Consider the following 141,081-nt stretch of genomic DNA (forward strand, 5'->3'; position numbering starts at 1 on the left):
GTGGGAGCTCTGGCTAGCATGTGGGAGCTCTGGCTAGCATGTGGGAGCTCTGGCTAGCATGTGGGAGGGTGGCCTGGCCAACGTGGCGCCTGACCACAGCTCTAGGACGGGTTCACTGAGGTGAGGGCACTTCTAAGTCATGCAGAGTGATTAAAGCAGTGAACTCTTAGCAGAGGAACTGCAGTCAAATCTGGGACCCATGACTTAGGTGGGTGCACTTTGACCCCTCTCAGCTTTTATTTTCTCGTGGGACACAATTGGCTCCAGGGAATATGGTGAGGATTAAATCAATTTAACATCTGTAAGAAGCTCAGAAGGGGGCCGGGCACAGAGGAGCCTGAGCAAGCGTTAGCTGTCAGGTCTAGCCAGAGAGCAGCATCCGGTTCCCCTTTTCACCATTCGACCAGAGCCTTTTCCCATCTAGAAATTTCTGGATGATTCTGGGTAGGGTGGGGTCACTAACATCTAATAAACCTTGCTCTCTCCTGTGGGAGTTTTGAATCTCAGATACCTCATTTTTACTTTTTTTTCCCCCCTCAAAAAGTAAACGTGGAAATACTTTCAAATGTCTAGGGAGGTGGCAAACATAAACAGAGAGTCCAGAGGATTCCTAGATTCACCGTGTACTTGTCATGTATTTGTGTGTGTTGTTGCCACATCTGCGGCACCCCCCACTCTCTCTCCAGTACATGTGTATGTGCACGTGCACGCACATTTTCCCGGCCCGTTCAGTAGTGAGTTGCAGGCAGCACATCCCCTGGACCCCCCAATTCTCTAGTGTAGTACTCCTTTGTAACAGCAGGACAGTAATACATGCCAGGAGATGGGACTTCCATAGAAATCCATTACAAAAAGCCCGTATTCCAACGCCCCCTGCCGCCCACGGGGCTCCAGCCGCGACCCTGCCTTGCATCCCTCCTCCTGCGTCTTCGCTCTCAGGCAACCCGTGTTGCGGGACCCTCCCGTTTTGGGAAAGTTCCTGCTTGGCCGTTGTCCCCGTGTTTGAGTGGATCCTCACCTCTAATTGAGGTCACAACGCCCAACCTACCAGGCTCTTCCATTTCATGGAGCTCCCTGGCCGTGAGAGGCTACTGAGAAATATTAATTTCCTAAAACAGGGGCAGGGAGGCCCACAGGCTGAGGACCTGTGGGAGGAGGGCGGTTTGGCTTTGTCGGGACTCCGCGGGCAGCCGCGACGTGCCAGCAGGAGGGAGTCGCCGTGGCGCAGACTGCCAGGACTTTGGCCGGAGGGCTTAAACGAGCCGTGACCAGACGCAGCTGGAACCGTGACTCAGGGAAACCGTGACGCAGCACAAAGCTGCGGGTGACCATGACTCAGCAGGAAAAGACACAGCCCCAAGCCGGCTGGGGAAAGGATTACTCAGCAGGATCGGCTGCCCGCCCCACGTGGTTTCTGAGATGGGGACCCAGCCCTCCCCTTCAGGCCCTGAACCCTGCCTCTTCAGCTCTCTGGCCTGCGTGCAGGGCTGTGGGAGGCTTAAGGGAGCCCAGGAGTGACAGACACTCACTGGGCACCTGAACAAATGAAGCGGAGCAAGTGACTGCCACGCACAGCCGCACCAGCGGCATAGGAGCTGCTGTAGCAGCCTGGGAGGGCACTGGCAGGTTGAATGATGGGACGAAGTCCTTCTGCCCAACTCAGGACACACTTGGAGGCTCTCTGGGGCCTCGGTTTCCCCATCTTAAAACTGCGAGACAAAGATAAGCTCCCTCCACTTAATGACATTCCATAGGTTTATTATCATCCTTGACTTTTAAAGAAACCATTTTTAGCCCTGGCTGGCGTAGCTCAGTGGATTGAGCGTGGGCTGCGAACCAAAGCTTCGCAGGTTCGATTCCCAGTCAGGCCACATGCCTGGGTTGCTGGCCATGACCCCCAGCAACTGCACATTGATGTTTCTCTCTCTCTCTCTTTCTCCCTCCATTCCCTCTCTAAAAATAAATAAATAAAATCTTTAAAAAATGCTTATAAAAAAAGAATCCATTTTTATCCCCCAGTCAGGAAATACTGCATGGCCACCTAACAACATTTAAGGTTAATAATCCCATACCTGGAGACAACCATCAGTATTCTAGTGGATTTCTTAGGATTAAACAATGATAAACTGTGTCATACTCACAGAGCTGTATATATACAGCATGAATATATGTAAAGGACAATAATATTAATAATAAAGGACAATAACAAACTGAATGCAGCTTAAGAAATAGGTCTTTCTTTAGTCTGTTTCCAGGTTAGTCTGTTTCTTTTTTTTTCTTTTCTTTTTTTTTTAAGAGAAATGAGATGCCCTGGCCACTGAGTGTCATAGTTGGAGTGTTGTCCCCTAAACCAAAAGCCTGCGGGTTCAGTTCCTGGTCAGGCCTGAGTTGAGGGTTTGGTCTCCAGGCGGAGAAAGTGCAAGAGGCAACTGACTGATGCTTCTCTCCCCCGCCCCCTCCCTCTTTCTCTCTCCCCCTCTCCATCTCCTTTCCTTCTCCTCTCTCTAAAATCAATAAGCACGTCCTTGGGTGAGGGAGGATAAAAAAAAGAGAGACAGAGAAATGAGAAAGTTCGTATTTTGCCATTAAAGCCAAATTTTAAAACATCACTCTGCAAGGCTCGATGTAGCCGATGGGCTGCCAGTGGGAGGCCTCTGGCCGAGCTGGGTGTCTGTCCCTGGCTCCCTGTCTGGTTCTCTGATGGGTGTGTCCGTGACCCCTGGGGTCAGGTGGGGTCGGTCCAGGATGGGGTTTCAGAGGTGGCTATCCCAGTCTCCCGAGCCGCCCTGTGTCACCGGACGTTCCCAGGGGGCCACGGGCTGCAGCCTCACACGTGTGCTGGGAGCTGAGAGCTCAGGGACCAGCCACATCCCGTGATGCTGACTCCATTCCACCGAGTGAGGTCTTAGGGTCAGGTCGCCTTGGGCCAGTCCCAGCGGCTCAGCCCCTGGGCCTCGTTTCACGGAGACCGCGTGCTGCAGGCCACTCCCAAAAACACGTCGGCCTGTTCCCTGGGTGTCTGGGAGGGCGAAGACTGCGACTGTTCTCGGAAGCACCCTCGGGGCTTAGGGAGGGTCACGGTCACATTTCTGCCACAGGGACAGAGGCAGGGTCTGAAGCGGGCTGCAAAGACCCTGAGTCTGCCCCAGGCTGCCGTTCGATTCTTGACAAAGTGGCCTTTGAAAAGGTTACTTAAAAAGTTAAAAAGTACTCAAAGCGCCACAAGCTTGTAGGTTGTGAACCCGAGAGGAGGTCCATGTTTTTTATGGTGGTACATAACAAAATTTTTCATTTTAACATTTTTTAAAAAGTACATTTTATTGATTATGCTATTACAGTTGTTCTATTTTTTCTCCCCTTTATTCCTCCCCACCCTGCACCTCCCCCCTACTACGGCCAGCATTTCCCCCTTAGTTCATGTCCATGGGTCATACATATAAGTTCTTTGGCTTCTCTGTTTCCTATATTATTCTTAACTTCCCCCAGTCTGTTTTGCCTATCAATTATGCTTCTTATTCCCTGTACCTTTTGCCCATTCTCCTCCCTCCCCCTTCCCACTGAAAACCCTCCATGTGATCTCCATTTCTGTGATTCTGTTCCTGTTCTAGTTGTTTGCTTAGTTTGTTCTTTGATTTTTTTTTTTTGGTTCAGTTGTGAGATTTTTAGGTTCAGTTTTGATAGTTGTGAGTTTTTCATTTTACTGTTCATAGTTTTTATCTTCTTTTTCTTAGGTAAGTCCCTTTAACATTTCATATAATAAGGGCTTGGTGATGATGAACTCCTTTAACTTGACCTTATCTGGGAAGCACTTTATCTGCCCTTCCATTCTAATGATAGCTTTGCTGGATAGAGCAATCTGGGATGTAGTCCTTGCCTTTCACAACTCTGAGTTCTTTCTAGCCCTTTCTTGCCTGCAAAGTTTCTTTTGAGAAATCAGCTGACAGCTTTATGGGAACTCCTTTGTAGGTAACACTCTCCTTTCCTCTTAACTGCTTTTGAGATTCTCTCCTTATCTTTAATCTCGGATAGTGTAATTATGGTGTGTCTTGGTGTGTTCCTCCTTGGGTCCAACTTTCTGGGGACTCTCTTAGCTTCCTGGACTTGCATGTCTATTTCCTTCACCAGACTAGAGAAGTTCTCCTTTGTTATTTTTTCAATGAGTTTTCAACTTCTTGCTCTCCCTCTTCTCTTTCTGGCACTGCTATGATTCAGATGTTGGAACGTTTAAAGCTGTCCCAGAGGTTCCTAAGCCTCTCCTAATTTTTTTGAAGTAAACATTCTGGCTGAATGTTTATTTCTTCCTTCTGTTCCAAATTGCTGATTTGAGTCCCAGTTTCCTTCCCTTAACTGTTGGTTCCCTGTGTATTTCTCTTCATTTCATTTTGTAGAGCTTTCAGTTCTTCCTTTATTTTGCATTGAACTCAATAATTTCTGTGAGCATCTTGATTACCAGTGTTTTGAACTCTGCATCTGATAGGTTGGCTACCTCTTCATCACTTAGTTGTATTTTTTCTGGAGGGTTGATTTCTTTTTTTATTTGGACTATATTTCTTTGTCTCAGTGCACCTGTTATGTAGTAAGGGGCAGAGCCTTAGGTGTTCACCTGGGCGGGGCCACCCACTTTACTGCGTTGTGGCTCTGTACATGGGGAAGGGGTCTGAGAGGGAACAATGCCAACTGCTTGGCTCTCGCCCCAATTTCTTTCACTTCCCCTGCTTTCCACAAGTGGATTGTGCCCTTTCTGGTGCTGATTCCCAGGTGGGTGGGCTGGTGTACATTCTAGGACCCTGTGGGTCTCTGCAACGAACTCTCCTGTGACAGCGGGAGTTTCTCCTGCTGCAGCCACAAACCCTACAGGTTTTTATAGCCAGAGGTTTTGAGACTTTATTTCTCCATGCTGGGACCCTGGGTTGCGTGGTCTGTCTCGCTCCCCAGTTGTCCCTCCTGCTTTATCTGCATGTACTTGTGGGATATCCCAATCCTCCAGCTGCTGCCTTGTTGTGAGTCCTCTCCACCCTGGCTGCCCGTCTCCGCCCTTCCTCCAGTCTGGATGAATGTTCCTTTAACTCCTTGGTTATTGGGCTTCCATACAGTTCAATTTTCTGGCAGTTATGGTTGTTTTCTGTTTTTAAATTGGTTGTTATCCTCCTTTTGTTTGTGTGAGGAAGCGGAGCATATCTACCTATGCCTCCACCTTGGCCAGAATCCTCATTTTACCCTTTTTTTAAGTGTACGGTTCAGAGGCACATTGTTGTGCGACCATCACCACCATCCATCTCCAGAATTTTTTCACCTTCCCGAACTGAAGCTCTGTACCCATTCAACAATGGGCCAATAGATTTCATAGCTGAATTGATTGGTTGGTGTTGGAGGGCTGGCCAGGCAAAATGGGCTCCCATGAGAGGTGGTGAGTCTCCCATCACTGGAGGTGTGCAAGCAAAGGCTGGACTTGACATGTGGGGATTAGCTGGATGTCCCAGTAGTCTGATCATGTTCCGGTCTTCACCAGGTTTCTGTCAAAGGGAAGGCTAAAAGCCTTACCTGCTGCGAACCGAGGCAGGAGGTTTTCATGTGTGCGGTTTTGTGTCCTGGGGGACACGATTTGACCTGCGGTTTGCCTGCATTAAAACCAAGCTGTGCAACGAGGCTCCGTTATGCCTGACACAGCCCCAGTCGTGTCAGCCCGCCCATGTGCCGAGTCCATTCCCACCCACGCTGTCCCCTCCCAGAAATGTCTGACAGCCCACGCTCCTCCTCTGCAAGGAGGGCGAGTTGGAGCGTGCGCACCCCAACCCCATGACAGACCCCCAACTTGTTCACGATGCAGATAGAAATGTATTCGGGGAAGGTGGGCCCAGTGCAGGGCGCGAGAATCAAGACCCGGAGTCCCTGGTCTGAGCTGAGTCCTGAGAGGTGAGTCAAGTAACTGGGGGTTGGGCGGAGGATGGGGCGGTTCTAGAGGGAATGACAGGTACTCAGGCCCTGTGCGCAGGTGTGGAGCTCTCAGGTGGAAGAGGCGGCCTGTGTCTCTGGGGCGCAGAGAGTCTGGCAGGGCCCAGGCCCCACCTGCCTTGGAGACCAGGCCGGGAAGTGGGTCTTTAACCTGAGACCAGGCCCTGGACAGGTGGGTGGCAGAGGAGAGTGTGGGTGGCAGGTGTGTGTGTTGGGTGAATGGACTGCGGGGTGGTGGGCGGGCCAGCGAATGGCTGAGGGGACAGGGGGGACAAGGAGTGGTGGGGGAGGGGCCCGAAGGCACACCGGCTGTTCTTTAGGGGTGTGTGTTGGGGCTTGGGGGTGCGGATCTGTAAAACATGGCCAGCGGAGCCTCTTGAAATGTATCTGGCCTGTGTGAGGAAGACACCGGGGGGAGGGCAGAGTGGAGGCTTTCATTCCCTACCTTCAGCCCGTGCAAGCCCGGAGCCCCCGCGGAGAGCCCAGGGCTGGGTGCTCGCCACTTCCCCTGCTGCTCCCGCTCCTGCCTGAGAGGCTTCTGCCGGCCCTGTGCTGACTCAGACCAGAAACCGCTCCCCTTCTCCATTTCTGCAAAACCCCGCCCCACGTGTCAGCAGAGAGAGCGTTTCCTAAAGATTCGGGGTGACAGCAGGCCCCCCGCGGAAGGCACTTCTGCGTGCCATCTTAGAGAGGTCTGTTCCTCCAAGCTTTCTCAGGATACACTGTCCCCTCCCCTTCCCACAGCGAAGTAATTCTTCTCCAAGGAACTCTCTACCCGGCCCGGTGGCCCTGGGAGGGGGCTCATGCTCCAGACTCCCCTCCCCACCCCACCTCTCTCCGCTGTCTCTGGGCGGCCATCCCTCTTCCAGGTGGCACTGAGCCTACCACCCATCTCCCCCGTACTGGTTCCGCTCCCCCCAGCTCCCTCCCCGAGCCTGCAGATCCAAAGTCACTATTCACAAGCCTGGCCCTGACGATGGGTGGCATCGTGACACCCTTCATTTTCTCCAGCCATGTCCTTGGACCAAACCCCGCCCACCACTGCAGCCTCGGCAGTTTCGCTAACATTCTCGTCACTTTGAAGCATGACAAAGCTCAGCCTCCCATCTGATTTGACTCCCACCTCCACCCCTCCCCTGAGCACTTCGGGGATTTTCTGGAGGGGCTCTGGTGGGTGGGGGCAGCCTGCTCCTTTACTGCCTTTCCCCTCGCCCCGACCTGGGTCCCTTTCTTCTTTGTCGGGCTGTGGTTGGGGGGGGGCAGGGAGACAGAAGAGACCTGTCTCTTGTCAGCAGGTGCCACTGTGGCAATGTCCCTGCTGCGTGAGGGGCCCTTGACGTCCTCCTCTGGGTGGCAGGAGCCCATGCAGGCCCTGGACAGGTGGGTGGCAGAGGAGAGGGTGGGTGGCAGGTGTGTGTGTCAGGTGAACGGACAGCGGGGTGGTGGGCGGGCCAGCGAATGGCTGAGGGGACAGGGGGGACAAGGAGTGGTGGGGGAGGGGCCCAAAGGCACACCTGCTGTTCTCAGCCTCAGGGCCTCAGACCACCCCTGCTTGGGTCTTCCAGCTCCACTGCAACACCCGAGAAAGCTCAGTGGTGTCTGCCCTTGACCTTCAGCTGGGGGCCGTGGGTGAAACGCCTGGTGGGAGAGGAACTGGGGCGGGATGAGGCAGAGAGGGGACTGGGGCTTGTCAGCGGCAGTTGGGGTCTAAAAGCCAAGGTGCCCAAGGGTCAGGGAGGCCGGGACTGAAATAAGGAGCCTGGGTGACGGCCGAGGAGCCCGCCCTGAGGCTGGGTCTGCAGCGTTGAGGTCGGGGGACGGGCAGCCGAGCGGTGCCCACTGAGACCGAGCAGAAGCCAGGGGGCAGGGAACGGTGAACGTGATGCGGGTGAAGAAGACCCGGGCCTCGGGAGTCCTGGCGGAGTCCGGCCAGGGGCGAGCACACCGACCTCAGCTCCTGCCCCTGACGGCGGGGGGTCTGGCCCCAGACAGTGGGCAGGCCCAGCGGGGCTGGACCCACAGGCTGTGCTGTCAGTTCCTGGGACAGGCAGCTGGGAGCGCTTCTGGTGGAGAAACGGCCACGGAGTCAGCACCGGGCACAGCCCCACGGCGACGCCCCCAAGGGATGTGTCAACCCCTCAGCGCGCCACAGAACGGATGGACCACCCAAAACAAGCCACCCACTCCCCGATCCAGGGGCCTGCGGACAACCGTGGGACCGGAGGGCTGGGGAGAGGCAGTCTCACCAGACAGGCCGGTGGCTGAGGTTTAATGCCCCGTGGGGGCGGAGCGGGGAGGGTGCTGGGTCCATGTGTCTGCGGAGGGACTCCGGCTACCCGCCACCACCCCCCACTTCCTCCTGGGCAGGTTCTGTGGGAGACACGGCTGGTTCTGGTCAGGGATCTGCCACAGACTCCCCATGTGGCCTGGGCCAAGGCTCCGCACCACTCTGGGCCCGAGAAGGCCCTGCCAGCCTCCTGCCTGGGTGGACGGTCAGGAAGCGTTTGCAGACTAAATGGTGCCTCCTGGCCCACCAGACTTAGGGCCACACATACATTAAAACAAAACAAAACAAAACAGTTATTTATATTTTTTTTTATTGGGAAGTGGGGAGGGAGGAAGAAAGGGAGAGAAACATCAGCGTGGGGAGAAACATCAACGGCCTCCTCGTGGGGGTGAACTGACCGGGACTGAACCTGCAGCCCACGCATGTGCCCTGGCCGGGAATCGAACTTGAGACCTTTTGGTTTGCAGGACGATGCGCAACCCACTGAGCCACTCCGGCCAGGGTGGACCACACGTGCATTTGCTTGTGCAAACATACACACTCACACGTGTGCATACCTGTACTGGTGCGACTTTTTTGGCCCTAAGCAGCCTCAAACCCAGCCCCAGCCCCAGCCCCAGAATACAGCACGTCCCACCCCAGCCCCCGTAAGGGCCCTCTCCCCAGGGGAGGACTCGGCGAGGCCTGTCCGCTTCGTGGCTGTGTGGCCTTGGGTCGGTCAGCCCACCTGTCTGAGCCTCGCTCTTCTCCTCCGTAAAATGGAGATTCCGTTTCTTTCCATCTCAGGAGCCCAGGGCAGGGTGCCACCCCACACAACTGCCCCTGAGGGCGGGGGCCACAGACGGCCCCCTCGCCCTCCTCCTCCTCAGTGGGCTGCCAGCTTCCCATTTCTGGGGACCGGCGTGGGGCGAGTGCAGGATGTTCCCGGCCCCCGGGGGTTTCACTTCCCTCCTGAGCCCGCCGCGCTTCCCAGAGGGCATCCAGAGCCCTGGCGAGGGGGCCGGCCACCCAGGGCCTTGTGACCCGCGGCCACCCCCGCCCTGTCCCCACCCTGTGGGTCCTGGAGCGGGAGCAGAGCCCAGGGGCCCCACGTCCGCATCCCTGCCACTCAGGTGGTTTCCCTCACGTTTCTTTCCTCCCCCCAGGGAGGGCGGTGGAATCTGGGGGGTGAGTGGGCGGGGGGGGGGGCAGAGTGGGACGGGGCCTCAGGATCGCTGGATTCCCTCCCCAGCCAGTGCTTGGGCCCTCAGGGCTCCTGACCCGACAAAGGGGAACCCCGCTGCCCTCTCTGAGCTCTTGGGGTTGGGGGGAGCTGCCTCTTCCCCAGGGCAGGCTGGAACAGGGAGCCTCCCAGGGCCCTGCCCCCCTGCCCTGGGTGGACAGGCAGCACAGGGGCCAAGACGCCCCTTCTTTTTCCCTGGGCCTCTGTTTCCTTGTCTCTGACAGCGCAGCAGCTCCGACCCACGGGGGGTCTGGGGCCCTGGCTCGTGTGGGCCCCTCCCCTCTGTCAGCCGAGGCTGGAGATGCAGCCTCTCTGGGAGCCAGCCAGGACAGTGGGGAAAGAGGGTGCGGGCTGGCCTAGGGCGGGGGGCAGAGGCAAGGGGAGATGCTGGGCCTGGGGAGGGGGGTGGGGGGCCGCTTCCCAGCATGGTCCTACCGCAGGGGAGGGCAGAGGTGAGCCCTGCCAGCTCCCGGCCTTGGATCCGCTCCCAACACAGCAGGTTGGGGGGAGGGGGCGGGCGGGGACTAGCAGGCTAGCCTCCAGCCCAGGCTAGCCTCCAGCCCAGGCTGCGCCCACCTGCGGCCTTCCCTTCAATCACTCCCATGCTGGTCTGTGCTTGGCTTCAGTGGCTGGTTTTTCTCGGGCTCCGAAGGCCAGGCTGGCCCAAGGATGGGCCCACAAGCCTCACTGCTACAGGAGAGGCGGCCTCGGAGTGGAGGTGGCCAGGGTGGTGCCGCCCCAGGCCTGTGCCCCGGGCAGAGCAGGTGCGCCTGGGGGAACGGCCAGAGGGTGCCGAGGTAGTGGGCATGTCTGACCATCGTGGACTGTGTCCTGTAGGGGACTGGACTGTTTCCGCCTGGCAAATGTGACTCAGCTCTGGATGGAACACCCGCAGAAGCGGAGTGGCAGGCAAGAGCCAGACCTTCAGACCGAGCTTTTCCGTGGGAATCAGGCCTAGAAAATGCATACTGACTGTTAAGGCTTGCTCTTGCTAAAACTCCATTGCCCTGGGCTAAAACTACAAATGTGTATTGTCTGTCTTCAAGGTGACTGCCAAAGCCTGTGTGAATTCGCCCAAGGACAGAGCTCATCAGCTCGCCGCCATTCCCCTCTGCACGTTATTTTCATTTCCCTGATTGTACCTAAAATGTAGACAACGATATTCTGTGTCATAGATAATAAGTCTTTCTCTGATGTAAGCCCCGAGAAAAACAACAAAAGCCTGCCTAGGTCGGGGCGCTCTCCTCTGGAGAGTGGCCGAGGCACTCAGAGACACTCTCCCCTCGAGAGAGCAGCTGTGCCGCCCACCGCCTTTTCCCCACAGGATGGCCGTCGCCTGTGCATGCATTCTGGTCCCCAGCCACAACAGGCGGACTCTGCTGGCCGGAGTCCGCCACAGTGTCCCCCTTCGGCCCTTTCCTCTGGCGAAGTCCTGGTGCTCGGGGCCTCGGAGTCCCACTGCATGTAGAGACAGGGCTCCGAAGGAGGCGATTAAGGCCGAACAAGGTCATTAGGGTGGGCGGGGTCTTAGTCCAATCTGACCGGCCCCTTGTCAGGGGGAGACCGGGACGCAGACACGCGGGGAGGGGGGGCACAGCCCTCTTTGAGCCAAGAAGAAACTGCCTGCGGGGACCCTGACCTCCTGGAGCCCCCCCCGAGCCGGGGGACAGCACCCTTCTGCCGTTTAAGCCCTCGGCCGGGGGCACGGGCCACCGAGTGAACCAACGCGCTGAGCGAGGGCTGCCGTGGGCCTTCCGGAGCGGGGCGCGGGCAGCAGCGGCTCGCAGGCTCGGTGCCAGGAGTGCCGAAACTCCGTCCGGGTGCTCTGTGGGGCCGTGGGACTGCGACACCCCTCCGGGGAGGCTCGCGCTGATGGCCCGTGAGACGAAACCTCCTCTTCCTCTTTCACTCCGGTCCTGAACGGTCTGTCCCAGAGCCACTGGGCGGGACCAGGCAGGGCAGGTGCTGCCTGGGGGCGGGGGTGGGCGGCCGTGGCCCCAAAGCGGGGTGTTGGAGCCTGCGCTGCCTGAGGAGGGTCTGGGCAGGGGCTTTGGTGGTTGGTCAGTCCAGGGGCGTGGGGACCCAGGCCAGGCGAGGAGCACGGTGGCAGGGAGGGGCTGGTGAGTGGATGTACGAGGGCGACTGGCCCCTCACTTCTCCCTGGTGGAGGGGCCGGGGGTGGGGGTGGGGGGGTGGTTACCGAGGTGGGAGGGGTGCCGGGAGGAGCCGTGGTGGCAGACTGACGCTGGAGTGAAGTTGTCTCTTTTACAGACGTGAGTGGGACTGGAAGCACACACAGACCCGACACTGTGTCCACTCAGAAGGCGTGTGTGTGTGGGGGGGTGCCCCACGGAAGGTGCCACAGCCCAGGGGGCTCAGGGGGGCAGGCTGGTTAGTGCCCACCCAGGGCTCCCGTCTGCTGGCCCCCAGCACCTCTCAGGGAAACCTTCCCAGAAGCCTCAGGGTGATTATGGGCTAGGGTCCATTCTCTCTCCCTGCAGGTCCTTCCCACTTGAGCTCCCAGCCCCACCGCTCGGAGAAGTGGGGTGGGGAGGCAGAGGGCTGAGTCGGCATGAGGCCTGGGTTTGGGGACAAAGACCCCTGTGCGGTGCCACAGAGGGCAGAGAGGGACAGTTCAGAGGCCGGCTGGCGGCCACCTCGCCTCACCCTCGAGCGCCCCGGGAGGACCTGGTGCGTTTGGCTCTGCTGCCCCCTCGTGGTCACTGTGGAACACTGGCCTGCGCCCGTGCCACCTCCACAGAGGGGGCTTTGAGAAGCCCCCACTCTGAGTCTGCAGAGCCCATCTAGGATGCCTGGGTGGACCCTCCTTGTTCCTGTGGCCCCCGTTAGGGGCAGCAGCCCAGGCCCAGGAGAACGGCGCAGACACTGTTGCGGGAGCTGAGGCTTCTTGGGAGGTCGAGTCCCTGAAATCACCGGCAGTCAGAGGGTCTGGACGGACACTTGCTGCCTCCTGACAACCAGAGCCTTCCCGTGACCTGGGCAAACACACAGCCCAGTGATGCAGGACGGGGCGGGCAACCTCCAGTTTGGGACGGCCGGGTGCGGTATGACCGGAGGGCGAGGGCCCAGGGTGCCGTCATCGCCCCGAAATCGGTCGCACCAGGCTGGTGGCTGGCCGCCCGCCCAGGGGTGCGTGGGGCAGCGGCCCCCACCCCCAGAGCGGGGGCTTAGGCTGGGGAAAGGGGCAGACGTGGACCCAGCCAGTGCCCTCCCAGGCCTGCTCCTGGGCACGCTGTGAGGCCTGCGTCAGAGTGGGCCTCCTCCGGCGTAGAGGATGGACAAGCCCAGGGTCCCCTGTACCTGCCCCCAGGCTGCTTTCCCTGTCCCTGCTGCACCTGGAGGGCTGGCTGGGACAGGTGTCTGTGTGCCCAGCCTCGGGCCACACCTCAAAGCGCAGGCCTGCCTGCCCACTGCTGACGGGGGCTGGTGGCTGTTGGAGCCGAGGGCCCCCTGGACCCAGGCGTTCCGACTTCTGCTCTCCTGCACGGGTTGACCTTTCAGGCAGGTCAATGCCCCAGCCCACACCGGTCCCCTCCCTCCCGCCACTGAGGCCTGGGCCAGGAGGTGCCAACATGCCACCAGCAGTGACTCTCGGAAATTCCAGGCTGGAGGAAGTGGGCCTTCTGGACCAGGAAAGGTGGTACCCAGGAGCTGGGGCCCGCTGGCCGCCGGGACCGAGATAAGAACCGGTGCCCTGCGCCCGGGCTGACCTGGCTCCTTGGGCTGTGTGCCGAGTCATGCGAAGTGCCCCGGTGTCGTCACCTGACAAGTGAGGTCGTCACCTGGCACTGAGGCATGAGGAGGGGCCCAGCACAGGACAAACAACCACACCTGTGCTCCTGCTGAGCTGGGTGGCTCACGTGACCATCGCAGCCGCAGTGAGACGAGGTGGTGACTCTGCTTTGCCCGGGGCTGTTGTGACGGTCCCGTGAGCTCGCAGAGCCTCCCGTGCCTGGCACCTGGACTCAGCAGGGACACCGTCTGCTTCCTGCAGGAACAGCCCCCCACACCGACGACACCGTGCTCCTGCCTGTGGCTGCTGCCCCGCCACAGGCGCGGCAGCAGTGAGAAGGTGCCCTGAGCACAAGGGGGTGTCCCTCAGAGGGATGGCAACGGGGCAAATGGTAGCTGAGCTGCTGTGTGAGGTGCCTGCACCTGCTGCGGTGTGGCTGGGGGCCCAGGCCCACTGCTCCTCCCGTACCACCTGCAGATGCCACCCCCTGGCTGACCCCGGCCCAGAGTGCTCAGGCTGTCCCAGCCGCTGGTGACACCAAGAAGCCGCTCCCCACTTGGAGGCTGAACGCCATTCGCAGGGTGATTTTCTACCTTTAATGGGGGATATTATAAAGGCACCTCTCCCAGTACAAGAGGGTCAACCAACAGGTGGGTGGCCCGTGCCCGGCAGGAAGAGGAAGGTGGGGGAAGGCAGTGGAGGAGACTATGGGCCACAGGTGCTCCGGGCAGGCCCCGCAGCCGCCCCTGCGGCCTGGGGCTGGGGCACCCCGGCCCCGCCGCGCACTTCCCACCAGACGGTGTGCAGCCCCGAGGAGGGCCGCGTCCCCAGCCCTCGACAGCAGGCCAGAGCCTTCCGGCCCCATGAGGGGCAGGGGCTGGGGAAGGGACCAAAGGCTGCACCAGAGGCTTCCGTTCCCAGCTTCCGGCCGGCAGCGCGGGCTCTGAAGAGGGCCCCCTGGGGACGGGTCCAGGGATGGGGTCACCCAGGGCAAGGAGAGGCCACCAAGCAGCCAGCCTGTCTGTCCCAGGCCACCCAGGTCTCAGCTAAGTCAGAGCAGTTGGCTGGGGCGGGGAAAGGAGGTGGGGGTGGCCAGGACCCCAGTGAAGAACTGACCCGTCCCCCGGTTCATCTGCTGCCTTCCCACGCCCCCAAACAGCACGGCCCAGCCTCGAGGAGGAGAAAAGGGGGTAACAAGCTACCCCCAAAGCAGCCTTAACACTGAAGGAGGGACAGAGGCCCCGGCCAAGGGGTGTGGGAGCGGCGGGGTCCGGGCTGCAGGCTGCCAGCCCCCACTCATAAGGCAAACAGCATGTCGTCGTCCTTCTCCTGCGTCTTCTTTCGAGGGGCGCTGCCGGGACGGGGCCCCGGGGGCCCCTCGGCGGTGGGACTGGAGAGGTTGGGCAACCGGTCAGCCACTTTGGCCCGTTCTTCCAGGAACTTGTCAAATTCTAGAGAAACAAGGGAGGGGCAGGGGGTGGGCTCCGAGGCCTGAGCGGGGTGTGAGCAGGGTGGGGGGGGGCACGGGCAGGTGGCCAGGGCTGGGGCCTCCTACCTTCGCTGGTGACGCCCTTGGGCTCTTCCACGTCATTCCCCTGAGAAGGCAGAAGGAGGCAGAGGTCAGGGGTGAGGTGGAGCAGGGCTAGGTAGGGCAGGGCGGGGCAGGGCCCAGCTTGCGGAACCAGAGTGACCCAGACTCAGGCCTGCCGGCCAAGGACCTGGACCTCCTCTCAGCTGCCGGGCCGTGGGCCTCAGCTGCCTTTTCCGAGCCTGGCCCGCGGGGTTGGTGGGGAGCTGGGAGGGACCAGCACGGGCAGCGCACCAAGCACAGGGTGTGGTGCCGGGGGTCCTCAGTGAATGCTACTTCCTGTCCTTCCCTGTGTCTGGGGGGCGGACGGACACGCCCCTATGCTGGGGAAGGCCCACACCCAGAGACGGAAGCCAGGCTCGCTCAGGCTGGGGGCTGGGGAGGGGTGGGTCTCCGCTGCAGACAGAACAGATGGACCCTCCTCGCCTGGCTTCGGGCAGAAACGTGGTCTCGGCGGCTTGCAGAAGGAAGGCGGCCTCTGGGCCTGGCAGGGCCCAGGCACGTGGTTCTTGGCCCCCAGAGAGCGGGGCGGCAGATGCTGGGGAGGGAACTTACTGGGGGGCGGGGGGACTGCTTGGACCTCCCCCGCAACCTCCTCCTGGACACGGCGCCCCTCTCAGCTGCTCATCTGTCTCCCGATCTGTAAAATGGGCGCTGCCTCGGCCCCTCGGGTCAGCGCCAGCAGCTTCGAGGGGTGCGGTGCCCGGAGGAGGTGGGTGGCTGGCAGGAGAGGGGACACTTCCAGCTGCTCAGGTGTCCCACAGTAACGCTCCCTTTGTCACCCACTAGCTGTCCACCCGCCCCCGTGACCAGTCACTTCCTTGTGAGACAGACGGGGCCCTGTTGGGGGCAGTCTGGGCGGGCCCCGACTCACCACGTCAGTGGACAGCCACTGCTCGATGTCCTCCATGAGGCAGGCCTGGGTGACGGGGATCTGGGAGGACGGGAGCAGAGTGAGGCCCTGAGCCTTCTCACTGACGACCTGGGGCCGGTCGGACCTGCCGTGCCCCTCGGGGGCTGAGATCCTGGCATCCCCTCCAGGAGAGCCCCTGCCCGGCTGCCTGGGACCCTCGGCTCTGCCTGTGGGCCAGCGAGGGGGCCCCTACCAGCTGCAGCAAGGCCCCCAGGGGAGCACGGACACCCAGCTCCCACGCACCGAGGGTGTGGGTGAGGCTGCAGGCTGCAGGGGAAGGGCCAGGCCCAGGGAGAGGCTGAGCCCAGGGGCTCAGGGGCACCTGACGGAAGACGCAGCCCAGAGAGGGGACGGCCACCGGGGGTGGGCTGGGGGCATGACCGTGCGCAGGGGGCTGCCGGGTTCTGCTCCCTGCGTGTCCACCGAGTTCAGGGCGGGAGGGCCGAAGCGGGGAATGGTGCTGAGACCAGAAGAGGCCAGGCTGGTGGACTCAGGGGGGCGGAAGCTCCGCGCGAGGACACTTCTCTCTGGGTCACAGAGACGCGGCTTTGCCACGCAGGCCCCCGCACAGGGGCTGGGGCTGCGGGCTGGACCAGGGCCCGTGGGCTTCCTCCCCCGAGCGCTCCTCAATGGGAGGACCTGCCTGGAGGTTCTGGGCAGACTGTGGAGCCAGAGCCTGGAGTCTGGCTCAGCGCCCCAGTCCAGCGTGACTGTGGGCAGGTTCCCTCACTCCTCTGACCCTCACACCGCCCCTGGTGACAGAGGGTAATGGCAGCACCTGCCGTCCGGGTGGCTGTGAGGGTCATGTGGGAGGATGACCATGAGGGACGATGACCATGACGAGCCTGGTGCAGGGCCCGCCAGAGCAGACCCGCAGGAGCGCTCAGAGTCGCCAGCGGGCCGCTCTGGGAAAGCGGGAGAGTCTGTCTCCCACCAGGCCCACTGGGTCCCCAAGCTGCCTCTCCAGCACCTGAGGCCCCGAGTGGGCAGCAGGAAGCCCAGACAGGAGGCGGGAGCCACCGTCCCAGCGGCACCAGCGGCAGCAGCAAGAGCTCTGGGCTGCCCACACCAGCTCCCTCTCCCACGCCGCTGTCCGCTGGCGCTCCGCCCAGAGCCAGGCAAGCCCCCATCGCCTCCAGCCGCCAGAGGGGATGCCAGGGGCCACGGAAGCAGCAGGGGAGGGAGCAGGACCACGCCGAGTGCCGGGTTGGCTGTCCAGGCTCTCGGGGTGCCCTTGCTCTCCTCTGGGGCTGCGGTCCTGCTCCCTCTGAGGGCACCACCAGAGCGGGGCCCCTGCCAGCGACAGCCCCTCCTCCCCGCGCCTGGTCTCACCATCCAGTCACTGAGGCTCTTCTCTCTGCTGCCTCCCATCTGGTGAGAGAGGGTCACTCTGAGGGAGGCGGGAGGGCCCGGGCCACGGCGTGCTGGGGGCTTCTCTGACAGAGACGTGCTTGCAGGCCCGCAGGCCTGCTGCCCCCTCAGGAGGCCTGTGTGTGTGTGTGTGTGTGTGTGCGCGCACGCACGTGTGGTGAGCGTGCTCGCTTGTGCGGGTGTGTGGGGGGTGTGGTGGCGGGCTAAAGGGGACAGGGGGCCGCAGAGGGTGTCTCGCTGGGAGTGAACCACAAGGCCCTGGGCCGCCGGAACCCTGAATGGGCAGGGAGAAGCGCTCCCACCCGCTCCACAATGACCCCGGGGGGCAGCCCCGGGACAGGTGGTTGGGTTTCGGGGGGTCCGGACGGGCCTCTCAGGCATGGATGCACTGGTCCCCCCGTCCCCTCCTGTTTACACATGGCAGGCGGGGGCTCCTTGGGTCCCAGACCGACTGGTGCGAGAGGGAACCGGGTCCCGCCTCCCCACCCTGGACAGACCCCACACAGGCCTGGCATACACATCCACACGCCAGGGGACGTGTGGACTTGGGTGGGGGCAAACACTGGTTGCCACACAGCCGGCACTTGCTCCCACTCCGTACTTGGTGGCTCGAAATCACGTTCTGGTGGTTCAGTGGGAGAAAGCCTTCCCACCAGCCAGACTTAAACACCTTGGGAGCAGGTGTTTTACTGACCTGGTTTTGAGAAAGTCATACCCTGGTCTGGTGGAAGTGGCTTAAACCTCTCAGGTTATCAGAGGAGAGTGAGCCTTCACTGACCAGTTTTTGCTTTTCTGCAAGTAGACGGCTTTCCGTCTGGTGCCCAACTGCAAGGAGGTGCCGGGGCCAGGAGACCCAGGTTCCAGTTCTCGGTGTGCCCCGAGTTGCTGTGCCCCCTGGGCAAGTGACGCCTGTCTCTGGGCTGCAGCTCCCTCGTCCGCCACAGGAAGGGGTTGGCTGGGACGGCTGCCCGCCCGCCGGGCTGTGGCCGGAGCCCCTGCCCAGGGGAAGCCAGGGGCCCGAGAGAGAAGCGCTTCCAGCAGGCCCCTGGAGTGCCCAACTCGTGACACCCGGAGCCAGGAGGCCGGCCTTCGGACAGGAAGGCTGGGTAGGGGCGCTTGCGTTCCGTGGGCCCTCTGGGTCCTTGTCACACCGTGGGCTCTGGAGCCAGACGGACGGACAGGTGTGAGGGCCCGGGCATGTTCCCTCACAGCTCCAAGTCCTGGTGCTCTGGCTGTAAGTGGGAAAACCACCCAGCGGTGTATGGAGAGCAGACACTTCACTGTGCGCCGGGACCATGCTAAGGATGTCACGGCTGCCGGCTCCCTCTGGGGCTCAGTGTCTCCCCGTGGAAGGGGACAACGACACAATGACACACCCTGAGGGTCCGTGTGGTGACCGGTACGGGGGTGCAGAGAGCTCAGCATAGAGCCTGGCCCGGAGCGCAGGCTCGATGGGCGACTGCTCACACAGCGCAGGGATGGGCTCCGCGTGGTGACGGGCCACACGACACGCTCGGGGGGCCCCTCCCCCCGACTGCCTCGCTGGGCTGGCCGGGGCGGGCCCTGCGCTGCCGTGGGAGCGACTCCTGAGATGCCGGGGGCGTCTCTGGGAACTGGCCAGGACTCCCCCTCCCCGCAGCAGGCCGGGATCTCCCAGCTCCCACGCCGGCTCCTTCTGACACGGAGGCCAGGTGGACGCCCCGCTCTGCTCGAGACTGCCCACTGCTTCCCCCTCACGCGGAACGAGCCCCACACTCCTCCCGGCGGCCCCCAGGCCTGCTGGGCCCCGCGGGCACGCAGGCTTCGCCCCCACCAGCTGGCCCCACCCCGGCCTCAGAAGCCCCGTGCTGCTACCAACCCTCTCCTCCGCCGGCCGCATCGCGGACCCTGCCTCTCCCAACCCCGGGTCCTGCCGTCTCTGACACCTCCCCAGGAGCAACTCTGTCCACTTACTGGGGCAGAAACTGTCACAGCCCAGGCCACATCGGAAACAAACCCAGAGGCATGAGAGGTGTGCTGGGAGTTCCTGCCAGGGGGAAGGGGTCACCCACAGTGCGCGCTCAGTGCCGGCACTTGGCTGTCACTCAGTACAGACTCGGCAGTTCAATGGCACAAAGATGGTGCCCAGGGTGCCTCCCTGTGGTCGCAGGGTGGAAAGGCAGGCAGGCAGCTGGGAGGACACGCAAGACTGACGGGCTGGGAGGGGCCGCAGCGGCAGGGGCCGCAGCGGCAGACGCCGCAGCTCTAGTTCCGTTCCCTGGTCCCCCTCTGTCCGCACTCCTGCAAACAGCAGGTCTCCAGAGAGGCGGCGAGCCAGAACACTGGCTGGGCTCTCAGGCCGTGCCCAGCACCTTAAATACGCACCCCCCCCCCCATTGCATCCTCATCAATCATGTGGGCACATGTAAGCTCCGGCATACAGATGCAGACACTGAGTCAGGAAGGCCGTCATCTGCCCCAGGACACACAGCTGGTGAGGTGGCACTGGGGGGAGGACCCAGGCTGCCAGACTGCAGCTCTGTCTCAGACTCAGGCCTGAGGCTTTGCTCTAACCTTCTCGCAGTGTGACCTTGGGCTGATGACCAAGTTTCCTCAGCGGTGAGAGGGGAACACACACTAGCTACAGAGGGCCCAGAGGACAACCAAATGAGGACCGGGTGGCGGGCGTGCCAATCCAGTGCCGGGCACAGGGGGGGACACGGGGGCTAGCATTCCCTGCCTCCCCCTGGACCCTCTGCTCACCGCTCCGGTGCTTTGCTGCCGGGCATCCAGGGCTCCAGCCAGGCCATCCGTAGCTTGGGGGTCTTCGTATTTTACCCTGAAACAGAGGCCACCACCGCCGTTAGACACTGCTCTTGCTGCACCGGGCATGCTGGCTGGTGTGGGATGGAGGGAGATGGGCAGGGGTGAGCTGGACCCACACCCTGCGTGGATCTGGGTCGTGCTGGGGAACGGCTGGCTCGGACCCCAGGGAGAACCCCAGGGAGGCTTCCGACCTGCAGGCCTGCCTGGGAAGGGCCCCAGCTGCTGCCTCTGGGAATGGGACCCAGGTTGGGCTGCATGGCCGGCAGCATCACAGCTGGAGGAGTCGGGGAGGGTGTGGCTGGCCAAAGCCAGGACAAGACCACCAACGGCCATCACGGATTTGGCCAAACTCCAGGGATGAGACATAGGGCCAGTGAGCCCACACTCATGGGGAATTCCTACCTCCAGACCCTCCTGAACGGGTCCCGGGCAGGCTGCTGGCTCCCCAGGTGGCCGTCCCTGCCATCCCCCCATTCCCCCCGAGGCCGGCAGCACAGGGTGCGCTGTGGTGAGGGGCTGGGAGGGAGGGGCCGACGCGGCAGCTCCCGGGCAGATGCGGGCAGGGAAGGAGGTGTCTGCTGGACTGGAGGTGGAGTCTTGGCAGGAACGAGTGAATACACCAGGAGTGGGAGAAAATCTGGGCTAGCGAGGGGGCCTGGCTGTGTCCCCTGGCTGCTACAGAGGGGCCATCCAGGGGAGGCAGGGGACATCCTGGGGACACAGCCCTGATGCTGTTACCCCGCTCTGAACCCCTGGCAGAGAGGAAGTGAGACCGCAGCACTGGGCCAGTCCGGCACTGTGGGGAAGCAGCGAGCCCCAGCGCCCCAGCTACAAAGGGAAATCCCTGCACAGGTAGAGAGGAGGGGTCTTCCTCCAGGTATGGGTGGGTGTGGGCCGGGGGAGCACCCTACACTGCTGAGGCCGAGGCAGCACCAGCTCCAGGCTTTGGAAATGGGGACCCTGTCACACTTAATTCCGGCAATGCCCACCTGCCCTCCTGGGGATGGGGCAGGCTGGTACTTCGAGGGGCCTCCTGAATAAGCCCCCCACCCCAAATTCCCATGCAGCTGCTCTGAAGAGCGCTGCCGCCCCCTCGCTCCCACGGGATGGGCAGCCAGCCCGAAGAGTGCGGTCACCAGCTAGTTTACCCCTGGGCGCGCGGCACCTGTTCATGACAAACAGGCTGGGGACAATCTGAGGGCCTTGCTGGAGCAGCCTGAAGCTGGGGGGTGGGCAGTGTGCTCATGCCCTTCCTGAGAGGAGCTCAGCACCCCTGGCTAACGCTGGGCAGCGAGCTCCGGGCAGTGGCGGGGCGGAAGCGATGCCAAAAATTGTGCAATGCCCCCTGACCCAGGGAGGGGCTGCTCGCTCAGGGTGTGGAGGCAGCCATCTGCTGTCCCTGCGCCCAAGACGCAGCAGGTGCCTTGTGGGCACAGGCAGAAAAGGGCATGTCTGGGAACACACAGACGCGGATGCTTCCCTTCCCTTGAACTGTGTGTTCTTCCCTAACTGCACTCATCACCTGCCTCCATCTCTTCACACTCACACCTGCACGGCCTGCAGGCCGAAGCGCAGCCATCCCCAGGGGCCAGGCCTGCAGCAGTGGAGGGCCCAGTGGACCCAGCACAGGACGACCACATGGCCCAGACGGGGCTGCAGACCTGGGCCAGGCGTCTGTGGTCCCACGCCTGTCCAGCACAGGAGGGAGGGCTGCTCCTCCGATGGTCCCGGGAAGACTGCTGGCCAGGGGCTGGACCCGGGCCACTCAGGGTGACACAGTGGCGTGGGAGGAAGTGGGGCGTGCCCTCAGAACGATGAGGTGGAAGAAGCTGAGGAAGAGCCGTCCTGCCTCCAGCAAAGCCCGGCTAAGGCAGCCCTGGCTGGCTCACCCGGATGTGCCCGTCGCTCTCCTTGGCGCCGTGAGTGGAAGGGCTGGGGAGGACCTGGGGAGGTCAGGTGGGGGGTGGGGGCATGACCACGCCAGCTGTGGTCAGGGCTGGAGCAGAAACGCAGGCCCGACAAGGAGCTGGCTTTCTGGCGGGTGGAGGCAGAGCTGGCAGAGTTTAGAGGAGGCGTGGGCCAGATACCCAGGTAAACAGAACAGCACAAGGTGAGGAGGCCCAAGGGCAGTCAGGTGACCAGGGCTGGAGATCCAGCTGGACCAACACGGAGGAGGCCAGGCAGGAGGACAGAGGAAAAGGAACGCCAAATTAGGGCACATTCCTGCCCCCTGCAGGGCACTTCCCTCGGGGGTGGAGGCCAGCCCTGGGGTCCCGCGGAGAACCCGTGGCCTGAGAAGGTACATGACGTTGTGTTGGACCGTCTGCTCTGCCCCTGGCTCGCACGCTCTCGCCTGCCTCTGCGCCTCTGCACACGCTGTTCCCATGGCCTGGAGTGGCCATCCCGATGTCCTCGCCCTGCTGTCCAGGCCGCAGTGCCTGGGGCCTCCCTCCAGGGCAGCACTCCGCACCGCACGGCAGTGGGCCGTGTGCACGTCTCTCCCAGAGGCTGCAGGCCCCGGAGAGAATGTTCCGGGTGTGCTCTTCTCCGGCCCTCAGGGCCCTGCTTCGGTTTAACAGCAAACCTCAGCCAGGCCGGCGAGCTGGGCCAGGTGCCAGGGGCTCTCTGATGTGGCCAGTGTGCCACCTGCCAGGCCTACGGGGGGGCGGTCACCCTCCTGGCTGTTAGGTCCCACCGGACTCATTAGCTTCCATCTGCACAGCAGCCTCACAGCGTTCCTAACTCCATGGCAACCGTGGGCTGCTGGTCCCAGGGCACCTGGGCTTGGGACTATAGATTCTGCCCGAACAACAAAGGCTCATCAGCCCTCCTTTTCCCAGAGCTGTCTCAGGCCAGTGGGCAGGGCTGTGGGCAGCCCCACAGACCCACGCGGGCTACCCCTGGATGTGCCACTGTGGAGAGGGTGTGCCTGGGCCCTCTGGGGGCCCGCCAACAGTCTCCAAAGGCACCAGAATCACCACTGGGGAGTTGGAGGGGCTACTAGGAAGGCTCCTTAATCCAGAGCTTTTCTCGGCTGTCCATTGTGGAGAGCCCCGGCTCAGACTCGGGGTCCTACACCAGCCTTGGCACTCTGCTTCCCAGACGCGCCTGCAGACAGTGCGTCACGGGAAGTGGAGGCCAGGGGCTGGCCAGGGGCCCTGACGGCTGAAAGCATCTCCCTGGAAACAGACAGTCCGCACGGGAGGATGGAAGCCCAGCTCTGGGGCGGAGCGGGCAGACCTGAGGGGGCAACAGGGAGTAGGGAACGACAGAATTGACTGCGCAAGCTCCTGAGGGCCCCTCGGGAGCCTCCCTGCCGGCCCCAGGGGCTTGGTGCACCGTGTACAGTGCGGTGGGGACCTGAGCCGGGCTGGAGACTCTCCTTGCCCCAGACAGACGCAGGCTCCCACCCTAGGAAGCCGTGTAGCTGCCTGAGCCAGGGCAAAGGACCCAGGCCCTCTGTACCTCAGTTTCCTCCTCTGATCAGCTTATGTAAGGTTCTGGCACACAGCTGGTCATCAACCTACAGGCAGTCCTCCCCCCACACAGCTCTGCCACCGGGCTCTCTGGGCCACGTGGGACTGACTTGGGGGGAAGGAACTCCGCCATCCTGAGGGGACGGGCAGGGGCCTGTGTGCTTGTCCACGGGGTGTGCCCACCCTGCATGGGGGGGGTTTGGGGACCTGGACAGAGACTCTTCTCTGGCAGGGAGCGCCCCGGACTGTAGAGGGCCAGGGTGGGGCCCGGCCACTCACTCTTTCCGCTGCTCAGCCAGTGAGCTGCCCCGTGTCAGCGCAAACATGTCAAACTCGTCCTCCAGCCGGCCGGAGGTCTCCAGAGACTGCAGGCCAGCTCTCACGCTGCCGGAGCCCAGGTCTGCAGGGACAGAGGGGCCACGTGAGACTCTGCCCGCCTGTCCTTTTACACGCCGTGGCCAAGCTGCCGCCTGCCAGGCCCAGGGCGGGCTCTGGATAAGCAGCTCAAACGGGGGTGAGACAGGACGGGATGTACGGACAGGGCAGGCCACCTGCCGGCCGAGGGGCTGTGGGTAGTCACTTCTCTCAAAACGGCTTCCTAGGGCCTGGCACGAAGCAGGCCGTCAGTAACGTTAAAACTGACCGCAGCGGCTGCTAGCACGTGCCAGGAGCGCGCTCTGGGCCCGGCACTGGCCTAAGCCGGGTTCACCCCAAGCTTGCTCCGTCCTCACGACGGCCTGGGAGGAAGGGCCCGTTCCTGCCATTCCAGAGGAAGGAAGAGGGACACAGGGTGCTCAAGGGACTTGCCCAAGCACACCCAGATGACTCGGGCCACGGAGAACTCAGTGTGGAGGGGCAGCCTCAGGGCAGTGGGATTTCTGAGACTGAGCGGGCTCGGCCGTCCGGGAGCTGGTGGGGGCGAGTCCCACGGGCTTTGTCCTTGCGCCGAGGTCGGGGCCCCGGTGAGGCGAGGGCTGGGCTGACATTCTGCTGGGGGTGCGCCGGCTGCGACCGTGTCAGGGGCGGCACCCCCAGAGCTGCAGGGGGGCCGCGCACTTACTCATTCCCGCCAGCTGGGACGAGAGGCTGCCGTTGGCTGCCGGGTCAGGGCCCATGTCAATGAGGTCAGCTGCCGTTTCGGCCTCACTTGGAGCCTGGGGGGGAGGGAGAGGCCGCTGTCATCTCTCTGCCTGGAGCCTCGGTCCCCTCTGCTCGAAACACGGGCCCCTGCCCGAGGAGCTGCCACACACCAGGGCCCGGGCAGCTATGACTTAGGAGTTTTTCTGTCTCCCCTTGGCCTCTAGCTCTGCTGCGCCCTCTGGGAGGGTGGGAAGGCCCTTGGGCATCAGCTGGTGGCAGGGCCTTAAAGGAACAGGGACATACCAAGTCCGAAGGGGACTGTTTCAGGGGCCTAGACACGGAGGCACCTCCCGTCCAGGGCACGGGGGTGCGGGGGAGGTGAGCACAGCCCTTCTCCCTGGTGACAAGGCCCTGATCCAGTCGCAGGAAGGAGGCAGTTTACCTTGGCGGTCTGGCCGGTTCGGATCCGCTCGAACCTACGAGACGGAGGGAGCCGAGTCAGGGAGACAGACTGGGAGGGCCCTCGGCACGGCGCAGGCAGAGCTCTGGCGCCCCCAGGGCCTGACCATGCAGCAGGCGGTCAGGGTGACGACACGGCCTGCTTGTGCTGCGCAGACCCGGCTGACACCCCACGATGTCCCCAGGGAACTATTAACAGGCCCTTCTGTCACTTGCAGAGGTGTCCCAGTTTGGACTGTCCAGTGTGTGGCCACCAGTCACAATCAGCATTAGACAAGCGAACAGGAGCCCCGTGTTACAGAGACGGGGGAGTGTGGGGGACGCCGTTTCTGCAGACCCAGCACCCCTTCTCCGTTCTTCTGTCAGGGCCCCCGAGTGCTTCCCCGGGGACCTGCTCTCCCCCACTTCCCAGGGTCCTGGCGGGGCTGCCATCAAGGGCCCCCTTGTCCCCCCACCGGCGGGCACAACGGAGCTGAGCCAGAGCTCCCCTTGGGGATCTGACCCCTGAACAGACCGACACAAGCACCCATGTACGGGCAGTGACACCCTGGGGACGAGGTCCAGGAGTTGCTGCCCCAGAGACCCCCGAGCAGCCCTAGGAGCTGTCCTCCCTGTTCCGTTGGGAGGCCTCGCTGCTTCGCTCTTCTTTGGATTCTAAAGCTATGCATTTAACAGAAGCTATTCATCTCATCGATTCTTTTCCTGTTTAACTCAGCCAGAAACTATTTAAGTGGCTTGTAGTCAAAGAGCCCTAATTAAGTCAAGCGGGCCCAGGCCCCAGGGCCAGGCAGCGGTGGAGGGAGCAAGGGCAGTGCAGGCCTGCCTGGCTGCGGGCCGTGCTCACAGCCAGCACCGCTGCCGCCCCTGGGCTGGGCGCAGGGACACACGTGCGCAGGTGAGAGGGAGGCGACGGCCAGCCAGCAGTGTGGGGAGAGCAGGAGTGTGGGGCGCACAGGGAGAGGGTGGGGCGGGCTACCGTTCGTGGCGCAGGAACACGTTGTTGAGATTGTCGTTGACGATGAGCAGCTCCTCCGTCAGCTGCTCGTTGGTGATCCGGGGGATGAGCTCCAGCACCCGCTGCTGCATGGCGCGGCACGTCCGGTTGAGCTCCTGCCGAGGAAGCGAGCGAGACAGCTGTGGCCGCTGGGCCCTGGGGGAGGCCATCTCCAGTGGGTGGGCTCCGGCCTCTGGGTGCCTTGGAGCACCGAGGGGTTTCCAGGCCGCAGCTCAAGCTGCACAGAACAGCTTCAGGGGTTCTACGAGTGAGCCTCCGAATCGCCCTTCCCAGTGTTCTAACGTTGAACTGACACGCTGCAGGCTGTCACTGGTAGAACCTGGCTTTGCGCAGGCTTCATAGGACGCCCCAGCCTCAGCCTTCGCTCGGCTGGGAAGCTGGGGCTGGGGGCCCCAGCAGCTCCTCGGGGCGCACGGTCTTTGCTTTTAAACCAAAACGTCAAAATGAACCAGATGACTCCAACTATCACCCGCAAACCCCGATCCTGAGTTCTCGTCTCATGATTCTCACTGACTTATTTTTTGAAAATACTTTTGTTTTGGAACGATTTTAGGTTTACAGAAGAGTCGCCAGGACAATGCAGAGAGGTCCCAAAACCCCTCACCCGGCCTCTCCAGTTTGGCGTTTGTCAAGACGAGGACGCTGCCACGGGCACAGTGCCGTCAGCTCAACCACGGGGTCCGCTCGGGGCCCCCCCAGTCTCCCCACCGGCGCCCCTTTTCCGTGCCAGGGCCCCACGCTGCACTCGTCCAGTTGCCACGGCCCAGCCTGACCTTTAATCAGTAAGCATTACATATTCAAACATGACTGGGAAGGAGAGGGACATGAAAAGCCACAGCGTTATAAATATTTCATTTGCAGGACTGAGTGTTTCTTTGTTCAGGTGCCCGCCACCTGGCGGGCAGGTGCCTGTGGCCACACCCCGCCCTCTTCTCCTGGAGGTGTCACCGGGACTCGATGCTGCCCCAGTATTGATTTTGGACCCTGTTACCCGCCTGCTCCTGGGTCAGGCCTTCTCCTCCAGGGATTTCCTTATCTGCTTTTAGCGAGACTTTCAATAGCTGGTGGGTCTCCCCTCTCCTCCTCCCACGACCAACCACACTCAGGGCTTTGTTCCCACTTCCTTGTCTTCTCAAGAGCAGCAGCTGGAGCCAGGCCACTGGGTTCAAATCCCAGCTCTGCTGCTCACCAGCCATGTGACCCAGGGCACATCACATGACCCCTCTGCCTCCGTCTGCTGCCCGGGAACATGGGGATAAGAGTCCCTGCCTCCTGGAAGGGGGTAACGATTAAGTGAATGCCTATCCAGCGTCCATATCAGGGCCCAGCACGTGGGAAGAGCTCGGTGCAGGTGAGCCGTCCGTGCGTCAGCCAGTCCGCCCCCTCCAGCAGTCACTCACACCCTCCGGCCCTGGCCGGGGACACGGAAGGTTAAGAGCACCCTGCTGCTCCCGCACTCACTCAAGCCTCTGTCATACACCCTCACGGTCCTCACGGGCACGTGTGCTTCCCACGCCCAGACTCTGACTGTCCTCCCTGCCCCCCGAAGGGAAGGACCCCAGAGCAAGTGCACGGGGCAGCTCGGTAAGACACAGGGACACAGGGATGGGCCCGACGCAGCCCTGACCCGAAGGAGGGTGAGGCCTAGTGGGAGGGAGACCTGAAATGAGACAATCACACCAAGCACCACATCCCTCCAGGGCCTCCCCCCCCAGCTTTCTTGGCGCCTCTGTGAACTGACCTCTATGGGGAAGGGGCCTTCTCCCACACCCAGCTCCCTCTGGCCCAGTGCCCCCCGCCCTCGCCAGCTGGGGACGGGGCTGTGGGAATATCGCGTGACACACAGGAGCGACAGCCCACAGCTCCCGCCTGCCTCGGCTCCCGAGACCAGCCGCGCTCTCATCTCGAGGCCGGCGCTGCTCTCTCTCGCCTGCCGGCCAAGTGCATGTTCTGAGAGCTGGGAATCTCACCAGCAGCTTTTTCTCAGCACCATTTAATGGCCCCGGAACTGGGCCCGGGGCAGGCAGAAGCTTACGAAACTCTCACATTGGGTTTGCACCATGAAGGCTGTTCCTGCAGCAATCTCACAGGTGAGGAGACCGAGGCAGAGGGGCCACTCTGAATCCCCATCTGATGGAGTCCGAAGTCCCTGGTGTTGCCATCCCCCACGGTGACCAAGGAGTTCAGAGTAAGCGTGGGTGGGGAAGGAGTGTGCGCGGTGAAAGCAGCAAGAAGGCACCTGGGGGCAGGTGTGCGCTCACCTGCAGCAGCTCCAGGTCTGCAGGCTCCGCCTGGGTGGGCACCAGCTCCGTCAGCATCTCCGACATCACCCGCACATTCCCACTCACCATCTCCAGCTCGCTGCGCAGCTTCCCGATCTGAAACACACCGTGGGCCGGTGAGAGGGGCCGGGGGTCCGAAGCCAATGCCGCTCATGAGGACAGAGCCTGGCGCCTCCAGCCCCGGGCGCGGTGCCCAGAGGGGCTGGCCTGCCGGTGGGCACCCTCTGTCAGCTCCCAGGGCACAGGCCTGCACTAAGGGCCCGGCGGGGGCTTGCCCCTGCCCCACTGGCCCCCTCACGGAGGCTCTACTGACCGTCACCATCTCCAAACTGGGGAGCCCGGTGCAAGGAGCGGCCGGCAGAAAGCAGCGGAGGGTGAACGCACCAGAGCACGGCGGGAAGGCTCTGGCGTCTCCAGGGCCCGCGGGAGCTAACAAGGCCCTGGAGGGCAGCCCCGCCAGGGAGAGGGCAGAGCCGGCAGAGCCGGCAGAGCCGGCAGGCCTGCTTCCCTCCCCAGGTGGCGGGGTTCTCCTCGCTCTTCTCTGCGATGACAGGATTTCTGTCTCGCTCCTGGCCTGTTTGTCGTTTCCGCTCTATGCTGGTGTCCCAGGCTCTTCAGAGGATGGGTCACAGGCCACCCCTACTGTGAGCAGGACACTCAGACTCAGACCTTGCTGGAGGGATAACTTAGCACTTGTTCAAGGGACACTAGCAGGCTTTCAGTGACCCCCAAAGGGTCCTCGGTCTTGGCTTGGCTTGGGGCATCGCTGAGAGCCGAGTCGCACAGGCTCTCCCATGGGTGAGTCCGCAGAAAGCTCCGGTGTCGGACGCGTGGGGCCCTGTGGGGCGTGAGTCCCCTCAGGAACGCCGAGGACACTGCGGATGGCTGTGAGGGGATCGGCATGGCAGCTCCAGCTCCAAAACTACTTTGGTGGGAGGACCCTTTGATCACGGAACTCCTCACGGGTCTGGCATCGAGGGGCTGACATCCTGGGAAATGCCCGCATGTTCTAAGTCGGGTGACCTAGCTGATTCCAGAATCTGGGGGCCACCATCGAAATGCACGACGCCTGTGACAGCCGCTGTCTTCTACTGACCACCGATGGAGTGCCCAGCGTTGAGCACCACGGCTGGTTAAGCCTGACCACCGTCTCGCCAGGCCCTACCGTTAGCCCAGCCTTTACAGAGGAAGACATGGAGTGCAGACACAGGCGGCGCACCCACTACGGTGCGCCGACACCTTCCAAACCCGAAGAACACTGGATACATTTGGCCTATTTAGTGAACAGTCTTGGTATGAGGGAGTGGAAAAACCACTGATCACAAACCCAGCACGTTCTGGTCAGAAGGGACCCAATTACAGTGAGCCTGAGGGTTACATCACGGAGTGTCTCAGAGTCTGCACGTGTCCCAGGGGACGGCAGGGGACTCTGAAGTTAAACAGAGACGACTCAGTTCTGTTTCGGGAGAGCCTTCTCGCACTAGATGGGAACAGAGTCTTAATCTCCACGGATGCTGGACTGCAGGCCAATCGGTTTAACATCATAACCAGGTAAGATAAATGTTGACTCACAGGGTGATGTTGTAAGTTTTATATATCTTTGTTTATTTGTCCAGTTAAGAAAACTACTCTAGCAATACCTGTAACTCTGGAGGTGATTTTATAAGGTAGCACAGTACAGCAGTTTCTCTTCAAACAGGTGAGGGTGTGGGAGGCGGTTTGCCGGGCTGGACATGGCACCCGAGGTCAGCGGGCGCACTCGGGAAAGTCAGGTTTCACTTGTTTCCACCCGAGACCTCTGTCCTTCTCACCAGCGCTTTCGGCAGGTGAGCGTTTACACCTAGCTGACGTGACGGGTCTGAAGTTTCCAAAACACCTCCAAGTGGGCACCCTGACAGTGCAAGACCTTGACCCACACCCCGACAGCCACACGGCCGAGCACCCGGCTAAGGCTGGTCACCGCGGTGGGTGTCCCTCGTAGGGAGAGCGCGTCAGCACGCCACGAACTGCTCCTGGCCAACGGGCGGGTCCCCTCGCCTGCAGCTTTAGGAAGAAGAAACTGAGGGACAGAGGCCCACTGAGCCGGTGGGACACCTCGTCCGAGCAGGGCAGTCTCTCAGAGCCGGCCAGGGCCCCGGGAAAGCCTGGCCCAGGCCCGCCCCCTGGAGTCTTACACTCGCCTCACATCTTCTTGGGGTTTCACGGGAAGCATAAGGATGCAATGCAAGAGGTTTTTTAAATTACTCTTTGTATGCATGTTTTAAAATGGTTTTTAGCTGGAACCTCTGCTCGAGTGCAACCTCACGAGAGCACATAAGCCAACCACACTGAGGAAGCGGAGCTGCTGTGGATGCAGGTGCCGCCTGCTGGGCACGCCCCCTCCCTGGTGCTGCCCAAAGGGCTCTGCAGAGAACAGTTTGGGAGACGGTCAATGTACAGGAGCCTGCCTGGAGCCAGACAGCCTTGACCTTGGATCCCAGCTCTGTCTCTGAGCAGCTATGTGGCTCTGGGCAAGTGACTGTCTCTCTCTGAGCCTCGTCTCCCAGATAGGAAGAATAACACACCGTGGGGCTGCTGTGAGGACCCAGGAGAGGCAGCAGGGCAGCCACTGTCACTCTGACTGGGAGTCCTCCCTGACACGTGTGTGTGGGGGGGGCAGGCCCGCCACCCCGCCCCTCGAGGCCCCGACCCAGGCTTGTTTACCTGCTCAGGGGTTGGCGCGATGGGCGCGTCGCTGGGGAGTGCGACGGGAGTGGGCGGAGGAGCCGTGTGCTGGCTGGGGTTCCCCCTGTGGCTGGCGTCGGTGCTCACAGAGTTCTGTCCTGCCGGTGTCTCCGAGCTGAACACGGTCTAGTGAGGACACGACTGGATCAGCAGGGCCAGTCAGGGCCCCGGGGAAGTCGCCTCGGAAGCCCCTTGCGGTGACTCCTCCTGCCTCCCCTCTACCCCCCACTGCTGCCCCGTGGTCTCCTCACCCTCTGGGGCGTGTGGATGGGCGACAGCATGTCCAGGTCGGTCATCGGAAACTCCAGCCCCTTCCTCCGCAGGTCCTCATAGACGGCGACGACACCTGTCAAATCAGGCGAGCTGCGGAACGCGTCGGCCCAGGACTGAGAGGGGACAAGGGGACGTCACCGGTAACCACGGCTCGCTGAAGCCCCTTTAAGCCCCCCTCCCCGCCCCCCAGAGAGGAGCAGTTCCGTCCCTGACTGCTGGGCCTTTCACTGCTTCGCCCAGACAGCCCCCTCCACGGCAGGGCCCACGGCTGGCAAGTCTCCCCACACTCGGAACGGCCGACCAGCAGACAGCCAAGGCGGCCCCAGAGGAGAAGCGGAGTGAAGCCAGCAGGAGAAGGGCCGCAGTGGCGTGGGCTCCGTTCCCCGGGCTGGGCCCCAGCGCTCCTTCAGGGGAGGAAGCTGGCACTGAGCTCTCCCCACGCCGCTCCGCCCACCCCCGCACTCACCTGGATGAGGTTGAGCACCTTGTCGTGCACAATGGTGGGTGGATTGTTCTTGGGCAGGATGGTCCTCACCAGCACACCCTCCACGAAGTCCTGGCTGGCCACCAGCACGTGGAAGCGGTGCCCGCAGTTCTTGACACAGGTTTCCAAGACCTGGAGGCCGGGAGGCGCCCGCCAGCCCCCGTCAGAAGGAGGGAGCACCCAGGGCCCCACCCTCACGCTCTGTGCGTGTCCCAGAGGGCAGCCCGAGAGAGAACGGGGCTTCCTGAGGTGAGGCCTGGCACTCGGAGGAGCAGGTCGGTGCTGGGGCTTGGGCTGGTTCACTGGCGAGTAGGGCAGGGGGCGGGCAGGGGCGGGCAGGGGGCAGTGTGCTGGCCAGAGGCCCCTCGCTACGTGGCCTCAGTGCCCACAGCACCCGGTCCTCATGCTGTTCCTCAGCTGAACAGTCTGGAGGGGAGGTGGCTCTCCAGGTGGAACCCAAAGAGAACATTCAGTCAAGTGGTGAACCCGCGGCCTGCTCCTTGTTCCCGTTCCCGGCAGGAGTGGCCTTTGCCTTCCAGCGTGCCTGGATTCTCCCGGATGCAATGCTGCCATGGGGCAGGCTGGCACAGACCTCATGACCCCAACGCAGGACCCTGGGCCCCTACTCCACTCTCAGACCCGCCCTGACAGCCAGGGTGCCCACTGCCTGGCCTGTGCTGTTGTGGGCAAGGACTGTCCTCAGCCACCAGCATTAGTTTTATGCTCATTTTTCAGGCGGGGCGTCCAAGCGCCAACTGGGCCTGCCAGGCTTCCTGCCCCCGAGAAGCGTGGGCTCACTGGGCTTCTCTGTCACCTGCAGGCCCTCTGGCCCGGAATCTCCAATGCCGGCTCTGGAGGGATGTGGACTCCCAAGCCAGAAGGTTGGCGAGAACCTTCTCCAAATGGCCTTTCTTGCCACTCTGTGTCTGCCAAGAGTGTAGCTAGCATGGTGCTTTGCCCACGGACCTTTCCCGCCCAGCCCTCGGAAGAGGAGCCCCTTGGTGACTGGGGGTCCTGCTGGGCCTGGGAGACCGCCCCAGTGGACCGGGGCCCTGCCACGGACAGATGGACAGACAGGACACTCACTGTGAGAGCCAGCATCACCTCGTGGAAGTTCTTATTCCCCGCGATTCTCTTCTTTATCGCTCGAAAGGCGTCTTTGGGGCTGAGCAGAGGGACAGAGGAAGGACAAGGACGGGCTGAAGCCTGTGGCCTCCACACTGGACATGGTGCTGCCTGCCTAAGGTCAGGGGGTTCTGGGAAGTGGGGGTGGCTCTCAGTAACAGTCCTCCCTGGGTCCTGTCCCTGTTTTCTGTGTGTCCAGGTTCTAATCCCACCCCACCATACTCTGCCTGTCCCACCAAAATCCTCTTGGCAGGTCTTGAGTAGGTGGCAGGAGTTTCCAGGGTGTGGTCCTGGGGCCCCTGCATCAGAGCACTGCGGGGGAGAGTGTTTGTTAAAAATGCAGAACCCTGGGCCTCTGCTCTCGGTCCCCTGAACCAAACCCCGAGGCGGTCTGCATGTTTACTGCCATGCCCCAAGGGCTTCTCGTGCAGACTGAAGTTCAAGAACCAGCAGCTGCGGGCACGGAGTCCTCATGCCGCACCCTGGCCAGCTCCCTGCCTGTCTACCCTTTCCCTCGAGTCTGGTAACTATCCTCGTGTGCTGGCCCCTGCCGGGTACTGGGGACACCCTGGGGAACAAGACCACATGGCCCAGGACCCTGGTGACAGCTGGGGAAACGGCGGGTCCCGTGGTAACAGCAAGCGGGTGTGGGGAAGGGCCAGGGATGGCTTCTCCGAGGCGGTGGCGTGACAGCCAGGTGAGAAGGACTAGAGGGGCGAGCCGTGGGCCAGCCGTGGGTGCGGGGATGGAGGGGGGACAGAGGCAGGAGCCCGGACCAGGCCCCTGGAGGCAAGTCGGGAGAGTCAAGAGCCCTGACAGGGCCACTCGGCATGAGAGGAGGCAGCAGGAGAGCCTTCCTGGGGGTGGACTCCAGGAGAGGACAGAGCCGTGGAGGCCTGTCAGGGCTGTGACGAAGAGGACACTTGGGGTGAGGGACCCTGGACGCTGATGGGGAGGCCTGTCCCGGAAGTGTGAGGCAGGTTGTGCACCCAGTGCCCTGGGGCAGGCTCCTTCCTGGGGGCAGCTGGTTTCCGCCACCGGCTGGGCTACTCCAGCTCCAAAGGGCCTTGTCTCCACTCCTTACAGAGGGCCCAGGGGAAGGGCACAGCATTAGATGTCCTGGTGTGTGCACCATTGCTGTGGGCCTACTACGTGCCGAGCACTCTGCTAGGGGCCCAAAGTAGATGACAAGGAGGCCACCACCTGATGGAGGAGTGGACAAGAGACTCAAGTGCAGATGACAAGCTTAGTGAGGCGAAAGTCCGCCTGCCTGGCTCGCTGCTGGGTCCCCGTGCTCAGTGAAGTGCCTGGAACCCGAGGAGGAGCTCAAACCGACACACGTGTCCCAGCCCTAGGCCTGTCAGCGTCTGCGAGGGGGATGGGGACCTGCCTCTCCAAGGACCCAGCAGCGACTCAGCCCTGTTCACAAAGCCCCTGCTGTCTGCCCACCACCCACTCCCACTCTTACAAGTCCCCATGCAGGTCAGAGTATCCCCTCCCGGCTCCCTGGGGCAAGCCCACGGAGCACCGCTGGGGACAGTGGAAGGGGCCAGCAGCTCTCCTGATTGGCCTTCACTGGGTGACGCAATTGCCCACAGTGACTCTTGGGCTCCAAGCTGGGTGTCCCTGCCCACTGCCCGCTTCCAGCCTGCCCCTCTGCAGAGAACAGCCTGGCCGAGGGGCACCCCTCGCAGGACAAGTGCAGGTCCCGGTGAAAAACGGAGGGGGAAACGAGACCCTGCTCTAAGGGTTGATCCTGATTTCCCAGAACAGAGGCCTTGCCCGGCTGCACTTCCTTCTGGCGGTGGTCACCACACGCCTCCCGACTCTTCCCGAGAAGGACAGTGGGCACGGCACCCCTGCTCTGGCCCTGGGGGGCCTTGGGCTTATGGCTGGAGGGACTGAAAACAGTTTTGCTTTGAGGACAAAGACCCAGAGAGGTAAGAGGACCTGCCCAAGGTCACACAGCTGATCAGCCACGGCTGTCAGAGGCCAGGAGCCAGGACCGGGACGCTGCCCCCACACAGTGGGCTTGGCAGGGCTCCTGGGTGCGTGGCAGGGCACCGACAGTGCTCGGCCGGGGCCGCCTCAGCGCTGCCTCACTCTCCCGCCCTCCTCGCCGCTGGTTTCACGAGTTAAGGACATGAAAGTCTGTCCTTGTCCCTGAGAAAGCGGACGTCCTTCACCCACATGCCAGCTCTCAAGATGCAGAAAGGTGCTTGGGGCCACTTTCCAAGTCTGAGTTGCCAGCGGGCCCTGCCCTAGGAAGATGCTGCCTGGGTGAGGTCCTGGGGAGAGCCGGTGGGCTGGGGTGCTGCTGGGGGGCTGGGTGGGCTGGCAGTGTCCAGGATCCTGCTGGCCAGCTGCACACGCGGCGTCTCTGGGCCTCTCACCCGCCTGACGAGGGGCTGATGGGATCTCGGCTCTGACATGCCACGTTCCTGCCGGGGGTGGGGCTTAGATGCCCCCTGCACCCCTTCTGGCAGCAGCGGTCACGGAGGGGTCTGCCTCTGCGTACTGAAGTGGTGGTGGGACCGGGGTGCGGGGGGGGGGGCTCTCCGGCAGGAGGCAGGGTGTGGCCGAGTGCAGGCTGCGTGACGCTTGGCTGTCCCACTGGTGCCCCGACTTACCCTTCCTCCGTCTCGTTGATGATGTCGCAGATCTCCATGTTGAGGGCCCAGTCTTCGCTCTGCAGGGAGCCATCTGTGGCTTTCTCTGAGGAGAAGGGATCGCCCGTCACCAAGGCATGTCGGGTCCCAGGGGACAAACTCAAACACTGGGGTGGGAGTGCGGGGGGGGTGGTGAGGAGGGCAGGAAGAGATGGAGGGGAGGGGGGACAACAGATGCTTTCTGGGCACCGAAGAGGAGCCAGGAGTTGTGTAAACCATGCTGCCCACATCACTTAGTTCCTATCAGCCGCCACACTGGGCCGGGCCACTCTCCTCCGACAGCCGGGGGAGCCGTGGCTGCCGTTCCAAGCGCAGCAGCAGCGGGTGAGGGCTCCAGCAGGGCTGGCTTCAGGGCGCTCGTTTCTGACATGCCACACAGAGAGCGCTTCGTCTTGTTTTTACAAATAACATACTTCTTCTGACTAGGTCACTATTCACATGGCTCCCAGAGTTCCAAACTGGCAGGTAGCGCGGAGTAAGCGGATCTGCCCCCCCACCCCGCCCCCACTTCCCAGAGGCCCCCCCCATTGGGACCCATTTCCCCTCCAGTCTCCCAGAGACACTCTTCACCTGTGAAGGGAGACCCAGACTCGGCTACCAGCAGGGGGCCTGGCCTTGGCCTTCCCCTCGGAGCCAGGTTCCCCTTGTCTGCAGACTGAGGGCACACCCAGCCACCCTGCAGCACTGCTGCGTGGTGACGATGGTAACAAATCAGTAACTGGTGGTGGCAGTTTTATAAAAAAATGGAAGGTCACACAATATAAAATTAACGTTTTAAAGTGTACAATTCATTCGGTGGTGAGCACGCAATCTAATACAAAGGATGGATTACAGAATTGTACACCTGACTGAAGCCTGTATAATTTGGTTAATCAGTGTCTCCTCAACAGATTCAGTAAAAAGGAAAAAAAAGAATTGTACCCTTGAAACCTATATAATTTTATTACCCAATGTCGCCGCCAGAAATTCAGTAAAAATTAAAATAATAAAGCGTACAGCTCAGTGGCACTTAGGACATTCACAGTGCTGCACGACCACCATCTCTACCCCGTTCAGGCTGTGCTGATTCTCAGGGTAAGGCTTCCCGGCCAAGAGTCAGCCGCAGGCGCTGAAGCCTGTCAAGGCCAGGCGCAGCGGCCCTTTGCTGAGGGTCTGCTGGGTGCATGGCCCAGGCTGGCCCCCTTTCCTCCCGTCGCGTGAGAGGCGGCAGGTGGACGAGGATCATGGGGACGGATGAGGCGGGGACACTCACACATGTTCTTTAAACAGCCCCCTGCCATCCCCCCACTCCCACCGCCACCTTCACGGACCGCCGCCCCCTTCTGGTCCCACGTGCACACAGAGCGGTCTGGAAGTAGGTTCCACCGAGGCGCGCACCGACAATCTTGTGCGTCGCTTTTTCCGGGCAGCACTCTGTCACGCACATGACCCCTGGCTGCTGTGTCGGGCACACGCATGCGTTCCCACCACACGTAGGTGTGAGACAAGACAGGGCTTTGTCCCATTTCAAGGTTCAGACAGTGAGACCCCAGTGTCCTGACACAGGGCACCCTGCAAGGACCCCTCCCTCAGGGCCGTCTCCTTGGCTTCCGGACCCTGGCCCGGGCGTGGAGTGCTCGCACACCCGTGGCCCGATGGACCTGCCGGCACAGCACCGTCGGCCACCTGTCATCTACCAAGAGTGCTCGATGGCCCGGGCATGTGGAAATGACGTGATGGCACAGCCGTCCTGCAAGGACAGGTTCACAGGGACAGCTGAGGCTCAGGGAGGCTGAGTGGCCCCTCACTCGATGTACAGCTCCTGAGGTGTCAGGCCTGCTCTGGGCACTGGGAGTGCAGCAGTGGACCAGACGGACATGGGCCCAACCCCGTGGTGCCCAAAGAGGCCAGGCTTTGAGCCCAAGCCTGTCAGGACAGAGGAGGGTGTCTCCATGGGAAGGGCCCTCTTCCCACCAGGCAGGCAGAACCGTTCCATAGGGCAGTCCCTGGGCGGGGCCAGCACAGTCAGCTCCCCATAACTGCGGCTCCTGTGACCTCAGTTTTGGTTTGGCCTGACTTCATTCCATCCTGGGTCCTACCTTGGGCCCTGTGGCCAGGTGGATGCCGGGATGGCCCAGGACACATGCCAGGCAGCTGAGCCATCCAGGCAGGGACCCGGCAGCAGGGTGGGTTGATTTATTCCCTATATTATGGCTGGGGGAGGGGATGGGGAAGGTCTCCCTTTAAAAGGGTTGAAAGATGGACTCATTTACCTTACAATTCTGTCCTGACTCTGGCTTCTTTGTGTGACACTCTCCATCCTTGGGGACTCACACACTTACTGAGCTACACGGGAAGAACCAGAGAGCTGGACAAGTACCCTCTGAGCAGAGGGGGTCGACCCTGCTCTGGGTGGTTTATGGTCCAGTGGCTAACCACCCACGCAGAACCTGCTCCTTCTTCAGAAGTCACATCTCAGGGAACCCCAGTCACAAGGGCCAGGAGGGTGAGTCATCCCTGACTCCTGGCCTGCCTCTGCCTGGCACGTTCCAGCCCCTGACTCTCCCTCCATCCTCCCCATTCCCTGCTCATCCCGCCCTAAGCCACTGCCCCAGCCGGCCACCACCATCTATCTCCCTCTCGGACCGCTGCCTCAGCTCCTCCTGCCCTGCTCCTCCCCAGCCATTCCCTCTCCTGCCCAGAGTAAACTCCCTGAAACTTGAAAGGGATTGTGTCCCTCTGTGCCGCAGAGCCTTCAAAGACCCCCAGCCTTCAGCTGGGCCTCCAGGCCCTTCTCCATTAGCGATGCTTTGACTTCCTCAGTTACATGCTGCGTAACGCCCAGTGCCACCAGCTGCTTCCACAGAGCGCAATTAACCCTCACAGACAGACAAGGTGCACGGTGCCGCCCTCCTCTCACTGATGAGGGCGCTGAGGTGCAGAGACGTCACAGAGCAGCAGGGGAGGAGCGGCCACTGATGCCTCTGGCCCTGTCTCTCTTCCGGGGTCAGGGAACTCTGCTGTCCCAGACGCGGTCTCTGGACCACCCAGGCCCCCTGCCCGCTGGCTCCAGGGCCAAGTCTCACAGCAGTCCCTCCATCAGATCCCTCGAGACCCTGCAGTGAGCCCCGAAAATGACAGACCCCTCCCCTCCCCTGAGGGTGAGAGCGCAGGTTTTAGAAGGGATTATGGTCACTTTGGAAAGGCAAGTAGGCAGGTACGGGGGCAGCTGGGACACCTGTGAGGCAGGACTGTCATCCCAAGGAATCAGGATGGGGGCAGAGGGACCTGAGCACGGCTGGCACACTCTGTGGTCCAGCACTGGCCAGAGCCGTTTGGAGGATGGAGGGAGAAGGGGAGCTCCTAAATAGGAAGGGGGAGAGAAAGAGGCAGGAGAGAGACAAGGCCTATCCGAACAATTTCAGCAGACGGAGGGTGCGCCCAGGTTGGGACGGCCCGGCCCACCCATCACTTGCAAACTTCCTGCCATCAGGTCTTGGCTAGATGACAGGGTTGGGGAGACTTCCTCAATTAAGACCTCCCTGGGGGCAGGTGTGCTCCATTCAGGGCGGACATTTAAACCCACAGGAATCTGGGCACATTGGTTTTGTTTCTGTGTTTAACCACAAATGTAACTCAGCTTGCTATTTTAAGAAGGGAGAATAAAAACTGACAGTGGTTACCAGTTCCAAGGGAATGACAGCTGACTTCCTGACCTCTGAGCTGTTGGCAGTGACCTTCAAAGGCCCCAGCAGCAGTTCTGCTCTCGTCCCCAGCTCCCGAGGAAGCCAGGCCCGCAACCCCCCACCAGCCATTAGGCTGAGCTGCTGTCCGGAGCTGGCCAGCCTGTGGGTGCAGATCACTGGGTGCCTGTCTATCTGCTCAGTAGCCTGTCCTCTCCACGCTGGGCCTGGTGCAGACACCACCCGCCCAGAGGGCTCCGGAGAGCCAGCCTGGCACCGTGGCGAGCACCGTCAGGGAGGGCAGTGGCACTGGTCTGCAGTGGCACAAGTGTGGCCCCACCTCTTCACTTGGACACCATGGGCAAGGGCCCAAGCCCTCTCAGTGTCCATTTTCTCATTTGTCAAACCGAGATAAGACTGCTGGCTTGGCAGGACACTGAGACCTTTCAGTCAGGCAACACATGTGCAATGTCAGGCAAAGAGCAGTGACCAGCCATTGCTAGGTGCCATGACGTGGCAGAGAGCAGGAAAGAGTGGCCACCAAAGACAGGGCAGCCCCAGGCCCCTGGTCCTGGCCTGTTCATCCCTGGGGAACCGTGGCCTTCCCAGCCACAGGGAAAGCCCTGCTCTTTCCGCCGCTTTGGAGAGGGCCGTTTCTGCGGGAATGCGGTCAGCGTCACGGCTGCAAGCCACACTGACGTCCTAGTCCCCAGTCAGCCAGGAGGGGGCCGGCCTAGAACCTTCTCCCTATCCTGCATGTTCAACCAGTCCCCAAGTGCCGTGAACTCCAGCTGCTCAGTGTATCTCGGAGTTGTCCCCTCACCCCACCACCACTGTGGCAGCTCTGGGTCAGCACCTGTCACCTCCCCTGCAGTCCTGGGCCACCATCTCCACACTCTTGCAACACAAATCCAAGCAGTACTTCTCTCTGTCTAAAAATTGTCCAGGGCTTCCCTCCCACTCACTGCCTGAGGGTCAAAGCTGAACACTTCAGGGCTGGGAGGGACCGTGGGACTGACCTCGGCCACAGTCAGCTGTGTCCTCCCCACTCTATGGCTCTTCCTCCTTCTTGCCTCTACCTGGAATGTCTTTTTCCGACTCCGTCAGGCACTGGTTCACAGCAGACTATGACACAGAACACCAGTGACTTGCCCCCGCTCACACAGCTCGTAAGTTGCAGAGCAGAGATTCGAACCCAAAGAGGTCTGGTTTCCAAATCCATACTCTTAACCACTAGGTTACGTGACCCTCCAACACACTCAGAACTCATGTCCAGGCCCCGGGGGGGAGACCTCAGTGAGAAAAGCCGACCAGGTCTTGCCCTCGGGAGGTTGATGTCTAGTAGGAGGCCACCACTGACACTGCGAAAGGCAAACAGGCCGTGACAGAACAGACCGGGCGCTGAGACAGCGTAGGGGTGTGAGACTCACAGAGTATCACACGGAAGAGGAAGTACAGGGCTGATCTTTTAAGGCCCCGCCCCAGAGCCAGCTCCTCAACGGGGCAGGCTGTGTCACTTGCCACGCTGCACTGTGACAGCAATGTCATGAATAACAGTGACAAGATGACCAGCACTCACTGAATGTCAGCCTGTAAGAGATATGCTGAGAGTCCTCACCCACCACATGTGGGGGCGGCTGGCCCCGTGCCCGGGAGTGGAGGTGGCGGCAAAGCCAGGCCTGGCCCTGGCTGGTGTGGCTCAGTTGGTGGGAGCGTCCTCCCATATCCCAAAAGGCTGCAGGTCTGGTCCCCGGTCCAGGAGCGTACAGGAGGCAACCAACCGATGCTTCGCTCTCCCCGTCCCCATCTCTCTTAAAGCAATGAAGAATTCCTCAGGTGAAGCTAAAAAAAAGCCAGGCCTGTGTCCTCTAAACTCACGCACTCCCACTCTGCTCAGCCCCCTTCCCTGAGGGCGCGGCTGCTCCCCGCCCCCGGTGGGCTCCAAGCTCTTGGGGACACCGCCCTCTCGGGGGCCTGCTCTCCGGTGGGACAGAGAGCGGAGGCTCCCACGTCTGAGGAAGGGCTCCCACGTCTGAGGAAGGGCTCCCGAGCCTCCAGACAGCCTCCAGACAGCCTCGCTGCTCCGGCCACTGCGGCCACCCCACCCTGGGTGGCCTTCACCGCTCCCCGACCCTAAGCGCCCCTTTCCCATTCCTGAACCCCCCGATACCGGGATGTTTCTTACAAAGGATGCCCTATCGGAGCTCAATTGGCAGCTTAAAAAAAAATACTCCATGGTGTCTTAGGATCGGAGGAATATGGTTTGTAAGCAGTAAGGGAGTGCCTTCTAGGCCGACGCCAAGAGCGGGCCCAGTCCCGCCCTAGGCTACAACCACGTCTAGGGCAGGTCTCACTGGGCCGGGGGATGGGCACAGGCCGGCAGCTAGCTGACCATAACGGAGAACACAGCCACGTGCTGCATCAGCCTAGGTGGCTCCCATGGGCCCCTTTCTGGGAGCCGCCTCCTCGGCCCGGCGCCCGGCCAGCGCCAGCGCAGGCTCGGCCTTTTCCATTTCAGACCGCGGTCGCCGAACGCCGAACACCACGCCAAATGCCGTCTCTCCAGCACAAAGGAACTTGCTTCTATCGCTCAAAGGAACCAGAGTGAACCTCTGTGAAGATACCCACCTAGTCTTTCTGTTTTCAGGCTTTAAAAAAACACATCTGTACAATTTTTAAAAGCGTATAATGGTACTGTGGTTATGGCTTATTTGTTTTAAAGTGATAATCCCATTCCATGCCTTTTAGAGACACCCTGAAATATTTATGACCGAAACGATGTGGTGTTTGGAATCTGCTGTAAGCAGCGTTCCCCTGATGACCTCCCCACTCACCATCTGTCCCCACCCCGAGGGCCCCCTACCCCATCCCCTGTGGCTTCTGACTGCCTTCTGCATGCCTCCCCCCGCCCATCTGTTCACCTCTCCGCCCTCCCACGAAACTCTCGGAGCTGCTACTGTCTGTCCAGTTCTGGGCCAGGTGCTGGCGGGGTGGGGGGGGTGTGAAGATGAAGAACAGAACCCCTGCCCTTGAGGAGGCCCTCCAGTGGTCAGGGTAATAATGGCAGGGCAAACATTTCCGGTGCAAGACGGAGAAGTGAGGGGACGGGAGTCAGTGCGGAGTCCTGGGGGCACTGCGAGAGGGACAAGCCCCGGGTGGAGGGAGCCGGGAGGGGTCAGTGGAGGTGCCACCTGAGCGGAGCACGGAGCACGAGCTGCCAGGTTGGGGGGGTGGAGAAGGGATATTCCGTAGCATGGCGGCACTGGCTGAATGAATGAATCAGTGATGGATCACCAGCGATGATGGGAAGAAGCGGGGAGAAGAAGGGCGCGAGGGTCCGCCTGAGGGACTGGGGGGAAGTGACCTGAGGCACGCTGAGGTCCCAGGAGGGCGTGAGGCAGCCAGGGGAGACAGCAGCGGCTGCTAAGGCAGAGGGAAGTGTGCTGACGGTTTGGGACGGACCGGCCTCACTCTGGAAAGAGGGCCCCCGGCACGGGGCCACACCACACCCCACTGTGGCAGCCGCCTCCCGACCTAGCCACACCCGCCCCTTCCTTCTTGCCCATCCTCAGCAGCCATCCCCTCCCCTGCACGGCACCTGGTCCAGAAGCGGGCAAGTGACCTGGCTCTGATCCCTGGGGAAGGAGGGGATATCTGAGGGCAGCGGCACTGGGAGGCCCCACCTAGGACACGGGGCCCGGCGGTGGGGGGTCACAGCCCAGGAAGGGGAATGCCTTTCCCCCCTTCTCCTTCCTTCCTCTCTTTTGGGAGGCTGGCATGGCAGCATGGTGCTGGGGGCTTGAGCCTGGGAGGTAACCAGCTCAGAACAAAAAACTCAACATGCTAAGGACAGAGAAAGGGGCTGGATCTTTAAAGACATCATTGAGCTGTCACACCAACCCTGAAACCACTGGCCTTGACTTCTTCTTAGGTGAGCAAAGCACGTGAAGGCAGGCTTAGCCTTTGGTGGCTGGGTTTCCTGTCACCTGCAGCCAGAGTACCCCCGACTGAGAGCCCTCACGGTGTACAGAGTTCCGAGGCCCTGGCGTCCCCATGGGACTGCTGAGCTATGGAAGCAGAGCTACCCCGGGCTTCACAGGTGCTGGATAGGCAAGACACTGGGTGGAGACCCGGCCCAGCCCTCGTCCCCACTTCCTCATTCCACCAGCCTGGGCCTACCGGGTCAGCCCTGCTCCTCCTGGCTTCTGTGCCCCTTCTGGCTTCTGTGCGCCTCCCAGGAGTGTGCTCCTCCCCACCTCTACCCCTGAACTCAAGATCCGAAGCCCCCCCTCAAGGTAAGGTCTCTCTGTGGAGCAGGCCCTGGTCCCCCAAGCGGCCTGCTTCCTCACTCATTGGGCCAGCAGCATGTAGCACAGACCACAGCTGTCAGCTCTGTGCAGTGGAGTTGTCAAAATAACGACAGCATTGATTTCCTTGTCTGTCTCTTCCACTAGGCTGTGAGCTCAAGGGTGGAGATTATAGCTCGTGAATCGCCAAATTCTTTCCAGTCGACAGGACTGGGCTGGTGACAAAGCCGCAGGAAATGTTTGCTGAATGACTGAAAGAAGGATGAGGCCATACTCATCACGACAGCGAACCTTTGTAACAAGTTATATTTTTAAAAATTTTAATTATTTACTTTTTTAGAGAGAGGGGAAAGGAGGGAGAAAGAGAGGAAAAAAAACACACAGGGAAGAAATGGATTGGCTGCCTCCTGCATGCTCCCAACCAGAGACATGGCCTGCAAACCCAGGCATGTGCCCCGACCGGGAATCGAACTGGTGACCTTTCATTCCACAGGCTGGCACTCAATCCACTGAGCCACACCAGCCAGGGCTAACGCTTTAATTTAAATAAAATGCTCCCACCCTTTGGTCCCCATTGATCCCATAGTAGCTGATGTGAAGAAATACCAATCTTTCTTCCAATTGGCAGTCCTCTAAGTATTTTTAAAAGTATCATGTCCCTCCTTAGTCTGTCTCCTGTGCATGTACTCCCAGTTCCTGTGAACACACCACTCTGGACACGTTCTCCAGAGCCTTCACCCTTCCGACCGATTGTGTTGGGACACAGGCCAGCTGGGCCATCCATCTGGAAATGTGGTGTGGGAACTCTACTCTTACCTGCCCGTGCTGGAATGGCATTTGTATTAATGCACCTGGAACTACATTAGCTATTTATTAACTCTACCACATGGAGCAGACTCCAAGAGTCTCTTGTGAAGATACTTTCCACTGGTCCATAACATTTAGCTTTTCTAGTTCCCCTTGCAGCTAGAAGTAGCCCAGTGACCCAGTTCTGGCCACTGAGATGTAAGTGGAATTCTCTAGGGCAGCTCCTGGGGCAGGTTCTGCTCTGTTGACAAGAGAGGCGGCTGCAGCTGGTGCCTACACCTGGTGCCTACACCGGTGCTTCCTGCTACTGACGACAAGCCCCAGGACGAAACCAATGGGCTAAAGGTGGGCGGGGCGGGTGGCGGGGCGGGGGGGGGGATATAGAAAGAACTGTCATGAATGATTTTATTCTAGATGGACCCAGACATTTTCACTCAGAGGGAAATCCAGTGGGTCCCTTTCAGTTCTAAGGGGAAGCAATGAGGTAGAAAAGTTAGGAGTGCGGGATCCGGCCACAGCCAAGTCCCAGTTGGGATCCTCACCTGAGCACTCGCCGGGGGTGTGACCGGGAGTGAACGCCCTGGGCCTCACTTCCTCCCCTGTGGGATGGGAATAACTAAAGCACCCAACGTGCAGGGTTGTGTGAGAGGGAATAAAAGAACACACTTTAATGCTGTGTATCCTACTTAGCACAAAGCAAGAACGAAAACAATCACTAGCAACTACAAAGTGCAGACTCCCCGCCCCCAGCCAGCAAACTGTCTTGATGCCTACATTTCAAGGGAACCGCTCTTTTCAAACCTAGCTTGGAAAGTTCCCTCTGTTTCCTAAGCTGCTGAGCAGTCTTTCTTCAAAACCCTGGCTGCCTCTCCCCTGCCATGTGGTAACCACAGTCCGCAAGAGGAACTCTAAAATACACTACAGAAGACAACCCACGATTTTAAAGCTGATGTAACTAACCATAGAGCCTAACTGAAGAGTTTCAGTTAGATGAAGGAGGGTTTTAAAAACCTATCTCGGGAAGAAGACGCACGACTGTGCAAGCAGAGGCTTGAAGTGGCCGGCCAAGGTGCACCTGCATCCTTTGTCCTCCCCCAGCTCATGAGTGTGCAAGATGTCACTGATCTCTCTCTCCCTCTAGGGACTGGCTCATGCGATCACGGCGGGGTGGCGAGTCTACAACCTGCAAGCAGACCGGCAGGCGGGACACCCGGGGAGCAGAGGCGGCGGGGGTCCAAAGGGCGTCTGCGGGCACGCCGCGCTCTCCCGACCAGGCCCTCTTCCGTGAAGGCTCTCAGCTGACTGGCTGCGGCCCCCTCCCGCCACACAGGGCAATGTGCTGCAGTCAGTGTTAGTCTCTTCCACAAAACGAGACATTTTAGAGTAAACGTCTGGCCAGTTATCTGGGTCTCGAGGCCCAGACAAGCTGACACACAAAGTCACCGGCCCCAGGGGTGCGCGCTAACCATCGCAAACAAGTTCCAATGCGACGGGGACACCTCTGTCCAGCCTCACGTCCTCCCGGGCTCGGCCTCCCGTGGTCTGGCTGGCCCCTCTGTCCCTTGTCCCCTCCTCGGGTCGCGCACAGCTATTTGGCTCTTCATGGCACTTTTCAGTGCGTCCTCAACTGCCAAGTGTCCCTTGGAGGTTTCGTTACTTGCCTGGGGGGACACAGTTGGGAAGGGGTGGAGCTGACATTGGAACCCAGACCTTCTGAGGTGGAAATCCAAGTTCGGACCCTATTCAGGCTGCTTACATCCGGAATGAGCCCATCCTATCGGAGGGGCTCGTGGGCAAATTGAAAGACATTTTTAGAGTTACAGACATATTTAATTTAAGGTGGAACAGGAAAAAAATATGAACTAGCTCATCAAAGTAATGATTTCATGGAATTAATTACAGGACAAGGTCAAATATAAAAGGTGAGCCAACAAAAGGAAAACTCTGTGAACATACGAGTGAAGGAGGCACAGGGCGGATACAAGCCCCAAAGGAGGTGCCCGGAGGGCAGAGGCCGGGAGGCGCTGGCCTAGACGGACACCTCCTGGGTGAGCAGGAACGAGTTAACTTGTCCCGAGTCCCCCTGCTCCTCACGGGAGGGGGGAGAGGGGCATGGCCCCAAGCTAATTAGAAGACACTGAGGGTTTTTGTTTTCTTTTTTCCTCCAAAACCAAAAGAGCGGAAATCCGGGACTTTTCTCTTATTTCTTTGAGCTCAGGGAGGGAACAAAACCTATTCATCAGTGCCATCCGCAGGGTCAGTCAGAGGCTCTCAATTCCCAAGTGAGACTCCGTTCTGCCCCACAACCTGAAACCTGACCTGTGAGCGTGGCTGCCACCCAGCAGGGACTGCCGTTCCCTGTGACGCCAAGCCCAACATGGAGGCTACACGGGAGAGTCAGAGCCCCGAGCTGGCACCTCGGCCCCGCCGCTCACACCACGCCCCAGCGGTGGGGATCACAGCAGTGCAAAATCACAATGGCTAGCAATTAGGGACACTCACTAGCTGGCAGGCGCCATGGCAAACGCTTCACGGCCCAGCACGACAACCCGACTGATACACACTATCATTACCCTTTATAAACAGACAGGAGACTGAAGAACAAAGAGGTTAAGTGACTTGCCCCAGGTAACAAAGCCGGTGCAGGCTGAACCAGCACCCAGACCCTAGGGTCGGATTCAAGAGCTCATTCAAGACGCCTTACTATGGGTGCCACATGGCTGGTTGTCACGAAGCCCTTTCTAGACATTGTTCCCTGTGATCCCCAAGACAGAGACTTGGGCTCTGACCTGGCGCCAGCACTTCCAGATGAGTTAACTGGAGCTTTGTGAGGTGAGGGTGCTCCGGGGCAACTCTAAGAGGCGGTAGAGATTCACTCGGACTTGGGGGAGCCCAGGGATGGGGTACCCTCAAGCATCCCTGACGTGGGTGCCCTGGGGCCCCACTTTGAAGACACTGTCCCCCATCATTCTGCCTCGGGCCGGCCGGTCAGACCAGAGGCAAGCAGACTATGAAGCCGTGTGCCAAATTCAGTGTGTTTTTGTAGGGCCCACCAAGCTAAGAATGGTCTTTATATCTTTAAATGGTTGAAAAAAAAAAATCCAAAGAAGACTGTTTCATGATGTGAAGGTTACATGAAATTCAAACGTCAGGGCCCGTAAGTGAGGTTCGACTGGAACACAGTCACGTTCATTCACTGGCACACTTGGCTGCTGCTGTGATGAACGGCGGGGAGGAGTAGCTGCAACAGAGGCCACATGGCTTGTAGGACAGGAAGTATTTACCATTTGACCCTTTACAGAAGAAGTCTGCAGAGACCGGTCTAGTCCACCCACCCCACCAGCCAGTGCAGGAATCCTCTTCACAGCCTCCCTCCCCTCTGGCCTCTGCTCTCACACCTCCAGCAGCGGGGAGCTCACTACCAAACAAGGAAGCCGGTTCCACCTTGGAAAGGCGGCAGGGACAGCTATCGGGGCCGCCGATGAACTCCTGCTGTAACATCACACTCTACCCTCCAGGCCCAGTGGAATCAGTTCTATCATTCCCCCACAATGGCTCTCAGTGTCCTTCTTTCCTCTAGTTCCAACCCTTCCCTGTCCTCACTCGTCCCCGCAGTTGTCTCTCTCCGACCCTCTGGGAAACGGAGTACGGCGGCGCTTCTGCATTACAGATAAGGGCATGGGGATGCGGAGGGAATGTGACAGGAGCAGAGCCGGCGCCGGGACCCAGGCTTCCTGCCTCCCAGGCTGGTGGCCCCTCGATAACGTTGCTTGGGTGTCAAGTTTTTTTTATTAAGTTTATTTATTTTTAGAGAGCAGGGAAGGGTTGGAACTAGAGGAAAGAGAGACACTGAGAGCCACTGTGGGGGAATGATAGAACTGAGGGAGAAAGAGAGGGAGAGAAACATCGATGTTACAGAGAAACACCAGTGGGTTATCTTCTGTCCATGCCCTGACCGGGGACCGAACCCACAACCAAGGCATGTGCCCTGACCAGGAATGGAATTAGAAAGCTTCTGGTTTGCAGGACGATGCCCAACCTACTGAGGTACACCGGCCAGGGCTTGGGTGTCCAGTTTGGTTTCCAGCTCAACCCTCCCAAAATGGTGCCCCAGAGGGCCTGAGGTATTCTCTTTGGAGTGGACACCTGTGGTCTCTTGTCCATGACTCCATCCTGGGCTCTGTAGCTTGCCTTTGGTGGACCCAAGGGCAGCTCTCCCTGAGTTTTCCCCACGTCTCGTCCGCCCCTGGGCTCGGCCTTAGGCTCTGGTCACATCCCGCCACCCCCACCACAGCTACTGGGGGCTGGTCCCCAGGGCTGCCCAAGTTTACAGTCTGCTGGCTTGCAGCTTGCTTTCCCGAGTCAGCTGGGTCTCTGGCCCAGAGAGCCTGGGGTGAGCTGATGGCCAGACATGGAAACTGGATTGGTGAGTTGTCTTCTAACATTTGTCTATAAAATGTGGCCAGTAAGATATGTCCTCATCAGATGACACCGTGAAAGGGTTTTGAAATTCTCGGAAGACAGCTGTGTCAAAACTGCCTGGTACTAATTCTCTGGGATGCTCTCAGCCACAAGCTGCTGCCCCGGGGAAGCGCCCCCGCTCACAGGTGAGGGTGAGTGACCTGGAGACGCGCCAGACCCACGAGTGCGCCACAGCGGGGTAGAACAGTAACTGTGGCTCTCGGAGGGTGGGGCTGCTGTAAAGTTCACCCAAGCACCAGTCTGCCTGGGGCAGCGCGGTGAGGGTGCAAGATAGGAGCAGGGCTCGCAGCCGGAGAAGCCAGGGACTCCGACCCTGATGAGCTGGGAGCCCTTGGGCTGACATACCTCCCCTCAGACTTACTGGTGGTGAAAAGGTAAGAGATGGCCCTATCTTATAGGGTCACTGGGAAGAGTCAGGCCTAGGAGACTAGTATGGCCCCTGGCACGTGACATTGGCTTAGAAACTGTTACTTTCCTTCCCTCCTACTAGGGGCCAGGCCTCACACTAGACACTGAGGGTCCGGATAAATACGGTACAGCCCTCGCCCTCAAGAAGTCCAGTCCTGCTGGGGAGACGCACTCACACGTGACTAACATAATGGGACAGTGCCCTATTCGTGTGACGGGGACAGAAGAGCTACTGTTTCGCACACACTGGCAATGAGCCAGGCACTCTCCAGGAAGTAGCTCGCCTTATTCTCACAACCACCTTGAGGGGCAGATGCTGGCAGAAGCACCATTCCACCGAGAAGGAGGTGGAAGCTCAGAGCCCAAAGGCAGACAGTGAGGGAGCTGGAGGAGCTGGGGTGATCAGGGAGCACAACAGCAATGGCTGGACCTGCAGGGGGTGGGGACAGAGAAGCACTCAGGGAGGAGGTGACAATGCCCGGGGCTTTGAAGGATGTCTACAGGAGCAGGCCGAGCCGCAGCACCGGAACGCTGTGAATGACAGCCCTGGTGAATACCATTAGAACCCACGGAACTGGCTCAGGGAAGCCATTCTGTGGGGCTCCGCTCCCAGCAGGGTGGACCGGCAGGCTTGAGAAGAGATTGTTTTACTCCTGCAGCTTACAGAAGCACAGGCAGCTAACACTAGGTCATCAATAACCACAGACATCAGTGGTACCTCTGCTTCTTCATCTAAAAGAAAAAAATGCGGAATCCTGAGGGCATGAACTCAAAAGGCAGCTATGCTTCATCTACTTGGACTTGGAGAGCCTCTTCTGCTTTGGTTCGGATCTCGGTGCCTCAGTGGCTTTAGAAAGTGCTCAGCTTCCCTGTCATTGCACTGGGGTGCTGGGTGGGCCACACGCTCTAGCTTCCCCTCTCTGGGCCTCAGTCTCCAGCATAAAACGAAGGTGATGGGCTGGAACAGAGGTGTTCAACCGTGCGATTCCTGACCCTGTGGAACTAGTCGGAAACACCAGCCCTAGGGCTCCCCCTCAGACCTGCGGAGTAGGCAACTCCGGGGGTGGCGGGTCTTCACGAGACCTCCGAGGGCTTCTCAGAGGAGAATCCTGGGTTGGAAGAGCCCCGGGGCAAGGACCACTCCAGCGGCAACACTCGGTTCCTGCTCTAGGGTATGATTTAGTAGCATTGTCTCAGGACAGGGCATTTCTTGCCCAGGGCAGGCAACCCTTTGGGGTAAGAAGTAAAGCTTTTTTTTGACCATTTAAGGCCCAGAGTCCAGGTGAGTTGTTCTAGAAGGCCTCTGGAATAGGTGGCTGGCTTGGATAGATTTTTTTATTTTTTCTTGGTCCTCACTTGAGGATATGTTCATTTATTTTTTAGAGAGAGGAGAGGAGAGCAGGGAGAGAAGGAGAGAGGGAGAGGGAAACATCATTCGGTTGCCTCCCGGATGCTCCCCGGCTGGGGATCAAACCCACAGCCTTCTGGTGTACGGGATGCAACCAACTGAGCAAACCTGGCCAGGGCTAGGTTTTTTTGTTTTTTTGTTTTTTGTTTTTAAAGTAGTAGGTCTCAAACTTGGCATGTGATAAAAGCAGGCGTATCTAGTTGTGGAAATGAAGATGAGAGGTGCCTTCTCTTTTCAGCTCCAAAACAATGACTCATTGGGGTGTGTGCTGTGTGTGTGTGGGGGGGCTGTGGAGGGGTGGTGGGGTGGTCCTGAGAAGGCAGGCCCCCCTCCCTGGTCCAGGAACTTCCTGGTGTGTAAATCCTACCGCCACACCCCTTTTGGAGAGATCTGATTACAAAACTTCGGGGGAGCCACTAACCAGCCAAGGTGGCGATTACAACACAGAGAGCTGGTCGACAGGATTAAGTTAGGTCTGGCTTTCAAGACAGTAAGCATGGAAAGAAAGTCTCGTCGATATAAAAGATCGAATTTTCCCAGTCCGGACTTCAGGCTCAAACCCACCAAAAAGGCGAAGGGCGAATTTCACGGGACGGCCTGCGGTTTCCTCATGCAAGGAGGCGCAGCCAGGCTATTCCGGGATCAGGGACAGCAGTTTGGGCCCTGGCCCGCGGTCCTCCCGCGGTGCGCGCGGGAGTGAGGACCCTGAGTCCCGGCCATTTCCAGGGACTCCCGAGCCTTACCTGTGGCGTCTCAGTAACCATAACAATAAACATTCCCTCTCTTTTATATAGCATTGGCAACGTGCCAGGCACGGTTCTAAATACATTTATTAACGAGTTGAATCTTCACAATCCACCCCACGGAGGTCGGGGCCATTATTATCCCCTAATTACAGGCGAGGAAACCCAGGCACGGAGAGGTACACGTCACAGAACCGGTAAGCCTCCTGTCAACAGGGCGCCAGCGAGTCAGCCGACCTGGGCTCTGAGTAAGCCGGCGTCTGGGGCCAAGTGCTCAGCTGTTCCCTCGGCTGAGGGACGAGGGAGGCATGACCGGGTGGTTTCTGAGATCCCGTCCGGCCCAGACCGCCGGCGACCCTGCGCGCCGAGCTGATGCTGGGGGGTGAGGGCTGCCGGGGAAGGCACGTCCTCAGACCTCGGTCGCTCAGGCTGGCCGCCTCGTCCAGCGGGTTCCCAGCGTCTCGCCCGGGCGCGGGGGAGGCGGGGCTGCCAAGCGCGGCCCTCCACCCAACAAGTCGCCGCCTAGACGCTAAGCCCTAGGCTCCGATCCTGGGAGAACAGACTTCTGGCCCTTCTCAGGTAACCATGTCTGGACAGCCCAGCGACTCAGCAGAGAGAGGGCAAGAAGCCAGGCGGCACGACTCGGATTGAGGAGAGGACGACGAAAACAGTCGAGCAACCTGGTGACTGCACCACCACGTAGTCCCTTTAACCCTCTAAACTTTCTCCCAGCATTCGCGACCCTCGGCAGCCTCACACTGGCTGAAAAACAGGTGTACCCGCCCCCTCTCTTTATCTACTGGCTGCCGTAGGCATCCATCACAGGCCGAGGTCTTCGTAATGGATCACTGGCTTTGTCAATCAAGATGGGCGGGAAACTGGGCGGGGCTAGACACTGGAGAGACGCGCCAGCCTCGTTCCCCCTCCCCTCCTTCCCTTAGATGCGCGGCTGGAGACCTCCGGCGCCCGGAGGGGTTTAAGGCTGGACGCGGAGCCCTGCGGCATGGCTGGGCGAGGTTATGGGGACTCACCTATGCGCTGTCCCACTGGAGAGCTGAAAGGGTTCCCCAGGAGAAAGTCCATCGCTGCGGCTGCCACTGCCACCAACCCGTGGTATCAGCTGACAGCAACCGCCAGCAGCGCCGACCCGTCACGTGACGTGTCGGAAGGTCCGCGAGGAGGTGCCGGTGGGGGCGGAGCTGAGGGAGTCTGGAACTTGACCACAGGCCCCGCCCCTGACGTGGTTGCTAACTCACCCTCGGAGGACGTCACGCACTACCTAGAGCGGTAGGGAGCCTAGGGGCGAGGGCCTCTTTAAGCCACGCCCTCGAGGATTTTTTTTAACTTAGGGGCGTGGCCTGGCGATCTTGTAACACACCTGGAAAACTGGGTTTCAGGCCAGAGGAGTTGGGTAAGGTTACAGAGCAAGAAGAGTACAGCTCTCGCTTTTAAATGTCTTAGCCCTTGGGACCTCACTGTGAGTACACACCCACCCCTGGGGTAGACACCCTCTCTGGCCTGTTGTCGCCCTGCCTTGATAGGACTCTTCCTATAGGAGGTCGAGGTCTCCCAGCTGCAACCTGAGTCCTGGTGGCAGCCCAGATTCAAGTATCTCAAATAGGAGCCAGGTGCCAGGAGATTGAGCTCCCTGGACAGGAGGCCAGCCTGATGAGTTGCAGTTTGGGACGGGTTAGAGCTCAGGGTAGCAGAAAGCACACAGAGGTCGCGAGCGGTGTCAGGAATTGACTGTGTGTTTCAAACAGCTTCCCATTTTCTCTGGAATTAGATCAAGGGCTCTCAACTTTTTTTTTTTAGGTCTCTGGCTCCTTTGGGAATTTGAAGCCACAGCCTTTCCGAAAAGGCAGAGAGATACAGCGTAACTTGAGGGAGTTTCTGGGGTCCCTGAAGTATGGCTGTTGACCCCTAGTTAAGACTTTTTAAAGGCCTTTGAGAGCTTTCCCCAGAGTTGTAATTCTATCTTCGTCAACCTTTCTCTCTGCGTCTATATTAGATATCTGATCTGTTGGTTATGTTTTTTCTTTCTCCTTTTTTTCTCCTAAAGCCTCCAAAGGATACAATAACAACTGCTTTGGTAGTTTGGGGCTTTAGCATTTATTGATCATGTTGTTTGTGACCCTTAAATTTCAAAGGCTAGTAGTAAATAGACTGCACAAACTTATGATGATGGAAAATAACCTAATTATAACTTAATCACTTCCGTGTGTTAACCTGTTTCACAGACGTCAACCTGTTTAAGGGCTGACAGCTTTATGGTCCAGTATAAAAATTTTATGGAAGTCATGTACTTCTGTGCTTTGGAAGTGTCTTAATAATGCACGTGAGACTTGTTAATAAATGTCCTTCCCACTAGTCCAGATGCTCCTTGAGGGAGGGGCTGGGATCCTATGTCTAGTTTGTTCCCCACTGCTGTCCAGCACAGTAACCAACGTGAAAATTTAAATCATTTTCAATAATGCCATTTGGACTATAAGGGAAGGATGTATATTTAAAATGAACTTCATGTCAGATACCATCCATGTTTTTCTTCATTTAAGAATACTGCTTGGGCCCTGGCTGGCATAGCTCAGTGGATTGAGCACGGGCTGCGAACTAAAGCATCGCAGGTTCGATTCCCAGTCAGGGTACATGCCTGGGTTGCAGGCCATGACCCCCAGCAACCGCACATTGATGTTTCTCTCTCTCTGTCTCCCTCCCTTCCCTAAGAAAAAAAATAAATAAAACCTTAAAAAAAGAGAGGACTTTTAACAGCAAAAAAGATCCTCCATAAAAGATCATAAAGAAATTTAAAAAAAAAAAAGAATACTGCTTGATTGTATGGAGTATATTTAGCATGAACTTCCTTGGATTCTTCCATTAGTTGGTATGGGGTGATTTGTCAGAAGCTCTTGCCTTCCTGCATCACTGTGGTTTAATGTGATTGTGGGAAGAATATCTTGGCTTTACTGCCAAGAATAATCAGCCATAAGGTGTACCTTGCACAGGAAAAAAGCAGAAAGAACTCATCCCCCCAACCCCTAAACAGGAAATGGAATCATATCTAACTACGTAAACAGAACACTACATAGCTTTTCTTTTAATAATGATTTTATTTATTTTTTAGAGAGAGGGGGGAGGGAGGGAGGCAGAAAAACATCGATCGGTTGCCTCTTGCATGTGCCCCAAATGGGGACTGGGCTGCAACCAGGCCTGTGCCCTGACCGGGAATCGAACTGGTGACCCTTTGCCTTGCTGGATGATGCCCAACCTACTGAGCTACACTAGTCAGGACTACAAAGCTTTTCAGTTAGATATGGATATGTGTGAATTTTGCCAACACAATAGACAGGAACATAAATGGCAAATATTAAAAGTCTTTTAATTTTTTAAGTGTTTTAGCAATGTTAATATCAAATGCCTTTCTGAAGGTAAAAATGTTTAGGTCCCTTAAGACTGACATACTGCGTAAATGTAATGTAATCTATTACATCCTTTAAGTACTGTTAGGCAAAAATTAAGATACTTTGCCTCTGAAGTTTAAAGATAATAGCATGACAAGTGAAGCCTGTGTCATAAAACCCAGCCAGAAAAGGACATTGAACAATGAAAAGTTCTCAGTTTTCCTACAATCACATTTGCTCAATACTATAGATAATATTGTAGGATTCTGATGAGTTACACACATAATTTAACTTTGAAAGTGGCTTTGGGGTTGTCCATCCCAGTGTGCTTACTCTGGCTTTGCAATTTACTAGCTGTATAACCTTAGGAAAAGTAATTTTTTGCATCTGTCTCCTCATTTGTAAACGGGAATAACACTCATAAGGCTTTGGGGAGGATTGAGATAAAATATGCAAATCACTCTCTGTAACAGTCATTCAGCAATATGATGGTTTCTGTCTTGCTGCCTCTCCATAAGAAATTACGCCTTTCAATTATAATATTTCACTACTTATGCTATTAACAACTTGTGTTTGCATTAAAATTTTTACACTTTGAAAGGTCAAATCCCCATACATTAACTGTTCCCAGTATTATTAAACATTCATGTCAGCGTGGCTGGCTGTTGGCTTTGAGACAGGGAAGTGACATTAACACTATGTTACAGATAGGACTTTGGATACCTATAAAAATTAAGTGACTTAACCAACATCACCACGTCAGAACAGTACTGAAACAGCATAAAATAGTGTTTAAGCACATGAGGCAGATGTGAACCTTACACAAGACTGGTATTTTCTTGAGTTAGGAGAACACAGTAATGTTCATGCAATTTTATTTGCTAATGAACACAGCTACACTTATCAGAGTCACTCGGTTTGTAATTTGCAAAAGAGAGAACATGAGAGACTCCACAATGTCAAAGTTAATAGAAACAGAGCAAGATGTATGTTACGAAAATGGCTAAGATCAGAAAGCTGACCTCTATTCCAGATGGATTTTTTTTAAAGAAAACTATGGTAGCATACAGTGTGGGAAACAGCATCTTTAGAGCATCTTTGGTTGGCAGCAGGGAAAAGATAGCTGAGACTAGACTATAAATATGAAAAATGTGATTTTTTAATAATATAAGTACAAAACTTTATTTCTTTATACAATTGTAATGGAATTTGGATCAAACCGCTAGGCTTTATTTAAAAAAAAATAAAACAATGATATAAAAACTGCAAGAAGGTCTGAATCCAAAGTTTTTCCTCTAATAGTACCAAATACCACAAGATACAGATTATTATACAAATGTGTACAAATTTTAAATACAAATACCATAGGATTGGACTTGAAAGGAAAACAAAGAAAAAGCAGGCCCTCGGCAGGACCTCCTGAACGACAACGGTAGGACTGACTTCCGTCGGTGCTGACCCTGCCTTCCAGGCCCCGCCCGAGACCCTGTGTCCAACAGGGAGCTCCCATGGGTGCAGATGAGACACGGCACAGGTTCTCACACATGAAATGAAAACAAGACTCTGTTCTTGATTTTGGTTCCCAAACATTCCTGTTTCTTTCTGTTTCCCCAATTAAATCTCGAAACTGCTCAACTCAAATCTGAGTTGAGAAACGCAGTCAGCAGCCAGAACACCTTTAAGAAACAAAGCCCATGGCCGCACGGGAGGGAGAAAGGAGGGAGGTACATGGGAGCGGCCGCCTGTCCTCAAGCCCCTACTCGGACGCCGCAGGGCGCCATCTACCTGGGGAAGCAAGCACAGCCACCTCCAAGCTGGTGCCTGGCAGGGAATCTCACAAGGTTAATACCAGCACTTCTGAAGGGCTCAACTGTCTTCTTTGGAACTAGGAAGCAAAAGTCTGGTTCTTTGGAAATAAGGGCATCTGGGAATGGAAACATTCCTTTTTATTTTACTTTCTTGACATTATTCAATTATAAAGAATTAGTATCCTGACATAATGATTCCTTTCCGAGGCACAACACCTTGAAATGCAGATGATCTGGAGTTGTCAGAGGAGGTCAGGGGAGGAAGGGAGGAAACACTAACATCTGTATCTTCCACATGCTGTTGCTGGTGGAGGCTTTGTTATTAAATTATATGTACAGAAATTTACAGGATAAATTAAAATCCAAGAGATTTTAAAGAGTTAAATACACATAATTAAAACGCACATTCACACGCGCACATAAATAAACCTACATGAGAATCAACTACTTTTTTTGCAATTCACTTATGTGTGGAATGCAGAACACGGTGTATCTGCCCACCAGGGGAGCCAATATGCACCCGACAATCCCGCTGGGCGAAGTTCATCTTCCACAGCCACCAAGCAACTAAGCAGAACCTGTGAGGACTTGGTGGCTAAGCGAACGCTGCCGAGGGAAGATACCAGCTCTTCATTCTGTAGGCCAAAGACTCGGGACCAGCTCACGACAGCGCCTCGGCCCCTACTGAGGCTGCCAATGATCGCAACACATCCTGAGACATGGACGCCTGTACAGCGGGGAGTGGAAGGAACCCGACTAGGTTCACCTAAGCCACTGCAGTAACTCTAAGATGGGAATGATTTTATCATCTCCCACCTAAGACGCTTCAAGCTGAAAGCTTTTGCACTTTCAGTCAACTGGCATCTTCCCATAATCTTAACTATTACATCTCAGACTGTGAGACAGGTAAGGCAAATGGTCGGTGATGGGTCTGGAGGTACAACTGAGCTTGGAAAGAAAATCACATTTGAGCTGTCCATATAGAGATGCACTTGGCACCCAGAACAAGCCCCCAGCCCCCAAGTTACATTGATTTTTAAGGCAGATTTACCCACCACAGGAGAAAAAAGAATCCTAAGCCCACATTCATGCCAAGGCTTCCTCTTGGCTAAACCTTTGCCATTTCATAAGATTATTAAAAACAAAGTAGTTACAGTTCTATGTATATATTGTACATTATATATATATATGTATATGTATATAAAAATTTAAAACCCACACCCAGCAGCCAGCGAAGAGCTCTGGAACAGTCCCATGTACACACACCAGCAATGGGGTAGGACAAGGTTCCTGTCCCAGGATTCTCTGCTGTCACAGTCCAGGCATGATGTAAGCGATGTTGTCTAGTGTGTTTGACTGCAAAACAAGGGGAAACGGTTCAGTGGAAGAGTCCTAAACCTCAGCTCCCTGACACATGCTGCTCTGCTCGGGAGAGGTCAGGAGGAAAAACCAGAGTGTGAGAACGCGGGGAGAATGAAGACAGCGTCCTGTTGTCTGCTATGCTAGCCTTTCCGCTCGCTTCCCCCCTGATCCCAGTAAAAAAGAGGCAGAAGGCTCTGGTACTTTCTTTACACGCAGAAGAACAAACAGGAAACACAGGCGCTGTGGTACCTCAAGGGCCAGAGCACCTCGCTCCACCAGACTGATTCGGGGAGGGCTCGCTCTCCAGCTCCCCTGGAAGCGCGGCGTGCACCCAGCAGTGCAGCGTCACGTCCTGGGCCAAACCACGGACGGGGCCTGGGTGCTGGATGCCAGGGAGCCTTACGAGCTCGTGCCTGACAAGCTCTTTACGACAGGGTCTCTCTGGCTCCCGAGGGCTCTGGCCCCCAAGTCCAAGGAAAACAGGGAAAACTCACCAAGACCTGTTTGGGACAGCCGTTCAGTTCAGGTAGCTGTGTGGTCAGACACGCCAGGGGGCCAAGCGCACAGATAATGGAATCCAGAAGCACGGACAGACTGCCGGACACGGCCACCATACCCTGGAAGGGAGAGCATTAGAGGGAGTCGGTTGTAGCCGGAATCACGCGCCCGACGCTCCCTCCGTGCGGTGGCTGCCTGCCTCACATTCTGAGTCTGAGAAGCTCTGGGGAACTTGCAGCAGAAATGGAAGGTATTTGCTTTGATAACTCTGTAAGTTGTTTAAAAAGAAAACTTCTACATCAGTCCCAGGTTTCTTTCCTACATTTCTTACCCATCTTACCCTCCTCACGACCTTGGGTTAGCCGTGAATAGGAGAACACCACCTCTACTTAGGAATAGTCAACAACTGCCTACTCTGGAGAGCCGCAGGGAAGATTTGTGGAGGTCAGGTGTGCAAAAGTATTTTTCTTACGAAGGTCTCAAATATAGTGCAAATGCAACAACTATGAGAATGCTACAGCCCCACATGTTAACATGTAACATAAACATGCACATACTTCTCCATACATGTGGCGAGAAGTGACATCATGCACTGATGACATTACTTTTCTGGGTTGATCTGTTCATTCTTAAAAAGAAGAAAATGTGGTTCCTTTCAAATTTTAACATCTTATACAATTCACAGTCTGTATGTCTGTGATTCAAAGAGGTAAGAAACAAGACTGCTTGTGCAGATGCCGCCGCCCAGCTCTCGTGCACTCACTCCGCTTCACCGAGAAGCGCTGTGAGCCTCCGTCACCTGGGGAGGCCGCAGAGCAGAGTCCTGCAGAGACTGAGCCCGGGTCAGGGCTGCTGGGGCGGGCTACTCACCCTGCTGTGCCTGCAGACTAGACTGCTCACGGCACCTGTAGCCCAGGTGGGATGAAGTGAGACTATAGATAGGAAGTACTTGTGCCTGGAACATGGTACATGCTCAAAAGTATCAGTAATTATTACTATTAACCAACACCTTCATCCCCAGAATGGCACTTCTGGCTGCCTGCTAGGTCTCCCATTTTGGATATTTCTCAATCTTGGCATGCTGTAATGAGAACTACCCCTCCTTTCTACTGAAGTCACCGCCACTCCTACCCCCACCTCGTCTCAAGGCCTTGCTCTCACCCCACCCCCGCCCGGTGTAGTCTCCTTCCTCCCACTGCCGGGGTGGCACTATGGGGAGGGGCTGAGAGCAGGGACCTTGAGCCACAAATTCAGGCCTCCATTTCAGCCCCTAGAGGCTGAACTTCAGATCTAGTTCATTAAACCTCTCTAAGTCTCTGCTGCTGCTTTTTGCTTCTGTAAAATAGGAGGATCAAAGACTCTGCTTCACAAGGCTGCAGTGTGAATTAAATGAAAGGATCCATATGAGGCACTCTGAAGCAAAGCTGGCGGAGTAACCACTCAAAGAAGACGAGCTATTAGTAATATTACTCCATTCCTTTTGCCTTACAGTTCATCACAGCCAGTATTTTATGCCTGACTCTCCTGACGGACAATAAGCAACTGGAGGGCAGGAACCACGTCCTATGCCTTTTCATGGCCTCCCAGTAACTACTGGTGTTTCACACATAGTAAGTTCTCAAAAAACACACACTGGATTAATTCAAATCTTTGTTGTATCCAGACAAGACTATGGTTACAACTTCTCCCCAACTCTGCTCTCTCTTCACTCAGTCTGCACAGAAGCTATTCGCAGAGAAAACCAAATGAGAGCTCTGACCACATCCCTGCCCATCGACACCCCTGCAGTCTCTGAGCCGCAAAGTGCAGACACCCGCGACGCCTGGGAAGACCCTCTGTAGTTTGGGCTGCAGCCTTGCTATTCAGCCTTCCTGCACCTTCCGCCCTGGATGGCCCGGCTGTTCATCATTTTAGCAGTAAAACCCGTTTTCAAATAAAACCTTATGTGGACCCCAACACATAAAAGAGCTACAAGATCTGGTTATAGGGGGAGTGCGGTCATTCCTGGACCTCCTTTGACCAGTTTTGCAGAAGACCCCAAGGCTGAGCAACAGATGTACATGGTTCCCGGGTTTGCAAGGCCCCTCGCTAACACCTCCATGGGACAAACTCCTGCTCATCTGCCCGTCCGGCCCCGGGCGGAAAAGTGCCTCCCAGCACATAGCCTCTCCGACCCCCTAACTCGCTCTGCCCCCATCACTGCTCTGCCCCAGCTGGCGCAGAACACTGGAGTGGGGATAGGTTGGGGTGAGGCAGGCTGGGCGCTGTCACCAATCACTGTGTCGCATCTCATTAGGTTCAGGTATTCGATTTTTAAGTGAGCAAACTGTAAAATCGGTGTTCCACAAGTGCAATATATAATTGCAGATGGCATAGAGGTGAACATGAATTATTCTGAAAGGCATCCATTTTGATGTACATTAGGAAAAAACCAGAATATCACACTCATGATATTTAGGATATCATTGTGAAAGCATGGACAGATTTATTTTCATAAACATATAAAGTAAATAATAGTGTAAGTGGTACACGAAAATTGCAAAATTGTGAGGATACAAGCACGCTAAAGTCTTGGAAAAAGCGGAGCGGAGGGGAAAGGGGGAATGACTGCTAATGCGTGTGGGGTTTCCTTTGGGGAAAATGAAGATGTTCTGGAATTAGTAGGAATGGGTCCACAGTTCTGTGAATATACTGAAACCCACTAAATCCTACATTTAAAATAACTGAATTTTATGGTACGTGAATTACACCTCAGTAAGACTTGTATAAACAAAGAAGACTAGAGATCCTGCAAAACTCCCTGTTTTGGTCACCTTGTATGTGGGACTCAGAGCAACTGCTCAAAGAAGCTTCCTTGACCTTGGCGCCTGGGGATCTATTCTCCCTTTGTAACCAGACCCTGCATTCCCTGAGGACAGCAAACAACAAGGAAGCTATTCAGAGTTTCTACTGCCTCCAGGTTCTGGAATAATGCCTTGTACTCAATAAATACTTGCTAAACTAAATGGAACTATGATGAATAATCTGGAATATGAATGTGCATAAAACAAGTCATTTAAAATTCTAACTTTTTAGCACACGTAAGAATGTATAAATATGAAAAATGACTAAGGATTTCAGAATATTTTATTTTGGAAATACCTGTATCCATTTACATCAGCCTACATGAAAGTACTCTAGTTGTTTTGACGTATCTAGAAAACACTATTGTTATAACTGCTCAATTTTGAAACTAGCCAAAGAACTTAGATACAGCTTCATCTCTGGTGGCCACTGGCATTTCATTTGTTGACTAATAATTCAACTTCCATATAGAAGCAAATGAATGGTTTTATATTCCTACACTGACTTTCAGCTTAAAATGGCTTTGGTAGTTTCGACTGATTTCTTTGCTGAAATGTCCTATTAGAACCCAGTGGAAAACTGCAATACCACGCTGCGGAGTTAGCCAAGGGGGCAATACAATTACAAATGGAGTATGGTAATAGAAATGGAACATGACGGCTTGGCAGGTTAAGTGACTTTGAGGCTTAAAAGGACAAAGATCACCCCAGGGCACACTGCACTGTGTAGAGCAGAGTTCAAGTGCAGAGCAGAGTAATCAAGAGCTTAAGAACCTCAATTTCCCTATTTGCTACCGATTTGCAAAAAAATAGAGGAACTCTTAATCCTCTATACATTCTAATTTGCTCAAAATCTTGCTGGAAATGGGCAGAAAACCCTAAAATGTCTTAGAAGTACAAGTGATCAAAACGTCCATGGGGTTTGTACTTGGTTTTTCCACTGTATTAAAAAAAATAAGTTTAGCCCTGGCTGGTGTAGCTCAGTGGATTGAGCACGGGCTGCGAACCAAAGTGTCGCAGGTTTGATTCCCAGTCAGGGTACATGTCTGGGTTGCAGGCCATGACCCCCAGCAACCGCACATTGATATTTCTCCCTCTCTCTCTTCCTCCCTCCCTTCCCTCTCTAAAAAATAAATAAATAAAAAATCTAAAAAAAAAGTGTTTAAAAAATATCTTGGAAAAAATAAACAAAGCATAATTTAAAAAAAATAAGTTTATAGGGTTATATGTCAACTGTATCTTAATAAAGCTGGGGAAAATATTACAGGGTATTGTAATTTCTTTTTGTGCTGTTGTTTCAATAGGATGGTATTAGTGTAAACTTTGATTTCAACTCTCTAGGAGTTTCTATTACTATGTGTCTTCCTTATCACCGCATCTGGAACACCTGGCACAACCCAGCACAGAGGAGCTGCCGAATACACGCGTGTGGAGAGAGTGAATGGACCCACATTCTACCAGACGCCGGAGTCAGGCTGCGGACAGCAGTGCTCACCTCTGTCTCCTGCAGGCGGTGTCCGATGAGGCTGAGGGACTCGCCCAGCAGCTGTAGATGAGCAGCAACGTCAATGGGCTCTGTCTCGGGGGCTTTGGCTGGCGAGGCTGGTAATAGCATGGTGGTGGGTGGGGACTTCTTTTGGGGTGACAGTACGCCTGTAGAGGAAGCTGAGAACAGAGATCAACTTGCTATGGCCTTGAACACCAGGAAAATATCCTTCCTGATTTTTTCTGTTTATGAGCCATACCAAGCATTAGCAAAACTACAGACTATGGGACAAATCTAGCCCATGACCTGTTTTTGTACAACCTGTGAGGTAAGAATAAATTTACATTTTTAAATCATTGCAGAAAAAACAAAGAATATGTGGCAGAATAAGCACATGGGCCTGCAAAGCCTGAAATATTTACTCTCTGGCCATTTAATGAAAACAACAACAACAACAACAACAAAACCACAAAAAACACACGAAAAACAAAAACAAAAACAAAACAAAACCCCCCCAAAAACAAAAACCACACACACACACACACACACACACACACACACACAACACTTCACCCAAAGACATGTTTACTGATTTTAGAGAGAGGGGAGGGATGGAGAGAGACAGAGGGAGAGAAACATCACTTGGTTGCCTCTCATAGGTGCCTTGACGGGGGACCTGGCCTGCAACCCAGGCATGTGCCCTGGTGGGGGATTGAACCAGTAATCTTTCGGTTTATGGGATGACATTCCAACCAACTGAGCCATACCAGCCAGGGTCTCTAACGAAAAAGTTTGCTGTCTTCTGATTTACATTTTTAAATGCCTTGTTCAACCTATAATGTTCAGTAGTAATACCTGGGTATCAAGATCTGCTGCTAATATAGGCTGCTCTCTCAATTTCTCAGTTAGGAAGCAAAACTTACAGTGCTCCAGGGGAAGGAAAAGCAGGAGAGAGGGAAGGCCACTACCTTTTACTTTCATGGAACCTTCCGAGCTGGATGCTTTTCTTTTCACAGTTGTAGCTTCTGCTTTATTCTGTTTGTGTTGCAGATACTGAGCTTTTTGCTTCCAAATCTGCAATCAGATCAGAGCAAAATAAAACAAATTAAAAAGGAAAAACAAGTGAAAGGGAAAGCGTCATGGAGGTCTAGAATGAAGAAAAGAAAGGGAACAGTACTGGGGGCGGAGAGAGGGCTGATGCCGCCTTTCGGGCCGAGGGTCGCCGAGCAGGCCTCGGACGGGGGCTGCAGTCAGACCTCAGCAGGGGCTGCACGCATTCCTCGGTGCTAATGTCAGAGCTCAGCAGTGACTGTTGGATCTCTCTAAGGCTGAAATGTAACATCCTGGGATAAACGTCTGCCTCAGAATAATGTCCATGTGGTCTGAATATTTTTTCTGACCTCCTGGCTGGCGGTACCAATAGCAGGATAGCATCGACATGAAAAACAGAAACTAAGGATAAACTGCCTGGGTGAAAAATATTTCAGTTGCTTCACCCAGATGAGCTATACCCTGAAGCAAGATGGTAATTCTAATTCCTATGCCACCTTCGTCGTACCATCCGACTGGAAGGTGACTAGGGTTCAGACAGCACTGCTGACCGTGGCCTTGTCAGCCTCTTCACCGCAGGGCACATGAGTTGGTAGTGGTTGAGGAGGACGATGGCCTAGAACCTGGTCACCTAGTAAACACAGTCCCGTGTTTTCACTATTTGCAGTGACTATTTAGTGAATGGCTGTCCTCACTTCTAAGACCATGGCTGACTTGCAGGTGTTTGCAGTAAAGGGACTTTTTCTTTTATCATTTCAATCACTACCCACATTAGGTCATCTTTTGGCTGTTGCAAAATAAATTAGAAGAGGTTAGAAAAGAGAGCCTTCCTTCAGCTGATCCTCAGCTACAGTAAACTGGCACCAACTTGTGCTAATGCCCTCTACGAAACCATTTTCCATTGATTTGTCATTTCCCCCCACTATTTCAGTACTCTGGCTGGGTGGGCTATAGGAGGATTGCATTTCGGAAGGCATAAAGCAATAAAAACATGTGTTCATAAGAAAGTGTACTTACCAGTTTGTCCTTTTCTGGCAATTGCTTCCACACCTCAGCCAGTTTCTTACTAAGTTCCCCAAAATCTGGCATAAAAGAGTAAAAAACTCAGTAAAATAAAGGTTTAACTATTAAAACAAACAAACAAACAAACAAACAATAAAACAGAAGATTGATGAGAGCGAACACTGGAAAAAGGTTTTGGAAACCAGGCTGCAACAACGCAAGATTCTTCCAGAAAACCAGACCGAACCCCACCAGTTTTCTGGGTTCTCTCCCACAGGGAAGGGTCGTTTTGGTGGTCGTGCGGGAAGCTCAAGTCCTTACGCATCTGCTCTCTAGGAATTTATTCGTTAAGTATCTTTCTGGGGTATTTTAATTTGATGCCACAACCCAGGGCTGATCAACTTAGGTTAGAGAAAATATGTGGTGCAGAACTTGATAGAAGACAGTAGACTTCTGCTGAATCTCTGAGAGCTCCGTGCCGAAGATCTCCATGGAGCGGCCGAGCAGCGGTCCCCAGGTGTGAGTGCTGCCCTCCCGCCTGCGCGACAGGGTCAGCCTCATGCGGCACGTTGTTTTTTCACCCCCAACTCCCAGTGTCATTTATTTTCCCCGGAATCTAGGTACAATTAACTGTAGCAAGACAGTGCTTACTATGATGTAAGCCTCATTTTAAGTTCTTTAACTATCTCAGCATTTGTAAACGTGAATCCACATTTCAGTAAAAACGGAAACTAAAACTTCACATAACAAACTAACTCAATATTGATGTTAACTACGGAATGTTTTATATGAGGCACGTGGACTCATACAGCGCATTTTTATCTTTCACAGCACTTCACGTGCGCCTCACAAGACCCCGACGAGAAGTGCAGGAAGCTATTTTACACCTCAGGCAAAGGAGGCTGACAGCGGGTCCGGGCCCATACCCAGTCTGTGCCGCAGCATTCTTGTCACCCCGCTAACCTGTGACAGCGACACATGGGAACAGTACAGTCATCTCATGGTCTCATCACTGCACACCCAGGGCACTTCAGGGAGCAGGTCAACTGCAGAAGCTTGGAAGCAACTGGGCATTTATGTACTGGGCTTCGTACCATTTAACTGTACTCCATTTTTTCAATTTAAGAGATACAAATAAGCTTATCTCGTTTACGGTTGGGATAAACTAAGACAAAATCTAACTGCATCGCTTCAGAGGCACAAGGGGAAGAAGAAACACTGAAGAGGAGAAATGTACTTACCTATGCCTGGGTGGTCAGCCACAATGGTCACTCGATACTCTTTACAGAACACCTGGTAGGCCGACATGTTCTTCTTTTTTGGCTAGCGCCGCATGAGAACAGAACAGGGCAAAGCTTGATTAGAACACAAGTGGACTACCCCCGAATCTACCTACAGTCACAAAACAGGACAGAGATGCACCTTTTCATCAAGGAGAGCGCTCTACACTGCTCACCAGCTGCCCCGGTCGGGGTCATTAAGTTAGTCTGTGTTACTTATCACTCAGAGTGACTGTCAGTCTGACTTTAGCAGGCAACGGACACAGGCTGACTTATCTGCAGACGCCCCAGACTGCTGCAGCTGCGCAACAGTGACACGTGAAGCCCCCATCCTCCCTGCACACAATCCCGTCTGGTGTATTCTCTCAGAACCAAGTGCTAGCAAACGCCAGCTCTCCTGGGATGTCGCTTTTCTCATCTGTGGAATAACCACCACACAATTTCTCTTTAAACTTAGAAAGCCAGGAGCCAAATCTGTGTTCTTTTGGTTCCTCTGCATTTGATTTCTTATCTTATAATCTTCCCAATCCTGCCTTCACTGTCACTTGTAATTTGTCATTATTTGATTGCTCACATTCTTACAGTCCAAGGTGAGGAAAATAAATGAATGGATGGCAATTCTTCGGTAGGTAGTATCAGATGAATTTCTTTTGCTTTAACAAACTGTTTTCTACTGCCTGAAGCATGTCTGTTCTTCACCGTATTATGAAAATTCCAAGAGCAAAGCATGACTTTTGCTAAACAACCAGTCCAATGACGGATATTTAAAATAAAAGATTGTATTATATATTATTATGCATTCAATTTTACAACTATCCATAGACCAAGGAAAAAAGTTAAGTTTTCCTACCTGAAAAGATACATTTGATAGCATCTATCTGTCCAGACTGTTCATTCGAGGATGAGAAAAAGGAAACTCAGAAAACAGTGACTTACTTGGATCCTACACCTAAGCTAAGTGATAAAAGCAGAATGACTACAACCTAGGTAGCCTGGGCTATGCATTACAGGCCAAAGAAAGAAAATAATGTTGCTTCCTTACAGAAGAAGTTACTACTTAAAAAGGAAAGATTACCCCTTTGCAATCTTTATCTAATAGACTGAGCCGTGTTCAGCACAGCTTTCCTTTAAAAGCTCATCTGTAAGCACCTGGATGTGATGATCAGCCCTCCATCTCCCCGAAGACAGTCCTTTCTGGTCCTGCAGTTATGATGACATGAATGCCTGGTGCTTGAAAAGTTGCTGAACTTCTGTTTGCCTTAAGTGTCAGATTTTATGACCAATAAACAACACAGTCCTGTCTCTTGACTTCAGAGTTGCATATTGTTTTTTCCCTCAAAGATTTAATTTATTTTTAGACAGAGGGGAAAGGAGGTAGAAAGAGAGGGAGAGAAACATCAATGTGTGGTTGTCTCTCATGCATTGCCCCCCTCCCCCCCTGCTGCCACTGGGGACCTGGCTGGCAACCCAGGCATGTACCCCAACCAGGAATTGAACCAGCAACCCTTTGGTTCACAGGCCAGTGCTCAATCCGCTGAGCCACACCAGCCAGGGCTGCATATTGTTTTAAACCAAGCCTGAGCGCACACTTTGTTTACCTTAGTTCCTAATGTTTTTTTTTAAATATATTTTATTGATTATGCTATTACAGTTGTCCCATTTCCCCCCTTCAATCCCCTCCACCCTGCACACCCTCTCCCACCCACATTCCCCCCCTTTAGTTCATGTCCATGTGTCATAAGTTCTTTAGCTTCTACATTTCCCATACTATTCTTGCCCTCCCCCTGTCTGTTTTCTACCTACCATCTATGCTACTTATTCTCTGTACCTTTTCCCCCCTCTCTCCTCCTCCCACTCCCCTGTTGCTAACCCTCCATGTGATCTCCATTTCTGTGGTTCTGTTCCTGTTCTAGTTGTTTGCTTAGTTTCTTTTGGTTTTGTTTTAGGTGTGGTTGTTAGTAATTGTGAGTTTGCTGTCCTTTTACTATACATGTTTTTTTAATCTTCTTTCCTTAGATAAGTCCCTTTAACATTTCATAAAACAAGGGCTTGGTGATGATGAACTCCTTTAACTTGACCTTATCTGAGAAACATTTTATCTGCCCTTCCATTATAAATGAAAGCTTTGCTGGATAGAGCAATCTGGGATGTAGGTCCTTGCCTTTCATGACTTGGAATACTTCTTTCCAGCCCCTTCTTGCCTGTAAGGTCTCTTTTGAGAAATCAGCTGATAGTCTGATGGGAACTCCTTTGTAGGTTACTGTCTCCTTATCTTTTGCTTTTAGTATTCTCTCCTTCATTTTTACCTTGGCTAATGTAATGATGATGTGCTTTGGTATGTTCCTTCTTGGGTCCAACTTCTTTGGGACTCTCTGAGCTTCCTAGAAGTCTATTTCCTTTGCCAGAATGGGGAAGTTCTCCTTTATTATTTGTTCAAATAACTTTTCTACTTGTTGCTCACTTGTTGCTCTTCCTTTTCTCCATCTGGTGCCCCTATAATTCAGATGTTGGAACGTTTAACGATGTCCTGGAGGTTCCTAAGCTTCTCCTCGTTTTTTTGAATTCTTGTTTCTCCATTCTTTCCTGTTTGGTTGTTTCTTTCTTCCTTCTGGTCCACTCCATTGATATGAGTCCCAGTTTCCTTCCCATCACTATCAGTTCCCTGTGCATTTTTCTTCATTTCTCTTATTGTAGCCTGCATTTGTTCATCTAATTTGCGACCAAATTCAACCAATTCTGTGAGCTTCCTGATCGCCAGTATTTTGAACTGTGCATCTGATAGGTTGGCTATCTCTCGGTTGCTTAAAAGGATTGGTTCTGGGGCTTTGATTTGTTCTTCTGTTTGAGCCCTCTCTCTCTCTCTCTCTCTCTTTTTTTTTTTTTTTGGTCTGGTTGCACCTGTTACAGTAAGGGGCAGAGTCTTAGGTGTTCACCAGGGCGGGGCACCCCAGTCGCTGGGTTGTGACATCATATGTGGGGGCAGGGTCGAGAGGGAACAATGGTGGTTGCTCCGTTCTCTGTGGGACCTCAATCCTTTTTGATGTTTCCCCCAAGCAAACTGGGCCCCTATAGTGCCAATTGTTGTGTGGGTGGGCTTGTGCACGCCGTGGGACCCTCCAAGGACCTCTCCTGTGAGGCTGGGTGTCTCTCCGTGCACCTCAACTCCCACAGGTGTCATCAGTCAGTGTCCTGAGGTTCTATTTCCCACTACTGGGATCCTGGGTTGTGCGCACTGCCTTGCTTTACAATCACCGCCTCACTGGGTCTGCCGGTTGCCACCCCTTGGCTGGGGTCTGCCAGCTGTCGCTTGTGCACTCAGGGTCCACCCGCTGCAGTCTTGCTGCCCTGGATGCCTTATGCACCCAGTCCCAACTTTCTCTGCTCTCTGCACCTCGACAGGTGCCTGGCTGCTCATCTCCGCCCCTCCTACCGGTCTGGATGAATGGGTCTATTTCAACTTCTTGGTTGTTTGACTTCCATTCAGATCAATTTTCTGTCAGTTCTGGATGTTATCCTGTTTCTAAATTGTTGTTATCCCTATCTCGGTTGTGCGTGGAGGTATGGTGCGTCCACCTATGCCTCCATCTTGGCTGGAAGCCTTAATGTTGTTTTCATAAAAGAACTGCCCTCAAAGGCCAAAGACTAGCAGAGACTGATGATAATAAAAAAGCTTGTGTGACAGCTCTGAGTTTAATTCCGAAAGGAATTCTGATTAAAAAATTTTTTTTTATTGTTGTTGTCTCCACTTTTTTTTTACTGTTGTTGTCTCCAAGTACAGTTGTCTCCATTTCCCCCCCACCACAGGAATTCTGATTTTGATGGGTGACCAAGGGGGTGGGGATGGGGTTGCAGGACAGGTGAAAAGGGGGAAGGGATTCAGAAGTACAAACTGCTAGCTACAGAAACAGCCAGGGGCTGTAAAGCACAGCACAAGGAACACAGTAGTAACACTGTGTGTGTGCCAGGTGGGTCACAGACTTATTGGGGGAACACTTTGTAAGTTATATAAATGTCTAACCACTACGCTGGACACCAGAAACTAATATAATATTGTATGTCAACTGCAATTTAAAAATGAAAAAGAAAATCCAAAACCATTTTGAGACATGGAAACGTCCCTGACAGCTTTCAAAGCAGGTGTTCTGACGGCAGCAGCAGCACTTGTTTGGCTGTAAAAACTGTGGCACGTTTGTTACAAATTCAGCCTCAAAAATTTTAAATGAATCTTTTAAAACAGCTTACCCATAGGTCTGACATTTACTGGAGCGCATGATGAAAGAGTAGTTTGTGGAAATCTATACATAGCCAAATCTCTCTCAATTTTAGACTCAATCTCACTACTAAATATTGAGAACAACAGAAAGAATGTGCTTAAGAGAGTTCATACCTCATTTGGTCACATTATTAAACATGCAAGGAGTTTTAACACTGTTTTCTCAAATGCAATGTAATATTGTAAAAGATTTATTGCTCCCTATTCCACAAGGCTCTCCATAGCTGTAACATAAAATTAAAACTTGACAAAATCACGACTCCTGACTAACACAGGGTCCGGCAGAAGTGAGGCCTGCATGAGTGTGGTTGGCAGGGTAACAATACGGGGGCAATAATTTATAGTTTTAATGTGAACATTGCGCCAGAAATGTCATGTGGTATGCTTGAGTGTGATATCGTTATGTTACAGAATTACAAGCTTATGATTTTGTAACAGAAGATTTTGTAATAAAAAAGGGGTGTTATTTGTGTCGGACCCTATATATTAGATCCAAATCCACAGACTGAAGGAAGGATCTCTGTTATGAGGGCCTGCATTAAATTACGGAGAAAATAAACTAGCATTTACTGAGACCTGTGCCGGGCAGAGTGAGCAATTAAGAGGATGAGCTCAAAGCCCAGATCTTATTCTGAGGCAGTGAAGCAGCACAAAACAGCAGAAAACACATAGTGGAAATTTAGAGTTTAAAGGCCCACTATCTTTTCTCAGCTTTACCTTAACTCATCATTTGATGCTGAATAAAACATGAGAAGTAGAAAGCACTTCTGACACGTGGTATTAAAAGTATTTCAATGGCAAAGAAGGAAAAGCAGAAACTCAAAAGGATAGATTTGAAAGGTAACACAGAAACGTAACCTATCAAGTACTCTGCGATTCCTTTATTAACCAATATTTCTCAGAGCATCCACTACCTGCCAGACACTGGGAATGCAGCCGAGAATCGGACACATAGACAGATAAACAGGCCGTGATAATATAACTCGAAGTGTCATAGGGAAGGTACCGGCTGCTACGGGAACATGCAGTAGGAGGACCTCCCTAATCAGGGAGTCAAAGAAGGCTTCTGGGGGAAGGGACACTTAACCCAGACCAGAAAGCTGGGTGGAATCAGCCAGACGAAGCGTGGCCAGGAGTGCACTAGCGAGGGAGCACCACGTGGCACTACTCATCAAGCAGACAGCTGAGAGATGAAGCTGTGAGAGCTACGAGCAGAGCCCGCAGACTGATGCTCTGTAATCTCTGTGTGAGAGCATGAACTCCACCCGAAAGCAGCGGTCCGCGTGTTCGATTCCAGTACGAGAAGCAGAAGTGGCACGGTCGGAATGCACTTCAGGACCGCGGAGACCTGAGAAGAGCGAGAACAGAGCCTGGGAGACCTGTCGGGGTCGCTGTGGTGGTGCCGGTGAAGGGCGACGGCCTGCAGCCCAGATGGGGTGGGGGGAGAAAGCGCGGGAATGGGAAAGGAGGCACAAGTGACGGACTGACGGGAGACAGGGCGGCAGACCAGAGAGAGGTGGGGCTTGGAAGGCCAGCAGGTCTAGGTTCCCGTCCTGCTCATACTCTCTCCTACCGAGTCCTACAAATCACCTTGCTTCCCCGAGCTTTAGTTTCCCTGCAGGTAAAGCTTGTGGATAATACACCGCTTTTACTCAAAGGTTGGAATTAATCAAACAGTGCTAGGCACTCAATATTATTATTTATGTGGTAGACAGAAATTCACGAAGGCTGCCAAGATTTTCACCCCCTGGTTTGCACGCCGTCTAACGCCCTCCCCTGAGTGTGGGCGGGACTAGTGAATACGATGGGACACTGACTCACACGATCATTTTACATTATGTTGCTTAATTCCATTCTGCAAGATGGAATTAAGGTCCCTAGGCAGCTGGACCTGAGTTGATCATAAAGGAGAGCATCCTGTGTGGGCCTGGCTCTGGGGGGCGGCCCTTCAGGGAAACCAGACGCAGCAGCAGGCACCCTCCCGCCGGCCTGGGGCTGGCAGAAAACAGGCTGCCAGGAGTTCCACGTCTGCAAGAGAGTGAAGGCTGCTGCCACCACCCTGAACGAGCTGCCCACGCCCTGGAGGAGAACCTCCAGCCGCAGGTGGGACCCGGAGGGGCCTCTGGCCAGTCTCGTGAGAGCCCAGCCGGGAGCCCAGCCGAGCCCCACCCGGACTTTGGAGCTACAGAACTGTGAGGCCATAAATAAATGCCGTTTTAAGCTGCTAAGTTTGTGATAATTTGTTATGCTACATGGAAAACTACTATGAGTTTGTTTTTATTCCCTGTCTTTTTCAACACAGAACTTGTGGCACCCAAAAAGTCAATACTGGCTTTTTCACACATAGAAATGCTGGTTAAGGAGGAGAGAGTGAAATCATTTGACCTGCATCAGATGAAGAAAACAGCAACCAGGCCTTTACTTTCAACGCTGCATTTAAGTAGCAAAGATCCTATTTTCACTGTTCTGTTGGTGAAGCCAAACCTGCTTAGAGATGTTAGAGTTCTGGGCGCTTTACTGGTTCAGTAGCAGCTTCACATCCCCAAATGCTTTACGTGTCCAACTAAGGCTCCGTCCTTTCAAATCCCCCTCCACTGGGCCCAGAGTACAATGGAGTGGCACTACACACACTCACACACACCAGCTTTACCTACGTTCTGTACTTAGCTGAGAGAGAGAGAGAGAGAGAGAGGGAGAGAAGAAGAAGAAGGAGGAGGAGGAGGAGGAGAGGATGGGGCGGGGAGAATATGCATGCACATGTGATATTGATTGATTAGCCTATTTGATTCTGTTCTAAGAATCTATTTCTTGGAGTGAGTGTGACAAAGGATAAATCTGCTTTCCTCAGATGGTTCCTGTAGGTCTCTCTTAGGGGTGTGCTACTCACCACTAATCAGCTGTGATTCTGTTTGTAACTAACATTATTAACAGTAATAAAATGACAGCTCCCACACATAAGCCAATGACTTCATCTGGTGCTGAAGACGGAGAAACCCAGCTGCACCGGGCTGACTCTGTTGGACTGAGAACCTGCCGGCCTTCACTGTGGAGCCCTCCCCGGGGCATTTCCAAGGGAAACTCTTCACGGTTTCCACCTTAAGTGCTGACCTCAGAAGCTAACCATTGTGCAAGGTCTAACTTCAGTCTGTGCACCTGAAGCTCGAAATTCAAAAGGGTTAAAACTCTTCTAGGGCACAGACATTTTTCTAAATTAGTAGCTGGAAACATACAAACAGTGGGTGATCCAGCTCTACACGTGCAAGACGTCCCCCAGTGATTCTAAACGCAAGGCCCGCATTTCTCCTCCAGACGTTCTCATGCAAGTGGGAGTGTTCCAGTGAACCACAGCGGTTACATCTGGAATAACACAGACTCCCTTTCAATTTAAATTAAAAAGAAAAGATTTTACTTATTTATTTTTAGAGAGGGGAAGGGAGGGAAAAAGAGAGGGAAGGAAACACTGATGTGTGGGAGAAATGCTGTTTGCCTCTTGCCTGCCCCCAACCGAGGACCTGGCCGCAACTCAGGAACGTGCCCTGACGTTTAGCTCGGCAGACCACACCCAGCCCACTGAGCCACACTAGTCAGGAAGCAATGTTAATATTTGGAAAACTAGGATACATTATTATTAACTGTAGCAAATAACTTGCAACATGTCCACTTACTGTGACTCACAATATTGTAATTTCATAGCCAGAACATCTTTTTAAGTGTAGGATGAAATTTGTTACAGTATCAAGATCTTTCAAAGAGCAACTTCTTAATGTTCTTTGTAAAGCAGTCCTACTTAATTGCCTTTTTGGGGTCTTAGAACTCTTTGGGAATCTGATGAAAATTCTTCTTCAAGTCCATCCATGAATCTAGCTTAAGAATGTGTTTTAAAGGATAAACTATGGGGAGGGAGTTAAGTCAAAACATAATTTAGGAATCTTAAAAATAAAATTGGGCTTTTTTTTGGTTGATGACAGGATGCAGTCTCTTCCTTAATATTAAAACTATGTAGGAGACACTGTTATAGAAGCTTTACCAGCAGAAATGAATTTAAACCTTGTAAGAACACTGCTAGGTAGTGCCATATCGCTGCCACTTTAAAGATGAGGAGACGTGATCCGCAGTCCTCTCTCTAGGGGTGGCGGGGCCAAGCACCTGCGCTCCGCCAGTGCGGCCTCGGCCCGCACTCGTAACCATCACAACACCTGACGCTCTTGGGAAGGAACTGGCCTGAGGTCCCTGGAACTGATCTGGCGAAAGGAGAGGGTGTCAAGGGAAGGTTTTCACACCAAAGCTTTTATTTGAACCACTCTGAACAGAAATCTTTCTAAATACACTCTCTATTTCCGATATCTCTCATAATACACCACTGAGTATCATTTAAACACTGGTTCTGCAGCGTGGAAAGAGAACGGGCCCTGTACTCAGAAAGACCCGGGCTCAGATTCCTGCTCTGCGTGGCCCGCAGCAGGCAGTCTCGCCTCTTCGAGCTCATTTCTGGGAAACGGCGGCAGCAGCTCCACCTCACTGCGTTCTCGTGAAGATTTACTGGTATACCACAGACACAAAACTTAGTGTAGTGCTGAGGACATTCTGTAAAATAAATCCTCTGTAAATATAGCTATTACTATTGTGACTTACTAATTCTTACGCAGCTGTACCCTTCCTTAATTCGCATTCGGTCTCAAGGTGCGGTCCAGCCGACAGCTCCCCCAGGAAACCTCCTCTCACACTCCCAGGCTCTTCCCCTGCTCCCTCGGCACCTGCCCCTGCGGAGGCTCGCCACGCTGAGCCCTTTCCAACCTCTCCTACTGCTCCCCAAGCTGACACGGTCTCCTTCATCTCCGTCCACAGCACCTGGCAAGGGCCTGGCGCGATGGGAGTGCAGAATAAGTATGTCGGAAAGAATAAATGAGCAACAGACACCGAGTTGCTCTGTGCACGGAAAGGCCAGTGTGCACTCATCTGCATCATCTCACACGATTTTCGTGACACCCCTGTAGGTGAAGTAGCTGAGTGCTGCTTTGTTATCTTACAGAGAGCAGGCTCAGAGCGGTCACGTGACTCGTCTTTCCCCAGGGTCCCTTCCCCCAGTGCCCACAAGGCGCTCCCAGGAGCTGTAGGGCACTAGCTTTGTAACATCTGCTTTTGCTCCTTAGAGACCCCGTTGTCGTTGGTTCTTCACTGTTTTCCAAATAGGTGAGGTAAATGCAGAGTTTGCTTCCCGAAATGTGGGTGTTACATTAAAAAGCAAAGCAAAACAAAAATAAAACTTGCTTAATCTAATGTGAAATGAGTGGTTGAAAAAAAGTTTCAGAAGATGTCGTCATTTTGTGCTTTTGAAGAATTGAGGATGAAAGCAACAGTAATTGTAACAACAGCTGAGCCATGCCTTGTGCTAAGTGTGTTACATGTATCTCCTCGTTTATTCTAAATAACCTCATCTGAAGTGAGGAAGCAGTCTCAAGAGAACAAAGCTAGTAAGTAGCAGACTAGAAGAATCTAAGCCTGTCGACCTCCCTCGAGAACGAGCTGTCATTGTATTTCATCATACTAGGCTTCTTTAACTTTTAAACATCTGTACATGCGTCTCAGCAGGACCCTCCGCAGACAGCGGCACACGGCATCAGGCTCCCCTGGCCTGGAACCGACTTTGAGCTTTGTCAAAGATGTGTTACGGCACCGGGTAGCCTCTCTTCGTTTTAGAAAGGCGTGTGGCAGAGTGGGAAGAGCGCAGGCCGGGGGCTGAAGAAACCCATGTTCAAGTTCTGGCTCCGTGTCTCTTCTCTTCACAGCTTCCTCCTCTGCCAAATGGGGCTGATGCCACCTACCAGTCAGACTGCTGTGCTCGTGAATTGCTTAGGCGACCCGGGCACATAGTGGGCACTCAACAGGTGGTAGTTACTGGCCTTTTAAAAAAAATCCTTACCTAAGGACATTTTTTTTTCATTGCTGTTTTTAGAGAGAGGAAGGGATGGGATAGAGGGGTATTGACTGGTTGCCTCTGTATGTACCAGGCCCAGGCAATGACTCTGAAACCTAGATGTGTGCCCTGACCGGGAATCAAACCTGTAACCTTTCAATTATAGTATGATGCTCTAACCAGCTGAGCCACACTGGCCAGGGCAGTAGTTGCTAGCTTTTACCACTTACTGCAGTCGTTCTGCAACTTCAGCCTTACCAGAGAGAATGTAAGAAACACCATCACAAGTCTAGTCATAGCTCAGAATTTAGCTTATTAGCAGGCTGGCAACAATGCCTGGGTATGCCAGGCACTAAGCCACCTGGCCAGCTTTAGTTTGCTTAGAGAAAACAGAACATTCTGGAAGCATACAGATAATTAAAGGGCATACTTCTCTTAAGTAGCTACACTAGAGATACTCCTTCGAGTGGTAGTGACCAGGCTTTTATGGATTTAGTAAAACCAAAATGAAGGCATCTTTGAAATGTTAGTACATCCTACTCTGTATCACAGAAAGGTCCACCTCAATGGGATGATCTTTAAGGGGAATCATTAAGGTATGTGATTTCTCTGCTCCGCCTTAGAAAGCAGGGTTTAACTAACAAACAAACAAACAAACAAGCACCCCCCCCCAAACAAAACAACACCGAAAATGTTACCTTTCACCAGGGAGACAGTCCAATTTTCCTGTGTATCAGTCAAAGTTCCCCAGTAGGAACTCCACCCCTGCTGCCTTCGCTTCCCACTCTCCTTGAACTCTGCCTGTTCTTCCCACTGCACTTCCCAATCCGTCCTCTCTAGCACGAGACCATCCGCTCTTGAGACCGTCTGTCCCCCCACTTCCCGGACACGGACCCGCTCTGGTTTCCCGCACGACAGCCCCCTCTCCCTCTGCCCCTGCCCTGAGGCAGCTGTTCTACAAGGCTCTGCCCTGGGCCCTGCTCCCTCTCGCCTGCTCACGTATCTCATTCGCTGCACGGAACACCCAACTTCCAGCCCTAGTTTCACCTGTTCTACTGACTTCTAGGCCTCACATTCCCATCGGTCTCTGGAGAGTCCCCTGAGTGTTCCGTTCAGAGCACTGTGCGAAGCCAGTGTCCCCGAACTCTGTTGGTTCTTCACGCGGTACGTGCTCTTCATCAGAGCCATCACAGAAAACCCAACTCTGAAGAGATACAGCTTTACTAAAAGGAATGTACATGACAGCACGTTGAAACTGTGAATTACTTCAAGCTACTAGCTCACGAGATATCTGACGGATGTCAAGAACTACAGTTTCTTTTGAAAATTTAATATCATTAAAATATCTAATGGTGCCCCTTTTAGTTTGTCGTGGTGCCCAGGGGGTCTTGCCACACTGAAGCCCTAAACACGTTTACATGCATTACCTCATTCGATCCTTAAGGACCCTATCAGGCAGGCCTGTCGTCACCCCCAGCTTCCGGAGGGGAGAAGAGCACCTGCCACCGCGTTGCACGGCGTGTACGTGGTCGGGCCAGGACGGGAACCCAGGTGGTCTGGCTCCGCAGCTCAGTCTTAATGAACCACTCAGGTACGCCGAATCTCCTGATGATTATACTGTACACTCTGAACCTAACTCATCTTCTCCCAAACCAGCCATCCTCCTTGCTGCAGGATGACTGGTTTGGCTGCAGTCCTGGCCACAGCATCTAAGGCAGAAAGGGTGCACGGGGCCTTTGGCATCCCCACCAGCTGGCCCTGCAGGCCCCGCGCGCTGCAGGCTCCGGGAACACGGTCCCTGAAACAGTGCTTTCCTGCTCCAGGTGGGCTTCTGCACCGGGCCGATTTAGAAGGCGCAGCACGTGCCCCCGTAACTACGTGTTGGATAAATACATGGCCACGTTCAAAGCATGACTGCTTCAGGTTTGGACAGTCACGATCAAGTGCAGGGCGACTCCCCCCAAGCCCGGAATTTACTTATAAAAAGTTGTGTATTTACTCTTACATGTTTAAACTTCAGTCACCCTCAAAGTACTCTCCAGTTGATGCAATACACCTATCCAGACGTTTTTTCCCCTGCTCAGAACAGTCTCTGAACTCAATTCAAAGACTCAATTTGATGCCTTTTAGTGCTTCTGCCATTTTTTGTTTCACGTCTTCTGCATCAGCAAAACGTTTACCTTTGAGGACTTTTTCCACCCAGAGAAGCAAACAAAAAGTTGCTCGGGGCAAGACTGGGTGAACAGGTAGGGTGGGGCATGGGGGTCATGCCGCGGTTTTGTTGTTTTCTGGCCAGAAGCTGCTGAACACTCGGCTCAGTGCGGGCAGGTGTGCCAGTAAATCACCCAGCAGGAAACGGGCAAACACAGTGAAAGTCTTCCAAACAACCTCACTGAAGCCAAATGCAGCCTCTCACGACAACGCCGGCTGGGGCACTGACACAGACGGCTTCCTAGACCCCTCACCTAGCGGGGGAAGCCTCTACAACAAGGGGCCCACCTCCAGAAGATAATTCCATTTATATTTTCTCTGCTTTCCCTCGTATTGATTCATAACAGGCTTTTGCCCTACACTATAACTCTTTTTCACTAGCAACTGCTAGCCACATGTGGGCATTATAAATAAGCCTCTACCCTTGAGGAGATCATAATTTTATTTTCCAAAGTACTCAGGTTCAACACCTTGAGGGACACCTCTATACCCATTTATGTTTGTCTTCCCAGACCCAAGCCCAACGGCCAGACCATGTCAGTTTTCCTTCAGAGCCTCTCCTGAATCTTTTTCAACTTTATTTCTAATGGGCTTTTATTGCTGACCGTGGGCTGTAATAAACCTCTGGGCCATCTGCCTCAAGTCTCCCCTCAGTCTAAACCCCCTGGTACAGCTCTATCATTTTATTCTTAAATTATGATTTAGAGCATATCTAGACCCTGCTTGGAACCCCAAAGTGCCCACTGCCTAGTCCTTTATTTCAGAATCTAAAATCTCTGTACTTTGCTTCCAACCTACTTTTTCAATACCTGCTTTCATCCATATACTCACTCATCTGACAAACACCACAACATGCTTAGCAAGGACACAGAGGAGCTGGAGGCACCAGTGAGGGGACGACGACAGTCCCCGAGGAGTTAACCCCCCGTGAGGAGCTTACAGTTTTTACCGGGGGAAATGGGACAAGTGCGAAGGTAACTCCAGTTAGGGAGACAGTACGTGCAGGGAGAGAGAGGCAGCACGTGGTGACGAGGGGTCAGAAGCCAATTCTGGGCCCGGCCGGGCAGCTCGCTGGGTGTCAGTGTCGTCCCCGTGCGCCAAGCTTGCGGTCGGGGCACACACGGGGGGCAACCGAGGAGTGCACCAGTGAGTGACACCACACACCGACGTGTCTGTCTGTCCATCTGCCTGTCTGCCTGTCTCTCAAACCACTAAAATAAAAAATAAAATAAATAAAATAGTAAAATAAAATAAAATAATAAAAAATAAAATAGTAAAATAAAATAAATAAAATAAAGTAAAGTAAAGTAAAATAAAATAAAAGCTAATTCTGGCCGGAGGGTCGGCTGTCCCAGAGAGGTGGCAGGGGACCAGGTCTCGAAGGGGAAGCACAGCTTCAGGGTGAGGGGGGGAGGGGCGGAAACACCATGCACAAAGGGATGGCGGGTGGTGAGAACGTCTGAGAACAAGTTTAGTTCCTACACAGCGAACGCAAAGCAGATGAGGAAGGGGCAGACCTGAAAAGGGAGGGTCAGGGCTAAACCAGAGGCGATCAGGAGTGCCCGGCTGAGGGTCTGGACGCTGATATTTAAGAGTTCCGCAGGCACCGGGGACGGTTGGAGAGCAAGGCAGGCGGGCCCAGCCCTCCCAGCGCTCCCAGTCTGACACACAGGCAGTGAGCACCCACGGAGGGAGGTGGTGCACGAGGGCCGTCTCCTGTCAACCTGAAAGACGAGCTGTATGGGGAGGAAAGGGAAAGGAGGCCACTGACCACATGGAGTGCAGGGAGGAACGAGGCCCAGGACAGCGGCAGTGGTGACGGTGGACATGAAGGCGGGGAGTTACTTAAGGACGACGGACATCAGGCCCAACACTTGTGTGGACCCAGTCAGAGGAGAGCAGGGAAGACCAACATGCAAGCGTGAACCATAAAGGGAGTAAACCATAAAGCTGGAAACCAGCAGAACACTGGTCGTCTCTGGGGATGGAGATGGAAGGGGCTGGATCTGGACACAGGCTGGGCCTCACAGGCGGGTGCCCTTACCAGAACTCAGCGTGGTGCACTTAGCATTAGTGCACTGGTTGAATCATAGGTAAGTTTTACCTAAAAACATAAAAAAGCTCTGAAAACAGATATTGAGCGTAAGTTAATGATATGCAAGCTGAGGTACTTGGGAGTGAAGAGCACATCTAAAAGTTACTCTGAAATACATTAAAAAAATGCATTGGTGGACGTACGGTAGGGCAAGCAGCAAAATACCGGGTTGGCCAAAAAGTCCACCACGTTTTTTCCATACGATGGCTCTGGTAGCACTTAAGTTGGCTTTAACTTCACTGGAAATAATTTCATTACATTGTATTTTGACAGCTGTCTTATCAGCTTGCATTAAAAAAAAAAAACTTAATCAAAAGCAGCCAACTTTTGTGCCTCCATTTTAATATTGAAGATGGAAGAAAATAGGCAACATTTCTGGCATATTATGCTTTATTATTTCAAGGAAGGTAAAAATGCAACTGAAATGCAAGAAAAGATTTGTGCAGTGTGTGGAGAAGGTGCTGTGATTGATCCAATGTATCAAAAGTGGTTTGCGAAGTTTCTTGGTACTGTTGACATTTTTGGTCAAATAACTCTTTGCTGTGGGGCTGTCTTATGCATTGGAAGATGTTTAGCAGCACCTCTGGCCAGTAGCGGAAGATAGCCAACATACTCAAAATATCTAAATTAATAAAGTTATTGGTGAAAATGAAAAGTGTGTCTTTTATTTTATGGAAAAAATGTAATAGACTTTTTGGTCAACCCAATATTAATTGTAGAATTTCAGTGGAGGGCAGGGTGTTCACCATACCATTGCTTCAAATTTCTTTTTTTAAAATTTCATAGTGAAGTGTTGAGAAAAACGACAAGCAAGCAGTTTTAAGTTTGGGGTGACTGGTAGGAAATGGGGAATACAGAAGGAGATACGGGAGGAGTTGCAGGTTTGGGAGCGTGAGGTACCCAGGGCATCCTGGGAGAAAGATTTATCGGACAGCTGGAAACCCAGGACTGGAGCTCAGCTGTCTTACAACGCTACTTCCTACACATCTCTCTGCCTCCATGCGTTCCCTCCCTGTTTCCTCTTCAGGCTTTCTCTGACTGCCCTGCCCTCCCCCATTCAGCTCTGTGAGATTAGCTTATGACATCATCACATGCTACTAGAATGCAAACTCTCAGGTTAAACAGAATCTCACACAGCATACTATTTCATGAAGCAATTTTCAAATAAACAAATGAATAAAACCTGACCTAGTATTTGACTATACAGTTCCACCTATTTATTTCTCATTTTTTCATTGCTTTTAGAGAGAGATTAAGGAAGAGAGAGAAACATCAATTGGCTGCCTCCTGAACGCACCTGGGCTGAGGAATCTGTAACCTAGGTATGTGCCCTGGCTGGGAATCGAACCCACAGCCTTTTGGTTACAAGACGATGCTCCAACCAACTGAGCCACACAGGCCAGGGCTGACTCTACAGCTCTTTATGCTCACACTGATTCTTGGCTTCAAAGGTATAGTTTTGTTTTTCTTTCTGAGACATAAATACTTTTTAAAAAGGTATTCTTTGTAGTGGGGAGAAAAAGTTAAACCTCAATTATAGACTGAAATGAATTGCCATTCCCAAATTCTTAGTATATTGGACTTTGTCTTTTTTTAGCAATTTTCCTTTTAGATTTTATCAGTCATTCTGCAGAACTAGAAACAAAAAAAGAAAACGGCTATCCTTAGGTGGAAAAACTGTAATTGATTTTTCCTTACTGTTATTCTGAATCTCTACAAAAATGTTGTATTACTTTAGGGGAAAAACTGTTTTTAAAACAAAACCTTAATGACATAGTTATCAGACTCTGAAGTACAAGTGCTAGAAAATTTCTCGAGTTGTGAAGAAAAAAAAAATCAAAGCAGGGTGACTGATTTCTCATCCCTACCTCCTCAAGGGAGCCCCCGAAGGTCCAGAACTACCCCTGCTCACCTCCGCCCCTCTTAGCGCCCACGGCGGCATGGGGCTGGCCAACAGGGCGCCCTCCAATGGAGGAAGAACACCCACCGGCCACCAAAAACACCAGGAAGTGGCCACCAGCAGTTAGTGGGAGGCCATTAGCTTGGTCATGGTTCTAGTTTTAAAAGCACATTTTTCAAAATGAACTCATAAAACACCTTCTCACCTCGCCCAACCGCCCCACGCAGACAGGGCTGCTGCTGAGGCGGCTCCTTCCAGGAGTTCCAAGTCCCAGTCGGAACAGGCCACGGCATTCCTAAACCTATGCCTGGCACAAGGGGGCAACTCTGTTCGGAAAACCCACGAATAACTAAGACTGCTCTTTTGTTCCAGACAGACCGGGCCATTGGTAATACTTTATACTTGGTGTCATTCCAAGAGATTACCTTGCTACACTCCTGATGGTCCAAATGGCTCACCTCGGGCTGCTGGATTCCACGCCCACTTGCTACTGCCCAGGAAAAACCCGCTTCATTTTTTAATCCCACCACACTTTAAAGAAACGTTTTACCTTTTCTCCTCTTTCTCTCTCTCTGTCCTTTTCTTCTTTTTTCTTTTTTTTCTCACTGTGTCCGTCCGTGTGGAGGCTGGGAAGTGGTGGGGGAGGGGCAGCTGCTCCAGTGTAGGGGGTGCTGGGAGGAGGTCCAGGGGTCACTGCGACTTCTCCCGCCGCTGCAGCAGAAAGTCCTGAACTTCTCTTGGACTTGGAGTGACGCTTCTCTTTATGCTTCTCCTTGTCCTTCTTCTTTTTGCTCTTCTTTGATTTCTTTTTCTTCTTGATTTCCCGGTAAGAGTCATCGATCACTAACTCGCCAGCCTCTAGCTCCCCTCCCGAGGAGGAGTCCGATTCTACTAGGATAGGTTCAAGCCCCGAAAGATCCAGGTTAGCACTGTGGGGTTCTGGGAACTGGGAGGCGTCAGACCCGCAGCCTTCAGGGCCGGGAGACGAGCGTGGGTCCGAGGATGACTTGTGCTTCTTCCGGGCCGTTTTCAGGAAGCTCTGTAACTCGTGTCCTAGGAGTAAAGCACCTTGCTCATCCCGAGCCGATTTCTTGGAGGACTTTTTAGCAGAGGCTTGCTGGGAGGGGTACTGAAATGACTCCTCATCCACTGCGCTGCTTCCCTTCTCCTTTGGGGAGAGAATGAGCTTCATCTTCAGCCCGTCGGGCTCACGGAGGGTCAGGGTCTCGGTGTTCACACAGAGCGGCTTCATTTTCTTGGACCTGTGGGAGCCGCCGTCCTCCGCGGACAGCTCCCCGCTGCCGCCGCCGCTCCCTTTCTTCCTGTGGTGCTCCTTCCTGCTCTCCGAATGGCTCGAAGAACCAGAGGATTTCTCCCCTGTCTTTTTGGAGGGTTTGGACCCTGTTGCCAGTGGGGAAGTGATCGCTTTCAAGAGGTCCATAGCTGTATCAGCAGCCTGTGGGCTGGACTTTTTCTTTTTCTTCTGTGACGATTCCAAAGACGAAAGATCTAGAAATAATCAAGAGAAGTCGTGTCCATGTGACAAAGAAACTTCCAACAAGTTTCCTCTCTCGCCCCAAACGCCCAACTGACACGAGGAAGAAGCCAACAGGAATGATTTAAAGGGAGGCCCTTCCACTGCTTCCTAACGTGCAGAGATGATGCCCACGGGCTCCTTGGACTGGAGGATTCCGCCTCGGACCCCGGAGACAGTTCCGCCACTAAGGCTGTTTCTCTTCAGCGAGTCTTCACACGCAACCAGGGAGAGCGCACCCACAAGAACGGACCGCGGCTGTGGGGCTACGAGTGCAGCTGGCCCTTGGACAACACCGGTGTGAACTGCACAGGCCCACTCATACGCAGACTTTTTCTCTTGCTTATGATTTTCTTAAAAACGTTGTTTTTTCTCTACCTTTATTGTAAGAATAAAGCATATAATACATGTAACATATAAAATATGTGTTGACTGTTTATGTTAGAGGTAGGGCTTCCAGTCAATAACAGGCTATCAGGTAAGCTTTCGGGAGGTTAAAGTTACATGTGGAATTTCGACTGTGCAGGGCCAGTGCCCCAAACCCCCATGTTGCTTAAGGGTCAACAACTCAGATCACGCTGCAGACCGAGTACTGTCCGTTTCCATGTCCAGGACAAACCCATTCTAGTAAAGAGTTAGTCTCGTCAGCTGTGTACACAATAGAGCCAGGAAAAGCTGCTCTGTGAGCGGATGTGCACTGGACTGAGAATTAACCCGCAGGCGCGGGCCAGAGGGCCCAGGGCTACATATGGCACGAGGGATGCTCAGTAACAACGGGCACAAGATAAGTGGACGATCGGGGAGAGAAGGAACCTGGTACCTGGTGTATCACAAATGAAGACTGTTCTTCTATGCTGAATCCTCCAAAATACCAGCCCTCCACCTCTCTCCTCCTTCACACTGGTTTACCGGCACTCAGAACAAGAACCACTGTCCTGTTAAATAGGCCACTGAGTCAGCAACATCTGGATCCCTTTCCCCTACCCCGACTCCAAGAACCAGGGATGTGTTTACCCGCCCTGTGGCCCTCTCCCAGCCTCACCTCCATAGTAGTAATCATCGGAGGAGTGCTTCCTCTTCTTCTTGTGCGTGTCCGTCCCCAAGAAGTAGAGTTCGCTGTCCTGGAATCAAAGAGGAAGAAGAACTGACCAATGAATAAGATGATGAGGCAAAAGCAGCTTGGAACTAATCTTGTTTTTTGATGATTTCTGACTTTGGAAAACAAAGTAAAACAGAAAATAATAAAAATAGACACAAATGCTGTTTATTTTTCTTTTGAAAAGTTCTTATAGGAAACTTCTTTCTTCAAATATTAGGAAATATGATATATGATAGTTTAAAACTTTCCTAATTCAAATGTTTAGAATTTACCTTCAACTTCTTCTTGGAAGAATTCCTGACCTGAGCAGCGATTTCTTCCTCTTCCCTTAAAAAATCTTTGTAAGACCGTTTCTTTTCTCGTTGGCTTCGGCCGGCTGCTAGTCCTATGTCCTCAAAGCTGTGGTCACCATCAAAACAATCTGAGAGGCACCGGTTCATGTGGGAAAGGAAAGGAAAGAAGAGGCAAGTAAGAAACAACAAAATCACCACCTATGTAATGCAACAAGTCCCTCCATTTCCAAACTGAAACAATGTGTCAGTGAGTCCAATAGAATACAAGGCCAGATCCAAGGGGACAACACTTCTTGATGACTTCGCTGTAAATATAAGAATCAAACCTGAAGAAGCAATGCTTCTATGCTATGCAAATTCCCAGCGTGCATCCTCAGACATGGTTTCTTAGTTGTGATCTGGCAGGTAGGTGGACAGGCTTGCAGAGGTAAGGCTGGAAAGAATAAGGATTCACGGGCTGTGCTGCTCTGTGGGAGTCCAATACGTGACTCCTACCCCAGACTCCGGCACACTGGAGCTGGCAAGGACCACGAGTGCTGCAGGGAATCACCCCAATAGACCACCACATTTCAGACTCTTGTATTGGAACCCTGTCTTGGCTTTCGTTTCCATGGGCCCAGTCTGGGGATGACGTGGAGGCTTAATAGTGCTCTGGATCATCACTTGGGAGTCCAGGCTGCTATGGCCAGTCCTGGTCTCCATGTCCACGGGCTGCAAGGACTGAAGAGGACACCCCCTTCGAAATGCTTCTCAGGTTAAGGGGTCATACCTTCTTTCTTCACGGCGTCATCATAAGCCATGGCGGTCCTGCGGGGCCTTTGAGAATGTGTCTCTGTGTCCAGCGCCTTCCCGTCTACAGGACCAGGTCTGAGAAACAAAGAAGGAAAACCTTCCTGTAATGCGAAATCACTGCGGAGAAGCAACCTTCCCGATGGAAATGCGCGGCGATCCAAGGGCGGCCTGGAAGGGCAGCAGGAAATAAAGGAGTGTCTTGTCACCTCCTCATTCTGTAAATACACTGGGATTGAAACTGCAGGACGTGCACTCGGCTTAATTTGATTTGATTCATGAATTAAAGTTGATGTTTGGGGAAGTATATAAGATACCTCCCACATAAAAATTACTTCAAAATTAATGAGGATTTCTGGAATGCCAACAGGATTGACAACACCGAGACAGAGTAAAAGCCGACATTAAGTCAGAGGGATAGTTCAGTCATGGTTACAAAATGCAGATAAAGCAGGATGCAGAGCAAGACAGATTACATCACACACTGGAGACCACAAAATCCGATCATCTGGATTGATAGCAGCCTAAAATCCATTGTAGTGTCATGGAGACAGAAATGATAACATTACATGGATATTAGAGATCTTTGATCATTTTTTGGTGTGCATTTTGCTGGGCCATGTGATTTGTTTGCTGAAATCACAGAAATGCAACAGTGGATATGCTTCTTTTATCAGCTGGCCCTGCGACAGGTTTCAACACTATGGAGCCTTGTAAAGGCTGGGTGAAAATAAGGAAGAATTATCGTTTGTCCACGGGTGATGAAGTATTTACGATCATTAAGATTTTCACCGACTTGAAGAATTACTATAATATACATGTTTTACGTATTATCTTGAATTTGTTTAATATTATTTTTTTGGCATTCAAGTTTACATGTCCATTTTGACTTTGAGGATGACAAGCCATGATCTACACTCTAAGGTAAATTTTTTCATAAGGACAGGCAATGTCACAATTCCTGCAGGACAGTTAAAAATTATATACTAAATATATTCAGAAGTATGTTCTCATCCAGTTAGAGAATGCCTAAGAGTTGGTGTGACTGGTCATTCATTAAATTTCGTTTTACCTTCACTACTGTAACGGGGTTTGGAAATGCGGAAGGGCACTTCGAGGAGACACTGCGACCCCTTCAACAGGTACGGACAATACTGAAGCGTGTAACTTTTGTAAAAGATGAATTAACAAGGAAAACTTCCATAAGAGTCACATTTAGAATAAATGAGAGAACTGCACAAGTTAGATAAAATACAATGCACAGATATGCCTACTCTGAAAGTAGAAAGAAAAAAAGAAGTTTTACCCAGAATGAGTGATAAGCAAGATTAAGGAACATTAAAAAAAAGCATTTCTTTACTTCTCTAAGAAGAGGACTGAGGAATGGACTTGGTCAAGGTCAGAGAAGCTAGGGTGAAGAAAAGAAACAAATGAACTAAATTATTTTAAAGAGAAACTGAAAAACTGCTTGCTCAAAGGCCTTCTCCTAGGAAATGTCAGGTCTCATGTACAAATATAATGAGGAAAGACACACAATGTAGCCAGTGTTTCATATTTAGCATTAAGCATCAAGCTTTCTCAAATAGAAATTACATGTCTTCTCCTTTCTACCCAAATGGCACTAACTCCAAAGGGGTAAGTGGAGGGGGAATGTCATAGGAAATTATATCCATTCATTTGAAAATAGCATATCATCTTACTGGCACTAAAATACTGAGCTTATTAGAAAAATACATAGATGCCATTAGTTTCCATAGGCTGACAATGCCAACAGATACTGCAACTTGAGACCTCAAGTTCAATGTGTCCTGCCAAATGAATTTTGACAAAGAATGTTTGAGAGATGGGGAAAAAATTTAAATGTTCTACATCATGCCCTGGCTGGTGTGGCTCAGTGGATTGAGAACTAGCCTGCGAACCAAAAGGTTGCCAGTTCAATTCCCAGTCAGGGAACATGCCTGGCTGCAGGCCGGGTCCCCTGTTGGGGTGTGTGCAAGAGGTAGCCGATAGGTGATGTTTCTCTTCCTGTCTCCTTCCCTTCCCTTCTCTCTAAAAATAAACAAGATATTTTTAAATATCCTACATCATCAATATGGCCACCATCTGTAGTCAACAACGAAAGGCACTTCTAGATGAAGCAGAGGTGGGTCCTGAGACTTCCAACCAGGCCTTCCCTCTGGTAACACCAAAACTAGCACAAAGCAGAGTTGAGCAACGGTCAAAACAGGAGCAAGCACCTCTAAAGGCAGCGTGAGACAACAATGGCCACTTGCTGGACTATGAGAAGCGCTCATGGTCTCATGACTGACCACTCTGGAAAACAACAAGTGGATTTAAGAAGTCGTGAAAGGGAACAGAAAATCAGGAGCTGCTCCTCCAAGGCACGGGCCAATAGAGAAAGCATGCGCTGGTCTTTGCATTATCTAGTAGAATTAGGCCAGCTACTATTCAAATTTTCATGAAAAACACTGAGGAGCATTTTATGAATTACAGGATTAAATAACCTGTAAAAGAAAATGAACGAGGCCTGCAGGCAAGTCCAATTCACCAAAAAATCAGGACAGCTTAAAAAAACTAAAATTAAACACAATGGACTACCACATGTCACTCAGCCAGGGAACTGATGGACCCTGAATTTCTAGGTCCCTTAAAACCAGGACATTACTGCAACCTAGGGGTCAGTTTTGGTTGCTGACTCACAGAAGAAAGATGAAACCAGATAAAGAAGTCTCAGGCAACAGTATGGAAGAAAGGCAGAGTTAGGGCAACATATATAAGATCAGATGACTCACGATACTCCTTCTGGGTCTTGCATATTATCCATGATAACAAATTCAGAGTTCAGGGTTAGGTAGCAGATCGTGAGGATTAATGAAAATGAAAAAATATCAGGTTTGATTTTCACAGTAGAAAAGAGAGGCTACAATGACATTGAGTGTTGGCAAATGTGAAACAGGTGTGAAAACCCATTCTCCTGAATTCCACAATTTTGAAGTTCATAGAATTAAATGTCCTTGACTTCAAGAGGCAGGCATGATTTTACAATTTTGTTCCTCAGTGTGCTATGAAATGACAACGTAAGTAAAGGTTTGTTATTTAATATTGTTTATAGAAGAAAGAAACCCATCATCATAAAAAACGTGCACTTATAAAATGTGCAAATCATCAAATGGCTCTTGAGGGACTTTTCTTCAGGATATAAAAAAGGAGAGGCAGAGCCACTCTTTTTCTTGTAGATAAGTATTTCCATCATGTTCAGGTATAGCTTTCTGGATTAGCAGAGTAATTAGGGGAAAACCGAAATCCTCAGTAGTACTTGGCTATTTTGAAAGTTCAAATTATAAATACCGGGGGGAAAAAAGTTTCAGAAGGTGATTTTTTTTGGAGGTAATCTGAGCCACCTCGGAAATCACGTCCATCGGGCCTCTTCATCCCAGAATTTAAATGAGCCTTGAAGCAGGAAACGAGTGAAACCCCTGAAACCAGGCAGTAAGCGGAATCCTGAAGTCCAGGTGCAGTGCAGGACGAGAGCCGTGTTGAAGACTCTGGTTCTTATCTTCCAGAAGTCCTTTCAGGAACTCAAGCTGCCAGTCAGCGCAGGAAAAGGAGGATGCACCTTCAGCTGTTGCCAGTTTCTGACTTCTGTTGTTACCTCTAGGGTATGTATGGGCAGTTGATGTCTTCTCTCTCTCTCTCTCTCTCTCTTTTTGGTCGAGGTTTCCTCCAATCTCGGAACAGAGCGACTCCGAATTCTTGCCATTCCCTTCCCCGAGAACCTACCTAATGCAGCACTCACAGCCCCTGCCAGCTCTGGGAACTGCAGAGATGCCCGCGGCCCGGCCCAGGGTGAGGACGGGATCATCCCATCGCAGTGCCATTAAACCGAACCCACGACCAGCGCACCGAGCGGCTAACGCACGTTCCCCAAACATCAGCAGTACAAATTTTATCAAGCCTCCTCCAATCAACAGGCTTTACTCTGGATTCAGTTTTGTGTGTTTTGTTTTTTTTTTTAATTTATTCTGCTATGAGGAAACAAAACCGGCCACCAGCTTAACCCTCAGAAAGAAGCGAGTTAGACATTCCTCCTCTTCTGCGTGACATCAAATAAAGTGAATCTACAAGTAATAGCCGTGGGGGGTCACGGGCCCCTCTGGAGAAGATCCCACCGCGCAGGCACGTTCCTACTGGGTCGCACGCGAAGAGCACACGCAACATCAGTTCTTTACACCAACAGCCCCCAGGACCACCACTTTCGTGGTCCCCACGGCACACCAATGGGGCACCCCCGACAGTTTTGCAGCAACAGCTAGTTCAACAAAGCTCTGGGAAGAGGCAAAGAAAGCTCCTTGCATCCACTCCTTTCAGCTGAGGACCCAGACCTCCCGTCGCCCTGCTTCCAGGGCCCTTTCGCCTTGACAGCCCCGGGGACCCCACATCCCGGGTTCCCCAGCCGCACCGCAGCCCCGACCCTGGTTCCCGCGTCCCCGGCGGCCTCCCGGCGCCCCGGAGGGCGGAGACGGCCCGGGCAGGGGGAGGGGCGGCCCCAGCCCGCAGGCCCCCGGGGCGGCCGCACGCCCCCTCCCGGCCCCGCAGCTTTCCCGCCTTCCCCGTTTGAACAGCTCCCGCCAGTCTTCCTCCTTCGGCCCGCTCCAGCCCCTTCCCGGGGGCGGACTGCGGCCGCTACTCCAGTCCCCGGCTCGGCCCCTGGGCTAGGCCGCGACGGGCCTGGGGCGCCCCCCGGGCGGTGTCGCGGGCCCCAGGAGGGTGGTGGCGGCGGGGCGGAGCCGCTGCCGCCTTGGAGTGGGGGCCCAGCCCGGTCTCGTGGGGGCTCCGCTCGCCGCTACCTTCACTCGGATGGCCCGGATCCCGCCTCCGCGCAGCCGACCGCCGCCATCTTGGAGAAGGAGAGAAAAGCGCGAGCGGCCAGGGAGCCTCAGTCGAGCCCAGAGCGCAGACTCCGGCTTGTGAAGGGGAATCCCGCAGGTGAAAGAGCGCCGAGCGCATCGAATGAACTGCGGAGCTTGCAAAATTTGACGACTAGTATTTATTGAGAATTCGCGCTAATCCTCACCACATCCTGCTGATGTAGGTTTTGTTGCAGTTTGCAGATGAGAAACAGGCTCCGAGAAGTTAGATGACTTGCCTAATGATACACGGGTAGTTGGAGTGCGAGGCAGGATACTACTCCAAGCCTTCCGATTCTCTTTGCTTCAAGATATTTTAATAAAGTAATTTTCCTCTTTGCAAAGCCTAGATCCATGCACATCAATTGCAATGGTGCCTGTTTGGAATTGAGCATCTACATTTGGGTGTTTGGCATATTTGGGATGGGGTGGAAGAACGTGTCTTTATAATAGCGCACTGGAAAATAATTTGCATGGCAAATCATCTGCATTTCTCTCGTAGGTTACCTGCATTTAAAAGTTAGAAACAGTTTTCAGAGAAATGAAGAGATGTCAAACACAGGAGAGAGATAGGTTTTTCTGACTTCCTCTGGAGAATTTGGGCCAATGGGTAGAAATTACAGTGTGCATCTCTTGGTTCAAACTGAAGATAAATTTATTTTCATAGAGCAGTTCAATTGTATCTGGCTACTCTGCCAGGTAGTGAGTTCTCTGTCACCAGAGGAATCCAAGTCAGGAATGTCCTAGTTACAGCTGAGCAGAGAGATTAGAAATATCGATTGGCTTCTAAAGTTGTGAATTCCATGAAACTCTATGTAAAATTATGTGTTTATGCACATGGGTATTTTTCTGGGTTCCAGTCCCATCAAAAATCAGGAACCCTTGCCCTAGTGAGTTTGCCATTCCAGAATTGGCCAGGTGCCTGAAAGTGATGTAGTTGTATGGTTCATGTTACATACTTAGAAATTGAGACCAAGACAAGCAAGATGATTGGTCTCAGACCACACTGCTAATTAGTGATCAGATAAGGATTAGAAAGAAGCCAGATTATTGGACTCTTGGTTCAATGCTCGCTTCACCATATATCATGGTCTCTCTCCCTCTGCACTGAGTAGAGTATCAGATTCTGTTTAACCACTGCTTTTACAACTGTGAGATGCTGAGATGTTAAAACACCTGAGACAAGGTTGTTGAACTGATTCCCAAAATATAAATGCAAATAATAAATAAAACTAGCATCATTGCCTCCTTTTTCTCAGCTCCCGTCCTCCTCACTAAAAAGGCAGGCGATGAGTTTCAACAGAAGGTATGGGGTTGCACTTCTGGTACACCTTGCCTGATATTAGGCTTCCCTGTGAGGTTTTAAAGAGTGCTAAGAGTGTATTTCCTGCCCGGACTGGTATGACTCAGTTGGTTGGGTGTCAACCCACAAAGCAAAAGGTCACCGGTTTGATTCCTGGTCAGGGCTTGGGGTTCAGTCCCTGGTAGGGCTGCATGTGAGAAGCAACTAGCTGGAGTTTCTCTCCCTCTCTTTCTCTCTCCCTTCCCCTCTCTCTAAAAATAAATGAGTATAAAATAATTTTTAAAAAAGAATGTGTTTCCCTCTTGTTCTTAAGTATTGCTCAGGGTGTTTTCAGTTTGAAGTGACAGAAACCTAACTGAAAGTAGTTCTCTAGAAAAGGAGTTGTATTGGTTGACATTACTGAAATGTCCAGTACTTTCAGGTGTGGCTGGATCCCAGGGAGGGACTCAGGTCCCTTGACATCTTTCTTCTGAGTTGGCTTTATTCTCAGGTTCCAGGTGCTGACTCTAACAGCTTCAGGCTTCACTACTAGCAGTGTCCCTGGAGAGAAAGTGTCTTTTTCCTGTTTGTTTTGGCGGATGCCACAGTATTACTCCTCTTGCCAAATTGGATCCTGTGTACAGACAGAAAGCAGTCAATATGAGCAAAAGTGTCAGATATGTGATTGGCCAGAACAGGCCACATGCTCAGCCCCCAAAGGAGGGTGGACTCAAGAAAAGTCAGGGATTATTGTGAGGAGGGTGAATGGGTGCCAGGTAAGCAAAAAAAACCAATAGCTGTCCATCCAACTGTATCACTAGCTCAGGAGGCTTGAATGTGAAAGCCTCCTGAGTCCCATTTGTCCCAGTCTTCCTTCTGTCCCACCTGAGGGTGGATCTGTCCAGTTATTGCTCATCTTAACCTCCTATAGACCTGAAGGAAGAGCACTCTTTAAAAAAAAAAGAATTTATTTATTTACTTTTAGAGAGAGGGGAAGGGAGAGAGAAAGAGAGGAAGGGAAGCATCAATGTGTGAGGGATACATCAATTGGTTGCCTCTCACACGACCCCCAACTGAACACCTGGCCTGCAACTCAGGCACGTGCCCTGACTGGGAATCGAACCAGCAACCTTTCAGTGTGCCGGCTGGCACTCAATCCACTGAGCCACACCAGCCAGGGTGGCAGATCACTCTTTATCCTGCTTTTTCTAATAACTTGCTCTTGGTCTTGTATCACTGCATGTGCATTCATCCATTCATTTAAGAAATAGTTACTGAACATACAGCATACATTAGGCACTGGCCTAGGTGGGGAGAAGAATAGGACTGTGAACAAAACTGAGCATCTTTGATGCTCTGGAGCTTATGTTCTAGTTGGGTTGGGGGGCAGAAAATAAATAGGTACCATGTGAGGTGATGATCCGAGGTGAAGAGAAATGCCTGGAGGTGGGAAGGGCTGTTCTTTAAAACCAGGGGAGGCTTCTCTGATGAAAAGTGTGCTGGGAGCCAGCTCAGCCAGGAGTGGGTGGGTGGAGGGGGCCAGAGGTCATAGCTCCTGGGATGGATGCGAGGTCTTCCTCTCAGCCTCAGTGGAAAAACATTCTCTGTTGAATAGCCTGTCACAGTTGTTTTGTTTCTGAGACTGGGGAGGAGGGAAAGGAGGATTCTCATGGGAGCCTGAGATGCAGAAGGACGTGGTCACAGTGGGTTTTGTGAGTAGGATGCCTTGTCCCACGGCGAGTGAGGATGGCACCTGAGATCCATGGAGACTGGGTGCTCCCTGGGCTGGGGTTGTCCTCTGGTCCGCCCGACCCAAGTGACACTGCCCAGTGCATGGCAGTAGCAGGGGATGGCCCACCCCGTCATGCTTAATTTGGACATTTTCTTCTTCTGACCATTTTTTTCATGTTTTGCCCTTGTCAGCTGTGTTTTGAACAGCTTCATTCTGCTAGACCTGGTGAGTGCTATTGCAGGGATGGACATTAATACAATAGTCAGGGACCTTTTGACTGGGAATGATGGGACCTAATTAAAACGACCTTATTAAGAGAGAGACAAGAACAAATCTATGGCTCATGTGAAAAAGGACTAACAGCCAAAGAGAAGCTGGCCCTCTAGACAACTGCGTCCAGGTATTCAAATTCCTTCCTCTTAGCTCCATTCTCTCAGACTGGCTGTCCCCATGGGCCTGGGATCATGGCCCAGGGAGCCCAGGCTTGCATCCTCACAGTGTCCTGGCCAGAGACCCCTACCAGCCTCAGTGGGGGAAAAAATCCCAGGGAAGAACTCTGATTGGCTGGCTTGGGGTCATGTGATCAGCCTGTACAGTGCTGCACTGGTTGTGGCAGAACTGTAAAGCTGGAATGAGACAGGAGCAGTAGTTCCACAGAAGAATGGAGGGCTCTATTCTGGAAAGACAAACATATGTCCTCCATAGTGAGGCAGTGACATGCTGTTCCTGGTCCTGAGGAGCCTGCTATTGTGTGTATGTGTTGCAGGAAATGCAAACAAGTCCATCAAAACCATGATGCAAATTGAAAAGAAAGGCGTCCCACAATAGATGACCTCCTCCCTCACTGGGGTAGTACAATAGTTTTCCAGCAGAGTCCACTTCCAAGGCCATCTCCCCGCAGCTATCAGAGTATAAAGCACAGCTAAGACGAGGTCATGTTCCAGCTAATGAGGTTTTTAACAGCTCCAGGTTGCCTCTACCTCGAAGAGCAGACCTTCTCCTGTGGAAAGCCAGGAGCTCTCTTACTCTGCCTCAAATTCCTCACCAGCCTTGGTCCCTCACATCCCTTGTCACAGGGACCTTCTCACCACCCCCGAGGCTTGCGGTGCCCCATCCTGCACCCGTGCCACTGTGCACGCATTTCCTTGTCAGTAGTGGTCCCCCACGTCCCAATACTGCTGCTGCCTCTGCACCCAGAAAGCTCCGATTTATTCTTCAAGATGTAGCTCAGATGCCCTCTCTCCCAGTCATCCTCCGGCGTGGCCACACACTTGATAATATGCTTCCATGACTGACTTCCCATGAGGCATTGCAACCATCCTTGTACATACCTCGTTTCCCTGTTCTTCAAGGACGGACGCTATCTAGGTTGCCGTTGTCCCTCTAGGCACATGGTAGGTATTCAATGACTCCTTTTGATTAGAGGTTGTTGAGTGAAGACTGGGGCCGACCATTTTCCTCGGGCCTCGGGAGGCAGAGACGAAAACTGCATGGGAGCATTGTAGGCGGTGTGTGGGTTTGGTTTGCTCGGCCTGCCTCATGTCCTCTGTGCCGACACCACTGCCCAGACACAGGAGCAGGCACAGAACTCCAGCCTCGGGGCTGTTTGTCAACTTCAGGTGGAGGCAGGGGGTGCTTTGTGTCTCTCATCCAAGCTGTGCAAATATGAACGTGGGGCTGCCCACAGCCATGCCTCCCGCCGTGGGGAGGACCACCTCTGAGAAGATGGGGAAGACACTGAGAGGGGCCCGAAGATGCTCAGTGCCCGGACCCAGCCACCCCCTGCCCCTTTCGTGCATTATCACGTGAGCCGAGCGTCTCTCCTTCTCCTTCCGGGGCATCTGGCCGGCTGCTCCTCTGCTGTTTGGACCCCAGAGGGGCTCCCTGCTCCCCAGGCTTCAGGACAGAGGAAGCCTTTGAACCGGTCCCTGCCCGTGGGGTGGGGTGCAGTGGGACCAGCGGGGAGGGCATTTCTGGGGGGAGAAACCAGATGGGAGGAGGCAAGCTGGGCTGCACCACATCCTCTGAATGACAAGCAGTGGCACCTCCTGGCCGGGGGGAGGGGTCAGTTCCTGGGAGCTGGTACTCAGTCTGGAAGGGCTGGCCTCAGCCCCTGCCCTCTGACCTGCCTGGGACTCTCTTCTGCTGTGCATATACTTTATTTTAACTTTTTAGAGAGAGGGGAAGGGAGGCAGAAAGAAAGGGAGAGAAACACTGATGTGGGAGAGAAACATCCATCAATTGCCTCTCACACACCTGGACCTGGGGTTGAGCCCACAATCCAAGCATGCGCCCTGACTGGGAACAGAACCGGCGACCTTCCACTTTGCAGGGTGAAGCTCAAGCAATTGGGCCACATGGGCCAGGGCTCCCGCAGCACATTTAGAGCCAATAGTGGCGACTCTATTTCTTCTCCCCCTCCGCAGGAAAATATTTTTAAATTGTGAAGCATGTATTTCAAAATACAAACATCTATGTACCCACATCCCAGGCTGAACAAATGTTAACATTATTGCACTTTGAATGGTTTCAGTTTTTAAATTTAATTTCTAGGGTTTTTTTTGTGAAGATTTTATTTATTTATTTTTAGAGAGGGAAGGGAGGGAAATAGATAGAGAGAGAGAGAAACATCAATATGTGGTTGCTGGGGGCCGTGGCCTGCAACCCAGGCATGTACCCTGACTGGGAATCGAACCTGTGACACTTTGGTTCGTGGCCCATGCTCAATCCACTGAGCTACGCCAGCCAGGGCTAATTTCTAGTTTTTTTAAGGAAAGATAACACATGAACACAGGTGAAGCCCCATCTCTCTCCATAGCACCTGTAGTTCATTCTCTTCTCTGTCTTCTCAGAGCAAATGAAATTGGCGTGTGTCTTCCTGTCCCAGTTTTGATCACATATATTCATGACCGGCAGTGTAGCCTAAAGGTTAAGAGCATTAACTCAGGAGCCAGGTTTCCCAGATTAAAGTCTAACTCTGTTACTTTCTAGCTGCGTGACCTTGAGCAAGTTACTAGACATCTCTGGGCCCCAGTGCATCTCTTCTCAAAATGGAAATAGGTAAGGAAAGTATTTACACGGCAGTGCCTCATACCTGGAAGGTGCTATATGTGTTAGCTATTGTTGTCCCTGGATGACGGAAGGTGCTATGTTGCATTGCACTGCACTAGCTCTGTTAGGCAAAGCTGTGTAAGTGGTGTAGGACTGCATGTATCTTTCGGTAACAACTCACGTATTTCACTCAACAGAACATGTTTGAGAGTCTTTACTTCTGGCCAAGTTTGAATAATAGGAGCCAGAGTTGTCCGGCTGCCTGAAACAATAAAAAAAAAAAATCTAGAGAAAGTATATGAAACAAGGGTTTGTAGACACTGGACCTCAGGCAGCATAGGAGAGTGATCTTTGAGATAAGGGGGAGCAACAAGGTGAGTCCTATGCTGGAAGTTTCCAGACTAAAATGTAGGGGAGGGTAATCCAAGTGGAGCCAGGTGGTTTCCTAGATTTGAGGAGGTAGAGCCGGGAATTTGCCGATTGGGGGCGGGGTATCAAGGTGTTTGGATTCTTAGGCAGGGAGAGCTCTGGACCTCCTACAGAGAGTTCCCCTTGAGTGTTCAGCTGAGGACTGCTCAGTGCGTGTGTACAAAGAAACAAGCTAAGGCCCAGGAAAGAACTGCTCAAAGGATTAGAGAGAATAATCTCTGTTGCTCACGCGGGGCTGGGAACAGTTTGGGTTCCCGTTGGCCAGAACGGAAAAACGTCATGCTTCGTGGGATGTTTTCCAGAGTGCTCAGTAGTGGGGGAACATCAGCCCTGCAGTCAAGGCTGCTCTGATCCCACCTAACAAAGCTTAAACATAAACCTTGAGAGGATCAAACTGTTTCCAAGTAGCTTAACTGTGTCCCAGGACAAAGCGCCCTGACGAGCTACAGGGATACAAAATATCCAGTACCCAGCGCGGTAACCCTGCATGGTAACCCTGCGTCGTAACCCTCAGAGTATCTGGCATTCAACAAAAGAGACCAGGCGTACAAAGAAGCAAGAAAATGTGACCACAAGGAGGAGAAAAATCAATCAATATAAATAGACCCAGAAAAGACAGAGATAATGGAATTAGGAGACAGGAACATTAAAACATGAATTATATTCTGTATGGTCAGGAAAGCAGAGGAAAGATTAAGCCTGCTAAGTAGATACCTGGGCGGGGGGTGGGGGAAAGAAACTCAAGAGGCCTTTTGGTTCTGGGAAGATGTAGATATATTTTCCCCCATTCCGTCTGCTAAGTACAACTAACATCTCTTGACGTTACCTATAAAAGAAATGTAGGAAGACATGGAATGCTGGGGAGAAGAAGGGAACTTGGAACCCAGAGGACATGCCTTCCCCTTCTCTTACGCAGAAATCAACTCGAAATTGATTAAAGACTTAAAACCATGAAACTCCTAGAGGAAAATAAAGGGAAAACTCCTTGACATTGGTCTTGGGAAGGATTTTTTGGGGGGGCGGGGCATGACCCCAACAACTCAGACACAATGTGTCGGACGACATCAAACTCAAAACTTCAGCACAGTGAGCGAAACGGTCAGAATGAAGAGGCAACCTAGCAAACAGGACAAAACGTTTGCAAACCGTGTCAAATAAAGGGATAATATCCAAAAAATACATGAAAGAACTCGTACAACTCGGTAGCAAAAACCCACCAATAACCTGGTTAAAAAATGGGCCAAGGACCCGAATGGACAGTTTTCCAAGAAGACATGCAAACAGCCAGCAGGCAGGAGAGCGGGTGCTCAGCATCCCTGGTCATCAGCAAACTGCAGAACACACAAGAATCAACCAATGAATGCAAAGGTGGGTGGACCAGCAAATCGATGTTTCTCCCTCTCTCTCCCTCTCCTTCTGTAAAATCAATTTAAAAAATTTGGAAAAGAAACCCACAGTGAAATACCACCTCAGAACAGCTGTCTTCAAAAAGTCAGAAGGTAACAAATGTTGGCGAGGATGTGGAGGAGAGGAAACCCTTGCATGTTGCTGGTGAAAACGTGGATTGGTACAGCCACTCTGGAGCACAGTATGGAGGTTTCTCAAAAAATTAAAACTAAAACTACCATACGATCCCGCAGTTCCACGACCGTATATATCTGAAGAGAGCAGAATCAGTATCTTTTTTTCTTTTTTTTAAGATTTTTAAAAAAGATTTTATTTATTTATTTTTAGAGAGGGAAGGGAGGGAAAAAGAGAGAGAGAGAGAGAAAGAGAGAGAGAGAGAGAGGGAGAGAAACATCAATGTGCAGTTGCTGGGGGTCATGGCCTGCAACCCAGGTATGTTCCCTTACTGGGAATCGAACCTGCGATGCTTTGGTTTGCAGCCCGCACTCAATCCACTGAGCTACGCCAGCCAAGGCTAGAATCAGTATCTTGAAGAGGTATCTGCCTCCCCATGTTCACTGTGGCATAATTCACAGTAGTCAAGACACAGAAGCAACCTAAGTGTCTGTTGACAGACGAGTGGGTAAAGAAAAAGTGTGTATCTACTGCAATGAAACAGCGATCAACCATATATAAAAGAAGGAAAAGAACCTGGAGGACACTATGCTGAGTGAAATAAACCAGACACGGAAAGCAAGCATCACGCATAATGTTGTATGTAGAACCTGAAAAAGCCCACAAAACCAGAAAGTTAAACCCTCAAACTTACAGTAACAGGGAGTAGAATGGATGGTTAGCAGAGGCTGGGGAGTGAGGGAGAGGGAAGATATTGATCGAAGGGTAACTGTGGGAGGTGATATACATGTAAATTAGTTTGATTATTTCACAATGTGCATATATATACATATATACTTGTATATGAGTATATATATACGAGTATACATATATATCATGATATGAGTATATCAAAACATCATGCCCTGGCTGGCATAGCTCAGTGGATTGAGCGTGGGCCTCAAACCAAAGTGTTGCAGGTTCGATTCCCAATCAGGGTACATGCATGGGTTGCAGGCCATGACCCCCAGCAACTGCACACTGATGTTTCTCTCTCTCTAGCTATCTCCCTCCCTTCCCTCTCTATAAATAAATAAAATCTTAAAAAAAAACCCCATCATGTTGAACACCTTAAACAGTCATAAACCTACAGATGTCTATGGAGTTGTTCTTCTATTCTCTTATTATTCATCTGGCATCTGAAAGGTGACATCCAAAGTCTAGAGTTCAGTTAATAATAATTTATTAATGTCTGTTTCTTAGATTTGACAAGTAAACAACAGTAATAGGAGGTAAACATTAGAGGAAACTAAAACTGTGTGAGGGGTGTATGAGAACTTTCTCTGCTATCCTTGTACGTCTAAAATTATTCCAAATAAAAGCTTTACTTTAAAAAGGGTGCACTTGGAGAAGATCAACAAAATGGATACATTTCTAGTTGATCATGTGGAGAAAAAAACGCATAAAACTCCAACATCAGAAACAGGCTGTGAAACACACACACACCCACACACACACACACACCCCTTTGCTGTCTACCTGTGTTGACACATGTACATCCAGGTAATTGATTTTCACAGCTGTATACATTCTATTGTGGCAATGCACCAGATTTTATTTATTCATTTTTTATCACTGTGGACATTTAAATTGTATCCACTTAGGGAATATTACAAACAGCAGCACAGTGGTCTTGTGTGAGAGCTTCCTTGCGGAGACCACTAGGGGCGGGAGTGCTGTGTCCTAGGGCGTAGCTTCACCTTGGCCGGGTATTTCCAGGTTGCTTTTCAAAGTGGTTGAATGGACTCCTGTATTTTTTGTGCCCTTGGCTTCCTGAGTTCCGTGCTGTGTCTGATTTAGGGGCCTCCCTCTCTCTCCATCCTCTCCATACTCCTACCTGGAGGATGGGAGATGACTAATTAAGTTTGACCCCAGGTGATGGAAACAATGCTAACCCCTTCCACCGAGGCCTCTGGAAATAACACGAGTACCCTCTTGGTTTTACTCTTTCAAAATATTCTCAGAGCTGCAGGCTCCCGGTCAAGTCCAGTGTAAGGGACAGCCCTGTGGTGGGCGTATCGGGCAGTTTGCCATGCTACCCAGCAAACTGAGGAGCGTGTTTGCAGACACCAGTTCATTGGCTTGGGAGTTTGAGATACGCATTATATTCTCCCTTCGGTACCTGGTTGGTCTCCTGCTATTGACTTTTCAGATGAGGAGAGTGACCTTCAGAAAGGTTAAGTGTTATATCCAAGGTCATTCTGGCTAAAGATGCATAACCTGAGACTAATTCTGAGGAAGCAGCTGACAAACTCCAAATGAGGGGCGTTCGACCATATGACTGGGCTGTACTCTTAAAAAACTGCAGTGCTGTGGGCACAATCTGTCCCCTCTCAATGTCGTTGTAAGCCTAAAACTGCTCTTTAGAAAGTCTTTAAAAATGCACGGTATGTGCATGGGCATTGTGAGTGTGCACGCGTGCAAACACACCCACAGACCAGGGAGCTGTTGGCAGAGTCCCAGAGACCAAAAAGACAGAAGACTTGCATGCAAGGCGTGGTCCTGGACCTCCTTTTGCGGAGATGACACTTGGTGAAATCCCAGGTCCATGCAGTAGGCAGCAGTATCGTGCCTGGGACAGTTGCCTGGTTTGGTACCTGGGCTGTGGCTCTGTGAGAGAATGTCCTGCCCTGAGGATCTGGGGGCGTCACACCTGTGGCCTGCCCCAGGTGGGCCAGAAGACACCGTGTGCCTGCTCGCCTCTGCGGGGAGAGAAGGGCAGAGAGAGGGCCAAGCACAGGAGGCACATGGGCACATGTGAGGAACTGGGGTGGAGGCCACACAAGGAGTCTCTGCACTGTTCTTGGGACCTTTTTCTGCACCTGAAATTATGTCACAACGGAGTCAGAAGGGAAAAAAGTGAAGGAAAATGTGCACTCATTAGCTCCATTCATCTTGCATCTGTGTAGGGACCCTCTCCAGTCATTCATTCACCCCAACTTTTAAATTTTTATTTATTTATTGGAGAGAGAGAGAGATAGAGAGAGATAGAGAGAGAGAGAGAGAGAGAGAGAGAGAGAGAGAGAGAGAGAGAGAGAGAGAGAGGAGTATCAGTCCGTTGTTCCACTTACATGCATTCATTGGTTGATTTTTGTATGTGCCCTGACTGGGGGATTGAACCCACAACCTTGGTGTATCAGGACCTTGGTGTATGCTCTGCAACCGAGCTACCTAGTCAGGGCCACCCTGACTTTGTAAAAAGCCCGTGATGGCCCATGAGACAGGGGCATGCCGGGGGGACTCCGGAGGTGAACAAACTCCCTCCTCACCCTTCGGAGGTCTGCAGAGCAGTGCATGCGGTGCACACGCATGTGCACACACACACGGCCTCTCCACCCTGCAGTGCCACTGGGGCTTTGCACAGGAAAGGTGATGTTTTTCAGAAGAATTTATTCAAGCATGGAAAAACATGTTAACGTCAATAAAATTTTCTCGAAAAATAGCTTATATACCAAAGTGCCCTTGTGTACAGCACTTGCACGTGAGTCATCTTAGAGACCCTTAGAACCGCCTTCTGAAGTAGGCACTTACTAAGGTGCATCCTATTTGCAGAAAAGGAAGTTGAAGCTCAGAAGGGCAGTTCCTTGCCTCAAATCAACTACAAATAGCTGCACATCTGCATGCTGACCTCTGAGCCCCTAGTCACTAGTCACGATTATACAACTCTGGGCTTGGGAGGGTGGGCTCGGGAGGGTGGAGCTAAAGGCTGGGGAGAAATTTCCTGGAAGCGGATGGCCAGGTGGACCTGCTTTATAGGAGGCGCAGGTGGGTGTGTCAGAGTTCTGGGCTCCTTGAGGCTTTCCTCCAGGTGTCCAGTAGAGGGCGGTGCTGGCCCAGTTTAGAAGTACTTTCCCCTCAAAAGTGGGGTCAGAAGAGGATTTGCTATCAAAGCCAAAACAGTTTAAGCTTCAGGGCCACCTGCGTGGAAACCTACTAAAATGTATACATTAAAAACGTATAAAACCATATGGATATATGTAAATGTACATTGACCAAATTTTGCATTACTTTTTTATAACAGGACTCTCGGAATAAGCTTCAGGCCCCTGCCCCAGTCCCCCCCTCCAACCTGGATTCACCCCAGTCATGCAAACACTGTAATAACTCAGTGTTGGGAGCCCGGACACTGATAATCGTGTGCAGCACAGAGAGTATATTTTCACGGGACATGGCCGTCTCCTCCTTTGGGCTATGGGTCATGCCCTATTTGACCTTGACCCTTCTTCCCACGCCCCCAGGCTGCGGACCACCGTGAGCTGCCTGCATTCGGTTGCCGAGTGAGTGAGCCGTGAGCGTTGCGACAGGACCCCTGAGTTTACCTTTTCCTCCTTAGTCTCTTCGGGCCTCAGTTTCTCCACTTCCGCGGTCTCAGATTCATGTCTGAGGCTCCTTCCAAGGCAGATGCTCACTCTGCCTCCTCTCTCCACCCTCTGTCCCATCTTTGACTCTGCCAGCTTTCATCTGCTTTCTTCTTCTTTCCCTATTTCGGGCCCATGCCCTGTCCAGCCCATGCCCTGATGTGGCCAGAGCCTCCTTGGCCTGCTAACACCCTTGTGGGGGGTCTTCTCTGAGGAGCCCCTTGGCTTCCTCTAGCTGTCCTGCTCATGGGGCCTGGTGGGGTGGTGGGGAGCAGAGGTGCGCCTGCCCCCTCTCAGCTCAGCCTCCAGGACATGGGAGTGTTTGGTGCCCCTTGTCCTTAGTGTGGGGGTTTATGCCTGACTGCGGGACAATGGGAGAAAAAAAAAACATTTGTTAGCAGACATGCGGCACTAACGTGTCCGTTTGCGTGGGCTGACACGACGACACACTGGGTGGCCTGCAGAACTGATATTCACTTCTCACCAGCCTGGAGGCTGGAAGTCTACGATCAAGGCTCCGGCGACTGGGGTGCTGGTGAGAACCCCCTCCCTGGCTTGCAGGTGGCTGCCTTCTCTCTCTCTGGGTCCTTGCACGGCCCAGAGAGAGCCCCAGGGTCCCTCCCTTTTCTTGTAAGGGCATCAGTCCAGTCGTAAGGGCCACCTCCCCATGACCTCATCTAAACTGAATTGTCAGCCAGGGAGCGGGAGGGGAAGAGAGGGGGAAAACATACAGAGAATAAGTAGCATAGATGGTAGGGAGAAAATAGACAGGGGGAGGGTAAGAATAGTATGGGAAATGGAGAAGCCAAAGAACTTATATGTACGACCCATGGACATGAACTAAAGGGGGGGAATGTGGGTGGGAGGGGGGGTGCAGAGTGGAGGGGATAAAGGGGGGGAAATGGGACAACTGTAATAGCATAATCAATAAAATATATTTAAAAAAGAAAAAATAAAAGTAAATATATTAAAAAATAAACCGAATCACCTCCCAAGTGCCCCCTCTCCAAATACCATCACATCAGGGTCCAACATATAAATGGGGGGCGTTGCATTCCCTAAGCAACTTATGCATGTAATGATTATCCACCTCTGCCCACTGAAATTCCTTATCTAGGGAAAGGCACTCTTTTCATCCCGGATCCCCTCTTCCTCTCAGGGCCCGCCAGACACCCAGTCCTGTCAACGGTACTTCCTGTGGCTCACCTATGTTCCCGTTGCCGGCTCTACCCTCCGCAGCTTCTCCAGGCCGCACCCCGTCAATCACAGCAGCCGGGATTGGCAGCCAGGAGACTCTGCCTCATTGGCTTAGACAGGCAGAGGGTGTATCTCTCCTGTGTGGAAAGCAGTCTGCAGCAGGTAGTCCCGGACTGGGATGTCATTAGGGACACCCAAGGGTGTCATCCGGGACCTGGGTCTCTGCTGCTTCTCCAGGCATCACTTCCACATTCCAGGCCATAACTCCTTTTTAATTTAATTTCATTAATTTATATTTTATTGTTGGTCAAGTACAGTTGTGTCCATCTCTCCCCACCACTCCCCCTGGCCCCAGCCGAACCCACCTCCCTCCCCTGCTTCCACTCCTCCTTGGTTTTGTCCATGTGTCCTTCATAGTTGTTCCTGAAAACCCTTCCCTTCCCCTCCCCCCATTATCCCCTCCCACTTATCCCTCTGGTTACTGTCAGTTTGTTCTTAATGTTAATGTCTCTGATTCTGTTTAGCTTGCTTGTTTATTTGAGAGCCTTTGCCTTTTTATTTAGGAAGGGAACCCCCCCTTCTAGGGCCTTTCATGGGCATCTTATTGTCTGGAACAGGGTCACATGACCCCCTTGGCTCCAGGGGAGCTGGGTAGGTATTTCACTTTCCAGGCTCCATAGTAAAAAGAGGCAAGGGGAAGGAGGGTGCAGACAGCTTTGGGCAGCCAGTCCTGGTTCTGGGACATCACCTCTCACCATAGTAAGCAAACTGGGACGGGGGACAGAGAAGGGCCAGAAGCCCAGTGAACGTGCAACATCAGGTGACGAAGCCCCAGCATCCGCCTGATGCCGTGGGAAGCTCTGGCGTCTGTATAAGGCATCAGAGCTTGCCCTCACTGGTCCTCACTCTGATCAGATGAGACAGTCTTCGGCTAGGAAGCTGGCCCCTGGGGGCTGCAGAGCCGCACAGCCTCTCCAGTGGTCCCAAGGAGAGCTTGCAGGTGCACCCTTCAGAAGCAAAGCCCCTGGAGGCTGGGAGATGGGCACACAGGACAGGTAAGAGCCATGGGAGGGAGGAAGGGTAGGGCACTGACAGGGTCCCCAACACCCTCCTTACTGGGCTGGTTTTATTTTATTCCCCAAGCAGATGGTCCCAGCGATCAGCCCCCTTGCTTATCCACACAGCTTTAATCTCCCCGGCACTGCAGCTCTGAAGCTCCCCTCCAAGAGGCCGAACCCGGCAGCAGCGGGAAGAGAAACAGGCAGCATGTGCCTCTCTGCCGGAGGCCACCACTGCCGTCGCTGCCGGCGCTCCCACCGCCCATCACCACTCATCACCGTTCGCATGAACTCGGACACACTCCACGCATTTCCATAATGTTGTCAGCTGCCCGTGCAGCGTCGAGGATATCCTTCCCCACGTTAGAGCGCTGGTAACTCAATTTATCGCAATTTATTCCACGAAAGTAGACAGTAACTCAGCTGCTGAGAGGGAAAAAAAGAGATCCCACCGAGCCGCCACCGTCTCTCCGCGCTGGGAATTAGAGGGGCAACACATGGAAGAGATTGCTCCAGTAACAGCAGGCTGGGTCGGCAGACGTGTGAGCGGAATTAAACGCTTCTTCAGGAAACCGCAGCGGGAGTCATCCACTCACTCGGGTGTGTGTGTGCGGGACCGAGGGAGGCTGTGCGGACGGCCGGCGCACGCTGAACCTTGCACTATCCCACACCGAGATTCTTTGTCAGTCACCACGGTCGGAGGGACTGCAGCTTTTCTGCTTGCTGTGACGGGTGGCTGCCAGTGCGAGGTTGAAGCATGCATTCATTCATTCCTTCGTTCATTCACTCCACAGGCCTCTGTGAGTCCCAGGATGCACCAGGCCTTGAGCTTGATGTTGGAAACACGGAGATGCAGAGACAGAACAGATCAGGGAAGGTCCCAGCCCTGCGGAGCTGAGTCTGGTGTGTGTGTGTGTGTGTGTGTGTGTGTGTGCGCGCGTGCGTGCAGGGGGAGACACAGCACCAGGCAGGACAGGTGATGAAGCGTTGGCATGCCATCAGAGAGGCAAGGTCACACAGGCTTGGGTGTCAGCCTGCCAGGGTTGAAATCTGGGCCCCGCCACCTCCTTGGGCGAGATGCTTAACCTCAGTTTCCTTATCTGTAAAATGGGGGCAGTAGTGTCTCTGGGGGGATTAAGTGACAAGTGCACAGCAGAGTGCTGGTGTTCGGGGTTGGGGGGCAATGCTCGTCGGGAGATCCGAGTGCTGCAGGACAGGGACCTCGGTGCAGAGGGAGCAGGGTGAGCAGAGGTTCAAGTTTCCGTGCCCCTGCCCCCATTTTCTTGAGGTATAAGTAAATCTACTGAAGTTACCCACTGTTCTTGGACAGTGGACATCTAGTATCTTCTCCGGTCTCTCTAGGACGTTCCTGGGAGCCCCCACATGAAATGAACTGGGAGAGGGTCATCAGGATAAAAAGAAGCCTTCTGTTTGGAAGTCACCTGGTCTTGGAGTCTAGACTGAGAGGACTTCTCCGTCTGCGGCATTCTTGGAAGCACCCAGACTTGGCCTTGGCCTTCCCAGCATCACCCAGGGGAAGATGGCCCCCTTTGCAGAGAGTGCCCCGTTGTAACCCAGCCCTGATGCGCTGAGGCAGCCCATTGCCCTCCTGTGCCGCTCTGACCTTGAAAGGAAGTGCTTCCTGATGCTGAGGCCGAACCTGCTTTCCTGTCCCAGAGCCCCACTGTCGGGTCTAAGAAATCGTCCGAGACCATTTCTGAAGGTTCGCTTTAGGAATCGCTTTGCGTTCTTATTTCTGGGCCACACACTGGAATGGCACTGGGTGGCTGGTCTTCCCTTCACTGTCCCGGAGTCCCTTCGGTGTTGGGATTTGCCATGGCCCCGTATTTGGACCAAGGGAGACCCCGATGGTGGGGGAGGGCACGGCGGGGGGGGGCAGAAATGACTCAGCAAGCCGCAGCTCTTCCGAGACTCACCGCCAGCCAATCAGCACATTGATGTTGGGTGTGCAGACACTGTTGCAAGGCACTAGGTGTCTTCAGCCCTGTCCCTATTCATGCATTTATTTATTCGCCAACCATTTATTCAGCACGCACCATGTGCCGAGCCCTGTGTTAACTACTGTGGATACTGCAGTGAATGGGAAACCTTTATTTCCCCCGCTCAAGAAACTCTTAGCCTGGTGGGGGATTCGGACCCATTTCGAACTGGCTCCCAGGGGATGCCGGTGCTGTGGGTCTGGGGACCGTACTCTGGGTGTCGAGTACTTACCCCCATGCCGCCGTGGCTCGGTCCCGCCCCGCGTGTGGGCGGGGCTGAGCCCACAGCAGGGGCAGAGCTGCCACGGGCCTAGGCGGCAGTGGGGAGCAGCGGAGGCTCGGGGGGCGGGGCCCAGGCTGCCCAACCGCGGGCGCAGGGTGAATCCAGTGCCGCCGTCCCAGTGGACCCTGGAATCCCTGCCAGGAAATCACCTTCCATCTGGTTCCACCGGAACCGGCAAGGGCGCGATGGCGACCTGAGGAGGAGATTCAGGGAAGAGACCTTTGGGGGGCGCCCTCAGAAGTAGCATTCGCCTTGGGGACGAGGTGACGTGATGAAACACACGTGGGCTTTGGACCCAGTCGCCGGGCGCGCGCTCACCCACCCCTGCCTGCGCACGTGTCCACCGCATTCATTTAGGAGAGAGCCGTGCGCTGAGAAAATCTGCAGGGAACTGCTTTTTAGACCCGAAAAGGCGCCCTGCATGTGGATGGACCAGGTTAGGGGTGTAGTCTGCTTCACGGTGCCCTTCCTGGCCGGGGGCTCCTTGAGGCAGCACTGGTGTGAGAAGCTCTTTGAACTTGGGAGTGGGACAGGAAACATATCAGCACCAGTCACTGGGCCTCCCCCGCCCTCCCAGGCTGCCGAGGGGCCTCTGTCTCTGTCTGGTTGATTCCTGGGCCCGTGTGCAGGGCGGATGGAGACAGCGAGGCCCGGCAGAAACCGCCCCTCCGGGGGCTGCCTTGGTGCACGGCGGAAAGAGAAGCCAGAGACATTGCTCCAAGCAAGCCGGACGCGTCTGAAAGTTGAGAGATGATGGGAGAGAGACAAGAGTGAAAACGGACTGTGGTTGGGGAAGAGTTTGGGGGGGTCTGGATGAAGGGAGAGAGGATTTATCTGGGGGAGGGCATTCACGGGAAGGGTAGCACGATTGCGGAAAGAGGGTGGAGAGGTGTTGGTTGTGCTTTACACATAGAATGTCCTTCGCGAGAAGTTCTGCGAGGGGCTTCAAGTCAGGACGGAGGTTGCTTCTCCAAAGGAAAAAAGCACAGTGTAGAGACGGCTGTTTAGAATCCAATGCAGCAAATGCCATCCTGTGTTTAGGCAGGACCCGAAGGCAGCTCAGAATTGCAGGGGTTTGTGGAGTAACAGGGATGATGTGGGGGAGAGAGAGAGAAGGGAGAGAAGAGGAGAAGACTGGCTTCAGGTTCTCCCAGGGAAAGGAGCTTTCTGCATCAAGGAGCCCCGGCCGAGGGACACCGTGACCCCACGGAAAGGGCCTTGAACGTGTGGAGGTCAGCTCTGGTCTTGTCACTCCCTGGTGGTGTTTCAGCTTCCTGCCCTATGCACTGGAGACGCGCCTTCATCCCGCAGCTCCGTGAGGGATGGGGCAGGGTAAGGGGCCGCGGGGCGTGGGGGACCCCCGTGAGCTGTGCTGCCCACGTGCGCGGCGTGAGGAAGGAGGAGGCTGCATTGAAGGTGAGGCCTGCCTGGCACGGCCTCCCTCGTCGCCGTTCCCCTCCCACCTCCTTCCTGCCCACAGCATCTGGGCTTTGCTCAGGGAGCGGGTGCCCCAGGGGCCCCCAGGTCCCTCCCCGGCTGCGGGGAGGGCAGGTCGTGCTGCTCGGTGGAGGCCGAAGAACCCAGTCCCCTTCTCGGGGCCAGTGACGGGTCGAGGCACGTGAAACACGCCTCCAGGAGGAGCTGCCGGCGGCTTCTCCGAAAGATTTTCTCCTCCTTTCAGCGGGGCCGAGGGCCGAGACTCGCTGCTTCCCGTCTGTCTGCGCGCATTGTCCCGTGAAGATGTCACGCCCTGGGCTGGACACCCCTCTCGCGGGCGCGACCGGGAAAGCCCGGAGAAGCACAGAGAGACCAGCAGGATCCCTCGTGTCCCGGGACGGCGGATTTATCCTCCCGCCCCAGGAAGCAGTGTGCCTCTGCACTGCTTGTGACGATAAGACAAGGAAGGCCCCGCTTTTAGAAAGCCACTCCGGTTCCGCATCCACTGCCGCGCGCACCACCGGTCCTTTACACCACCATCTGCTCCACGGCTGTCTGTCTGGGCACACCCGCCAGGCCTCGGTGACCTGCCGGGCGGGCGCGGACACCCCCGCACGCCTGGAGCTTACATTCAGGATGCCGGAGGCAGAAAGGGGACACGTCCTCGAGGAAGACGTGGAGAATTTCCTATGGGGATGAGAGCCGTGGAGAAAAGTAAGGGAGGGAAGGGTGCTCCCGGGGTAGGGTGACATCTCTGCCCAGAGAGCCAAACGAGGATGAGTCCAGAAGACAGGGGTGCCTGGGGGGCTGTGGGCCCCCTCTGGGGACTGACGCAAACGAGGATAAAGGGCACGGTGCCGGCAACCCTGGGCATCTCCAGACAGCTGACCGGTGAGCGGTGGTGAGCAGGTAGGAGCCAGGGGAGCCGGAGGCGGGCTCCTGCCCAGAGGTAATGTTTGCAGGTGCTTCTTGCGAACAGTACTCTACGAACACACAGAATTATTATCATTCACCTGCCCCCGGCCCCTGAGCCGCCAGGCGCCGATGAGAGTGGGCTGTCTCACTCGACGGAGAGGCAGCCGGAGAAATGTAATTTGGTTGGAACTCGTGGTCCCCCCGACATGTGCCTGCACACGGCTCCGAGGTGGGAGGGGAGGGCGAAGCTAGAACCCCTCTGGGGGGCGGGAGCCGAGAAACAGCCGCGTGGAGGAGCGTCGGGCTCCACTCAAAGGCACGTCTTCCGCCCGACTCTTTGTAAATTATTTCCGCTCTAATCTCGGCTCTCACGCAGGGCCACTCTCTGCCCTCCTCCGGGCACTCCCCCCCTTCCCTCGCCAGCCCTCGGAGGAGGAGATCTTAGGGAAGGTCGCCCTTGTATTGATTCACCCGGAGTCGCAGGAAGCTGAGATCATGACTTAAATGACCTCTCAGCTTCAACGAGGGTGAGTCCATGCTGACCACGGCCAGGAGGCAGGATAAGTGCGGCTTCTGTGGCCCGGAGTGGCTCCTCTCTCCCTAAACGCAATTCGTTCCTAATTAATTAATTGAACAATTATGTGCGGGGGCACTTACTCTGTTTTGCGCATCTGGTCCACTCGCTGGGAGCAGGCTCTGGCTTACTTACAAGGCAAGAGGCTGTTCAGTTAGTGGCTGAGTGATGGGGCTGGTGCCAGCCGTCCTGGCTTCCAATCCCGGCTCGGCCACTCCGCCGTGCGACCCTGGACAAGTTAGTCGACCTCCCCGTGCCTCTGTTTCCTTCTCTGTAAATGGGGGCTACTGAGAATACTTCCCTCCTGGGGTTGTTGTGAAGCTTGTGTGAAATAATGCGAGTAAAAGCGCATCTCTCTCGCTCTGAATGTTAGCTGTGTCCCTCACCGTGCGCCAGGCACAGTGCTGGCTGCGGTTAATACTCGGGAGGAACAGCTGTGGCGGAGGTGGTGGCGGAAGGAGCCGCGAACTCTGGTCCAGCCCGTACCCTTCAACGAGGTGCTTTGTTAAGCTCGGTGCCTCCCTGACCTCATCTAAGTCCCAGCCAACGCCATTCGCTCACTGGCCGAGGTTACTGGATGCAGTGTTGGGGCCGGGCACCGCGCCTTCCGTGGAGAACCCAAGAACCAAGGTCCCTGCCCCAAAGGAGCTACGTTAGTTTCTGTTCTCTCGAGGAGACAGACAACGAGCTCACAAAAATGTCATCTGCTGTGAAAGGTGACAGAGCGGCAGGCTAGATACTCAGGGGAGAATCCCGGAGCGCAGAGCATGGTGGGAGGGGCTGTTTCAGAGGGGACGGTCAGGGGAGGCCTCTCCGAGGAGGTCACCCAACGCCGGGAGGGTGTGTGCCCGCCCCTCTCTGCGCTGGGAGGTTTTAGGCAGATGTCTTGCTCTTGCGGGCTTTCTGTTTTGGTGGGAGAGTCAGACGTGATGCCTGGACCTGTGAGTAAGGGCGACAGGCGTTGTCACAGGTAACGTGCAGGACACTCTAAGGACACAGAGCAGGGGGGCCAGACCGATCCAATGTCTTTCCTCTGCAAGCCACAGACACTCCCTCACCTGGGTTCACCAACAGGGAGAGAGTCCCAGGCTCTCAGGGTTGCCAGGGGCCTTAACAGGAGGGGTCCCTGGGAATTACCGCCCACTCTGCAACACTTCCAGGAAGGAAGAGAGGCCTGTTAATGGTTCCCGGGACAACTGTCCTAACAGGGGCTGCTGTGGGCCAACCGAATGTGGGGCCATCCTGCGAAAAGATACACAATATGAAACAATGTAATGTGACACGGTGTAACGTGAGGGAATACAATGGAACACATGATAGTATAATTTATCCTACAACGGTAGAGATTTATTTAACCCTCACAACACCCTGAAGTCCGAGCCAGGGTTTGAATCTGCTATCCGAGCCCACTAGAGGGCGCAGCCTCCCGGGCCTTCAACCAGAACATGTACATCCGCGTCCCAGCTTCGCGTGCACGCTGTGCACTGGGCTCGCCGGTTCGCCTCTCCGAGCCTCAGTCCTCTCACCTGTAAAATGGATCAACAGACACAATGTCCAGGAGGGGTGCTGTGAGCTTGGTGAATGAAAAAGGCTGCTCGCTAAGTTCTGTGAACGTCTTCAACGTCCGCATCTTGTGCAACATGCTTCAGACAGCTGGGACACTTGGCAAGTTCCGTGTCCTCACATGGACACTTGTGCACGTGGACTGGTTTGTTCCTGTTGCTCCGAAGACGGGAAAGGGCTCCAGGGGGGACCGGCCCACAGACAATGTGAGCCGGGCCCCAGGGTGGGGGGTTGGAAAGAAAGGGTTTCCCCGAAGTTCTCGCTTAACAGCCTGCACACAGACTAGCCACCTCTCCGGCTATAAATAACGGTGGCCCCACCGGCTCTGTGGTCGGAAGGAAATATCAATAACACAACTAATTATAGAGATTGCATAATGCATCATTAGTTAGTCATTATGACTTTGTCAAGTGCCTGTTAATTTTTATGTAAGAATCACTCAGTGTGTGACATGGAAATATTAGCTTGTCATCCGGCTTTCCTTTCGGTGGGGGGAGAGTGATCTTTGAGAGTTTAGGTTAATGATGTGTCAGGTGAGAGAACAGGATGGGAGGGGAGGGGGGAGGGGGAGCTGAGGAGTGCACCCCTGGGACGGGAGGTGTCAGGCCCGGAGCGTGCAGGTGGGAGGACCCGGGGCTGGCCTCAGAAGGTGCGCTGTATCCCGCTTGCCGACCTCCCGCTTCCGTTCCAGAATCAAAGCGTCTGCATGGGGTGTTGACACATTTTTCTAATAAGATGGCATTATCATTTTACAGCCTCCCCGGAGATTCTTGGCATGTCTCATTTTGCTTGAATAAATTATTAATTTGGTCTAATTAGGCTCATCCAGCAGCTGGGAGTCAGGTTGAGCTAATTTGGGATTCCTGTGTGGGTCTGCACGCCTGCTTGGCTCCTCGGAGAGGGGTGGGGCGGAAAGCTAGTGGAGGGGGTCGAGGCCAGAGAGAGGGCAACGGGGGCTGGGAGGTAAGGGTTTAGGCACTTTATCCACCTGTGACTCTCTCTGCCCCAGCACCTGCCGACTGAGTGGCGTGTGCTAAGAACCCCTGTCTTTCTTCAGACCTGGATCCTTAACTTTGGTGCAGAGTTGCCTAGGTCAGGAGAGGACATGGTTCCAAAGAGTGGACAGTGTCACCTTGTCCCTCAGCCACCCCCCCCCCCCCGTTCATGGTGCTTTACAATCAGGCGTGTGTCTGCCAAGTGCAATGGACTCCGGAGGTGTGTCAACCCTCTGTGGCCTGCCTGGGTCATGGTGAAATAATAAGCAGCCTGTCCTTGTGGACTGAGATGCTGAATGCATGTAGGTACCCTGTGCAGTGGGGTGTCTGGCACACCGTAGGTGTTCGATACCCTGGAGCTCTGGAGCTCGTGAGATAAGCCAGGTGGACACAGCTACAGGTGTTTCATTCTCGGGGAAACGAACATCCCTGGAGATGTCATGACTCATAGAGGACAGATGGCACAAAATCCCTCTCCATTGTTCTTCCTGCCCCAGCAGGCTGCTTCTCAAGGGTGACATTGACAATGAGCTATTTCTTTCTTTTTTTTTTGACGAAAGCTCGTGTTTTCATAGGCAATCAAAAAAACCAATGTGCTCAAGAGTCCTGATTATATTTTAATGACATTCCAATCCCTCTGACACTTTTCTCTCCGTGTAAGAAGGTTTCAAGATTTATTTGTTTTGGAGAACAAAATCATCTTCCTGGGTTTGCTGTTTTCCGGAGATCAATGGTCTGTTGCTAGGCGGCAGCCCCGGGATCCAACCCCTGCTCTCCACCCCTGTGCATCCCCAGAGCTCAGGCAGCTGGCCCTCAATGGGCTTCCCTGGTTCTTTATGTTTCTGTCTCCCAGGCTAGACTTGCAGCAGCTGCAGAGGCTCCCTCCCCAAGTCGGGTGCCGCAGACTGTGTGCTCCTCCAGGCTGGGAGCGGTGTCTCTTATCTCAGGGTCCCCCGCTCAGCGCACGGCACCCAGTGGCCCTTCAAAAGCTTCTGGACACCTGAAGAAAAGACACCCAAGAACAAAGCTGCAGTGGCTGTAATGTCATCTTTCCCCTGTTCAGAAGGCTCCGGAACACCTCAAGACCATCCATTTCTATCGATCAACATACATCATGAGCATCGCCCACCACGGCACTGTTGCTGTGCCCACGTGCCGGTGCACAGGGCCCGAGGACCAGGGACGGCCCTTGTGTTATGGGCGGGGAGGCCGAGGACAGAGGAAGAGAGTAACGTGCAAGGGCCCTTAGATTTAACTCTTGCCTCCCCGTGGCCCCTTTCACCAGATTGGGCTGCCTTCGTTGCCTCTTCCCTTCATGTAAACAAATATTCCCTTCTCTACCACCTCATTCCAAGATTGCTGCAACCCCTCCCCACCGGTCTTCCTGCTTCTTGCCTCTTTCATCTCAGGTTGCTTAGCTTCCTAAGAGGGGAAGCAGGGTTTCTCTGTCATATTCCACTTCTTAAAAAAGAACTTACTGTGGCCTTTTAATGCCTACTCCTAGTTTAAGAAAAGCTACACAGGCTTGCTGAAGAAATGTGTGTGTGCAAGGGGAAGGGGTTTACACACATTTGTCCAAGTGCTTAAAAAGGTGCCTGATACATGGTACTGTGTAAGCATTTGCTTGTGCTGCAGTTATTATTATTGCTTATCATTGTTGTTGTTGTTGTTGGTTTTCAGTTCTAATGGGATCCGAGGGTAGTAAATCAATATAGCAGGACCTCACGGGCTGGCTTTGAGATATAGCAAATGTGTTACTTCCTTCAGGAAGTGTTCCTGACACCCTTGTGCTTTGATTGGATTCTCAGAGCGGCCCCAACCCCAAACAGCCAAGAGCCATTATCCAGTTCTGATCAATTTTGTCCTTGGAGAGGACTTCCGGCCAAGATGGAGGTGTAGGTAGCCATACTGTGCCTCCTCGCACAACCAAAGGACGGACAACAACAACAAATTTAAAAAACAAAAAACAACCAGAACTGACAGAAAGTCGAACTATGTGAAGTCTGAAACCAAGGAGTTAAAGAAGAAATACTCACCCAGACCAGTAGGTGAGGCAGAGACTGACAGCCAAGCAGAGAGGACTTGTGGCAAGGCGGCAGCTTGTGGGCTGGCCGATTCCGCATTCACAGGCAGATAAACCTGGAGGAACAACTGGGGAGCGAGGCAGACCGCACAACCCAGGGTTCCAGTGTGGGGAAATAGCACCTCAAAGCCTCTGACTGAAAACATCTGTGGGGGTTGCAGTGGCTGGAGGAACTCCCAGCTACACAGGAGAGTTTGTTGGAGAGACCCACAGGGTCCTTGAACATACACAAACCCACCCACCCGGGAATCAGCACCAGAAGGGCCCAATTTGATTTTGGGTAGCAGGAGAAGTGGCTGAAAACCAGCAAAGAGTGGAACAAGTGGCACTGTTTCCTCTCAGACTCTTACCCCACATGTAGCGTCACAATGCAGTGGCGTGGTTGCCCTGCCCTGGTGAACACCTAAGGTGCCGCCCCTTACTATATAACAGGTGTGCTGAGACAAAAAAAAATGGCCCAAATGAAAGAACAGATCAAAGCTCCACAAAAAAATACAAGTAAGTGAGAAAGAGATAGCCTGCCTATTAGATACACAGTTCAAAACACTGGTAATCAGGATGCTCACAGAAATGGTTGAATATGGTTGCAAATTAGAGGAAAAATTGAAGGCTATGCTAAGTGAAATAAAGGAAAATGTACAGTGATAGGAAGGAAGCCAGGACTCAAATCAATGGTTTGGAGCAGAAGGAAGAAAGAAATATTCAACCAGGACAGAATGAAGAAACAAGAATTCAGAAAAATGAGGAGAGGCTTAGGAACCTCCAAGACATCTTTAAACATTCCAACATCTGAATCATAGGGGAACCAGAAGGAGAAGAGAAAGAGTAAGAAATTGAAAACTTATTTGAACAAATAATGAAGGACTTCCCCAATCTGGCAAAGGAAATAGACTTCCAGGAAGTCCAGGAAGCTCAGAGAGTCCCAAAGCACATCATAATTACATTAGCCAAGATTAAAGATAAAGAGAGAATCTTAAAAGCAGCAAGAGTAAAGGAGACAGTTACTTACAAAGGAGTTCCCATAAGACTGTCAGCTGATTTCTCAAAGGAAAACCTTGCAGGCAAGAAGGGGCTGGAAAGAAGTATTCCAAGTCATGAAAGGCAAGGACCTACATCCAAGATTACTGTACTCTATCCAGCAAAGCTTTCATTTAGAATGGAAGGGCAGATAAAGTGCTTCTCAGACAAGGTCAAGTTAAAGGAGTTCATCACCACCAAGCCCTTATTACAAAAAATATGAAAGGGACTTACCTAAGAAAAAGAAAATAAAAAATATGAACAGTAAAATAACAACAAACTCAGTTATTAACAACTGAACCTAAAACAAAAACAAAACAAACTAAGCAAACAACTAGAACAGGAACAGAATCACAGAAATGGAGATCACATGGAGGGTTAGCAACAGGGGAGTTGGAGGAGGAGAGAGTGGGGGAAAGGGTACAGAGAATAAGAAGCATAAATGGTAAGTAGAGAATAGACAGGGGGAGGGTAAGAATAGTATGGGAAATGGAGAAGGCAAAGACCTTATATGCATGACCCATGGACATGAACTAAAGGAGGGGAAATGCGGGTGGGAGGGGTGCACAGGGTGGAGGGGAATAAAGGGGGTAAAATGGCACAACTGTAACAGCATAATCAATAAAATATATTTAAAAAATTTTGTTCTTGGAGCAAGCAGGAGACTAGAGAGCTGTGTATTTGGACTTGACCCTTTTGGCCCTCATAGAATGGCTTTCATATTGGTCTTCATTGAAGGACATGAAAAAGTAGAACAACAAAAAAATAGGTCCTTGGATTTGTTGTAGGGATATATTGAAAGGGTATTCATCACCTTGCATGTGTTCCCTGCGTTGAGGACTAATTTCCCTCAGGTCTCTGCACCAGGGAAATCTGCTGTCCTCCTTACTGATTACTTCTTAATGCTCTGGACGCGGGGAATGCAATAATAATGTCCATGTTTTCCTCTCGGCTTTTGCCGTTAGGAGTCTCAGAGTTAACCCACCAGCCAACTTCCACTGAGGCTCTGAGGATGTATTGTTAGCTAATCTGACTTCATTTTATATCTTTGCCCTGTTTTCCTTTAGCTTTGATTTCATCATAAACAATTCTGTTTTGCTGCATGCACCTCTGTAAGCCATATTAATTCCTTTTGAATATCAAGTGGGATGTCAGGGAATAAACACTCATTTGTGTTCTGGTTCCGTTCCATCCTGACCCCAGAGACCGCCCCAGAACAGAGAACCCCTGCAGGCGGCCGGGCAGAGACCTTCCGCAGTCCTCATAACTGGGTTTTAATCTGCTGTCACAGTCTTTGTCTTTTAACCAGAGAGTTTAACCTGTTTAGGATTATTATGATTTACATATTCAGATTCATTGCTGCCATCAAATTAGGATTTTCATGCTTTTAAATTTTCCTAGTGCTTTTTCCTTTCCGTTCCTATTTTATTTTGCCTTGATTGAGATATTTTTATTCTTATTTCATTTTTCCTCTGCTTATTGTGAAGTTACACTAAACATGTTTCTATTTTTTATTTCCCTAGAAATAGACATATACATAATATTATATATAATAATATATACAAAATAAGACTATAACATATGCAAATATATATCTCACAATATTTTTAAGTTAATTAACATCTTTGCCTTCCTCCTGAACAAAGCAAGCTTCTGAGATATTATTTATTACCTGTCTCCAGACTTATTTGCCATTGTTCAGTATTTTAATTCTTTTTTTTTAAAGATTTATTTATTTATTTTTAGAGAGGGAAGGGAGGGAGCAAGAGAGAGAGAGAGAGAAACATCAATGTGCGGTTGCTGGGGGCTGTGGCCTGCAACCCAGGCATGTACCCTGACTGGGAATCAAACCTGCAACACTTTGGTTCGCAGCCCGTGCTCAATCCACTGAGCTATGCCAGCCAGGTACTTTAATTCTTTAAAAAAAACCTGATATATTAGATAATGTGTTTAATAAAATCAACTTTAGATTTACTTATATATTGACCATTTATTTGTTCCTGCTTCTTCTTGGATCCAAAATCTTCTGGAAGCATTTCCTTTTCTTCTGAAGTACGTCTTTTCAAAGCTTACCTTGTTGGTTAATAGTTTCTCTCTCTTTCTCTTCACAAATGCCTTTATTTTACCTTTATTTATTTAAACATAGCTTTTTTCTTGGTACAGAATTCTAAGTTGGCAGTTACTATCAGCACTTTGAAAACATTAACTCACTTTCACGTGGCTTCCATTGTTGCTACAAAGTCCGTTGTCAATCTAAATATTTCTTTGTAGGCAATAGATCTTTTTCCTCGGGCTTCTCTTAACATTTCCTATTTAATGTATTCGCTGCACAAGTATTTACAAGGTCATTACACGGCGGTGTTCCTTCCCGTCATGGAGCCCACATGCCAGGATCTTTGGTAGTATCAAATTTGCCTTTGATGCATCAACAAAAGGATTTCCTTTACTTACCCTGCTTGGGGCTTTCTTGAATTTTTAGTTTTATTTCTTTTATCAGTTTTGGTAAAATCTTCCCTTTTTTCTTTTTGTCTCTTCAAATATTGCCTCTTCGTCACTCCCTCTGTCCTCTCACTTGGAATTCTAATTAGACACACGTTCAACATTTTCACTCCGTTCTCCACTACGCGTCTCATGGGCACGCTGGGCATTCTCTTCAAATCTATTTTCTGTTTCGCTGGTCGTCTCTTTAGCTGTGTCTAATTTAAACTCTCCACTGAGCTTTACATTTTAATTATATTTTTATTTCTGTAATTCCATTTTAAAACTATGCCTGGTAATCCTGAGTGTCTCTTATCTCTTTGTCGCACTTGAAGTTCTCTCTGCCCTTGCCTGGCACTGATACCTCACCGCCCTGGTGACTGCAGTGTTACGGTAAACCCTGGAGTCTTGTAGTCCACGTGCTTCCACTTTGGTCTTTTCTTCAAGACTCTCCTGGCCATCTTAGGTTTTTTACATGGCCGTGTATTTTAGAATCAGTGTGGCGGTTTCTTCCAAAACAGCCTGCTGGGTTGATTTTAATTAATATTGCATTGAGTTATAAATACATCGAGAGGGTGGACACAGCATCTCCTCGTTTATTTAGGTCTTTAATTTTTAATAGAGAAGTCTTGCACATCTTTTATGATATTCATTCTTTGGTAATTAATTTTTGATGCTGTTTTTAATTAAGTTCTTTTAAAAAATTTAATATTCCAGTTGTTCCTTTCTGGTACATAGAAATACAATTAATTTTTATGCACTGGTCTTGTGTCCTGTGAATTTGTTAAATTCACCTATTGGTTTTATTAGTGTTTTTTGTAGATTCCTGAACAGTTTTCTATATAAACAATACTTTTATTTGTGTATAAAGATATATGCCTTCCTTTCTAATCCTTGTGCTTTTTGTTCCCTTTTATTGCTTTATTGCCCTGGATAGGACCTCCAGTGCAATACTAAATGGAGGGAGTGGGGACAGGCATCCATCCTTGACGTGTTCCCAGTCTTAGGAAGAAAACATTCAACATTTCCCTCCTAAGTGGAATATTATCTGTGAATTTTTCACAGGTTCCCTTTATAAGATTGAGGAAGCTCCCCTCTATTTCTAGTTTTCTAAGATTTTAAAAAATCATCAATGGGAATTGAGTTTTGTCAAATGCCTTTTCTGCATCTTTTGCGGCGATTCTGTGATTTTCATCTTTTATTCTAGTGTGGTGAATTGCATTGCTTTCTTTTTATATTAAATCAATCTCAAGTGCCTGGAATAAACAGCACTTGGTCATGATGTATTATCCTTTTACTATATGGCAGATTCAAGCAGCTAACATTTTATGGAGGAATTTTGCATTTATGCTCAAGGGGAATATCGACCTGTAATTTTCTTTTTGGTCCTATATTTTTCAGCTTTTGTTATTGGATTTTTTCTGGCCCCAGAATGAGTTACAAAATGCTTCTTCCTTTACTACTTTCTGAAAAAGTTTGTATAGCTCCTCTGGTACCCCCATCCACGCCAGATACTCACCTTCAGAAATGAAGGGTCCATCTTTCTGCTTCTGGGAAAAGTGTCTGCTGATGACACTTCCCCAGGACTTGCGCTTGGACAATGCAGTCCTCTTGCCCAGCCTACACCTAATGACTAGTTGATGTAGGGCTACAAAGGGCCTGGACCCCTCCTCTGTTGGGTACCACTTTAAAGAGGCTGAAACCTCTGTTGCCACTCCATCATGGTTCAACTTCTCCTTCTCAATCTCTCTTCTTTTGCTGTATGATAGGTGTTGCTCCCAAGAACTTCCTCCAATGAACTACTTCACTAAAACTGCATCTCAAACTCTACTTCTTGGGGAATTCAACTTAATGATGGTTTGTGTAAAATTAGTTTTCTAGCGTTATAATTCATTAGGTAAACCATCTTGACCTGGAATCATCCTTGTGGGAAAGTTATTGACTAATTCGATTTCTTTAACAGATATAAGGCTGTTTGGACTTTTTAGTCTTCTTGCACTGGCTTTGGTAAGTTGTGTTTTTCAAGACATTTGTCCACTTTATCCTTTTCCCATTTTGCTTAATATTAATACGGACACACCAGCTTTCTTGTGCTTAGTGTTTACAGGGTTTGTCTTTTATATACACTTTTACTTTTAATCCATCAGTTTTGATATTGAAAGTATTTTTTGTTACAAATGGCATGCCATGGGGTCTTTTAAAACTTTACTCAAAAGTCTCTGGTTTAGAATTGCAATTCTTAGTCCACTTACATTTAATGAAAGTATTGATCTTTCATCTTGGTCTATGTTTTTTGTTTGTCTCATCTCGTCTTTGTTCCTCTGTCCCTCCTTTCTGGACTGTTGTTTTGGTGAGCCAAGTAATTTTTCGTATTCGATTGAATCTCCTTTATTACGTTTAGCTGTACTGTGTGGGGTTTTTTTTAGTGATTGTTCTAGAGATTGCAACATGTATCTTTAACTCATCGCTGTACCCTTCAGATAATATTATATTCTTTCACAAGATAATAAGCTTGAAACTTATTTTACCTCTTCTTGCCTCGTGTACTCTTGTTTTTACATATCATCTTTCTAAATGTGTTCTAAACCCCATAATAAACTGTATTTGTTTTCCTTTAAACAGTCTCTTAACACATATAATGTATAAAACAAAGATAACTAAAATGACATAAACATTTACCCTCATATTTATCATTATCATTCTAATTTCTCGATTTCTTCTCACAGATTCGGGCTCCCAGCTGATTGATTTCCCTTCAGCCCGAAGAACTTGATTGAACACTTCTGAGAGTGAAAATCAGCTGGAGACAAATTCTCTTAGCTTTTCGGGTCTGTCTGAGAATGGTTTTCTTTCATTTTCACGTTTGAAGGATGTTTTCATTGGATATAGACATAATGGCTGACAGTCCCCCCGCCCCCAGCACTTCAGAGATGCTGTTCCCCTGTTTCCACGGAGACATCAGCTGTCATTCGTATTACAGTCCCTCCCGTATATGGTGTGTCATTTTTTCTCTTGAAACTTGACAGATGTTCTCTTTATCTTTCCAGCAGCTTGCCTAGGATGTGCTTAGATGAGGACTTATTTGTGTTTGTCCTGCTTGGGGTTCACTGTTCTTATTGAATATGTGGCCCCAAAATAAGATTTTGAATTTCATATAGAGATGAAGTTTATAACAGAGTTTTTTAAAAATTAAAGCTTTAATGAACTCACCACATCAAGGGCAAGAATATATGGGCAAGAATGCGTTATGATTTAGACATTTCCCCTGTGGAGGGGATACATGTCTTCTGGGATTAAGAAAGAGAGAAAGAGCAGTCAGTGAAAATTGGAGCTTAGATGTTTAGTCCCTAGAAACAGCTCTGCTTGTCCTTTCTTTCCAGGGAAAACATCAGGGGAGGAGAAATAACAGAATTTCCCAGTTAATGCTGGTATCTGGTAGCAGAGGGGACATGAGCCCTTTTTCCTGCAAAAGCCTTAGGAAAATGGAAATACCCCATGATTCTTGTGAGCCCCAGTTGGCCTGAGGAATTCGGTTGGAATGCTTCCAGGTGTTGGTCAGGTACAGATTACTGGGTGAGTCTCATAAGTGTCCTGGGGAGCAGGGAATGACTTTTCTGGCCCCAGTGGGTTTTCTGAAGGCCTGAGTGGAATGTAGCTGTGGGAGAGCCCCGAAGCCTTGCTGTGGCGGCCCAGCAGCGCGGACTCTCTGACGATGCCACGTGGTTGGGTGTCTGCAGATCGGATTGTTCTATAGACCTGTGCTTCGACCTCATTTAATCTCTGGAGCATACGGGTACTGCCCAGAAGAGTAGACCAGAAAGGGAGATTTTGTTTCTGCCACCAAACCAAATGAAGCTTAAGAGAGGAATTAAATTCAGTGATGGCAAAATAAGTTGCATCCCTGAGCTTTTTGAATGCGATCCCATTTGCAGTGGTGGCCATTATTATTATTGGCACATCAAGGGCTTCCCTTGACCTAGGACCTCCCCAGCCCTCCTCGCCTGTCTGACTGTAAAGCAAGGCTCACGAGTTTATTTACTGCATCACGGCGTGTTGTACCCGCTACTTAGCAGACGGCCCATGGGATGGAACCATGTGGTTGAATTCTTTGGCACATTGGGTCAACCAAAGTTGCGCTGCTTTGCCTCCAGGATGCCGAGTTCACTTTCTGTTTCCTTGTTCATTTGGTGGTTTTAGCCCATCCCTGAGGCAGGACCAGCTGGGAAAACTCAGTGGGGAAACGGAAGCTCAGTGTTTCTTTTACCCTCTTTCTTCATCAAACCTCAGAACCTTCTGTGTTCTTTTTCAGCATGTGGGTCACTCCTGTAGTATGCCCCGAGTGAACGCCAATGAGGTCATGTGAGAGTTACGAAGGCCAGAAGAGCCCCTTGGAACCAGGTCCTGGAAGACTTCAGTGCGAAGCTGATGAGTTTGGACAGGATTCTTCAGGCACGTGGGGTGAGCAGGCACGGAGTTTTCAGTCTAGGACAGATGAAGTAAAAGCGGTGTTTTAGGAAGACCTGCCTGATTCTTCTAGTATTGAAACAACTAGGAAGCTAAAACAAATGCCTATTAAAATGCCTTTCTTCTCTTTTTAGAACAAAGAGACCAATTATCTTGTATAAAGTGACGCAGGTCAGGAGGGCAAAGAGGAGTTAACAGCAATGAAAAGCTACTTCCAGACACAACATGGAGTTGTCCAGCCTCCACAACCTTCTTCATCCCCACGTCTGCAGGGTTTGCAAAGGTAGTGCTGAGACTCTACAAGAAGGGAAGTATGCAAATCCAGTGCATCATAGGATCCCAGCTCTAGTCCTCCTCCCCTAGGAAGCTTCCAAAACCCCCTAGCCCCCAAGCTCCCATTGTAATATTCACCTGTTCTAACTTTAAGCCTCCTGTTACTTTTCACCTTGACTGAGAGTTAAGGGTCCTGCCTTCTCAGACTGCATTCTTTTTGAGCCTGGGAAACACTTTATCTCCAACAGGCACTCAAAATATGTTGCTTAAATGATCTAATACACACGAATCACTGGCACTTAAGATTCCCAAAGGAAAAAAGGGTTAGTGCCTGATCATGGCAATTTTAGTTGGAAGGGTACTTCACATCTGTCCTCTGAAGAGAGGTGACTTAGGTAGGCTAGGGGGTGGGGAATTTTTGAATTCTTAGTGACAGTCTGGAATGCACAGGGAGGAGATGACTCATCAAGGGTCACTCACTAACAGAAACAGAAAACTGGGCAAGGAATTACAGAAGAAAGCGTAGACTGTCCATCTCTTCTGCATCCCAAGTTAGGGGCAGGGACCGTGGGCACCGCCCCTCTGGTGGGAGGCAGGAGCTGGGCTTTGGGACCAGATGTCCCTCCGCCTGCTTGCTGGCCCTCCAAATTCTCAGCGCTGTGACTCCGGACAAGTCACCCAGCCTCTCTGAGTCTCAGTGGCTTGGGTTTGAGTCCAGACTCCCTCAGTTTGAATTCTGACTCTGCGAAGTGCAAAATGGTGTGATTTCGGGCCAGTTACTTGTGCTTCCCTGTGCTTTTCTTACCTGTCAAAAAGAGAGGGAATGCTAACACCTGGCTTTATGGTTATTGTGAGGATTAGATGTGTTTTAATGCTTGTAAAACTGCTTTGAAAAGCATCTCGTACACAGTATGTACATAGGGTATTATTATTAATGATTGCTCTGGGCATATTGTACAGCTTATATATAAAACTACCTATATATCTGTTTATCTGTCTCTCTACCTATCTACCTATGTATCTATCTCTACCTATAGTGTCACCTAATGACTTTCGCTCAACGCTTGATACTAACAGCCCTGGAATAGAGGCTAACTAGCAAATATGAATGCCTACTATCTCCTTTCATGATTATTTTAGACGAAGGAGCGGGTAGGCGGAGACAGAGCGTGGCAGCGAGGAGAGAGAAACAGGGAAAGAAGGAGGGACAGATGCGGCAGACAAGGGAGGCGGACCAAGGGGGAGAGAAAAGAGGAACGAGGGTGAGAGCAGAGAAGGGGCGGCAGACACGGGCAGACGGGCACGTCCGCACGGTTGTGACGAGGAGTCAGAGGTCATACTCTCTGACTCATCGAAGGTGGGGCTTCACATTACCTCTCACTCTTTTGAAATATTCACCAACCAATGAACAGCCACTGTCTGGTTAACTGTGGTCACCATTGGCATCCAGCTGGGAGATGCTGCTGTGGACAGTGGAAGGTCAGGACTGTCCCTGGTGGGCAGGGAGGCGCAGGGCTGGGCTGGGGCTCTTCCTCGATCCCGGCTGGCCAGCCGGTGGAGATTTGTGGCATCTCCTGATTGAGAAGACCAGCAAAGCTGTCATTTAGAATCGAAGGACAGATAAAGAGCTTCCCAGACAAGAATAAGCTAAAAGAGTTCATCACGCCCTGGCTGGCATAGCTCAGTGGATTGAGTGTGGGCTGCGAACCAAAATGTCGCAGGTTCGATTCCCAGTCAGGGCACATGCCTGGGTTGCAGGCCATGGCCACCAGCAACCGCACGTTGATGTTTCTCTCTCTCTCTTTCTCCCTCCCTTCCCTCTCTAAAAATAAATAAATAAAATCTTTTAAAAAAAAGAGTTCATCACCATCAAACCAGTATTACATGAAATGTTAACGGGTCTTCTTTAAGAAGAAGGAGGTCAAACATATGAACAATAAAATGGCAATAAATACATATCTATCAATACTTAAATCCAAAAAACAAAATAAATGAGCAAGCAGAACAGAAATAGTATCAGATACAGAGAATATTTTGACAGTTGCCACATGGGAGGGGGGTTGGGGGAATGGGCAAAAAGGGTGAGGGGACTGAGAAGTACAGATTGGTTGTTACAGAACAGTCAGGAGGATGGGAAGTGCAGCACGGGAAAGAGAGGCCCAAGAACGTGTATGCATGACCCCTGGACGTGGACAGCAGGGATTGCCTGAGGGAGTGGGGAAGTTTGTGTGGAGGGGAGCAGAGGGGAAAAAATTGAGAAAACTGTAACAGCATAAACAATAGCATACAATTTAAATGGAAAAAAGGAGACCAGGAATCCACTGCAGCGTCCCCTACTGCGTCGGCCACTCTGCCGGCCATTGGACCACTGTGCAGTGTCAGACGCACGCCCCAGCCCCGGGGACCCACAGGGAACACCGGCAGCGACGCCCTGGCTATCTCTGGGTGCTCCTGCGATGTCCACTGCTCTCCCATTTCCCTTTCAGTCCAGACTGCCGATGTCTCTGGTGGGCATGCCCGGCTCAGCCTCACTCCTCCGACTTCTGGGGGGCGTGGTGGTGGAAGACAGGAAGCGGAGAATGGGGACTCCCAGCCTTTTAATTTTCCATTCAGACGTGTCATTAACATTTGGCAAGGAGTTCCTGCTTTCATGTGGCCATGCAGGCGGCCCAGTTCCTGGGCTGACAGCTCCTTGAAACTTCCTCGTGTCCCCAAGGGCATGGCTGTGTCCTTCTGCCCTCCAGTGCCTGTCCCACTTGCTGGCACCTGGCTGGACATCTCAGGGATGGGAGGGCCAAGAATGGAGGTGAGCTGTAGAGGCCAGGTGAGAAACAGCGGGAGAAGGCGGGCCTGGAAAGGGCAAGGAATCACACCGGGCAGCCATGGGTGTGTCGGGAATAAGCAGAGAGCAGGCCGTGGGTCTGGGCCAAGAAGACAGGTGAGAGGGAGCTGAGCCACTCTGGGCTCAGGTGGGCGGTGAAGGGTCATTCTCACATGCACTGAGCATCTCATGCGTGCGAGGCTTGTGTCCATCCAGGTCTGCCTCCCTCCTGGTACGGATGATGAGCTGTCCCTTCCAAGGCCACTCCCCCCACACCTGTGCACCACCAGACAGGCTCTGTCCTCTGGAGCGCGTCACTGCGGCAGCTCTCTCCTCTCCTCTGCAGCTTCTGAGCTCAGCTCACCCCCATCAGCACACAGGCGTGCCGTGTCATTTTCCCATCTTCAACAAAACCCTTCTTTGACCCCAAATTTCCCTCCCGCTCACCCCTCCCCCTCTCGTTATTCCCCCTTTCAGCAAAACTCTCTGAAAGAGTTTATTATACACCTGTCATTCTCTCTTGGATGGATCCCTCTCCTCTCGTTCACTCTTGACTCCCATCAGACGTCTGCTCCTGCCTCTCCCAAACGGCCGTTTTTCGTGGATGTTTGTGTTCTTGACCTAACTGACCTCTCGGCAGCTTCTCATCCTGTGGGTCATTCCTTCTTTTCTGCAAACACTCCCCCGTCTCGGCTTCATGAAACCACGCCTTCCCTGCTTTTCTTCCCATTGCCCCGTTCACACTCACTCTTCCTGCCTGGCTGTTCACCTTCCCAAGGCGGACCGGCCCCTGGACCTCTCCTAGATTCCTCTCTAGTTTATGTCTTCAGCCCATGGGCTCTTGAGCTTGGGATGTGTGTCTCCAACTGTCTACTTGAAAGCTTCTATTCCTGCTTGTATATGTATCACAAACATTTCAAAGTTACAACTCCCCAAGCAACTCCTGATTCTACTGCCTCTTGTCCCTGCCCCCAACATGCTTTTCTCCCCATCTTCCCCATTTCACTAATGGTTTTACATGCTCCCATTTTAATTTTTTTCCCAAAGCGGAGACTCAGAAATCATCCTTAATTCCTCCTTGTCCCTCATCACTCCCATCCAGCCCATCAGCAAATATATCTCAATGACACCCACTCTCCCTCTGCTTGCTGTTATGTCCTCTCTGTCCACTAGTCATCTCTCAACTGGATGGCACCAGTAGCCTTAATGGCTGTCCCTTTCCCAGCCTTGTCCCAGGGATCTGCTGCTTGGACTGCCTGCCTGGCTCTGTCTCTGAGGTTCTCCCTTCCTTCTGTGCTTCCTTACTGTGCCTCCCCTTCTGCCCACTTGCCTTCCCCTTTCCCATTGATGTTGCTACATGCCTCTCCTTTCCAGGCACTGGGTGGCCGCTGGGGACCCGGAGGGGATGGCACTGTGGTCCCTGTCCTAAAGGGGCTCCCTGTCTTTGTTCCCCTGTGCTTTCTCTGTGTGCTAACTTCTAACTCACTGACTGGTGTTCTGCTTTGCTGTCTGTGTCCTCTTGTTTGGGGGCTGCCACGCACCCCTAGAAACACCAGCCAGGAGCTCACACCAGCATCTGCTTTCCAGAGTCAAGAGCTGGATGTGTGGGGTGGGGTGTAGTCAGGGCGGCCCAGAGTGGGAGAGAACAGGTGATGAATGTGAACGCAGGCCCCTGGAAGCACAACAGGTGAAAATCGGAATGTCCAGTTGGGTCACCAAGTCCGGAAATGGGTCAAGCACAGAAATGGGACATGCGTGCACTGCGTTCAGCTGTGCAGGTTGTGAACTGCACAAGGGGACTCCTACCATGAGGCCAGGGAGGGGCTGGCACCCAGCCTGTCCCCTTCTCACTGTGAGCACGTGCTCAGAACTGTGTCTGATGCACGCCAACGCACCACATGGAGCTGCTGGACTCCTGACTGCCAGCCCTGCTTTTTCACCCTTGGACTTGAATATCAGTTCTTTGGAGAGGCTCCCTCAATGCCCCATCTAGAGTGAGTCTCCCCTGCTGGTCTGGTCCTCACTTCCCTCTTTGGTCTTCATCGCTCATGGCGAATTTGTAGCTGTGCATTTAAGTGCCCACTGCTTTATTGCTGGACTCCCCACCGGGCTGTGAGGCCCAGAGGGCGGGCACTCTTTTGTCTGGCTCCCCAAGTGTGTCTGCACCTGACATGTGGGCATCGATTCACTTTGTTGGGTGATTGACCGATGTCAGAAGCAGAACAGGGCATGGGAGGGAGGGAGAGGCTGAGATGAAAGTGGAGGGTAGGTGACTGCGTGTGAGTAGGCAAACCTGCACTTGGGTTTCGTAACTGGTTGTGTCCTGTCTGTTTGCCGGGATCTTGCCAGGGTATGCCCGGGCTCCTGCCTATGCCCCAGGTTCCTGCTCACCTTGCCTTTGGCCCTTCTGAGTCCTTCCATTGAGCACCTACTGTGTGCCAGGCCCTACACTAGGTGTGGGTAATAGAGGAGGCTTGGACTTGGTCCCGCCCTGAAGGAGTCACAGGCCCACACTGAGACAAGGCTCATGAAACAGTGACTCGGGCTCACGCCCAGTGAGGCAAGTGCAGAGAAGTGGCAGGGGGACAGTGTCTTGTTGGAGAATCAGAGAGGTTTCAGAGAGGAGGGCCCCTTGGGCTGGGACTTGAAGGAGAGAGGTGATGTCACCTTGTGGAAAAGTGGGGAGAAGGGCATCCTGGCCCCAGGGAACAGACAGGTGGCTGAATGGTAAGTAGTGTTTTTTGCAGCCCAGGGGGTGTCTCAGGTACTGTGCCAAGCGATTATTTAATGCTTTCAGTCACTCTGCAATGTAATTAGTATTATGTCCACTTTACAGATGAGGAAACCGAGGCCCAGACAGGCTACCTGGTGTGGCCAAGGTCACACGGAGAGAAAGCAGTGAAGACGTGGACGTTTTAGGAAAGGATAGGAAAGGAGGACTCTTGTACTAGTGTCCTGGGGCTGCCACAACAAAGGCCCACAGACGGGGGGCATTAAGAGCAGAAATCTATGCTCTCACGGTCCTGGAGGCTAGAAGTCTGAGATCAAGGTGTCAGCAGGGCTGGTTTCTTCTTGGCTTGCAGACGCCGTGTCCCCGTGTCTTCACGTGGTCTTCCTTCTGTGTGCGTCTCTGTCCTGATCTCCTCTTTGTAAGGACACCAGTCACATGGGATTAGGGCTCACCCTAATGACTTTAGGTGACATTAATCACCTTTTTAAAGGCCCTCTGTGCAAATATACTCATATTCTGAGGTTGTGGGGGCTAGGGACTCAACATATGAATGTTGGGGGTAGCCCCCATAGTAAGTAACTCCTCTGGAGGCTGTGTGTGGAAACTAGATCAGAGTGGGCAGAGAGGGGGCGAGGAGACGGAGGAGGGACCTTGGCATAGCCCGGTGACAGATGAGAGGAGGCTTTGGCATAGGGAGGTCCCACCTTCTGTCCGGTCTCCAAATGCGTGCAGCCTGTTCTCTTAGAGATGACCTGGGACTCGGCTCTCAGGGGGGAAGGCTGTGCGATCTCCAGGTGGTCGGGCGCAGGTGCTCTCAGGGGGCATCCCTTCTCCCCATCCTGCTCCCAGCCTGAATCTGGGCCATGCTTTTCTCTGAGGGGACTAATTGATAATCCAGGGTGATAAAATGTTATCACTGTCATCCCATTGAAATGCACAGCGGTGCCAGGCCCTATAAATCACCTGGAGCTTAAAGAGGAGAGCGAAACGAGCATTGCATTATAAACCACAAAGCCCATTAATCACATGGCTACAAACCATAAATATGACAAGTACATCCATCAACCCCGCACCTTTCTTTCTGGTCTGCGAATGCACGCATTAGCAACTTAATAGATTTAGAGGGCATTTTCTCCTATAGACACGGAAGCAGAGGGTATTTTATGATAAGCCCCACAGGTCCCAAAGGATGGAGAAAGGAGTCGCCTCTCACCGCAGTGCTCAAGGCATTGCAAGGCATGTCTGGGCCGTGTGGCCAAAGCCAAGGTTCTATCTGCACTCTGGAGACGCAGGCATGCGGATGGAGCCTGGCCCCAGGCGGGAAGGAGACTTCGGGACATGACCTGCCCGCTGCCTGCTCCCCGCTCTCCGCCTTCCTTCCCCAGAGCTACAGCTCGGTGATGGGGAGGCTCAGGCCTGTCCCCGGTGTCTGGGCCAGTCTTCTCCCGGGACTGCAAGGCCTCAGGTAAAAATACTGACACCTTGTCCTCCTTTCCTTCCTGCTGTGGCAGCTACTCTGATTTTGTGTCTCAGAGATGGGCTTCAGTCTCTTCTCTGGGACTGTGTTTCTGCCTTACACCTGAGTTCTGTACATGTACTCATTAGCCATCCATCCATCCGTCCATCTGTCTGTCTACTGATTTTCTGCAGCACTCCTGTGTATGAGGTCGCCGTGTGCGCCTGGCTCTGGGGAAACCAAGGTCAACAGACACGGCCTGTTTTCTGCAGGTCCAGCCTATCAATAACCAATGTTTGAAAAAAATAAAGGTTTATTACTTGCAGGAGCCGGAAATTACACAGCACAGCTGCAGGACTGAGGGAGAGAGGGAAGAGGGGAGAGAGAGAGAGCGCAAGCCTGTGGGGTTCTGCTTTTATTGGAGTGGAGGCTGAGGTTTCATAGGTTCCCTCTTTATTGGTGAATTCAAAACATGGTAAGATCGGGAATTTAAAGCTGGAGAACAAAAAAAAACCACAAGTGGCCCGAATGATCAGTTACCAAAATCAACCCAAGTATTTAACACAGAAGAACCTCAGTGGGGGAGGGGGCCCGGCTCTTTACCTGGTGATGACGTGTTTACTCCACACGGCCACCTGTGGAGTGGCTGCCTCTGCAACCAAAGCTTAGGTCAGGCAGGCACTTCCATTACAAAAAAGGAAAAAAAAAAGGCAGCAATTGTCCAGGCTTATACTCCGCTACCCAGACCTTTGGGGCCCCTGGAGGAGGGGGTGATGCACCCCGAGTGTGGAAATGCAGAGACAGAGAGATGGAGAGATGGGGAGAGCCCAGGTCCTCCAGCAGCTCGCGGGAGTCCTTACTCATCACCCCCGCCCTGACCTGAGAGCACGGTCTCGCTGGATTTATGGATTTCTGCCCTTGGGCCGCACCTTTCTGAGAAGCTCATGACGGGCTCAGTCCTCTGTGGATGCTCCTATTCAGACAGTGCTCCTTCGGGCAGTGACTCGGGTTCCGGTTCCTTGCACCTGAGCCCCCTGCACACAATCTTGAGGAAGGAGGGGGGGAGAGGAAGAATCTTTAGGAGACACTCTGTGCTTTAGCTGCCTTGTCCTGGAAAGGATACATCACTTCTGCTCACATTTCATTGTGAAGAACGAGACATGTGGCCCTTCCTAGGTGCCAGGGGGTTGGGGAATGGAGGTGATCTGTGAACCCAGGAAAAGGATACAAGTTTGGTGAGTATCTGACCAGCTTCCAGCACAGACCCCAGTAATCTTCTGTGTTCCACAGATAAGTGTCATTCAGTAGGAGAGGTGTGCACAGGTACCATGGGGGCACATGGAAGATAAGGGTTAGCATTGCCTGAGCAGGTCTGGGAGGGCTTCCTGGAGGAGGTGATGTTCAACCTGGTCTGCAGAAAAACCTAGAGGACTGACTACCGTGATTAATGTACTCTAGTTTTCCTTGACTTTAGAAAATGCCCTTCCTGTATCTCTCCCAATCTTCATGTGTTAAAGAAGGGGCCGGAGTACATGCTGTTGACCTCAAGGTGGATGGGGAAGACACAGGCAAGGGGAATTGAGAGTTGCGTGGGGAGGCACAGAGGCAAACTCTTCCTGGTGGCACGGAGGCTGCCTGGAGGCCAGGCAGAAGAAAGAGGCTGGCACAGCTTGGTGCCTTCGATACCTGCCTGCAGCTTTTCTGGAATGTCTCATGGAACGAGAGTGCTGCCTGGAGGCCTGGGGACCCCCTGGTGGCTCAGCCCCCCAGGCTCCTGGCTCAGCACGGTCTGAGTGTCTTCCACTGGCCACGACCCGGAAGTCCTCTTCTCCAGAAAATCCCAGTGCATCAGGGACTTAGAAGAGAAACAGGTTCATCTTTTGCCAAGAATCAAGTGCCCCATCTTCTTCCCTACAGGGAAGAGTGAAAACTCCTTTACTCACCATTCAAGGCCCTTCACAAGCCGGTCACTCCCACCCAGCTTGAGTTCTCCACACCTTACTCTGCCTGTGCTCTGAGTGTCCCAGGACGACTTGCCTTTCCACACATAAGCTAAGCTATTTTTAATGGTTTTGCTCATGCTGGTCCTCAGTCTGGAAGGCCCTTCTCCCTCGCTTGTGGCTACTCACTCTACAAGACCCAACCCAGTGGTCTCCTTTTCAATGGAGCCATGACAGGGCCCTAGGCACATTGGTCTTGCCCTCCTCTGAGTCCCCCCAGAGCCCTCTGTCACGTTTCTACCACTGGTCTGTGAGCTCTGAGAGGGTCTCGCTCAGAGCAGAAGAAAGGAGTCGGTGTTTGGCAGGTGATCAGTATGCATTGCCTAGTGCACCGCTGAGCTCACCGTAGTTCCTTCCATAAGTGTTTCAATCTCCCATCTCCACGCCTTTGCACAACGTATGAGTTGCCTATTGCTGCTATAACAAATGACGACAAGCCTGGTGGCTTGAAACAACATGAATTTATTCCGCTGCATTTCTGCAGGCTAGAAGTCTGAAACATGTCTCACTGGGCTAAGAATCAAGAGGGTTGACGGGGCCGCGCTCCTTTGTGGGGGCTGCAGGGGAGACCCGTTTCCTTATGTTTGCAGCTTCTGTCTGGACAGAGGCTGTCCCGTCCTCTCCTCATCTTCTTAGCCGGCAATGTGGCATCCCTCTTACCACTCCTGTGTGGTCACAGTTCCCTCTGACCCCGTGATTAGACCGGGCCCAAGGAGGCAATAATCTAGGCGAACCTCTCCCTCAGGAGGTCCTTAACCTTGATTGCATCTGCAAAGCCCTTTTGCCATGTGAAGCAGCACATTCACAGGTTCCAGGGATTAGGACGTGGACGGCTGTGAGGTGGCCCACCACACGCACGGGTAGCTCTCTGTACCTGGAATTTCCTCCTTCCCTCTGTCTATCTGGCTAGCTACGACAGGCCTTTCAAGGCTCATTCACATAGCCTCCTCCTCTCCCCTCCAGGAAGTGTCCCCCCCCGCCCCCCCGCCCCCGCCACCCCACCCACCCCTGCCCACCAGGGTGCTGGGAGTTAGACCCTCCCCGCTCCGGTTTCTGATCTGACCATCTGCATAATTGCTGTTCGATACTCTCCACACACAGGGCCTCGGGGATCGGAGCTCCCTGACTTGGTTGTCTGTACCCCCTGAAAGCCTGTTATAATGTTGGACATAAAAGTACTCTAAGTGTATGTGGAATGAACAACATAATAATGTGTTTTCTTCTTGGGTGGTTTTCTTTGGAGAGAGTGGGATTCAAGGCTTATTTTATGTAATTTGAAAAGAAATCTGATTGCAGCCTCATTGTTCCTGTAGCACCTCAAGTTCTATCCAAGGCCTTTTGGATCTTAAACAATCTTTTCCTGATGAAACTCACTGTTAATGTTCCTTTCTGTGCCCATGTTTATGTACACGGAAATTATTTATTTTTATCTATGGGTATTATTCAGTTTTGTGTCTCATATTTTCATTTAACATTATATTGTGAGCAATTCTTTGTGCCATTAAAGGGTTTTAGAAAACATGACTTCTCACACGTGCTTGCATCTCATCGTATGAATGTACCATTGTATGTCCATTACATGTACATCAGATACTTAACTTATTAAGCACACTCAACATACTTAATGAGTGCACTTAACCCATTTCCTTGTTGTTCATTGTCTGAGTAGTTCCTGATACTTCTTTGTTATGATTAATCTTGTGATGACTTCCCTTATATATAAATCTTTTACATATTTAAAGATATTTGCTAGGCTGAAATTCCGAGAAGTAGAATTAAATGGTCAAAGGATATGACCTTTCAATGTCTGTTGTTATGTATTTCAAAGAAGCCTGGACAAATTTACACCTGACAAGGGGATATATCACATCAACTTTCTAACATGTTCTAATGACATTTCTTAATAGGAAACAACTTTGCTTGTCTCATGGGTTAAAAAATTATGCCTAATTGTTATTTTGATGTACAAGTCTATGTTAGTGAGGGTTTGTATTTTTTGTTTTGTTTATTAACCACTTATTTTTTTCTTTTTATAAATTGCCTCTTCTTTGCTCCCTTTTCCACTCAGGGTCAACACTTATCTATTTGTATGATATCTTGGAATACGATGACATTGATCCCCGTTCTGTGGTACGTCTGGTAAACGTTTGCTCTCACTTTGCTGTGTTCACAGTCCCCGGCTCCCGAGTCTTTCATTTTGTCTTCAAAGGGAGTTGGAGTTGAAGCGTCTTTCTTAAGGTCCTCTGGGAGCAGAACCACTTTACAGGCTTGAAATCGTTCATTTCCCCCATTTCTTTTCTCTCGGCCACGTCTCACAAGTAATTCCTGGCAGTTATTAAGCATTTTTGTGTCATTTTATACTTGCGATTGCTTAATGGTCCTTTGCTGGTTGCTCAGAGAAGGGAGCCTCTTTTTTTCCCCTTCTCCCGCTCCCCTCGGAAATTCTGGGCTGGAGGAGCCTGTCTCACAGGATGACGACCCTCGGAAGGGGGTTGGCCTCGGGACAGCATCCGTCGCCAGGTCCGGATCCAGTCATTTCAGTGTGGGGAAACCACGGCCCAGAGAGGACAGGGAGCCACTCACGGCTTCACGGTCATTTGATGGTGACCCCACACTGCACGAAGCGAGGACTGAAAGGAACAGACAGTCCCTCTGTGTAGACCGAATGCTTGTGTTCCTCCCAGTTCCTAGCTTGGAACCTAACCCCTAGTACCAATATGATGGTATTAGGAGATGGGCCTTTGGGAGGTCATGAGGTCAGGAGGGTGGAGCCCTCATGAATGGGATTTGTGCCCTTATTTAAAGAGGCTCCAGAGAGCCCCCTCACTCCTTGCACTGTGTGAGGGCACACTGAGAAGACTCTGGCTTATCATTTTCTTTTTCTGTAATGTCTTTCTACGGTTTTGGAATCAGGACAGTGGTGACCTCACACAATGATCTTAGGAAGCTTTCCTCCTCTTGCACTTTTTGGAATGGTTTGAAAAGGTAGGTGTTAATTTTTCTTTGAATGTTTGGTGAAATTCACCTGCGATGCCATCTGGTCCAGGGCATTTGTATTTTGGGAGTTTTTTTGATTACTGATTCAATTTCCTTGGTAGTAGTTGGTCTGTTCAGATTTTCTGTTTCTTCCTGATTCAGTCTTAGAAGATTGTATGTTTCTATGAATTTGTCCATTTCTTCCAGGTTGTCCTCATATCCTATTGATCATGGCAGCAGAGACCAGTTGTTCATGGACTGTGGGGCATTTCACTTCTTCAACCTTTAGGGGGCGACAGGTGTGCCTTTGACTAGGAGACTCTTGCACCCACTCCACTTCTCCTAGCGCCCAACGCCCCCAGGTTGGCAACAGCTGCTGTGGACTAGGGAGGGAGGGAGGGAGGGAGGTCTCTACTTGTGGCTTCCCCAAGGAGGTGATATTTAAGCTGAGTCTTGAAGGATGAATAGGGTTTTATGAGGCAGAGAGAGAGCGAGAGAGAGAGGATTTTGAATGGAGGGGACAGCAAGTGCAAAGATACAGAAGCATAAAGGGGCCTGCTCTGTGGGAAGGGGGTCATGCTCAGAATATTAGCTGATATTTACTGAGTGAGTGCTTAATATGCCGGAGGCTGAGTGAGGTCCTCTTTCTTGTTAGTTTTGTTTTATATAAACGAGGAAATTGAGGCACAGAGACATTGATTTACCCAAACTAGTAACATGTAGAACTGGCATTCAGACTCAGAGACCCCTGGCTTCAGAGGCCCCTTCCTCTTACCCACTGTGCTGCCTACCCCGGCGGTTACTTAACCCCTGTGGCTCAGACACAGAAGTCCATTCCAGCGTTTGCTAAGAGCCGGTTGGATTCGCCAAGAGGACCCCTTTTCCAGGGGCCTCTTTCTCTCTGTGTTGGGAGGGTTTCTCTGTTCCTAGGGCTCTCCCTTGGGATCAGGATTTATCTGTGAGATGCTCTTCTCTGGGTCCCTTTCACAAACTTTCTGCCTTAGGATTTCCTGCCTAGGGTGAGGAGGGAGATTTGGGGAAAGCTGCAGGGACCCATGGCCACACTGAAAACCAGTCAGAGCTGTGACGAGTTGGGAAGCGCCACTGGGGAGCTGCTCCGAACAGGGTCCTCAGCCCCCTGGGCCAAGGCCAGGCCAAGCCAACCTGTCTGAGGGCAGCTTCAAGCTTTCCCCAAGGCCCTGGACCCACCCTCCTGCCTTTGGCGTGAGAACTATGTGGTTAACTGCGTCAAAGACCAAAGGGACTTTACCCTGGCTGGGTGGCTCAGTTGGTTGGTCCTGTATTATCCTGTATACCAAAAGGTGGTGTGGTCAGACACATATCTAGGCTGTGGGTTCAATTCCCGCTCAGGGTACATATGGGAGGCAACTAATTGATGTTTCTTTCACCTTAATCTCTCTCTCTCTCCCCACTTTCCCTCTCTCTAAAATCAATGAACAAAACAAAACGAAACAACATATCCTCAGATGAGGGGAAAAAAGAAAAGACCAAAGACACTTCGGAGGGCATGAAGGAATGGTATCCCAGGTCGGGTGATACGCAGCATATCCGCACTCTGGACCATCCCCAGAGTTCAAAGGCACCTCAGAGGAAAGTCAGTCCAACTCCCTCCTCCATGCAGGAAGCCCAGCAGGAGACAGAATCTCAATCTATGGGGTCACTGGGGATAGCTCACTCAAGGGACTATTTACAGGGTGCGGGTGCAGCCGAGGAAAACTTCAAGGGTCTAGGGTGGAGGTTCCTGAGCCTGGGACATCTGGAGGCACATCCGCCCTAGGCCTGCAGCTGCAAGGGAGGGAGCTTCTCAGGAACCAAAGAGAGTGGCAGCCCTGGGAGAGGCCGACGGGAGCTGGCTCTTGGGCTGAGGAAGACGGCCATTCCTGGCAATTCCTGATCGTAGCCCAGCACGGAGGGAGTGATGACTAAATGCTCCACCCTCTGTCTCCTCTTCCGCTGCCTCCCATTGGCTGAACCCCACAGGAAGCAGGAGGGCCAGGGAGTTTCTGGGTCAAGGTCACCCTGTTTCTATTCCAGGCCTGCAGGTACAGGGGAGGGGGGAGTGGGGAGGGGGAGGTGGCCCACCAGTGTTAAGGGCAATTGTGGGGGCAGGTCTTGTTGGCTTCTCTGAAGCTGGGCTGGTTTAACTCAGGGGGCAGCGAGACCCAGAGCAGTCAGAACCCCTGAGCTTAATTCCTGGCTCTGCCGCCGGCCTGCCTGCTGTGTGACCTTGAGCAGTTTCTCGCCGGTGAGACTCAGGGTCCTCGTTGGTATGATGGGAACAATGACAATTACAACCAAGGTTCCTGTGAAGATTAAATGTGATGGTGGTTTACCTCATTCCAAGCCCTGTTCCTAATGGGTTTCTAAATATACTCTCATTTAATGGTGTGATATTCTTATCCTTATTTCACAGATGAGGATGCTTTGGGGTTAGATGACTCACCTGATGTCCCATCCCCAGCTAATAGCTAGCAGGGACAAAGCCTTAATCACTGCCTGGGACACTCCCTGTGATAAGTGAATGCAACTTCACAGAGAACCTGAGATGCATATGCTCAGTAAACGGCAGTTCATATTCTTACAATAACATGTCATGGGTGGATATGAATTAATAACTTTTGGGTCATCCTATGCTCCGGGCACTGTAGGAAGCTCTTTCCTTGAGGGGACCTTAGCAGCTGGGATTATCATCCTCCCAGATGAGGAAACTGAGGCCCAGAGAGGTCAGGTGCCTTGTCTCAATCCTACTCTTGCAGTTAAGTTTAGTTTTAGGAGATTAGTTTCGCTACTTTGGGGGAAAATGAACACTGCGTCATCATTTCATCTGCTCATGAGATTCCTAGGTATGGCATCTTCAGAGGTAGGAAACAATGGGAAGTGCTTCAGAAAAAAAATTGCTATGTTTTCCCTCCAAGTGGGTAAAAATACTTGGAATAAAACAAAATGCCTACCCACCAGTGTTCACCTTTTTTTTTTTCCTTTTCCTGAAATGTTATCTGTCTGACGAGGAGTTGAAGCTTCAGGGCCTGCTGGTGACGGAGGGGGCAGTGGGGCCAGACACGGGCCAGGAGGAACGGGCACGGTGTCCCGTCTGTCCCTTTCATAACTCCTGGGCCAGGGCGGCCTGTCTCTGTGAGCAAGGGCGAGGGAGAAAAACGAGCCAATTCCTTTCTAAATGGCTCTGTAACTCCAGGGTGTTATTGAGCGGAGACAAAGGACACCCCATAATTCTTGGGAAGGGAATCGGGATCTCCGGAAGCAGGCACAGACTCCGCCCCGCCCCGCCGAAGCCTCCCTCCAGCCTGGGGTCTGAGCTCCATAAATACCCAGAGATCGATCTCCGGGCGCCCTGGATCGGCCCTTGCCATTACTGATTGCCTCCTTTGACCAGTGGAGACTTTCCGACCAGAACTAAGCTCTGGGTATTTTTCTTGGAAATTTCTGCTGTGCCAAGAATCCGGTGAAGAGCAGAAGTGGGGCCTCTGTCCTCTTCTCAGGGCTGCCCAGCAGCTATGGCCTGGGTGTGGGGGGGGGGGGACACCAGAGGCTGCCTGTCTCTGGGCCCCTCCGTTTTCTGGAAGGTGTCAAGTTGGGGAGTTTTTCCAGGAGGAGAAGAAAGTGGCTTTAGCTGTCCTGAAATGTGTCCTATATGCATAAAATCCACCCTGACAAATGCTCCTCATAGCAACGACACAGAGCGGGGAGACAGCCCATTGCAGAGTGTCTCAGACTTTAAAATGCACGAGTCAGCTGGGTACCATGTTAAAACCCAGTCTGTGACTCAGTGGGTCCAGGAGGTCCTGAGATGGTGCATGGCTTACAGTCTCCCAGGGGAAGTTGCTGCTGCTGCTGCTGCTGCTGCTGCTGGCCCTGGACCACACGTGGAACAGCCACGTGTAAACCACCCCCATTCCCCCACCATCTTTCTCAGGCTGTGCTTTTGAGCTTTGCCCATCTTTCAAGGCTGCCTTTAATTTCCTTATGAACCCACTCATCAAATGTTTATTTGCCTCCACTGTGAGTCAGGCCCTGCTCGGTGCCCTGGGGATCTGGGAGAAAGAGACCACAGCCCTGGCTTTCACATTATTCAGTTGGTGGGAGAGGCCGCTATTGAACAAGCAGTGCTAATGCGATGTGATTCGTACTCCGAGAGAGGACCGTAGGGCCTGCCGGGAGACCCTTCTTAGGCAAGGGTGCAATCCATTCTGCTGGGAGGCTGTGGGGAGACGATGTTGAAGCTGGATACTGAAGCAAGAGCAGGAGCCTTGCAGGGGGAGAGGGTGGAGGCAGGGCGGGTGAGCATAGGAAGGCCTGGAGGTCCGAAAGTGTTTGTCCTGGCCAAGAACACAGGGATGCTGCTTGCGGGTGCCCCCAAGGCAGAGACGGTGGTTCGGTAGCAGCAGAGTGCGGATTTGGCTGGTACCACCAGGCTGGGGGCTCTTCCAGGTCAAGGGCCTCGTTTGGCTTCTTTCTATGCTGCCAGCCCTGGCAAACAGTGCTCAGCAAACACCTAATTAAACTAAAATGAAGCTGATTTGTTCACTTTTGGCAGCAGTGCTCATACTTTAGTGTGCATCGGAATCTCCTGGCGGGCTTGTTAGAATGCATTCGTGGCCCCGCCCTCAGAGTCTCTCAACCAGGAGGCCTGGATGGGGGCCTGCGAGCTGCATTATAACACTTCCCAGGCCGTGCTGCTGCTGATCTGGGAACCATGCCTTTGAGAAGCACCAATCAGCATTTAACGTCATTGGCCTTAGGCGGAGGGGAGTGGCAGGCTCAAGGAAGACAACGTGGGTTAATGCAGAAAGCATAGCCTGCAGAGCTGGACAGAGCAGGTTTAACCAAGGTCTGCCACCTGTGTGACTGCAACACCCCAGGGCCTTCACTTTCCCCATCTGCACAATGGGCACATGCATCCCCTCAGGCACTGTGGTGATAGGTGTTTCCTTTTCCTCCTCAAGGAAAGAAACTTCAGGTTACAGTCTCAAAGGACAGAAGAGAGACATCCCACCATACCAATCACAGGACACTTCAGTAAATCCAACTCAACCCAGCTTAAGAAATACAAAAGAAATGATTAGCGTCAGAAGTTTGGGCATCTGGAGGCAGGGGTGTCTGGGTCAGGAATTCAGAGGGTGCTCTCAGAACTCTCCCTCTGTGGGCTCAGATTTCTCCTGTTTTGGCCCAAGTGTCAGGCAGGCTCTCACCCTGTGGCTCTCGCCCTGTGGCAGCTAAGATGACGGGCAGGCAGCTCCAGGATTCCAGTTCTTCACAGCTATTGATCCCAGA

General features: G+C 52.7%; 2 protein-coding genes across 6 annotated transcripts; both read right to left on the reverse strand.

Moving 5' to 3' along the window:
* Positions 1-13,788: 13,788 nt before the first annotated feature.
* Positions 13,789-52,480, reverse strand: TOM1 (target of myb1 membrane trafficking protein). 2 transcript variants are annotated; one of them, XM_045826568.1, is made up of 16 exons: positions 52,328-52,480; positions 35,441-35,525; positions 32,772-32,850; positions 31,668-31,817; positions 31,180-31,314; positions 30,908-31,054; positions 28,184-28,300; positions 25,884-26,017; positions 24,891-24,924; positions 24,429-24,522; positions 23,648-23,768; positions 19,830-19,905; positions 17,049-17,087; positions 15,678-15,737; positions 14,771-14,810; positions 13,789-14,666 (listed from the first exon to the last, which is right to left on the reverse strand). In XM_045826568.1, the coding sequence occupies exons 1-16, from the start codon at positions 52,377-52,379 to the stop codon at positions 14,512-14,514; spliced, it is 1,518 nt and encodes a 505-aa protein (XP_045682524.1). In that variant the 5' UTR covers positions 52,380-52,480; the 3' UTR covers positions 13,789-14,511. The 2 variants fall into 2 exon arrangements, with proteins under 2 accessions (XP_045682524.1, XP_045682525.1); XM_045826569.1 differs by lacking the exon at positions 17,049-17,087.
* A 3,167-nt stretch (positions 52,481-55,647) lies between these two features.
* HMGXB4 (HMG-box containing 4) lies at positions 55,648-91,056 on the reverse strand. 4 transcript variants are annotated; one of them, XM_045826639.1, is made up of 11 exons: positions 90,979-91,056; positions 85,322-85,470; positions 84,993-85,071; positions 84,771-84,885; positions 82,967-83,925; positions 65,985-66,066; positions 64,759-64,823; positions 63,660-63,765; positions 62,701-62,870; positions 58,359-58,481; positions 55,648-57,858 (listed from the first exon to the last, which is right to left on the reverse strand). In XM_045826639.1, the coding sequence occupies exons 5-11, from the start codon at positions 83,855-83,857 to the stop codon at positions 57,814-57,816; spliced, it is 1,482 nt and encodes a 493-aa protein (XP_045682595.1). In that variant the 5' UTR covers positions 83,858-83,925; positions 84,771-84,885; positions 84,993-85,071; positions 85,322-85,470; positions 90,979-91,056; the 3' UTR covers positions 55,648-57,813. The 4 variants fall into 4 exon arrangements, with proteins under 4 accessions (XP_045682595.1, XP_045682594.1, XP_045682596.1 ...); XM_045826638.1 differs by lacking the exon at positions 84,771-84,885 and adding an exon at positions 86,112-86,209 and having other exon boundaries at positions 65,985-66,057; positions 90,979-91,048; XM_045826637.1 differs by lacking the exon at positions 84,771-84,885 and adding an exon at positions 86,112-86,209 and having other exon boundaries at positions 55,649-57,858; positions 90,979-91,048.
* Between the last annotated feature and the right edge of the window lie 50,025 nt (positions 91,057-141,081).

The sequence above is a fragment of the Phyllostomus hastatus genome, unplaced genomic scaffold, assembly GCF_019186645.2.
Source record: "Phyllostomus hastatus isolate PE091 unplaced genomic scaffold, TTU_PhHast_1.1 phas_scaffold_755, whole genome shotgun sequence".
In the NCBI taxonomy this organism is placed as follows: Eukaryota; Metazoa; Chordata; class Mammalia; order Chiroptera; family Phyllostomidae; genus Phyllostomus; species Phyllostomus hastatus.

Bases quoted from the DNA above. Each gene is read 5' to 3' on its own strand.
- TOM1 (XM_045826568.1), bottom strand. From the start codon at position 52,379: ATGGACTTTCTCCTGGGGAACCCTTTCAGCTCTCCAGTGGGACAGCGC. The intron at 31,315-31,667 runs GTGAGTGCGGGG...GTCCCCTCTCAG, and splicing joins AGGTGCTCAACCTCATCCAG to TCCTGGGCCGACGCGTTCCG. The intron at 23,769-24,428 runs GTAAGTGCGCGG...CTGTCCCTGCAG, and splicing joins GTCCCAGCTGGCGGGAATGA to ACCTGGGCTCCGGCAGCGTG.
- HMGXB4 (XM_045826637.1), bottom strand. From the start codon at position 86,142: ATGGCTTATGATGACGCCGTGAAGAAAGAAG. The intron at 64,824-65,984 runs GTAAGTACATTT...CTTTTATGCCAG, and splicing joins GGCTGACCACCCAGGCATAG to ATTTTGGGGAACTTAGTAAG. The intron at 58,482-62,700 runs GTGAGCACTGCT...TCTCCCTTCCAG, and splicing joins ACCGCCTGCAGGAGACAGAG to GGTATGGTGGCCGTGTCCGG.